Source organism: Canis aureus, chromosome 23 (genome assembly GCF_053574225.1).
Source record: "Canis aureus isolate CA01 chromosome 23, VMU_Caureus_v.1.0, whole genome shotgun sequence".
In the NCBI taxonomy this organism is placed as follows: domain Eukaryota; kingdom Metazoa; phylum Chordata; class Mammalia; order Carnivora; family Canidae; genus Canis; species Canis aureus.
Window position 1 is genome coordinate 21004331 of NC_135633.1, and position 118732 is coordinate 21123062.

At 46.5% G+C, this 118732-nt stretch overlaps 6 protein-coding genes and 2 long non-coding RNA genes across 13 annotated transcripts in view; 5 read left to right on the forward strand and 3 right to left on the reverse strand.

The window, feature by feature from the left end:
• Nucleotides 1-36383: 36383 nt before the first annotated feature.
• Nucleotides 36384-37912, forward strand: MRPL17 (mitochondrial ribosomal protein L17). Its single transcript, XM_077866671.1, has 3 exons — nt 36384-36621; nt 36942-37010; nt 37352-37912. The coding sequence occupies exons 1-3, from the start codon at nt 36448-36450 to the stop codon at nt 37625-37627; spliced, it is 519 nt and encodes a 172-aa protein (XP_077722797.1). The 5' UTR covers nt 36384-36447; the 3' UTR covers nt 37628-37912.
• A 9013-nt stretch (nt 37913-46925) lies between these two features.
• LOC144294750 (uncharacterized) lies at nt 46926-63533 on the reverse strand. Its single transcript, XR_013362119.1, has 3 exons — nt 61484-63533; nt 59453-59599; nt 46926-47976 (listed from the first exon to the last, which is right to left on the reverse strand). It is a non-coding gene; the product is annotated as an uncharacterized LOC144294750 (long non-coding RNA).
• A 718-nt stretch (nt 63534-64251) lies between these two features.
• Nucleotides 64252-99021, forward strand: DCHS1 (dachsous cadherin-related 1). 2 transcript variants are annotated; one of them, XM_077866673.1, is made up of 21 exons: nt 64252-64330; nt 77960-79867; nt 85350-85538; nt 85636-85867; nt 86002-86238; nt 86583-87608; nt 87815-88008; nt 88217-88313; nt 88416-88573; nt 88779-89643; nt 89740-89979; nt 90069-90194; nt 90836-91045; nt 92228-93106; nt 93680-93793; nt 93974-94185; nt 94277-94431; nt 94610-94740; nt 94854-95137; nt 95479-95617; nt 95952-99021. In XM_077866673.1, the coding sequence occupies exons 2-21, from the start codon at nt 78080-78082 to the stop codon at nt 98561-98563; spliced, it is 9888 nt and encodes a 3295-aa protein (XP_077722799.1). In that variant the 5' UTR covers nt 64252-64330; nt 77960-78079; the 3' UTR covers nt 98564-99021. The 2 variants fall into 2 exon arrangements, with proteins under 2 accessions (XP_077722799.1, XP_077722800.1); XM_077866674.1 differs by lacking the exon at nt 64252-64330 and adding an exon at nt 70717-71115.
• On the reverse strand, nt 70648-72821 carry LOC144294760 (uncharacterized). The gene is made up of 3 exons (XR_013362120.1): nt 72773-72821; nt 70975-71099; nt 70648-70899 (listed from the first exon to the last, which is right to left on the reverse strand). It is a non-coding gene; the product is annotated as an uncharacterized LOC144294760 (long non-coding RNA).
• A 612-nt stretch (nt 99022-99633) lies between the features above and the next one.
• Nucleotides 99634-106843, forward strand: TPP1 (tripeptidyl peptidase 1). The gene is made up of 13 exons (XM_077866677.1): nt 99634-99781; nt 99885-99956; nt 100237-100376; nt 101570-101720; nt 101927-102054; nt 102206-102384; nt 102557-102755; nt 102891-103079; nt 103306-103375; nt 103808-103928; nt 104011-104169; nt 104539-104664; nt 104835-106843. The coding sequence occupies exons 1-13, from the start codon at nt 99672-99674 to the stop codon at nt 104973-104975; spliced, it is 1785 nt and encodes a 594-aa protein (XP_077722803.1). The 5' UTR covers nt 99634-99671; the 3' UTR covers nt 104976-106843.
• Nucleotides 106844-107406: 563 nt separating this feature from the next.
• On the forward strand, nt 107407-108802 carry TAF10 (TATA-box binding protein associated factor 10). Its single transcript, XM_077866685.1, has 5 exons — nt 107407-107653; nt 107792-107946; nt 108181-108245; nt 108335-108449; nt 108632-108802. Exons 1-5 carry the CDS (start codon nt 107422-107424, stop codon nt 108719-108721), a joined length of 657 nt encoding a protein of 218 aa, XP_077722811.1. The 5' UTR covers nt 107407-107421; the 3' UTR covers nt 108722-108802.
• On the reverse strand, nt 108773-115454 carry ILK (integrin linked kinase). 4 transcript variants are annotated; one of them, XM_077866678.1, is made up of 13 exons: nt 115316-115454; nt 114762-114896; nt 111403-111568; nt 111153-111248; nt 110856-110952; nt 110681-110764; nt 110493-110578; nt 110241-110350; nt 110004-110131; nt 109802-109923; nt 109606-109705; nt 109368-109498; nt 108773-109182 (listed from the first exon to the last, which is right to left on the reverse strand). In XM_077866678.1, the coding sequence occupies exons 2-13, from the start codon at nt 114848-114850 to the stop codon at nt 109033-109035; spliced, it is 1359 nt and encodes a 452-aa protein (XP_077722804.1). In that variant the 5' UTR covers nt 114851-114896; nt 115316-115454; the 3' UTR covers nt 108773-109032. The 4 variants fall into 4 exon arrangements, with proteins under 4 accessions (XP_077722804.1, XP_077722806.1, XP_077722805.1 ...); XM_077866680.1 differs by having other exon boundaries at nt 114762-114889; nt 115316-115439; XM_077866679.1 differs by having other exon boundaries at nt 115188-115325.
• Nucleotides 108949-118732, forward strand: part of RRP8 (ribosomal RNA processing 8) — a 10501-nt gene continuing 717 nt past the window's right edge. Inside the window, exons 1-6 of one of the 2 annotated variants that reach the window (XM_077866676.1) lie at nt 108949-109737; nt 116933-117293; nt 117519-117969; nt 118059-118188; nt 118364-118470; nt 118558-118654. In XM_077866676.1, the coding sequence (XP_077722802.1) occupies nt 109726-109737; nt 116933-117293; nt 117519-117969; nt 118059-118188; nt 118364-118470; nt 118558-118654 (1158 nt within the window). In that variant the 5' untranslated portion in view covers nt 108949-109725. Of the gene's footprint in view, nt 109738-115512; nt 115770-116932; nt 117294-117518; nt 117970-118058; nt 118189-118363; nt 118471-118557; nt 118655-118732 lie in introns of those variants that run through there. The other variant, XM_077866675.1, reaches the window with a different exon arrangement.

Here is a 118732-nt window from a genome sequence, read left to right on the forward strand (position 1 = left end):
GCTATCAGCCTCCCCTTAATTGCCTACCTTGAAAATCTCCATTGTTTTCAAGAGCACCCTTAGGTTTTAACTCCCCTCACACTCTTTTAAATAAATTCAGTTCTTTAGGGGAGGGCTTCAGGGCTCTCTCTTCTTATGAACTGCCTTTCACCTGGGAAAAATCTCTAAGCCATTCTACAGGCACTGAGTGAGGACAGTAGTCTCTAGTCTTCTTTGTTTGCCTTTCCCAGCACAGAATATCTGCCCTGCAAGTGAGCTGAGGCAAAGATGATTGTGGTCCCAATATTTTCAGCCTGCCATCACTGTGGTAGAGCCTCCACATCTATGAGTGGGGCTATGTGGAAGAAAGAAGCCTCATTTTCTCAGCAGGATTCTTGCAAATTAGCCTCACAACTCAAAGTTGGAGGAGATGAGAAATGCTGGCCACCTGCCCCTCCCAGTAAAAGACCCTACCCTTGACTGGGAGCTGAGAGAAGAGGGTACCCCGTCTTCTTATCCACATCCGCTTACAGTGCAAAGAAGGAGTAGGTCATGGATCATGCCAAGACTCTTTTGCTGTTCTTACCAACTTTAATAGATTTTCTTGAATAAATGTTCCTTCATGTGCTGTATGGCCTCAATACAATTCCCAGAAACTCTCACTGGTTGATTTTTAAAATATTTTTTACCAGTCATGCTGTTTCACTGAGGAATGGATCCATGAAGCTCCTCGCATTGCCATTTCAGAAGCAGAACTCCAGGAAGCAACCTCTTTGACCTCGGACATAGCAACTTCTAACTAGACACATCACCAGAGGAAAGGGAAACAAAAGCAAAAATGAACTATTGGGACTTCATCAAGATAAAAAGTTTCTGCACAGTGAAGTTAACAATCAACAAAACTAAAAGGCAGTCTAATGGGGGAAGATATTTGCAAACAACACATCTGATAAAAGGTTAGTATCCAAAATCTATAAAGAATTTATCAAACTCAACACCCAAAAAAACAAATAATCCAAAAAAAATAATCCAGTTAAGAAATGGGCAGAAGACATGAATAGACATTTTTCCAAAGAAGACATCCAGATGATCAATAGACACATGAAAAGATGCTCAATACCACTTATTATCAGGGAAATACAAATCAAAACTATTATGAGGTATCACCTCACACCTGTCAGAATGGCTAAAATCAACAACACAAGAAACAAAAGGTGTTGGTGAGGATGTGGAGAAAGGAGAACCCTCTAGCACTGCTGGTAGGAATGCAAATCTGATGCAGCCACTCCGGAAAACAGTATGGAGGTTACTCAAATGTTAAAAAGAGAACTACCCTACAACCTAGTAATTGCACTACCAGGTGCTTACCCAAATGATACAAAAATACAGATTTAAACAGGCACATGCATTCCAATGTTTATAGAAGCATTATCAACAATAGCCAAACTATGGAAAGAGCTCAAGTGTCCATTGACTGGTGAATGGATAAAAAAGATATGGTATGGGGTGCCTGGGTGGCTTAGTTAAGTGTCTGACTCTTGATCTCAGCTCAGGTCTTGATCTCAGGGTCATGAGGTTGGTGTGCGGCTGGGCCTGATAAAGGTGAAGAGAGATTACACACCAAAAGAGCCACAAGAATTAGTATAAATATGCAATGCCAAGGCAGTACTCCTAGGATTAGATTTTGGAAATGTTTAATTAAGGGGGCTAGAACATAAGAATGGATATGCAAGAATTCATTCAACTGGGGCACCTTAGGATAGAAGATTTAACGCTTAGCCAAGGATCTCAGGATCAGGCAAAATGACTGCTTGGGAGCCTCTTAGAAGTTTAGAGAAATTAAAAACCCACACAGAGCAGGGATCCTTGAGTTCCTTAGAAGATAATAAAGGGAAAAGTTAAAGAGTGACAGGGAGATGGGCATGCTGGAAGTTATAATAGACCAGAGGACCCATTAGAGGGTTACATTTCATGGTAAAGCCCAAATACACAACATCCACCAAGACATTAAGAGAGACACCAATATCATAAAGAAGTTCAGCACTGACAGCCAACGGTGAGGTAGCAGCATGATCTAGAACTGGGTTCATTAACATCTACGGGGATGCCTAAGGTTTAAAGTAGTGACTGGGTGATGGGCACTGAGGGGGGCACTTGGCGGGGTAAGCACTGGGTGTTATGCTATATGTTGGCAAATTGAATTCCAATAAAAAAATAAAAATAAAAAATAAAAAAAAGTAATAGAAGTCATATGGAAGCACTTTACTGGAAGCCAGGAAACTGCAATTACCCAAATAAGAACAGGGGGCAGCAAAGAGCCCATCACCCAGAGGACATTGTAAAAACGATCAATAAAATAGGGGCAAAAATGACAGTCAACGAGGATAACACCTACAAGCAGAACAATGTGAGAATAAAGGAGCAGAAGGCTAGAAGTGGTCACCCAAATAAAGAGTCACACCCTGCTCAAAACCTAATGACTAAAAAAAAAAAAAGAAAGAAAACAAACAGAAAAAAAAAACTAATGACTGAAAAGATGACTGAGTCCTCAGGATTAAGGATCCTGCAGGACTACGGCAAATATGTACTGTAATGGTTCCTAAATAACCCAACTTTTTACTCAGAAAAACATACCTGGGGAAAGAGGAATACCCAGATAGGGCTATTAGACACAAGGTCTGAGTTGATGCTAACACCTAGAGAAACAAAGTATCATTACTAATAAATGGAGGCCAGGGAATAAACAGGGCCCCAGTCCCCAAGTGTATAATCAGGAATGACAAACTTGTAGTTGGACTAACCCCCACACTGGGGTCTTGTCCTATGAAGAGTTATTATAATGAGAAAGCTTCAGAAGAAGGCTTCAAAATTGCCCTCTACCCTGGCCAAGATAATAAATCTTTAAAAATATTACAACATTGCTCAGCGGTTAAGCAACTGCCTTTGGCTCTGGGTGTGATCCCGGTCTTGGGATCGAGTCCTACATCAGGCTCCCTGCAGGGAGCCTGCTTCTCCCTCTGTCTATGTCTCTGCTTCTCTCTGTGTCTCTCAGGAATAAATGAATAAAATCTTAAAAAAAAATTACAACCTGGGGATGGCAAAGATGAGCACTCTCACTAAATACCTAAGGGGGTGATGGTCCCTATCATATCTCTATTTAATTTGCCAGTCTGGCCCCTGCAGTAATAGATAGAGCCTGAAATGTTACCGTGAACTGCTGCAAGCTCAACCAAGTGGTAGTCCTATTGCAGGTTTTGTACTGGATGTGGTAACATTGCTAGGGCAGATTAATAAAGCCTCAGGTATGTGCCATTGATTTGGCAGATGGATTCCTTTCTATTTCAGTGATAAAACACTACCACAAACAGTTCACATTCATATGGAATAAACAAAAATATTCATTTAAAGTTTAGCCCAGGACTCTATTAATTTTCCCACTTTTTGTCACAGTATAATCCAGAAAGACAGAGGAGCATCCCACAGAACATCAAATTGATCTATTCTATGGATGACATTATGGTGATCAAACAGGGAAAGCAAAATATGACTAATGAATTGGTGGCCTTGTTAAGACATGTGCTCCAGGTATTATGCTGAGTGAAATAAGTCAATCAGAGAAGGAAAAACAGTATATGGTCTCATTCATTTGGGGAATATAAAAAACAGTGAAAGGGAATAAAGGGGAAAGGAGAAAAAATGAGTGGGAAATATCAGAAAGGGAGACAGCATTCATTTGGGGAATATAAATAATAGTGAAAGGGAACAGAGGGGAAGGGAGAAGAAATGGGTAGGAAATATCAGAAAGGGAGACAGAACATGGAAGACTCCTAACTCTGGGAAACGAACTAGGGGTGGTGGAAGGGGAGGAGGGCGGGGGGTGGGGGTGACTGGGTGACGGGCACTGAGGGGGGCACTTGACGGGATGAGCACTGGGTGTTATTCTGTATGTTGGCAAATTGAACACCAATAAAAAATAAATTTATTATTTAAAAAAGGGAGACAGAACTTGAGAGACTTGTAACTCTGGGAAACAAACTAGGGGGAGTGGAAGGGGAGGTGGGCGGGGGGTGGGGGTGACTGGGTGATGGACACTGAGGGGGGCACTTGATGGGAAGAACACTGGGTGTTATTCTGTATGTTGGCAAATTGAACACCAATAAAAAATAAATTTATTATTTAGAAAAAAGGGAGACAGAACATGAGACTTGTAACTCTGGGAAACGAACTAGGGGGAGTGGAAGGGGAGGTGGGTGGGGAGTGGGGGTGAGTGGGTGACAGGCACTGAGGGGGACACTTGACAGGATGAGCACTGGGTGTTATTCTGTATGTTGGTAAATTGAACACCAATAAAAATTATTTTATTAAAAAAAACATTAAAAAAAAAGCTGGATCACTGAAATGAACTAAAACCACAGGAAAAAAATCTTTTGGCAAGTCTGAACAAGACAAAAGGGAAATATATATAAATATCAGAATAAATAACAGAACATAATACTACATGTTACAATCTTTCTGAAATATGTATTTCAAGGAAAATAGAAATGATGAAATATGACTTTAAAATTAGTTTACAAAAATTAATGGGACCAATAATAGAGAAAAAAATGGAAAAAGTCAAAGGTCACCTCCCAAAAAAAAGGGAACAGGCCGAGTAGTTTTTTGTTGTTGTTGTTGTTGTCGTTTCTTTTTTATTGGAATTCAATTTGCCAACATATAGCCTAACACCCAGTGCTCATCCCGCCAAGTGTCCAGTGCAACTGCTGGGTCGTAGGGTAGCTCTATTGTTAATTCTTTGAGGAACCTCCACAAAGATTTCCAGAGTGGCTGCATCAGTTCACATTCCCACCAACAGTGCAAGAGGGTTCTCCTTTTTCACATCCTCTCGAACACTTGTTGTTTCCTCTCTTGTTAACTTTCCCCATTCTCACTGGTGTGAGGTGGGATCTCATTGTGGTTTTGATTTGTATTTCCCTGATGGCCAGTGATGTGGAGCATTTTCTCATATGCTTGTTGGCCATGACTCTGTCTTCCTCTGTGAAATTTCTGTTCATGTCCTTTGCCCATTTCATGATTGGATTGTTTGTTTCTTGGGTGTTATACTATATGCTGGCAAATCAAACTCCAATAAAAAAATACACAAAATACAAGTGTTCTGTAGTTTTTTGGGTATAGGTCCTTTACCTCTTTGGTTAGATTTATTCCTAGGTATCTTATGCTTTGGGGTGCAATTCTAAATGGGATGGACTCTTTAATTTCTCTTTCTTCAGTCTCATCGTTAGTGTATAGAAATGCTACTGATTTCTGGGCATTGATTTTGTATCCTGCCACACTGCCAAATTGCTGTATGAGTTCTAGCAATCTTGGGGTGGAGTCTTTTGCGGAATCTAACCCTGTCATCTGTGAAGAGGCAGAGTTTGACTTCTTCTTTGCCAATTTGAATGCCTTTTATTTCTTTTCGTTGTCTGATCACTAAGGCTAGGACTTCTAGTACTATGCTGAATAACAGTGGTGAGAGCCTCCAATATAGGCAGAAACTGAAAGGATATGTGACCACCAAACCAGCTCTGCAAGAAATATTAAGGGGGACTCTGTAAAAGAAAGAGGAAGCCCAAAGAAATAATCCATTAAAAAAGACTGAATAGGTATTACGATGACACTAAATTCATATCTTTCAAATATTACTCTAACCATGAGTGGGCTAAATGATCCCATCAAAATACGCAGGGTTTCAGACTGGATAAAAAAGCAAGACTCCTCTATTTCCTGTCTACAAGAGACTCATTTTACTTTTTTTTAAGAGACTCATTTTAGACCTAAGGACACCTAGAGCCTGAAAATGAAAGGGTGGAGAACCACTTACCATTCAAATGGTCCTCAAAAGAAAGCTGGGGTAGCAATCCTCATATCAGATACATTAAAGTTTATCCCAAAAGTGTAATAAGAGATGAAGAGGGACACTATATCATACTTAAAGGGTCTATCCAAAAAGAGGACCTAACAATCATGAATGTTATGCCCCTTATGTGGGAGTGCCAAGTATATCAATCAATTAATAACCAAAGTAATGATATACATAGATAATAATACACTAATAGTAGGAGACTTGAACAAGGCACTTTTGGCAAATGACAGATCTAAGCACAACATCACCAAAGAAACAAGGGCTTTAAATGATACACTGGACCAAATGAATTTCACAGATATATACAGGACTTCCCATCTGAAAGCAACTGAATACACATTCTTCTAAAGTGCACATGGAACTTTCTCCAGAATAGACCACATACTGGGTCACAAATCAGCTTTTAACCGATGCCAAAAGATTGGAATCATACCCTGCATATTTTCAGACCACAATGCTTTGGAAACTAGACCTAATGACAAGAAGTTTGGAAGAATTTCAAACATGTGGAGATTAAGGGCCATCCTGTTAAAAGATGAAACGATCAACCAGGAAATTAGAGAAAATTTAAAAGATTCATGAAAACTAATGAGAATGAAGATACAACAATTCAAAATCTTTGGGATACAGAAAAAGCTGACCTGAGAGGGAAATACATCGCAATACAAGCATCCATCTAAAAACTGGAAAGAACTCAAATATAAAAGCTAACCTTGCACCTAAAGGAGCTGGAGAAAAAAACAGCAAATAGATCCTACACCCAGCAGAAGAAGAGAACTAATAAGATTTGAGCAGAATTCAATGAAATAGAGACCAGAAGAACTGTGGAACAGATAAACAAAACCAGGAGTTGGTTCTTTGAAAGAATTAATAAGATAGATAAACCATTGGCCAGCCTTGTTAAAAAGAAGAGAGAAAAGACTCAAATTGAAAAATCATGAATAAGAAAGGAGAGATCACCACCAATACCAAAGAAATACAAATGATTTTTAAAACTTGTTATGAGCAGCTATAATCCAATAAATTAGACAATCTAGAAGAAATGGATGCATTTTACAATACCACAAACTACCAAAACTGGAACAGGAAGAAATAGAAAATCTGAACAGGCCGATAACCAGGGAGGAAATTGAAGCAGTCATCAAAAACCTCCCAACACAAAAGTCCAGGGCCAGATGGCTTCCCAGGGGAATTCTATCAAACGTTTAAAGAAGAAACCATACCTATTCTACTAAAGCTGTTCCGAAAGATGAAACAAAAAAGACAAAAAGATGAACGAGATGGAGTACGTCCAAAGTCATTCTGTGAGGCCAGCATCACCTTAATTCCAAAACCAGACAAAGACCCCACCAAAAAGGAGAATTATAGACCAATATCCCTGATGAACACAAATGCAAAAATTCTCAACAAGATACTAGCCAATAGGATCTAACAATACATTAAGAAGATTATTCATCATGACCAAGTGGGATTTATTCCTGGGATGCAAGGCTGGTTCAACACTCATAAAGCACTCAATGTGATTGATCATATCAGCAAGAGAAAAAACAAGAACCATATGATCCTCTCATTAGATGCAGAGAAAGCATTTGACAAAATACAACATCCATTCCTGATCAAACTCTTCAGAGTGTAGGAATAGAAGAAACATTCCTCAGCATCTTAAAAGCCATCTACGAAAAGCCCACAGCAAATATCATTCTCAATGGGGAAATACTGAGAGACTTCCCCCTAATATTGAGAACATGACAGGGATGTCCACTCTCACCATTGCTATTCAACATAGTACTAGAAGTCCTAGCCTCAGCAATCAGGCAACAAAAAGAAATAAAAGGCATTCAAATTGGCAAAGAAGAAGTCAAACTCTCCCTCTTTGCCGATGACATGATACTCTACATAGAAAATCTAGAAAGATTTCTAGAACTCATACAGCAATTCGGCAGTGTGGCAGGATACAAAATCAATCCCAAAACTCTCTCACTAAAAATGAGACTGAGGAAAGAGAAATTAAGGAGTCAATCCCATTTACAGTTGCACCCAAAAACATAAGATACCTAGGAATAAACCTAACCAAAGAGGTAAAGGACATACCCTAAAAACTACAGAAGACTTCTGAAAGAAATTGAGGAAGACACAAAGAGATGGAAAAATATTCCATGATCATGGATTGGCAGAATTAATATTCTGAAAATGTCAATGTTACCCAGGGCAATATACACGTTTAATGCAATCCCTATCAAAATACCATGGACTTTCTTCAGAGCCTTGGAACAAATCATCTTAATATTTGTGTGGAATCAGAAAAGACCTCAAATAGCCAGGGGAATTTTAAAAAAGAAAACCATAGCTGGGGGCATCACTATGCCAGATTTCAGGTTATACTACAAAGCTGTGGTAATCAAGACAGTGTGGTACTGGCACAAAAACAGACACATAGATCAATGGAACAGAATAGAGAATCCAGAAGTGGACCCTTAACTTTATGGTCAACTAATATTCAACAAAGCAGGAAAGACTATCCACTGGAAAAAAGACAGTCTCTTCAATAAATGGTGCTGGGAAAATTGGACATCCACACGCAGAAGAATGAAACTAGACCACTCTCTTGCACCATACACAAAGATAAACTCAAAATGGATGAAAGATCTAAATGTGAGACAAGATTCCATCAAAATCCTAGAGCAGAACACAGGCAACACCCTTTTTGAACTCGGCCACAGTAACTTCTTGCAAGATACATCCAAGAAGGCAAAAGAAACAAAAGCAAAAATGAACTATTGGGGCTTCATCAAGATAAGAAGCTTTTGCACAGCAAAGGATACAGTCAACAAAACTCAAAGACAACTACAGAATGGGAGAAGATATTTGCAAATGACGTATCAGATAAAGGGCTAGTTTCCAAGATCTATAAAGAACTTATTAAACTCAACACCAAAGAAACAAACAATCCAATCATGAAATGGGCAAAAGAAATGAACAGAAATCTCACAGAGGAAGACATAGACATGGCCAACATGCACATGAGAAAATGCTCTGCATCACTTGCCATCAGGGAAATACAAATCAAAACCACAATGAGATACCACCTCACACCAGTGAGAATGGGGAAAATTAACAAGGCAGGAAACCACAAATGTTGGAGAGGATGTGGAGAAAGGGCAACCCTATTGCACTGTTGGTGGGAATGTGAACTGATGCAGCCACTATGGAAAACTGTGTGGAGGTTCCTCAAAGAGTTAAAAATAGATCTGCCCTACAACTCAGCAGTTACACTGGTGGGGATTTCCCCCAAAGATACAGATGCAATGAAATGCTGGGACACCTGCACCCCGATATTTATAGCAGCAATGTCCACAATAGCCAAACTGTGGAAGGAGCCTCGGTGTCCATCGAAAGATGAATGGATAAAGAAGATGTGGTTTATGTATACAATGGAATATTACTCAGCTATTAGAAATGACAAATACCCACCATTTGTTTCGACGTGGATGAAAGTGGAGGGTATTATGCTGAGTGAAATAACTCAATCAGAGAAGGACAAAAATTATATGGTCTCATTCATTTGGGGAATATAAATAATAGTGAAAGGGAATAAAGAGGAAAGGAGAAAAAATAAGTGGGAAGTATCAGAAAGGGAGACAGAACATGGAAGACTCCTAACTCTGGGAAACGAACTAGGGGTGGTGGAAGGGGAGGAGGGCGGGGGTTGGGGGTGAATGGGTGATGGGCATTGAGGGGGGCACTTGACGGGATGAGCACTGGGTGTTATTCTGTATGTTGGCAAACTGAACACCAATAAAAAATAAATTTATTATTAACAAAAAAAAGTAATGACAAATACCCACCATTTGCTTTGATGTGGATGGACCTGGAGGGTATTATGCTGAGTGAAATAAGTCAATCGGAGAAGGACAAACATTATATGGTCTCATTCATGGGGAATATAAAAAATAGTGAAAAGGAATAAAGGGAAAGGAGAGAAAATGAGTGAAAATATCACTGAGGGTGACAAAACATGAGAAACACCTAACTGGGAAATGAACAAGGGGTAGTAGAAGGGGAGGTGGGCGGGGGGTTGGGGTATTGGGTGTTGGGCACTGACGGGGGCGCTTGGTGAGATGAGCACTGGGTGTTATGCTATATGTTGGCAAATTGAACTCCAATTTAAAAAATAAAATAAAATAAAATAAAAGATTCATGGAAACTAATGACAATGAAGATACAACCATTCAAAATCTTTGTGATACAGCAAAAGCAGTCCTAAGAGGGAAATACATTGCAATACAAGCATCCCCCCAAAAACTGGAAAAAACCTCAAATACACAAGCTAACCTTGCACCTAAAGGAACTGGAGAAAGAACAGCAAGTAAAACCTACACCAAGCAGAAGAGAGATAATAAAGATTCAAGCAGAACTCAATGAAAGAGAGACCAGAAGAACTGTGGAACAGATCAACAAAACCAGGAATTGGTTCTTTGAAAGAATTAATAAGATAGATAAACCCCTAGCCAGCCTTATTAAGAGAGAAAAGACTCAAATTAATAAAATCATGAATGAAAGAGGAAAGATCACAACCAATACCAAGGAAATACAAATGATTTTAAAAACATATTCTGAAGGGATTCCTGGGTGGCTCAGCGGTTTAGCGCCTGCCTCCGTCCAGGGCGTGATCCTGGAGTGAAGTCCCACATCAGGCTCCCTGAATGGAGCCTGCTTCTCCCTCTGCCTCTCTCTCTCTCTCTCTCTCTGTTTCTCATGAATAAATAATAAAATAAAATCTTTTAAAAAACATATTATGATCAGCTATACTCCAATAAATTAGGCAATCTAGATTTCTGGAAAACCACAAATTACCAAAACTGGAACAGGAAGAAATAGAAAACCTGAACAGGCCAATAACCAGGGAGGAAATTGAAGCAGTCATCAAAAACCTCCCAACACAAAAGTCCAGGGCCAGATGGCTTCCCAGGGCTTCGCAGGGGAATTCTATCAAACGTTTAAAGAAGAAATACCTATTCTACTAAAGCTGTTCCAAAAGATAGAAAGGGATGGAATACTTCCAAACTCGTTCTATGAGGCCAGCATCACCTTAATTCCAAAACCAGACAAAGACCCTCAAAAAGGAGAATTATAGACCAATATCCCTGAAGAACACAAATGCAAAAATTCTCAACAAGATACTAGCCAATAGGATCCAACAGTACATTAAAAAGATGATGCACCATGACCAAATGGGATTTATCCCTGGGATACAAGGTTGGTTCAACACTTGTAAAACAATCGTGATAGATCACATCAACAAGAAAAAAAAAATAAGAACCATATGATCCTCTCAACAGATGCAGAGAAAGCATTTGACAAAATACAGTATTCATTCTTGATCAAAACTCTTCAGAGTGTATGAATAGAGGGAACATTCCTCAGTATCTTAAAAGCCATCTACGAAAAGCCCACAGCAAATATCATTCTCAATGGGGAAAAACTGAGAGCCTTTCCTGTAAGATCAGGAACACAACAGGGATGTCCACTGTCACCTGGGATTTTTGTATCAGGATCCAGTAACTCAAAGAAGCAGAGGCAGTAGCTGCCTGGGTAGTTCAGCAGTTGGGCGGCTGCCTTCGGCTCAGGTTGTGATCCTGGGATCAAGTCCCACCTTAGGCTCCTGCGAAGAGCTTGCTTCTCCCTCTGCCTATGTCTCTGCCTCTCTCTGTGTGTCTCTCATTAATAAATAAATGTTTAAAAAAAAAAAAGATTATCAACAGTGGCAGCCACAGCCAATTTTCTGGATCAGCCTCTTGCAGTGGTAGCAAAGGCAATATCCTCAGAGCAAGTGACGAGTCTCATAATCAGCAGTAAGTACAAGCACTGTCATCACTAGAGTAGAACTGTTTTTGCAGATTTCACTGTGCTTCTGGACACATGACCACCCATTTTTCTGCCCACTTCTTTTCCCAGACTCCTTGAAGATTCTTTGAGTTTCTCAAGATCCAGTCAATAGATTTTTTATTCACTTTAATTATCTAGTCAGTTTCTACTGCTCGAAATGAAGAATACTGACGCAAAGGTTTACTATTTAACGTGAAATTCTAAGCAGGTTTGTTGGTTGGTTTGCTTTTAAGAAAATCCCTATTCTTAACTCATGTGAATCCTGTCAGGTAAACTCCTTGCCCACAGGTAACTGAAATTACCTGTATCTACCTCTTGTGCTAATAAGAGGGGGTCATAGAGTTCAGTCTACTCAGCACTGAGGGGTTGGTACTCATTGGCAAATCTTTTAAGACAAGGTATACAGGTAAGAGAGAAAATATAGATACTTTGATGTTCTTAAACAAAGCTCCCAGACATTCAGGGTACAGTGAAAATAGAAAAAGTTAGCCCTTCCCTGAAGAACTTCATCACTGAAAACAACAGGTGACAAATACTCCAATATTCCAAGGACAGTTGCTAGCACATTCATAGGACTTACTAGGAGATAGTGAAAGTGGCCCTGTGAGATCACTCTCCTCAATCTTCTATTTATTATACAATGTTACATAAAACAAGATTTTAAAATGGGATGGAGTCCGCCTAACAGCTAATCATGTCAACAAAATACAGGTGGCTTTTTTTTTTTTTTTAATAGAATGAGATGGATTCTCAATTTTGCTAGAGTATTCCTCCTCCTACTCCAAAGTGGGAAAGGGAGTATTTTCCTCCATATTCTAGTCAAGTGAAAGGGTCTTCAAAAGAACCATTCATACAGATTGGGGGGTTTTTTGAAGAGGGAAAAACATTCTTTCCTCTCTTGTGCTTCTGAACAGAAACTCACAAGTTCTGTGTTGCTACCAGCAAGGAGGGTGAACAAGTTATAGGGAGAAACACACCCTTTCATAAATTTCCTTGGCAGATATTTGGTTTACTCACAGGTCCGTGGGATATAGATGGCATCCTTTTGAAAACTCCTGCCCAATAGAGTTACCAGGTGTGAGGTGAAATGACTCCAGCAGAAAGAGGATGGAAATCTACTGCCAGAAGTGGGAGGTAAGGTAAAATCATAAGCAACAGTGAACTGTCAGGTCATTAAGCAGGTATTTTCTGAAGACTCCACAAAAGCACAGCATAAGGGGCAGATTTTAAATATGCTGAGTGAAGTAAGTCAGTCGGAGAAGGACAAACATTATATGTTCTCATTCATTTGGGGAATATAAATAATAGTGAAAGGGAAAATAAGGGAAGGGAGAAGAAATGTGTGGGAAATATCAGAAAGGGAGACAGAACATAAAGACTGCTAACTCTGGGAAACGAACTAGGGGTGGTAGAAGGGGAGGAGGGCGGGGGGTGGGAGTGAACGGGTGACGGGCACTGGGTGTTATTCTGTATGTTAGAAAATTGAACACCAATAAAAAAAATAAATAAATAAATATAAAAAAAAAAAAAAAAAAAAAAAATAAATATCCATGGCACAGAGTATTCGACAACTAAGAGAATATCATAAACAGCACCAGCTACCCTTTACCTCTCATCCCTCTAATCAAATAATTAGAATGGGAAGAAGAAAGGAAATAGGGCAGTGAGAAAAAGTAAGCAGGCGATGACATCCCCTCTCTGCCCTGAATCAGGCCTGAATTTGATGACTGAGGGGTAGCCAAGAATTTGATGAGAGATTTTTAGATTGATTTTTTGATTGGGCTGTACTCTTTAATGCCTAAGATAGCACATATTCTAATACCCAAAAATGACTACAAAAGTTCATGCCACTTCCCAAGAACAGTTTCAGGAATGGAGAAAGGAGGTCCGAAATAGCATGGTAGCAGGCAGAGGCTGAAAATAAAGGAAGAGCCTAATAGTACACCACTGAGTCCAGCTCATTCAATGAACAAGTTATACACAGATTGTGGTGTCTGTCTGATTGGGTGGGGACCCCCAAATGTCGAGTGATGATGGGATTAAGGCCTGTGGCAAAGTGGTGAAAGAATTCACCTGAGCCAGAATACAGGACATAAAACTTTATTGAATACACTTTAGGGGAGGGGCAGGCAGGACAACAGAGGAAAGGCTGCTTGCCAGGAGGCAGTGAGTGGGGGCTGTTTTTAAAGAGGGAAGGTGAGAAGGTATGGTGAATTTTCCCTTTTTGGTAACTGTGCCTACTTGTGAGTAGACCACTGGTCAGTTAGTCAACATGTATTTTGAGGTGGGTTGCCTGATAGGCCTGTCCATATTCAGCCAGGTGATCACTGTGGCTCTCTCTACATTCCACTGCGCAACCCTGTTTGCCTACAAAATAGCCTCTACACAGATGAAGAAAGAAAAGGGGGAAGACAGACAAGACTGATAACACAGATGAATCCCCTCTGGAAATAAGAGGGGACACTTGAGGTGCCTCCTAGGCTTCTCTCAGGAGAAGTCTCCAATTATTTCTAATTATTAAATAGTGAGATATTGTGACATAATAAGAAATATATATTTGGTTTTGTCCAGGTTTCTAGCCCAGTGCTCCTAAAAGTCTTGTAATTTCTTTTTTTTTTTAAATATTTTTTTAAATTTTATTTATTTATGATAGTCACACAGAGAGAGAGAGAGGCAGAGACATAAGCAGAGGGAGAAGCAGGCTCCATGCACCTGGAGCCCGACGTGGGATTCGATCCCGGGTCTCCAGGATCGCACCCTGGGCCAAAGGCAGGTGCCAAACCACTGCGCCACCCAGGGATCCCCAAAGTCTTGTAATTTCATGTGTGCTGGGGTGAGAGCAGTATCCTTTGTTATTCATAGTTAAGTCCTTTTCAAGTACAGCTGAGTTTATGCTAATGAGGTAACTCTGGATTGACCTCTAGATATCTCCAGGATAGGGACTTGTTGCCAGAGAAACCACCTATGGGATAAGATGTTTGGAACTTTCAACCCCACTGACCCCTCCCCACCTCCAGGGAAAAGAGAAAAGCTGGAGATAAGAGTTAATTGCCAGTGGCCAGTGATTTAATCAATCGTGCCTATTCATGGAACCTCCATTAAAAGCCCTAAATGAAGAGGTTCAGAGAGCTTCTGGCTTGATAAACATATTCACAGGCTAGGACAGTGGTGCACCCCAAACTCCACAGAGACTGAAGCTTCTGTATTTGGGATTCTTCCAAACTTGCCCTATATACCTCTTCATCTGGCTATTCATTTGCATCCTTTCTAATATCTTTTATAATGAAGTAAGTAAAACCCCAGAGTTCTGTGAGCCATTATAGCAAATTATCGAACCAGAGGATGGGGTTATGGGAATATCCAATTTAAAGCCAAGTTGGACAGATGAGTGAGTAACCAGGGACCTACCACTTGTGACTGGCATCTGAAATGGGAGGCAGTCTTGCGGGACTGAACCCCTAAACTGTGGAGTCAAAATAAAATTAAATTAAAGGAAAAAAATTAAAGGACACGTAGCTGGTGTCCGCAAAGAATTAAAGAATTGCTTGGTATGGAAAAATCCACACATTTGGAGTCAGAAGTGTTTTGTGGATAGAAGCAGATCTTAATAATAATGATCATTATAGTCCCGTCTAATAAAAATAAAATTACGTGTAAGTGTCCTTATGATGTCAGTGCTCATAGACTGCATGATCTATATCATACATCTAATGTGAATTAAAAGGGGTTTCAAGAAAATGAAATAAAGGTAAAACACCTATTCCAGTGCCTGGTATTTATTCAGTCAATATTTATTAAGAAAAAGCACCAGCATGGTAGTGGTCAAAAGCAGAGAATCTGGTATCAGGTTGTCTGGAATTGAATTCTGGCTTTTCCACTTACCAGTCTTGTGATATGGGCAAGTTGTATCTCTAACTATGTATTTCCTCAACTATAAAATGGGGATTATAATAGAAAGTTGCTGGGAAAATTGAATCAGATAAAATCTGTAAAATCAAGAAGAATCATTCCTGGCTCTGAACTAGAGGGTTAATATTAGATATTTTGAAAGGAGGAAGAAGAATAGAAGGAAAAGCAGCAGCTGCTGCCACCACCTTCAAGGGTTTTACACCAACTGATATATAAGTTTGATGTAGTAATATTAATAGTGTTTCTGACTGAAGAATGAGAAGGAACATTGGGGACCCAAAGGGAGAAATGATTGATAGGACCCGTAGGATGAGGGAGTTAAGAAAGATAACAGGTATGAAATGGTTTCCAGGTTAATAGGGGTGGTTAAGGAAGGTCATGAAGCAGCCAGATATTTCCAGGTCAGGAATGACAATTCAGTGTCACAGGCACATGGACAGTGAGGAACAGCAGGAAAAGAAATAAGGCTGTAGATATAGGCAAAGATACTGGGAGAAAAGGCTGAGATGCCAAGACTTAGGCCTCTGTGCGGGAGCAGATCCAGGTGCCTGAAACTTATACAATCTGGAAGGCTCTCTTCAAGAAAAAGAAAACATGGGCACCTGAGTGGCTCAGTTGACTAAGCATCTTACACTGAAGCATCTTCAGTTCAGGTCATGGTCCCAGGCTCCTGGGACTGAGCCCTGTGTCAGGTGCCCTGCTCAGCAAGCAGTCTGTTTCTCTCTTTTTGCCCCGCCCCCTACACATGTACACGCTCTCTCTCTCTCATTCTCTCTCTCAAATAAAATTTTTTAAAAAGAAAAAGAAAACATGATAATAAATCCAAAAGTAAGTGCAAAAGAAATGTTTTAAAAATGAAAACTTTTAGAAGAAAAGAAATGTAACAAATTACAAATTTTAAAAGTTGACAACTATAAACACAAAATCCAAAACCAACATAGTTGTATTAATTAACTGATTGAGGTATATTAATTTTTTTATCTTTTCCTTTGTTTTTGGCAGTATACTTTCCATATGTCAATGACTGTATTATTTTATGGAGTAAGGATAGAAAAATAACTCAGTCTTTCTTCTAACATGTTATCTAAATGTGTTATTATTGACAGTTGGAATATATAAAAGCATATAGTTTCACAGAGCTGTGCTATTTGTAGTGCTTACATGTGTGTACCCAAAAATACAAAAATTCAAAAGCATTCTCTTTCACATGAGTCCTACTAAAAAGGGGGGGGGGGAGTTTGATGCATTTAAAATGGTATATGTTACTTTATCGAGTATATTTGTGACATTAGAGAACTTCCATTTTGACTAAGTATCAATGAAAATCAAATTCTGTGCTTACAAATCTTACACATTGGAAGAATTTTCCAGAGATCAGCTTTTGGCTCTATATATTTCAAATCTTGCTTCTTTTTCACTAATACTTTTCTAGTGCCAGCACCATACAACTGTTCACATTGCATAGCACCTGTATTGCGGTCTTGCAATACAAATTTCCACTAAAAGATACGAGGGCTTTTTCAAGAAATATCTGATTCCACGTCCAGAGCAGAAAATGTACAGAAGGGCCTAGAAATTCTTTGCACACTAGACAGCAAAAAAGCTATCAAAGACTACTAGGGTCATGTCAAAAGAACTCAGGAGCCAACCAGAAAGGAGTCTCATTAATTAAAGATTGGATAGTCTGAATTTCAAAAGAATGAAAATTATAATTTCTTGAAATCCATCAAATATATTTAAAATTGATCATTTTCAGAAAATATTAGGAAACCAATTCACTGTTTTGAAAACATCACAATAAACTATTTAAGAATTAAATTATTGGGGTGCCTGGGTGGCTCAGTTAAGCATCTGCCTTTGGATGAGGCCATGATCCCAGGGTTCTGGGATCGAGCCCTACATCAGGCTCCCTGCTCAGTGGTGAGTCTGCTTCTCCCTCCCTCTCTGCCTCTGTGATCTCTCTCGCTCTCACTCTCAATCCCTCAAATAAACAAAAATCTTTTTTAAAAAGAATTAAATCACTATTAATATGTTAAAAAGAATAAAAAATCAATCAACCATTTATCCTTCCTTTCCTATTTGATCTTTACCACTGGGCTACAAAGTAGTAGACGAGGAGAAGCATTTCCTTATGAAAGGATTCTCATTTATAAATAAATAAAAATTATGAATTTTGCATACTCCACTGAATTACTGCATCCAACCTCTGAGCATCAACAGCTACTATCACAAAAAGAGAAACAATCAGACTACCTCCTAACTGGAAAAACACAAAACACCAAAAGGAGCATACATAAATCTAATCCAGTCTCTGGATCAAGCTGCCAATTTATAGAAAATACAGAATATAGGAGCATGTTGAACTGCACCAACAATATGTACCCAGCAAAATGCAAACTGTAGGAATAGGTCAAATGTTCGTAAGGAATTTCATAAGGAAAACTATAAAGAAAAGAAAGGAAGAGAGGGGAAATCATGTATAATAATAGAAAATTAGAAGACACATCACATTGGTTTTTAATAGGCAGTATTAAACCTTAGGGACTAGAAATGAATGCTTGGGAGACAAAACTATAAAGAAAAACAAGCAATCAATATAAAAGTCAAGAGAGTAATTACTATTGAGGGAAGGCAAATTAAGGATTAAACTTGGGAAGGGGCACTTAAGCACAGAGAGAGAGGTAACTAGTGAAATCTACAGTTTGACTTAGCAATGGTCACAAATGGATTTGCCTTATTGGCTCCTGTATTTGTCTTTTATTTTCTTTAAATAAGGTTATAAAAATAAAATAGAATTAAAGATACAAACCTCAAAAGGGGGATGAGTGTTGGAGATGGGGGTGAAGGCAGCTAGGCCACAGCAGAATTACAGCATTTTCGGGTTCCTTGGCAACAGCTCCCTCATAGCGCCCAATGCCATTATTATTTCTAATGCAATCTAAGGGATTTGCATTTATTCAAGATTGGAAAAGTTGTGAACTAGGGCATGTTCTCCTGGGAACAACCTCCCTACTAGTTTAATTGTCTTTAGTGCTTTTCCTTTGACCCAGGAGAACAAGTGTACATCTTGTAGTTTACATTGTGATTCCCATCAATATCGCTGTGGTAAGCAAAGAAATGTGCCACCCAGATCTTTCTTGAAGGAAGCACTTGCTGCCTAGCTGAGAGGAATAAAGAAGTGCAAGCAGCTATTCTTCAGCTGCCAGATCTTCCAAATCTGCCTCAACCACAGAGTCCCTTCATCTGGGTTCCTAACCTTCCTGGCGTAGCCTACATCCAGTGACTAAGTGAGACAGACTATATAAAGTATCTGGCCAGTGTAACCTGACACAGAATGGTCTGATGGGCTACATTAGCTCCAGAGTTGCCCACCTGGCTGATGAAGGTTTGTGAGACTTGTATCACAGCTTAACTTCTTCTTCTGCCCCCTTTCTGGGTGATCACCCCTAATAAACACACTGCTTCAGCATCTGCTTCCAGAGAAACCAATCTGCAACATTTTTTTTTTTTTTTGAGAGAGAGCATAAGTGGAGGGGCTCAGCATAGGGCCTGACGTGGGCTCAATCTCATGACCCTGACATCATGCCCTGAGCCAAAATCGAGCTGGATGCTTAACCAACTGAGCCACTCAGGTACCTCCTGCAATATCCTTAAGGCCATGGTAAAGATTGCTACATCTAAACAGATTTGAATAATGAGGTTGTGGAAAATAAAGCAACAGTGCATGAAAGAAGTAAGGGCAGCATAGCATTCCTACACTGGTCAGAAGAGAGCAGCATCCTTTCCAAGGGTGGGAGAACACAGGCTTTCCAGTAGTGACCAGCAGGCTGGACCTACAGCCTTGCTGAGAGCAGTAGAGAGGAACATGAGACATAGCTGCCAGGTGAGCAACTCATTAGTAAATGATAATTAGAAAACAAAAAAAAAAAGGAGGATAAAAAGAGAGAGGTAAAATTGATAAGCAGAGCAAGAATAGATATGTTTTCTACATGGTCTGGGAGGTGGGGTTGAGAAGGATTGGGTCAAATAAAGAAGCCTAGGCCTTAACAATGAATTCCCGAGGAGGAATCAGAGGTGATAGTTAAATTGAGCCAAAACAAGGAGGCTTACCTTGGCTTCATGTGCTCTGAGCTGGAATTATTCCTGGAAGAAACAGATTTATCATCCTGTGTACTGGGGGGGTGGGGGGGTATCTACTGGTCCAATTACAGATCCCCACCATCACCTCACCTCCCTTCTATCAGCCAAGTTAAATAAATCTAAAAAAGATTTCCTACACAATGCCTTTCTTGCCTCAGCACCTAGTTATTTGAGGTCTCAGAGATCACAATGAAACCGGGAATCAATGTGGGGTTCACATATACACAATACTCACCTCACAAGCAACTACTGGTCTTAGTAAGGACATCATAGACACTCTAAACCATGAATTTTCCTTGCTCTTCTCTTCCTTCTCATTCTAACTGTAACCATCCTTCTTATAGCCCCCCTATTTTATTCCCTTTTTTTAAGATTTTATTTATTTATTCATGAAAGGCAGAGACACAGAGTGAAAAAGAAGCAGGCTCCTTGCAGGGAGCCCGATGCAGGACTCAATCCCTGGACCGGGATCACACCCTGAGCTGAAGAAACACTCAACAGCAGAGCCACCCAGGCGTTCCTCCCATTTTATTCCTGAGGCCCTAGTTCAATCATGGAATTCCTACTGAAGCTACATAGTTGTAGGCCCTTCAGTTACCACCAGATGGCAGTAATGAGCCTTGTCAGGATAATTCTAATCAATTTCTCAGCTTCTGCACTGTTGACGTTTGGGCCTATTAATTCTTTGTTGGGGGGGCGCAGGTCTGTCTTACAGATTTTAGGATGTTTAGCAGCATCCCTGTCCTTTACCCATTAGATGCTAGTAGCAGTCCCTGCAGTCATGACAACTAAATATTTGTTCAGACATTGTCAAATGTCCCTGGAATATTTGGATTCTTTGGTTGAGAACCACTATGCAATAGGATCCTGAAGGGTTTTAAATAAAAGAAAAAGAATCAGATATTGATGAAAATTTTTTAAAGTACTGTTGGTTTTTAAAAAATAATACTTATTCATTGAAAAAATTTCAAATTTGTGGAAAAATATTTCAAAAGGAAATTTAAAACACACAAAATCCCACCACTCAGATTAACTTCTGTGAACATTTAAATAATCATCCTTCAAAGCATATGGACACATATTTAAATACATACAATTTGTCATGCATGGTAATGTATAGTACACATACTCTTCTATAATCTTTTGCACTCAAAATCTACTATGGACACCTTTCAAGATCAACAATATGCCTTAAAACGAGTAAGGGATAGTGGAGGGGGAGGTGGGTGGGGAATGGAGTGACTGGGTGACAGGCACTGAGAGGGGCACTTGACAGGATGAACACTGGGTGATATACTATATGTTGGCAACTAGAACTCCAATAAAAAATATACCAAAAAAATGCCCTATTTTAATGCCCCATATCTCTTTGTATGTAATTAACCATGTCTCTACTGGTAGGCAACCAGGTTTCTAAATATTCGCTATTATAAATACAATTGCAATTAATATCCTTGAGCATACACATTTTTGCACAGCCTGAGAATGACAGTTTCACACTTAGTATTTCTGTGTATTTAGAATTTTGCCAGGACCGAGAGCTTTACAAAGTGAGTTACACATAAATCTTATTCCAAGGATATACACAGACAGGTAGGGAAAAATAAACACAGGACAAAATAAAATGTGGTCTGAGAGATGCTTAACTCTGGGAAATGAACAAGGGGTGGTGGAAAGGGAGGTGGGCGAGGCATTGAGGTGACTGGGTGACGGGCACTGAGGGGGCAGTTGATGGGATGAGCACTGGGTGATACGCTATATGTTGACAAATTGAACTCCAATAAAAAAATAAATTTAAAAATGTGATCAATGGGATAGAAATGCAAGGTGGAAATGTTGACAAAAATGAAGAGAATACAAGTGTGCATTTGGGATGTTTTCACAGACACGGGCCCAGAAAGTCAGTATAAAAGTTAGTCTCAGGATGCCTGGGTGGCTCAGCAGTTTGGTGCCTGCCTTCGGCCCAGGGCGTGATCCTGGAGTTCCAGGATCAAGTCCTACATCGGGCTCCCTGCATGGAGCCTGCTTCTCCCTCTGCCTATGTCTCTGCCTCTTTCTCTGTGTCTCTCATGAATAAATACATAAATTAAAAATCTTAAAAAAAGGTTAGTTTCAGCCTCTCAATACTATATACAGAAAACCCTAAAGACTCCACAAAATAATTAATTAGTGCACTTGTTATTCCCCCTCATTATTAAAAATGATAATTTCAGTAAAGTCACAAGATACAAACAGAAATCTGCTGCATTCCTATACACTAATAATGAAGCAACAGAAAGTGAGAGTAAGAAAACAATCCCATTTATAATTGCACCAAAAACAATAAAATATTTAGGAATAAACTGAGCCAAAGAGATAAAAGACCTAAACTCTGAAAACTATAAAACACTAATGAAACAAATTCAAGACGACACGAACAAATGGAAAGACATTCCATGCTCATAGGTAAGAAAAACAATTATTGTTAAAATGTCTATGCTACCCAAAACAATCTATTACATATTTAATGCAATCCCTATCAAAATACCAACAGCATTTTTCACAGAACTAGAACAAACAATCCTAAAATTTGTATGCAACCACAAAAGACTGAATAGCCAAAGCAACCTTGAAAAAGAAAAGCAAAGCTGGAGGCATCACAACTCTGGAATCTAATACAAAGCTGTAGACATCAAGACGGTGTGGTACTGGCACAAAAAAAAGACACATAAGTCAATGGAACAGAACAGAAAACTCAGAAATAAACCCACAATTAAATGGCCAATTAATCTTCAGCAAAGGTGGAATGAATATACAATGGGATAAAGAGTTGCACACAACAGTCACAAATGGTATTGGGAAAACTGGACAGCAACATACATAAGAATGAAATTGGACCACTTTCTTTCACAATACACAAAAATAAAGTACATCAAAATAAAGAGATTCTGCATAGCAAAGGAAATAATGAACAAGGGACACCTGGATGGCTCAGTGGTCAAGTGTTTGCCTTTGGCTCAGGCAGGGCATGATCCCAGAGGCCCGGGATCAGGTCCCACATTGGGCTCCGTGCATGGAGCCTGCTTCTTCTCCCTCTGCCCATGTCTCTGCCTCTCTTTGTGTGTGTCTCTTGTGAATAAATAAATAAAATCTTTAAAAAAAATAATGAACAAAACTAAAAGACAACCTACTGAGTGGGAGACGATATTTGCAAGTGACATGTCCAATAAAGGGTTAGTTCCAAAATATGTAAAGAATTTATAAAACTCAATATCCCTAAAATAAATAATCTAATTAAGAATAGGCAGAAGCTATGAACAGACATTTCTCCAAAGAAGACATAGAGTTGACCAGCAGACACATGAAAAGATGCTCAATGCCACTCATCACTAGGGAAAAGCAAATCCAAACTACAATGAGATGTCATCTCACACCTGTCAGAATGGCTGAACTCAACAACACAAGGAACAAGTATTGGTGAGGATGTAGAGAGAAAGGAACTCTCATGCACTGCTGGCGGGAATGCAAACTATTGCAGCCACTGTGGAAAACAGTATGGAGGCTCCTCAAAAAGTTAAAAATAGAACTACCCTACGATCCAGCAATCACACTACTGAGCATTTACCAAAAAAAAAAAAATACAAAAACACTAATTCAAAGGGATATATGCATCCCGTTATTTATAGTAGTGTTACTTACAATAGGCAAAATATGGAAGCACTACAACTGTCCATCAACAGATGAATGGATAAATAAGATGTGTGTGTGTGTGTGTACACACACATATATATAATGGAATATTACTCAACCATAAAAAATGAAATCTTGCCATTCACAAAAACATGGATGGAGCTAGAGAGAATAATGCTAAGATAAATAAGCCAGTCAAAAAGACAAACACCAAATTATTTCACACATATGTGGAATTTAAAAAAACAAAACAAACAAAACAAAAGAGAGAAAGAGAGAAACCAAGAAAGAGACTCTTAACTATAGAGAACTGTTGGTTACCAGAGGGGAGGTGAGGGGTAGGGGTGAAATAGGTAATGGGGGATTAACAAGTACACTAACCATAATGAGCACAGAGTAATGTATAGAATTGCCGAATCACTATGTTGTACACCTGAAACTAATATAACATTGTATGTAAACCATAGTGAAATTAAAATTTAACACTTAATAAAAAATAGTCTCAGCTTGTTTTTCTTCAAGTGCTTGTTTATAACAACCATTTGTTTAAATGTTTATTTCCCTATTTCCCCTGTTCCCTGTGTGCAGGCTAGAGTCAACTTTTTCTTCATATATATCCTGTATTTATCACAGAGCCTATACTTATTCAATCTTCAGTAACATCTTGTTGAATGGGGATTTTTTTTTTAATTTTCCTGCCTGAAGAGCATTCTTCTAAAGAGAAAGAAGGAAGAATCACATAGGAGCAAGTGGGCTATGGATATAAGTTTAAATTCCCTCCCAACTTCCCAAATTCAAAGATAGGCCAGGAAAGAGGGATGGAAAAAAGAAGAGAGAAAGAGAAGTTGGTGTGCACTTCTCTAGTGTTCTTTCCCCTTCTGAAAAGCTCATCCAAGAAGAAATCTGAATGGCCTTATAGAAGAGCAATTTGTAATGAATCCTAAGTTGTAGACTACAACTCAAATGATGTGGAGAAATAACTTTACTCTCCTTATTTTATTCTATACTTTAATACCCCTCCCAAATCCCCATCCACTGGTTACCAAGAGAAAATAATTAATTAGTTTCAATCTAGTTTAAATTTAATCCAATCTGACATTTTAAATATACCCTTAGGAAGTGATTGATCTTTATTGGATAAAATGATGCTTGATCCTTAGCCTCCCCTTTTCCTGTATCACTCCCCAAAAAGTATAAATCTATGCTCCTATAATCCCCTGGCATTGAGAAGAAACTCTAGCTTCAGGCTGGTTTTTCTTGCTGTAGTGGCTGCCACCTGCTGGTATTTGGAGCACTGTCCTTTGTGCACCTAACTGCTGAACACATTGCAGGATTCTACCGCTGAATTGGCTACTTAACACAGAATCTAGATTTTTTGCAGGGACAATGTTCCTGAGCTACTGATGCTGTACTAAAGATTCTTCTGGCTGCAGAACACATCTTCCACCCCAAAAGTTGGCCCAGCAGTCCAGCTCAAGGTTGAGTCAACTCACTCTGTTATGGTAAGCATATGAAAGCCCACCGGGGTTCAACTAATCACCATAGCACATAAAAACTCAGGGCATCTTTATAAAGTTAAACCCCAGGGCCTCCTCCTACCTGATCATATGACCACATACTACATTTCTGTGACTGAGCCCTAAAGTTAATATATGGCAAAATCCATTTTGGACATCAAAGACTAATATTACTTCAGATTTATTTCTTTCTATATTTCTTTTGTAAAAAATTCTAATCGCCCTCCTGACAAATAAATGCCTCTGGATGGACTAAAGAAAAGCCGTAATCACGCCACCTTCATCCAAACCCTCATCCCTAATTTTGTTGCATTTGATTACTACAAAGCCTGTGCTCTTTTTATGTCACCTCCAGACCTTTAGCCTGGTAAGTTTAAGAAGGTCTGAAAATTAGGAGGAGGCAGACTAGAAGAAAACTATCTGATCACGTCACATCATCATACTGGTCTTGAATTCCCAAAGAAACATCCATATTTACTGTTAAAATCCCTTATTGTAATCAAGAATCAGACATTTTGGACGCTTGACCATTCATTCAATACACATTCACAGAGCACCTATTAATTGTAACATACTCCGACAATGTATAACCCACTGTAACTTTCCTATTGCTGCTGTGACAAATTACCAGACTTCGTGGCTTAAAACAACAGATCAATTCTCTTATAGTTCTGGAGGGGTAAGGTACAAAATTGTCTTATAGGGCTAATTTACTGAGTTAGTGATAGGGCCACATTCCTTTTGAACATTCTAAGGGAAAGTCCATTTTCTTGCATTTTCCAGCTTCTAGAGGCTGCCCACAATCCTAGGCTATTACCCACTTCCATCATCAAAGCCAGCAGTGACCAGCCAAGTTTTTCTCATGACACTTCATTCTACCTTTGACCCTCTTGCCTCCCTCTTATAAAGACACTGTGATTACAATGGATCCACCTGGATAATCCAAGCTATGCTCCCCACCTCAAAATCTTTAATCACAGCTGCAAAATTCTTTCTGTTATGTAAGTCAACATGTTTGCAGGTTCTGAGGATTAAGGCATGGACATAGTTGAGGGAACTTTATTCATCAATAGGACACCTATCAGGGAGAAATAACCCTTAGTGAGTCAGAAGGCTATTAAAAAAGTAGTTCTTATGCCTTTCTTTTTTTAACTAAAATGTAACAGTTAGGGATCCCTGGGTGGTGCAGCGGTTTGGCGCCTGCCTTTGGCCCAGGGCGTGATCCTGGAGACCCAGGATCGAGTCCCACATCGGGCTCCCGGTGCATGGAGCCTGCTTCTCCCTCTGCCTGTGTCTCTGCCTCTCTCTCTCTCTCTCTGTGACTATTATAAATAAATAAATAATTAAAAAAATAAAATAAAATAAAATAAAATGTAACAGTTATACTAAAAAAAAATACACAGGTTATATGTGTACAGCTCAGTCAATTATCACAAAACAAACACTCAGGTAACTGCCACCCACATCCATCCAGATCAAGTTATGGAACATTACCAACATCCCAGAATCCATACTCACCCAGTCAATGATGCTCAATCATGCCCTCTTGTAGTCACTATACCCTCTCTACTCCAGAGGGTCAACTATAGATTAATTCTGGTTTTGAATAGTCAGTTTGAATGATATAGTGTATATGTTTTGTGCCTAACTTCCTTCACTCAGTATGATGAGATTTATTTATGGTGCTAAATGGAGCTGTAGTTCGTTCATTTTCATCACTGTGTAATATCCCATATGACAATATTGCAATTTATTTATCCATTTACTACTGATGTACATTTGGGTTGTTTCCAGATGGGGCATATTTTTAATAGTACTGCTATAAGCATTCTTGCATATGTCTTTTGCTGTATATCTATACACATTTACATTAGGTATATAATAGGAGAAGAATTGTTAGATCATAGTAGAAATCTATCTATATATCCTATATACAGCTTCAATTTCAGTAAAGAACACCAACCAATTTTTTAAGTGGCTGTGCCAATTTATATCCCTACTAGCAATGTATGAAAGAGTTCCAGTTGCTTTTCATTATTTACTAACCCTTAGTATTATCAGTCGTTTTAATTTTAGCCATTTTGGATATGTAATTCTACTTCATTCTAGTTTTGATATGTGCATTTTTTCATGCTTTATTGACTATTTGGATATTCACTTTTATAAAGTACCTGCTCAAGTCTTTTGTCCATTTTTATTTTGTGAGAATTTTATGGTTTTTTGTTTTGCATATTTTGCACACAAGCCCTTTGTCACTTATGTGTTGCAGACACAGCTTCTGTAGGGCCAGGGGCAGGCTGCCCCAAGATGAACCAATTTGGCATAATGATTATTATAAACAAAAGTTACTTGAGAGCCTGTACAAGAAAAACACAGACGCTCCTCTGTTCCACTAAAAGCAGGAAACACATCTCCCATGTGAAGGGTGCCTCCCTGTACCAGGAGGTAAAGAGATATCCTTATCACTAGAAATGGGAAATTTGGAGCTGAGAAGGCTGTTGGGGCTTAAAGCCTGTTGTTGTAAAGGTCAGGGAGCTTGGCTCAGGAGAGCCCAAAGGCACTGGGATTCCTCCTAGAGAGGAGACAGGCAAATAGCCTGCAGACATACAGCCTGGAAACAGCAATCTAAAGAGTACCTAGAGGGACGCCTGGGTGGCTCAGCGGTTGAGTTTGAGCGAGTTTGAGCGTCTGCCTTCGGCTCAGGGAGTGATCCTGGGATTAGGGCTCAAGTCTGCATCGGGCTCCCTATGGGGAGCCTGCTTCTCCCTCTGCCTGTGTCTGTGTGTGTGTGTGTGTGTGTGTGTGTGTGTATCTCTGTCTCTCATGAATAAATAAATAAACCTTTAAAAAAAAAAATAAAGAGTACCTAGAGCACACAGTGGGGAGATTATTTGCTTACCTCCCATGTCCCAGAGAGGCAGTGTTAACAGAAACTCCTCCAATAACAAAGGAACTGGCAGCTGCCCTTTCTGTCTCCTAGCCCTCAGAAAAGACACAGGGCCACCAGTGGGAACCAGCATAGTACCCCTTGCTCTCTAATGGAATTGTCCCTCCCAGGATGTTTGTCTCAGTACCAGCGGGAGGGAAGAGGTTCCCCCATAAGATGGGCCCAACCCCTGCCAACACCTTGTCTCCCAACATGGGAGTTTTGTGAGGCCTTGGTTCTTTTGGCAGCACCAGTCAGGTCTCATTTCACAAGCAGACGAGAGCATACCTAGTTAAAACTCACCATATTCAGGCCCAGACACCAAACATTGACCCCAGCAGGCAAGGAGAGCCTCTGCAGATGACTGGCCTGAAGGACAGAGCAACCAGGACACAACAGCAGAGCATATGCCTGGCAGCACACATTGGTGGCATTCCTGCAGCACTAGGCCTTAGGAAACAGGATACACTACACTGCCAGGCACTACAGGACTTCTTTATAAAGCCATTACCCTCAAGAACAGAAGATGTAGCTGACTTTCCTAACACACAGAAAAAGGCACAGAGACTTAGACAAAATGAGAAGACAGAGGAATTTGTCCCAAATGAAAGAACAGGATAAGGTCATAGCCAGAGATCTAAATAAAACGATATAAGTAACATGCCTAATGGAGAATTTAAAGCAATGATCATAAGGATACTTACTGGATTTGAGACAAGAGTGGAGGACATCAGTGAGACCATTAACAGAGAGATACAGAATAACAGAGCAGAGACAAAGGGCTCAATAAATGAAATGAGAAACATGCTTGATGGAATGAACAGCAGGCTGGAAGAAGCAGAGGAACACATTAATGACCTAAAAGAGTAACTGAACGTAATCAAGCTGAACAAAAGAGAGAAAAAAGAATTATGCAAAATGAAATTGACTTAGGGAATTCAGTGCCTCCATCAAATGTAATAACATTCCTATTATAGGAGTCCCTGGAGAAGAGAGAAAAAGGAACAGAAAATTTATTTGAAGAGATAATAGCTGGGATCCCTGGGTGGCGCAGCGGTTTGGCGCCTGCCTTTGGCCCGGGGCGCGATCCTGGAGGCCCGGGATCGAATCCCACGTCAGGCTCCCTGCATGGAGCCTGCTTCTCCCTCTACCTGTGTCTCTGCCTCTCTGTCTCTCTCTGTGTGACTATCATGAATAAATAAATAAAATCTTTAAAAAAAAAATAAAAAAATAAAATAAAAAAAAAAAGAAGAGATAATAGCTGAAAACTTCCTTAATCTGGGGAAGGAAACATATCCAGATCCAGGAGGTAAAGAGAACCCCCAACAAAATCAACAGAAGCAGATCCACACCAATATATTTTGTAACTAAAATGGCAACATATAGTGATAAAGAAAAAAATTCTAAAGCAGCACAACAAAAGATAGTTACATATAAGGGAAACCCTATAAGGCTATCAGTGGATTTTTCAGCAGATGGAATTACCGAATCACTATATTGCACACCTGAAACTAATATAATACTGCATATTAATTATACTGAAATTAAAATAAAAAGAGCAAATGTTTGTAATGCGATGTTTGTTCTACCATAGAGATGGATCATTCAGATAAAATTTATCAGGCAGCCCTGGTGGCTCAGTGGTTTAGTGCCGCCTTCACCCCAGGGCCTGATCCTGGAGACCCGGAATCAAGTCCCACATCAGGCTACCTGCATGGAGCCTGCTTCTACGTCTGTCTATGTCTCTGCCTCTCTCTCTCTCTCTCTCTGTGTCTCTCGTGAATAAATAAAATCTTTTAAAAAAATTTTATCACTGTTAGTAATCCTTACTCTGGGAAAGACCCCCAATTTAGATTCTTCTGCATGGTCAAAAGAGGGACAAAACTTTCTCCTGAGTCCACAGGGTCTCAAGTGCCTTCAGCTAACAATAATTCACATGCCAAAGTGGCACATGAAGACAGGGGGCATCTGTCCTGAATACCTTCACACCTGAGACATAAGTGAATAAAGATACTCATTAAGTTTTTTTATTACTAAAATTAATGAAAATACAAAATACATTTTGTAGGTTATTTCCCAGGATGATTTTGTGTGTGAGAGAGAGCATGCATCTGCATAAACACATGAGCAGGAGGAGGGGCAGAGGGAGAGGGGAAGAGAGAATCTAAAGCAGGCTCCACCCTCAGTACAGAGCCCAATGCAGGACTCAATCTCATGACCCTGAGATCATGACCTGAACCAAAATCAAGAGAGAGACACTTAACCGACTGAGCCAAGCATCCCCTCAGCATGATTTTTATAACTCTTGAAAATTCTAAGATAGATTAATATATTTTTCCAGATTTTATTTATTTATTCATGATAGACACAGACACACAGAGAGAGAGAGAGAGAGAGAGAGAGAGAGAAGCAGAGACAGAGGCAGAGGGAGAAGCAGGCTCCATGCAGGGAGCCTGACATGGGACTTAATCCTGGGTCTCCAGGATCATGCCCTGGCCTGAAGGCGGCACTAAAACCGCTGCCACCGGGATTAGAGCCACCGGGCTGCCCCTCTAAGATAAATTAGATAGACTTTTTACTCATGGAACAATGTGCCATAATAAGATTCAAGATGGGCAAAAGGAATGGCTTTATTTTTTAAAAAATGAGAGAAGAGTTGACATGAAAATAAGGTGGGGAAAAAGAACCAAAATGCTATTTCTACTATAAACATATTCCTAGGCAGATCAATTTTAGAAGCAATATATGGAGGTTTAGGACCTGGTAGAAATTACCTTAAAATTATCCATTCATGGGGGCGCCTGAGTGGCTCAGTCAGTTAAGGGTCTGTCTTCGGCTCAGGTCATGATATCAGGGTCCTGGGATCAAGCCTTGTGTTAGGCTCCCTGCTGGGCTGGGAGTCTACTTCTCCCTCTCCCCCTCTACCTCTGCATCCCCACCCCTGCTCGTGCATGCACACACGCATGCTCTCACTCAAATAAATAAAATCCTTTTAAAAAATTATTCATACATGTGTATCTCCTGCAAAGTCACTGTGTACCCCCAGGAGTGTACGTAACTCCTTTTAAAGATAGCTTCCCTAGTATATGAATGCTATGAATGCAGGAACTTGGTGTTTTGTTTTGTTTTGTTTTGTTTTGTTTTGTTTTGTTTTTTCACTGCTTGTGTTGGATATTTTCTGTTTGTCTCCCTGGATATACTTTCCAACCTTCTCTGTCACAGTATATATCCCGATACTGGGCTTCTTGCCTGAACTAATCCATTTTTTTAAACTTCCTTGCCTCACCCTCCTTCTGCCTATAAAAACCTTCCATTTTACACAACTCTTCAGAGCTCCTTTCTATTTGCTAGATAGGATCCTGCTATATTCATGAATTATTGAATAAAGCCAATTGGATCTTCAAATTTACTTAACTGAATTTTGCTTTTTAACACAAGCAATGTACCTAGCCCACGTAGTAAATTCTCAATAAGTACCTATCAAGTGAAAGACAAAAAGAGGGATAAATAATTGTTCTAAGTGAAGATGAAATCATCCAGGGACACAGACAAAAAAAAAAAAAAAATCAAAGTTCTCTTTTTTACAAACTTATGTTGAAAAGACTTAAAAAAGAGAAAAAAAAAAGCACAGAACTATGCTGGAGGTAGAAGAGCATGATTGGGAGAGGAGATGCCTGAGTCAGAGTCCTTTCCTGACCTTGAAGGACCTTATAATCTCAATAGCAGGCAGTTCATCTCACTAATAATAGAAGGAAATGAAGCAGGGAGGGGAAAGAACACCACATAAAGCAAGTAAGCCAAGCTGGAAACAGCTAGTCATCATTTTGAAAGGGAACTATCACCACAGACAATTATGCTGATTTCCATCCAAACTCTATGTCTCTTTACAGCCCTGGACCACCTCAACTTTATTTTTTTTTTATTTTTTTTTTCACCTCAACTTTAGATCCATATGTCAGTAACTTATTTTCCTAAATTCAACTGCTTATAGTTTCTTGTTTCCATTTGGAATGTGTTTGATTTACAGTTTTCCTCAATATTCTGATGACTCTAATTATGGAAAACTCATTTTAACTGATTTTAATATGATCACAATTCTGATACCAGAAACCGGCTCTGTCATTGTCTAATCCTTCCCAGAACATTGGATCCAAAGCAGTTTTAAGATCCTGACCTGAAAGTAAAATACATATCATGACTGAGGACAATTCATGAATGAGTATACTTCTAGACATTCAGGATTCCAGGAATAGAACCACAAGTTGGCCTAGGGTCTGACAATTGCTTCCCACTATCATCACCACATTCCTTGCTAAACTCCCTATACTGGCTCCCAAGACATTGTTTCATAGAAGCTTCAACAGAATAGGATGCAGTTGGGCAGCCTGGGTGGCTCAGTAGTTTAGCGCCGCCTTCAGCCCAGTTTGTAATCCTGGGGACCTGGGATCCAGTCCCTTGTTGGGCTCCCTGCATGGAGCCTGCTTCTCCCTCTCTCTTGCTCTGTGTTTCTCATGAACAAATAAAATCTAAAAAAAAACAAAAAACAAAAAACAAAAAAAACAGGATGTAGCTATTCAGAGTACAGGAAAAAGATTATTTCTCTACTTAAAACACTTCAGATACCAAATATGTATGTTTCCACACCAAGCAATTCTCAAATTCCTTATAGATACCAACTGGCAGTTCCACAAGCCAATTCTGATACTAACTACCCAGAGTTAGCATAGACCCCCACAGGTTAAGGGCTCAGTCACCTCACTTCAAATGCCAATTGCCAAATCCCATGTTGTCACTTATGTTTCTAATTAACCAGCTATATATAAAATGAGGATTCTCATGATCACCTCCTCAAATTTGATAATTTGCTAGAATGGCAGGAAAGCACTTTTACTAACTATTACTGGTTTATATAAAAGGTACAACTCAGGAACAGCCAAATGGAAAGATGTATAGGGCAAGGTATATAAGAAGGGGTGCAGAGCTTCCATGCCCTCTTTGGGCGTGATAAATCTCCCAGCACTTCAGTGTGCTCCCCAAACCAGAAGCTCCCTAGACCCCGTTGTTTAAGGGTCTTATACAGGTACAACTGACTAGATCATTGGAGATTGGCGATTAAGTCAATCTCCAACCTCTCCAGAAGGAAGGGAAAGCACCAACCCTCTAATCACTCTAATCATATGATTAGTTTCTCGGTTAACCAGCCCCCATCCTTCAGGAGTCACCTCATTAGCATGAACTCAGGTATGGTTGAAAGGGGCTTTTATGAATAATAAAAGACACTCTTTCACTCCCATCACTTAGGAAATCCTAAGAGCTATTGCTCTTTGAGAGGAACCTGGACAAAGACTAAACACACACACACACACACACACACACACACACACTATATCACAACATTACACCCAGGTTCTCTGCAGTAGTGTGGGCAGGTCCAAGGGCCAAGGCCACAGCCAGATTCTTCTTCCAGCATAAGCTATGAAATGTCATGTATAACAATTTTCTACAGACTGGGGTCTTTCTTCTTCAGCTGCTGCAGAGCACTGCAGAACACTGCTTGGGACCACTCTCCTCACCTCTGCCAGACTAGCTGCAGTCACTACCAACGCCACTTCAGGGGCTCAACTTGGACTCTCAGGAGAGTTATTCCAAGTCCTGGATCACCCAGAATACTCAGATTTATCTGAATACCTTCCTTGGAGGTTCAGCTGGACACTCAGAGCCATTTGTTATCTTATGGGGAGGTAGGAGCAATCTGCCCTTCCATAAGGAGGTAAACTATCTATAAAGGATTGTATTAATAGTAATAAAACTAACCAATAGTTAACCTGATTTTTATCACCTTATGTGACAATACTAAACAGTGTCAGTGATGCACTAACCCTCACATAAAAATCTGTTAGACTGAATTCTAAACAGTTGTTATAGTTACTGCTGAGTTATAATAATATCTATGAAGGCTTCAAAGTATCGCTTTTTTTTTAAAGATTTTATGTATTTATTTGAAAGACAGAGAACACAAACAGGGAGGAGGGGTAAAGGGTGAAGGAGAAGCAGATGCCCCCACTGAGAAAGGAGCCTGACCTGGGGCTCAATCCTAGGACTCTGGGATCATGAACTGAACCAAAAACAGATGCCTAACCGACTGAGCCACCCAGGCACCCCAAATTATCACTTTTTAAAACTAATTCAGTAACAAATATTTTATTCTACATGAAAGTTAATTTAAGGAACTATCAATTACAGTCAAACTTGGCCACATGTGTTACTTTTCACGTAAATTCATAAGAATTTATGATCTTCCAAATTCACTTCTGGCACATTTTGGACTCCAACCCTTTTAGTAGAACATAGCCCTATTTTTAAAAGTTAATTTAAAACAATTTTAGTTGCACAAGATTTTTCCAAGTTTCTTTTTAATAAGGTAACGTTTTATATGAGGTCAACAAGACACAAAACTATCTGCAAACCACCAGAATAAGCCTTGAACAACATATAGTAAAACACTGAGGTTTAAAATTGTTCCATGAGGGCAGCCCGGGTGGCTCAGTGGCTTAGTGCTGCCTTCAGCCCAGGGTGTGATCCTGGAGACCATCAAGTCCGATGTTGGGCTCCCTGCATGGAGCCTGCTTCTCCCTCTGCTCGTGTCTCTGCCTCTCTCTCTCTCTCTGTGTCTCTCATGAACAAATAAATAAAATCTTTAAAAAAATAATTATAAATAAAGTGAAATTGTTCCATGAATACCAGCTCACAGAAATTGTGGAGAAAGCTACGAACTATGCAACAACAAAATTTAAAGAAATTGACAAAGGAATCAAAATTTGAGGACTACCAGAAGAGACAAGAGATGATGGCTTTCATGGCCAAAAATAATAAACATTTTCACAAAGTGGACACTCCTTCTAAAGCAAAGGATTAAATAACATGTCCGTTCATCTTCTCTTGACTTTTTCAGAAGAAAATCTTCATAAGACTTTACCAATAGAAATTTATGACGAACTTTCAATTGTGGAAATCCTGAAAGCTGGAAGAATCGACCCCCCCAAAAAAATAAGACAAAGATATTGTAAATATTAATAAATTTTCTAATTTCAGGAATTTATTGTGATTTAGGCTTCGTATAAATCTATGCCATGGATCCATATGAGACTTCTCCTGACTACTTCAGGTGAAAGAAACTTTCCAAAATTAAAATTAACAAGAAGCGTTCTGTGGTCACCCATGAGTGATGACAGAGTGATAAGTCTAAGTGTGCTATCTACTGAACGTGAATATGTGAAGACCAGTGTATGAGTCTCCTAGGGATAATTCTTTCAAGGATCTAGGGAAAATTTTGTTCCACGTCTTCCTCTTAGTTTCAGGTGTTTGCCAGAAATCCTTGGTAGTCCTTGGCTCCCAGATGCCTAACTGGCATCTCTGACTTCTTGGTCAGGTGGCATTGTCATTCCCCCTGGGTCTCCAGTCTTCACATGGCTGTCTTCACTCCAAATGTCGGTCTCTCCACTTGTGTTGTTTTGTTTCTTGAGGACACCAGTCATTTGGATTAGATGCGCACTCCACTGCAGTATGACCTCATCTTAATAATTAATTGCAACTCCAATAACCCTATTTCCAAATAAGGTCCTATTCTGCGGGGAGTGCGGTGGAGGTTGGGAGGCGTTGGGGCTTAAGGATCTTCCTTGGGGGGGGAGGGGGAGACCCCATTCAACCCACAACAAGGAATAATTTTGACAAAATAATTGCGAATTTGCAGACATTAGGACTGTTCAGAAACAGAAACTAGAACGTCACTGAACATTAACACCAATGCACAGGTATGTTTCTCACCTTTTCAAAAAAAAAAAAAAACAACCCACATTGGATGCAATTAAGAAGTATTAACCCATTACTTTTGCCTTTGCTGTACTTTAACTGGAAGGGTTATTGCATTGTACTTCGACAAAAGAAAATGTTCAGCATCTGCGCTTCTCTGAGCATCACTGCTGCTGGTTTCGCTTCCCCGTTATTACGAAAAATAATTTTGTGACCCAAAGACACGCTCGGGGGGTCAGACGCGCGAGCTCGACCCGGGTCCGCCCGCCGGCGGCCGGCGCGGCTCCGGGCTCCGGGCCCGGGGCTCCGGGAGGGGGGCGGGGAGCGCTCCCGCTGGGATACTCACTTTCCCGGCAGGCTCCACGGCGGAGCTTCCCCTCGCCCCGGAGGCCGCAAGACTGACGCAGCCCGCGAGAAACTCGACGGCCGCTCGGTCCCACGCTAGAGGGCGCGCGGTTCCCCGGCCCGCCCAGCAGCGCCTGCGGCCCGCCCCGCTCCCTGGAAGGAGCCAACACCTCCTCCCCGCCCTCCCCCAGGCTGCCAGCGAGGCAGGCTCTGATGCTCATGCGCAAACACGTCCACCACGCACGGAGGCACGGCGCATGCGTCCTCTCAAGGCCGTTTCCGAGGCATCTCCGCCCCGCCCCCGCCCCCGCCCCCGTGCGAATTTCCAGTTCCGGCCTCACAGGGGCGGACAGAAGGTGGGGACCATGCGGCTGTCGGTGGCAGCAGCCATCTCCCACGGTCGTGTATTTCGCCGTCTGGGCCTCGGTCCAGAGTCCCGTATCCACCTGCTGCGGAACTTGCTTACAGGACTCGTGCGACACGAACGCATAGAGGCCTCGTGGGCGCGCGTGGACGAAATGAGAGGCTACGCCGAGAAGGTGAGGGGCGGGGCCGCGCCGGGCGGGGGCGGGGGAGGGGGCGGGCCCTTCTCTGCGCCGCGAGCTGCTGGCGGGAGCTGTGGCTGCCCTGGGGGAGGAGGAGGGTACCCTGGCGATCGCTGCCCGAAGTCTGAGCCCCCTGGTACCCCGAGTTGAGCCTTCTTCCTCCAGCCCCTCAAATGGACGACTGCATAGAGCCACGGAGTTAGGGGTGGCCCGAATTCGAGGTCAAACGAATGGGTTGCCATGGGGCATTAGAGCAGTAAGATTGGCGCCTCCATTCTTGCTCGGGTTGGATCAGTAATGTTATGTCCTCTCAGCTCATCGACTATGGGAAGCTGGGAGACACCAACGAACAGGCCATGCGCATGGCTGACTTCTGGCTTACGGTGAGTACGTCCTGTCTGCCTCCCACGTCCCAGCCTTTGCTCCCTGTGTGGGAGGGGGCTGTAAGAGGAAGGGGGAACTGGACGGAATTAAGCTAAGATTCTTAGGGACAAATGCTGTGAACTAAATGAGAAACGTGTGACTTAACCTAGTTGAATGTTAGGTGAATCAACCTGCACAATTGCCTGTAACCCCTCAGTGTAACTCTGACTCGACCACATTGGGAGGTGGAAGAGTTCGGTGTGAATGTGTCTGGACCCTACTTTTTCCAAGTGCTAAAAGTTAAATGTGTCTCAGCAGTGGTGCCTGACTCTGTCTCTCCTGGATAACTCTCCCCCTCTAGGAGAAAGACTTGATCCCAAAGCTGTTTCAAGTACTGGCCCCTCGCTACCAAGGTCAGAATGGGGGCTACACGAGAATGCTGCAGATCCCAAATCGGAGTAAGCAGGATCGGGCCAAGATGGCAGTGATCGAGTATAAAGGGAACTGCCTCCCACCCCTGCCCTTGCCTCGCAGAGACAGCAACCTTACTCTTCTAAACCAGCTGCTTCAGGGGTTGCAGCAGGACCAGAAAGCAAGCATCCACGGCTCCCACACAGCTCAAACACCAGGGATTTAACAGGAGCCAAACGGGTGTGTGGCATACTCATCAATGCCTATGATCATTTTGGAGCTCTTTTAATCTCTAAGAAGAACTGGAGCTAGAGTTGTTAATGGACAGTCTTAATGGAGCCAAGAAGCTTCTGGGGAGCCAGATAATCATCTCTTTGCAGAGTAGATAAAATTCCTTGTATGAATATATGAATGTATAAGGGTGGGGTTTTTTTCCTCCTCTTGAGATTTTTGGAGAATGAGAACTAACCAAAGGCTCAGTCTCCATGGGTTAGTAAATTCATTGCTTATGTTTCTGGCTCTTGATCGGAGTTGTGTTTGGTTAGCACAGTTTTGTTTTTCTTAATGCCAGTTTTTATGGGGCTTGTATCTTATTATTCCAAACCGGCCTCCAAAGGTGATTGAACTTTGACATCTAGCATAGATACTGAACCCCTGGGATTTCTTAGAGAAAACTTAAGTCCTGACAGGATAGGAGAGTGAACATGTAGAATTGAATCTTCCATAATAATCTGGTACCTTAGGAAACTTGAAGAACACTACAACTATTCCTCTGTTTCTAAGCAGGATCACATATTACCCTCATGTGCTCCTCTCAGCTCTGAATAGGCCTTACAGGAGAGGACCTGAGAACTCAGATGCACCACCTTTCTGGCCAAGTGGGTGGAAGCACTCAGTAAAGGATAAGCTCCTTCCTCTTGGAGTGACGGGGTAGGAGGTGGGGGAATAAAGAGAGGGTTGAGGTGGGAGGAGGGTTAGGAAGTTAAATGTGCTGGGAATTTCCTGGAAGTTTTTATTGTTGTCAAATCTGGGCTTCTCTGGGAACTCAGAAAAGGGAAATCCGGCTTCAGAATGGCCAAGGCGTATGAGAAGTAGGAAGCTCCTTTATACCCACTAATTATTGTGAAGCCAGACTTAGCCTAGCCAGGCTGCCCATTCCTCAGGCTCAGAGGTTTGACTAGGATAGTAGCCGTGGGAAGACTTGGAACTATTATCCCTGCCTGTACACTTGACAGCAAGGCCTAACAGTTTTCATATCGCTAGTACAGTGAAAAAGAAGATATTTTATCTTAGACTGGAACTTCACAGTGTATTTGGCCTGCTAAACCCAACCATCATCAGCAAGTAAGGGTGAGGGTGGAAGGGGTCACTGGTCTAGAAGATACTAGCTTCATGGACAGAGCTATTCCGTGCTATTTCACTGCAGCTGCTCTAGTCTTAAGATTCATCTGTTCCCAACAGGGTTCTCCCAACTCCCTCTAATTTGTCCTTCACAGTATTGCCAGAAAGCTCCTTCTGACATATTTTGAGTGACATGGTAGACACTCAAAAGCATTTATTCAATAAACCTACAATTCTGAATGTTTCCCCAAAATTCACCTCCTTCCTGTCCTTGGCATGAACCTCAACTAGATATCTTGGAGTCATCATCCCTGACTCCTAGAGAAAGTACTTCCTTTAAAATTAAAACTACGGATGCCTGGGCGGCTCAGTGATTGAGCATCTGCCTTTAGCTCAGGGCGTGATGCCAGAGTTCCAGGATCAAGTCCCACATCAGGCTTCCTGCAGGGAGCCTGCTTCTCCCTCTGCCTATGTCTCTGCCTCTCTCTGTGTCTCTTATGAATAAATAAATAAATAAATCATTTAAAAAATTTAAAACTAAAAAAAATAAAAAATAAAAAATTTAAAACTACATCTGTTAAGTATTACCATAGGTGGGTTATGATTCAAATCTCAGCTTTTCCTCTTAGTCCCCAGAAACAGATCTCCCTTGGGGGTTTTCAACAATTCCTTAAGTGCATAATAAGCATGTGCTACTTTCCATCATTTTAGTCACTAGGGATATAGTCTTTATCAAGTGTTTGCCGTATGCCAAGCCCTAGGCTAGATACTAAGGATGTAGAGATGAGAAGAAACCACCTTTGCCATCAAGGAGCTCACAACCTAAAGCATCACGTCTGCTGCCATGATGGCTTTAAGGGACACTACATCTTTAATATTTTGGCCCATTAAAGAGTACATGCAGACACCTGGGTGGCTCAGTGGTTGAGCCTCTGCCTTTGACTCAGATCATGATCCTGGGGTCTTGGGATCGAGTCCCACATAAGGCTCCCCACCTGCTTCTCCCTCCGCCTATGTCTCTGCCTCTCTCTGTGTCTCATGGATAAATAAATAAAACCTTTAAAAAAAAATACATGAGTCTAGAATGCTTACTAGAGGCTCAGGGATAACAAGAGAAATAACGATGTCCATTTTCTAATCTGACCTATAAATGGTAACTTTTCACCTGGGTGGACCATGCCCTCATCCATCTAAGCACTTCTTTTTTAAAAAAGATTTTATTTATTCATGAGAGAGAGAGGCACAGGGAGAAACAGGCTCCATGCAGGGAGCCCAACGTGGGACTCAATCCCAGGTCTCCAGGATCACTCCCTGGGCTGAAGGCGGCGCTAAACCACTGGGCCACTGGGGCTGCCCTCTAAGCACCTTTTTAGTAAACTCCAAACCCCCAAGACGGGCCCAGATACATTGGAGTTCCCTCCCTACTTTCAGAGATTCTCTGTCTTGGGCTCTAGTTCTTTACAGCAGGGCTGACAGCTCTGTGCACTTCCTCCAAAAAATAACAAACTTAACTCTAGCCTCAACAAATCAGTGACACAATATAAGCCCAATATCCAAAGGAGACAAACTACAAATGCCAGGCACTGCTTAAACATTCTAACGTCAACTTAAAAATTGAACAAGTCTTGTTGGTTTTATTTCCATGTTTCTCAAATCTGCAGTCACCTCTCCCTAGCTAAAATCCAAAACCTCTCTATCCCAGATTACTGCAAAAGCCTCCCTCCACACTGCAAAGGAAGTAAAAAAACACCTGATTTCTTAATTCCCTGATGATCTCCAGTGCCTCCTCTCCTATGGGGAAAGAGTCCGGTTTCCTTACCTGATCCCCTTGGTAACCAAACATTCACTACTCCATTTACTTCCCTTGCCTCTAATTTTATGCTCAGGAAGGCTGGAAGTCCTTATTTTGACTTTTCTTATGCACAGCTCCCCTTATCATCTTGTATTCATGCAGTATCTTCCACCCGGAGAACTTTCCTTTTACCTACCTGATTTGTACACATACACAGGCATCTGGGCGGCTCCTCTGACCATCCCCACGTAAGTTCATTACTTTGTAAACCTGGGTGCTGCTATAGTATCTCCATAATACACTGAATTTGCCACATTGCATTATAATTCCCTACAGCTGCAGCAGTTGGTTCCCAAACATTCATTAGTTTAAGGTAGTTCTAGTATTTCCATCCCCTTGCTATTAATGGGTTCAGGGATGGGTCGGCCTAAACTAATTTGAGGCAATGAGAATCTGGTCTCTACTGGAAAAGCGTAAAGGTAGCATGTTATTCTGCGTGCCATGGGGAACTGGCTTTAGTATGAAGATGACAATGTCAGGTCAGAACAAGTAGAAGAAACTATATAGTAATCTTTAGTGATTATTCTTACTTGCACTGGGTTTTCTTTTAATTGCTACTCAAAGTAGCAATTAACTTGTGCCACTGAACCTTTAGTGTTTCTCAAAAATGTTTTACATCAGAACACTATTCACAGACATGTAATTGAAGTAAAAGCATCACAAAACATTACCTTAACAAATATATGCACATGAATGCTGTCAGTTTTTTTCTAGTTACTTTTTTTTTAAATGCTGATCTCAATTCAATAAATAATCTTACAACTGACTAGTGGATTACAACCTGCTCTTTGAAAAAATACTGATCTGAACCATTATTAGCGACTCACCGCTGCCTTTGCTAGATAAAATCTAGACTTTTCTCATGACACAAAGGCATTCTATGGCCTGGCCCAGCCACCTCTCAGCCTCTTCTACCATTATTGGCTGTCACCCTTTTTAGGAAATACTTGTTCTGTAAATATATCAGACCTTTGTGCATGGGTTGCCTGTTGTATAGTTGCCCTATGTCACATTACCTCTTATCATTCGATTCTTTCCTCAGAAGTCACTTTTTTGAGGCTACCTCGAAACTTCACACAACCCTCCAGAGCCAGGTCCCTCCCTGTGTGCAGTTTCAGTCCTCTAGGCATATGCCTATTAAAACATTCATCACGTTGTCCTATAAGGGCCTAACTGCTTCATTGACTCCAGCTCATCTCCCAAAGCCAGGAACAAAAGGACTCAATTTTCTGGATAACTCTATTCCTCCCATAGGACCTGATTCATAACAGGTGCTCAATATATGTTTATTAAGTGAGGAGGAGTAAGCCACATGCTGTCCATGACATATTCAACTTTCTAGCTGAGCTTTACAAAATCAATTAACAGTACTATGGTACTATGCAGGGATAGTGCTAAGTAAGCTACATTGCTGAGTATACCAAGACTAAAAAAATGGGTTCCTTCCTCTCCAGGGATTTACATGCTCATAATGACTGTCAGGAATGTGTGTGTCTAATTCATTTCCCACACATTTCATATTCCAACTTCCTGAAATATTTCTAACCAACCTACCAGCAGACGACACCTATACATTTTCCAAGTTTTAGCCAGAAGCTGAAATGATGCCTCTTTTGTGAAGTATTCACTGAATTCCCCCAAGCAAAGCTAGGCATGTTTCCAGTGGTCCAGTTTCACGCTGTACACCCTTCATTGTAGCAATGGCACAATTACACTGTTCAGCACCCATTAGTAGATAGTGAACTCCTTAGGGGTAAGAGGACATATCTAAGTTACTCTGGTCCCACACAATAGAGAACGTGGGACAAAATGAGCATCTATAAATGTCTATTGACTGAATCAGTGTGTGGTACTAAGTTTGTCAGCCTAGCTCTGCATTTTGGTTAGGCTCAGTAATTCCTCCCTTCCCCAGTTCCCTCTCACTTCATCTGAAAAAAAACTTCCTACAAAGCTGAATGTCCATTGTTCACTGCTGGGTAATGTCTGTACCCTTACACTTTTCCTCTCCTTGCCCTTAAATTCATGGGCATATTATAACTCTCCTCTCACTCTGGGACATGAATTTGATAGTTATATTTGAGATGGCCTAATAATAGAAATGGTCTGTGTGCTCATATTTTAAGGAAAAAAGTTTAAGCTTTTCTGACACTCTGTTCCACAATATCATATCTGTTTAATATTTTTTTAAAAGTGGTTTATGTTCTTAAAAATTAATTACAAACATACGGGATCCCTGGGTGGCGAAGCGGTTTGGCGCCTGCCTTTGGCCCAGGGCGCGATCCTGGAGACCCGGAATCGAATCCCACGTCGGGCTCCTGGTGCATGGAGCCTGCTTCTCCCTCTGCCTGTGTCTCTGCCTCTCTCTCTCTCTCTCTCTCTGTGACTATCATAAATAAATAAAAACAAAAATTTTAAAGTTAATTACAAACATACAAGCTTTCTGTCACAATCAATGCTCTAGGAAGGTAAGCCTGTTTACACTGTGGCTTCACATATATCTTGACACACTAGTGTGCAGCCCAGCATGAGAAGCATAGCATTAGAATTTTACTGCTGTTCACTTCAAGGAGAAATACAAAATACAAAAGCCGTACCTAGAGCTCTCACTGTAAACTTTCTGCCATTGTTCTGACTTAATTTCTAATTGCTTTTCCTTAATATGATCTCAGAATCTTTCTTACAGTTATCTTTTTCTTTTGTCCCAGAAGGAAAAATAGTTTAGTTTTTGTATGTGCTGAGTTAGATGCCTGAACGCATCTGGAGCTTGGGCAATAGCTCTTCACTGGGAGAACAGATTTTGGGAGTTGTTGGCAATTAAAGCTAAGGAAATGGATGGGGTGACTCAGAGTGTATACGTAGAAGGAAAGAGGCTGAGATCAGACATTATGGGACAGACAGGATACAGAAGCTATGAAGAAGACTGAAAAATTGCCTTTAAGAGAGGCAAGAAAACCTGCAAAATTCAACACAGTACCCTAGTACAGTATCTTCCTTGTGCATAGGAGGCACTCAAAAAATAATTATCAAATCCATTTAGCAAGTATAATCTTTCTCCATTCAAAGCACTATCGAATATAGAAAATACAAGGGACCTAACAGGCCAATCAGAGGGACAAGATCATAAATAAATATAACATAGTAAGATAGGTAGTATGAAAGTGATGCACACAGGCATAATACCAAGAAAGAAGGTGAGTGGAACTTTTCAGAGGAAATAATGCAAGGGCTAAATCTTAAAGAATGAATAGGTAGGTATTCATTAAGCATGGGGGAGAGAAGTCAGTTGGGAGGATATTACAGGCAAAGACCTGAAGGTATAAATGCGCTGAATTCTGAAACAGCATGGATTGCTTGAGAAATTCCAAGTAAGTTATTTGGTACAGCTGGGATTTAGTATTTGAGGAAGAAGTGGAGGAAATGAAGCAGGAAGGCCAAGCAAGATCAGGTTACAAAGGGCCCTGTAAGACATGATAAAGTGCTTAGTTTTTATACTGAAGACCAGAGAAAGCCACTGAAGGATTTTTAAATGGGGAGAAAAGGGATCAGATTTACATTTCAGAAAGATCATTTGTGCATCAGAGTGGAAGATGGGTTAGAGGGGCAAGACTAGAAGCAAGGAAAACAAATAGGAGGCTAGTTAAGGAATCCAGAGGGAGTTGATGGAAGACTAGATGAGGCCAGAGGCAGGGGAGATGGAGAGGCTAATAGACCAGACAGCTATAGAGGAGACAGAACAGACTAGACATTGTATGTGATTACATGAGGTAGAGGAAGAGGGTAAGAGTCCAGGATGACACCAGGTTTCTACCTGGGCAATTAGGTGGAGTAATTACATTCACAGAGAACAAGGAGAGTAGAGGAAAAGCAGATTTGAGATCACTGTGCTGAACTTTGTTGTAGACATATTTGTGTTAAGGAGCTATGTTGTAAACAGTTATTCTGGAGAGCAGAGGATATGTGTAAGCTAACAGTACATATGTGAGAGTCACTCACAAACATGGGAGTTGAATCATACTAGATGAGATTTCTCAGTCAGAAAAATACATAGTAAGAGAAAAAGAAGGCCTAGAAGAGGGATGGCTGGATGGCTCAGTCAGTTAAGCATCAAACTCTTGGCTTCAGCTCAGGTCATGAGGTAGAGCCTCACATCTGGCTCCACACTCAGTGGGCAGTCTGCTGGAGATTCTCTCCCTCTTCCTCTCCCTCTACCCCTTCACCTGCTCTCTCTCTCTCTCACACACACACACACATAAATAAATGTGAGAAGGAGAAAGAAAGAAAAAGAAAGGAAGGAAGGAAGGAAGGAAGGAAGGAAGGAAGGAAGGAAGGAAGGAAGGAAGGAAAGAAGGAAAGAAGGAAGGAGAAGGAAGAGAGAAAAAAAAAAGAAAAGAAAAGAAAGAAAGAGAAAGGAAGGAAGGAAGAAGGAAGGAAGAAAGAAAGAAGAAAGCCTAAGAGAGCTGACATTCAAAGGCCCGACAGAGAAAGAGAAACCATCTGAGGAGGGTGATAAGAAGGACTACAACTAGAACATTGGTGTGTCAAAAATACCCTTTGTGTTTATCTCTCTCAGTAGATTAGTGTTTTTATAAAGAAGACCTCACAGAGATCCCTTGCCCCTTCTACCATGTGAGAACATACTGAGAAGGGACGCCTGGGTGGCTCAGTGGTTGAGCATCTGCCTTTGGCCTGGGTTGTGATCCCAGGGTCCTGGGATTGAGTCCCACATCATGCTCCCTGCAGGGAGCCTGCTTCTCCCTCTCCCTGTGTCTCTGCCTCTTTGTGTCTCTCATGAATAAATAAATAAAATCTTTAAAAACAAACAAACACTGAGAAGGCACCAGCTATGAACCAGGAAGAGGGTCCTCACCAGAACTCAACTCTACTAGCACCCTAATCTTGGACTTCCCAGCCTCGAGAACTGTAAGAAATAAATTTTTGTTGTTTATAAACTACCTACTCTGTGTATTTTATCATAGGAGCCTGAACAAACTAAGACAATTTTATGATAAGCACTTCTTCCAAGTCTAAGGTATGGTGACACTTAAGGGTATATGTATTAATTGAGAGAAAAGTAAAAAATCTTGGGTTGAGGGCAAAGGGGGAGGGAGAGAGCTTTCTCTCTCAGAGCTTCCTTGGCTCCTCTACCTTTATTGAAAGCTCCTTCTTTTTTGGGACTCAAAGCATTGGTTGTACCACCTTTTCTGATGGTCTTCCGGTGGTCTTGGCTGCTAAGGCATGCCTAGAGCACCTGCTGACCCAACAACTACAGGAAGTCAGTTGGCAAGCCTGCAGTTTGGCCATGTAGGCCTTTGAGGAAGAATATGCTAGGACAAATGAATTGTTAAATTCAGTCAGTCAGAGACCTAACATGATGGGTTAGAACAGAAAGAGTATCATAAATTCAAAACATGACTGTGAAGCAAATACTACCAAAGACAGGCAAATACAGGAAGGTAAAAAGCATCTCTGGAGGAGTTCTGCAGACACTGGGAACCAGCCCTCCCCACCTTTTTTTATGACAGGCTGGATCATTCATGCTGGGCTGATTGGGGGGGTGGAATTGGGGGAAGACAACTTCTGATCACTCACAGATTCAGTGAAGCCTTGGGTTCAGAGTCTTGCTCACCATCCCAAGACCTACTACCATTCTATCCATTGGATGCCCCATCTGAGACTGACCCCACAGTTCTTCATTGTTCTTTCCTGAAACACATCCTTCCAGGCCTTTGACCCTTTCATGACCAGATCTACTTTACCTCTGATATTTTACCCTCCAGAAGCTCACAATCTAGATCTGCTTCTTGCCTCTGGCTCTCTCATCCCCTTGTACATATATCAAATTTCAACTTCTTATAACTCTAGTCCTTTGAGCACTCTCTCTCTTTGTATAACAAGACCTTCCTTTTCAATCCAGCCTGGATGTCATGCTGTAATACTTCATCTGTTCTCATGGCAGTTCCTATACAATCCCATGTCTTTCTCTCCTACCTACCTATTAATCCAGATTTCTCTTCAGGAGAAATCTCATCACTGAGAGCTCTTAGAAAAAAATACCATACAGCTCTTGGAACTGTAATCAACAGAGGTGGACCCGAAACACAACTCAACAAACCTGGATTGCTCAATCCTGTCATGTCTTTGACTCCTGCAAACTTTCTCTGCTTTTCTTAAACTCTTTGAAAACCTTCATCTCTCACTAAGAGCAATTAACTTCACCTCACACTTATTGGAAAAGAAAAAAGGAGGCTGCAGGCATGGTCTTCTCAATTTCATACCTTCCTGACCCTTATCTGCACCCAGGAACTAGGCAATTAGTTGAAAATCTATTTACTGAAGACAATCCAATGACCAAGCTGCCCAAAAGTCAATTCATCAAATTTTTCAAATTTATCAAACTTGCAGTTTGACACCAAAATCCAATTCGATAAATGACCAATTCACCAAAAATATGTTTCAATAATTTATAAAATTTATAGAAATTATGTTACACGGAAAAATGTAATAGCTTTGTGAATTCTCTCCGTTTTTAAGTTTCAATTCATTTCAGTTTGACTTTGTTTACTTTTAGTTTTACCAAAGTCTTTTCATTAGATCTGTTGTGTACCAAATTTCAACTGAAGTCTATTGAATGTCACTTTTGTGTGGTTCTCATATCAGACACTTAGGATTCAGATACCTAAAACAAATAGAAAATACTCATTTGAGCAAGTTGATAAACCAATCTATGAATTAAGACAGTTAAAAATAGCACTTTCTAACTCATTTTGTGAGGCCAGTATTATTCCTGATTCTAAAACCAAGAAAAGACCTCACAAGAAAAGAAAGAAGAAAAAAAAAAACACAAACCAATATCCTTTAAGAATTTAGATGCAAAATTCCTCGACAAAATACTAGCAAACTATATCTAACAACATAAGAAAAGAACTATACATTATTACCAAGTGGTGTTTATCCCAGGAACATAAGGTTGGTTGGTCTTTCTAAAAGCAAGTAATGTAGTACAACATATCATCTCAATAGAATGAAAAAAAAAACACAAAGTTACCTCAGTAGACACACAAAATGCATTAGACAAAATCTGACATTTTCATCATAAAAACATTCAATAAACTAGGAATAAAGGGAATTTTCTCAACATAATAAAGAACATGTATGAAAAACTCAAAGCTTACATTATACTTAGTATTAAAAGACTGGATGTGGGGTGCCTGGGTGGCCCAGTCAGCTGGGCATCTGACTCTTGGTTTTGGCTCAGGTCATGATCTCAGGGTTGCGAAATGGAGCCCCAAGTCAGGTTCTGCACTCAGCACGGAGTCTGCTTGGGTTTCTTCCTCTCCCTCTTCATTTGCCCCTCCCATTCATCCTCTCTCAAATAAATACGTCTTTAAAAAAAATAAAATAAGATATTGGATGCTTTGTCTCTAAAAACAGGAACAGGACAAGAATGTCTATTCTTACTACTTCTATTCAACATTGCGTTGTAATTAGGCAAGGAAAAGAAAAAAAGGCATTGTGTCGGAAAGGAAGAAGTAACACTATTTCTATTTGCAGTAACATGATCTAATACAGAAAAATTCTCAAGGAATCCACCCCCCCCAAAAAAATTGAAACTAATAAATACAAATTCAGCAAGGTTATCAAGATACAAGATTGGTATACAAAGATTAATTGTATGCAAAAATCAATTATATTTCTACACACTATCAAGGAAAATCTAAATGAGAAATTAAGAAAACAGGGGCATCTGAGTGGTTGAGCATCTGCCTTTGGCTCAGGTTGTGATCCTAGGATCCTGGGATCAAGTCCCACATCAGGCTCCCTATAGGGACCCTGCTTCTCCTTCTACCTGTCTCTGCCTCTGTCTCAGTGTCTCCCATGAATAAATGGATATGGTCTCATTCATTTGGGGAATATAAAAAATAGTGAAAGGGAATAAAGGGGAAAGGAGAAAAATAAGTGGGAAATATCAGAAAGGGAGACAGAACATGAGAGACTCCTAACTCTGGGAAATGAACTAGGGGTGGTAGAAAGGGAGGTGGGTGGGGGTGACTGGGTGATGGGCACTGAGGAGGGTACTTGATGGGATGAGCACTGGGTGTTATTCTATGTGTTGGCAAATTGAACACCAATAAAAAATAAATTTATATAAAAAAAGAGAAACTATTCCAGCTAACTATAATCTGCTTATAAATAGCAACTATTTCCCAAAGTGTAAAATGTAGTAACTATAGTTAACTGCCTAATAAATGCTTATGGAATCGTTTTTGTAAAAAATAAATAAATAAATAAATAAATAAAAATAAAAAAAAAGAAATTTAGAAAACAATTGTTTATAACATTGAAAAGAAAAAAAAAATGCTTAGAAATAGATTTAACCAAAGAAGTGTAAGACTTATATATTGAAAACTACAAAACATGGAGAGAAATCTCAAATGCCTAAATAAACGTAAAGATATCACATATTCATGGATATAAATATGAAGACTTAATATTGTTAAGATGGAAATACTCCTCAAACTGATTTAAGGAACTCAGAATAGCCAAAATCATCTTGAAAAAGAAGAATAAAGCTGGAGGACTTTACTTCCTGATTTTAAAAATTCTACAATGTAACCAAGTCTGTGTGGTACTGGTATAAGAATATAGTTCAATGGAGGGATCCCTGGGTGGCGCAGTGGTTTAGCGCCTGCCTTTGGCCCAGGGCGCGATCCTGGAGACCCGGGATCGAATCCCACGTCAGGCTCCCGGTGCATGGAGCCTGCTTCTCCCTCTGCCTGTGTCCCGGTGCATGGAGCCTGCTTCTCCCTCTGCCTGTGTCTCTGCCTCTCTCTCTCTCTCTCTCTGTGACTATCATAAATAAATAAATAAATAAATAAATTAAAAAAAAAAAAAAAGAATATAGTTCAATGGAATAGAACTGAGAGGCCAGAAATAAACCTACATTTAGGGTCAATTTATTTTTTGACAAGGATGGCAAGAAAATTAAATGAGGAAAGATAAGTCTTTTCAACAAACGACGCTAGGACTAGATATTTATGTGTAAAAGAATAAAGTTGGACCCCTATCTCATGCTATATATGAAAACTAACTCAAACAGATTGTAGACCTAAATATAAGAGCTAAAACTAAAAAACTATCAGAAGAAAACATAGCAGGAAATTTGTCCTTGGATTAGACAATGGTTTCTTAGATATGATGCCAAAGGCGTACACATCAAAAGGAAAATTAAACATCATCAAAATGTAAAATTGTCATGATCCAAAGCACACCATTAAGTAAATGAAAAGACAATCTACAGAATGGGAGAAAATCATATATCTGATAAGGAACTTTTACCCAGAATATATCAAGAATTCTCACCAACTCAAAAATAAAAAGACAACCCAATTTTAAAATGGAGAAAATATGTGAACAGATATACCAAAGAAGGTACATAGCCGCTTTCTCGTTTGGAGAAAACCTGGAATCCCACCAGGTTCTCACTGCAAAGATCAGAGAAAATTTCCTCCTGCTTCCAGCAGGAGAGCAGAAAACAACCAATCTGCGTGATGCTCAGAGCTATCTGTCTGTTCTCCTTAGCAAGTCTTGCTCTCCAGGGAAACTATTTTCCTAGAGCCTAACTAACTTGGGTTTACCAAAACCTAACTGATGTGGAGGAAGGGAAATAACCAACTTCAGCTATTTCTAGCCTTCCTGCCCTAAGCCTAAAGTGGGAAGTGGGGAAGAAAAGTTCAGAAGCACTTGTGAAAGTCACAGCCCAAGGACACAACTCACTAAAAAGAATAGTTCTTCTTTCCTCATACCTTATCATCACATCAATAGGGCTCTTCTACAATAACAGGAATCAGAGCTAAAAGAACTGCAAGCCTCAGGCCCTATTTAAGGAGTTTGTAGAGAAACCCAAAGACAACAGGGAAGACAAAAACAAGAATACTAGAGGAAGTTCTAACCTCCAATACCACAGCTGCAGTACACAGTAAATACTGCCTAACTCCTAAGCCAAATAAACATAGGGACGCCTGGGTGGCTCAGCGGTTAAGGGCCTGCCTTCGGCCCAAGGCATGATCCTGGAGACCCTGCATGGAGCCTGCTTCTCTCTCTGCCTCTCTGTGTGTCTCTCATGAATAAATAAATAAAATCTTTTAAAAATAAAATAAAATTTCACACGGAAGACCTATCTACCTCAGTTCCTTCTACATCATGTCCAGTTTCAGCAAAAAATTGCAAGACATGATAAAAGGCAACAAAGTTTGAAAAGACAAAGCAAGCATCAGAACCACACTCAATATGGGACAAATTTTGGAATTATGGAACTGGAAATTTTAAATAAATGGCTTATGTGCTAAGGGTGCTAATGGAAAAAGAGTGCAGCATGCAAGAGATGGATGATGTAAGCAAAAAGAAGGAAACTCTGAGAAAGAATTGAAAGGAAATGCTAGAAATTTAAAACATCATAATGAGGGGCACCTGGGTGGCTCAGCCAGTTAAGCATCTGCCTTTGGCTCAGGTCATGATCTCAGGGTACTGGGATGGAGCCCCAAGCCCCCAGGCTCCCTGCTCAGTGGGGAGCCTGCTGCTCCCTCTCCCTCTGCCTCTCTCTGCTTCCTCTCTCTCTGTCCCTCCCCTGATTATTTGCTCTCTCACGCACATTCTCTCTCTCTCTCTCAAGTAAATAAAATCTTTTTTAAAAAATAAAACATCTTGGAGTGCCTGGGTGGCTCAGTGGTTGAACGTCTGCCTTTGTCTCAGGGCGTGATCCCAGGGTCCTGGGATCGAGTCCCACATCAAGCTCCCCATGAGGAGCCTGCTTCTCCCTCTGCCTTTGTCTCTACCTCTCTCTGTGTGTCTCTCATGAATAAAATCTTTAAAAATAAATAAATAAATAAATAAATAAATAAATAAATAAATAAATAAATAAAACATCATAATGGAAATGAAGAATGCCTTTGATGGGCTTATATAGACTAGATAGAGCCAAGGGAAGAATCATTGAGCTTGAATATATGTTTAATACAAACTTCCCAAACTAAAAAGCAATGATAAAAAAGTGTGGGGGTAAAAAGAATAGAATATTCAAAAACCATGGGACCGGGATGCTGGGTGGCTCAGTGGTTGAGCATCTGCCTTCGGTTCGGGTCGTGATCCTGGGGTCCTAGGATCAAGTCCCGCATCAGGCTCCCTGCAGGGAGCCTGCCTCTCCCTCTGCCTCTTTCTCTGTGTCTCTCATGAATAAATAAATAAAATCTTTAAAAAAAGATGCTGAATCATTAGTCATTAGAGAAGTGCAAATCAAAACCACAATGAGATACCACTTCATGCCCACTAGGATGATTATAATAAAAAAGATGAAGAATAATAAGTGTTGGAGAGGTTGTAGGCAAATTGGAACCCTCATACATTCCTAGTGGAAATGTAAAGTGGTGCAGCTGCTGTAGAAAAGTTTGACAACATTTCCTCAAATACTTCCTCAAAATGTTAACCATTAGTTTACAATATGAGCCATGACAGCAATTCATTCCTAGGTATATACCCAAGGGAACTGAAAAGCTACATACACACCAAAACTTGTATATACATGTTCATACCATTATTCCTAATAGCCAAAAGGTGGAAAAAAATCCAAATGTCTATCAACTGATGAGTGGATAAACAAAAAAATATGATATACCCACACAATGGAATATTATTCAGTCATTAAAAGGAATGAAGTACCGATACATGCTAAAATATAGATGAATGTTGAAAACATGCTTAATGAAAGAAGTCAGACACAAAAGACTACATATTGCATAGTTCCATTTATATGAAATATCCAGAATAGGCAAATCCACAGATACAGGAAAAAAATTATTGGTTGCTTGGGGTTGAGGGGAGGAAAGAATGGGGAGTAACTCCTAGTGAATATGGGGTTTCATTTGGGGCAATGAAAATACTCTAGAATCTATGGTGATAAATATACTCTGTGAATTACTAAATTCACTGTGAATATACTAAACAATTCTGTGAATATGCTAAAAACTACTGTGAATTGTACACTTTCAAAGATGAATTTAATGGCATATAAGTTGTACTGCAATAAAACTACTTAAACATAGGGGCGCCTGAGTGGCTTAGCGGTTGACCATCTGCCCTCAGCTCAGGGCATGATCCTGTGGTCCCATGATCGAGTCCCACACTGGGCTCCCTGCATGGAGCCTGCTTCTCCCTCTGCCTCTGCCTCTGCCTCTGTCTCTGCCTCTGTGTGTGTGTGTGTGTGTGTGTGTGTGTGTGTGATGTATAAATAAACAAAAATCTTTAAAAAAATACTTAACATATGTAATTACTTAACGTAAAAATTACTTAAAAAATCAAAGTAAAAACTATTTAGAGGTAATAACAACTCTATATTCAAGGATAAAGATAAGCAGAGATCTTTCTAAAGCATAGTCTTCCTACTGTGATATGAATGAAACTGGGAGAAATTCTACAAACATTTCTTAGATATCACTATTGCAGCATGAGATTCATTTATCAACGGTCATCATGATATCTTAATATAATTATCTTGAACTAATGAATTTCTAATAGAATTTATGTAATTAATTTTGTCACTTATTATAGTAACTATTAATACCATCTACCAACTAGTATGAAAATACAGTATAGTCCTACTTCAGCCCATATTTGTATATCTACTAAAATTGCAATGAACAAAAAAAAAGTTTTTAAAAAGGCAAATCATGGAGTTGAAAATATTTTAGAAGATAGAACCCATCCACTATGAGTGTTTATAAAATTTTTTACGTTTGAGTCATTGCATAACACTTGCAGAGCAAAATACACAAGAAGTTCTCATTCCCAAAAGTCACAGATTTGAAGTAAGGAAAAAGTTAGAATACACTGAACTTTGGCCAGCCATGCCAAAATGACTTCAGTGAAACAGCTGCAAATAAATTAAAACTAAAACTAAGCTAAACTAAACTTCAAATGAGTCAACTGACACATTGTAGAAATCTTCAAAAGCAATTAAAATCTGCCCAACTATGCAAATTGTTGTAAGCTCTACATATAATTAAAAGAAATAAAATTTTGTTAAATTGACAAAATTGGTAAATTTCAGCAAATTGATCACCGGGAATTGAAATTCAGAGAATTGGCTTTCTTTACTTCCCATTCCAGAGGACAGGAGACCACACGGAATCCCTACACCTGTGTTCTAGATCCCATTCCCTTTCTGTTTCCCCTGGCTCTTGCTCTGTGGAGGGAATCGGGAGTTCCTTTTTCTCTTTCCTAGAGTCTCTATGGGGAACTTAAGTCCTTCAGAGCCTGGAAAATATACTTGGTCTTGGAAGATCCCAACTCAGACCATCCTGGACTCTGGCCAGTTTTTAATACTGCTGCTCAGTTTCTCCAGGGCTGGGCTGTACTGAAAAGCTCAGATGATTGCAGCTTCTCATGAGCATTTGAACAGGGAGCTAAGGCTTGGAGCAGTCTGAAACCAACACTGATGCTACCCCACGCTTCTTCTGGCACTAAAAAGAAACAAATGAATAACAGAGCTAGCAAGAATTGTCAGCCTCCCATTCTGTCATTAAGAATCATCATTCACAAGGCAGGCCTTCTGGGTCATCTTCCCTTTCTCACTGGGTCATCCCCACACTGATCTGTCCTTCCTTGCTACTAGTTAGCTTTTCCTTCCACTGTTTCCCTGCCATTTAACCCTTCCCATGGTGGACCAACATCCCAAGGTTTTCTGTTCTGAGACCTCCATTTCATGATGACAACCTCCTAAATTCTCAGCCCCTGTATATATCTCTGAGCCTCCACTTCCTGTGCAAGAGGCTGGCTTTGTTTAAGCACTTCTTCACTTCTGCACAACCTTCCACATGTCTGGAGAAAAGAGGGAAGGAGTCTCCAGCCTCAGGGCTCTCCTAAGTCCAAATGCAGACAACCACGTCTCCATTCATGCACCAGCCTTTGAGAATCATACCATCTTGTCATACAAGACTACATTCCTCAGTGTTGTCACAAAATGACCTCCCCTCTTCTTCAGCAAGGATTGTATGTAGTGGCTGTGCCTGCATCCTCTACCCTCTCACTAGCATCCTCAACTCCTTTGTCCCTTAGGCCTGTAAGGTCACCAGCCATCAGTCCCCTTCACAGTGCCTTCCACTCTTTTAATACTCTCCTGAAGGTCTCTAACATATTGCCTCTCTCATGCCCCAGCTCCCCTCCAGAAAGAATGAGATCTTTTGGTGGTCTCAAATTCCTGCCCTGTCAACCCTCTTCCCCACTGCCATAATTCTGTCACACATGCACATTCTGCATCCTCCCTATCTTCCCTTCCTGTCTCTTCTGTTAAAGACCAATTGCTGCTTGTATTCATGGTTATTTCTTCAGTCCCTCCTCTCTCTTGGGGGCACGCTCCACCAGCCAATGCCTCACCATTAGCTCCTCACCTACAGTATCAAACATGGTCCTGGTACTTTCTTCTAAGTAGCTGTCCCTTAGTCCTTCCCTTCCCTCACTCTTCCTCCCAGTCTCCTGTTATCTGCCCCTCTCTCCTGTACTGTACTCACGGAGTGGTGGGTCCCTGATTCTGCTACCACAGTAACATCCTTTCTTAATTGTGGAATAGCAGTTCCCATCATGTCAGGCGTACACTTAACAAATACAGATTGAACATCACCTATGTGCAGGCATAGCATGCATTGCTACAATGGTGAACACACCAGATTGACTATTTGGTGGAGTCTTTAGACATTTAATCAAGTATTCAAACACCAGAAACTTGCAACTGTGATAACCACTGCCAAGGAGGAGTACCAAGCACCATGGGAATCCATCATATGGACTGATCTAGTCAGGGAAGAGGTCTGTGACTAAGTGATGCTTCAGCTGAGATCTGTAAGTTAAATGAGAGGTCACTTAACCAAGGAAAGAACCAAAGCATGCCCTGGGCAAATGGACAAGTTTGTGCCAAAGCATTTTAAACAATCAGTCTAAATGGGAACTGCAATACTCTTAAGTGTTCTTGCCTCTGCTCCCAATATTGATCTAGATGGGCATGTGAGTCAGCCCAGGCCATCTCAAGTCTTTTTTCAGGATTTCTGAAAATTTTTGTGTGTTTAAGAAGGCCTACCTATTTTTTGGACTAATCATACATATAACACTAATTTTAAAATGGGTTTAAGGGGATTCTTGGGTAGCTCAATGGTTTAGCACCTGCCTTCAGCTAGGGCATGATCCTGGGGTCCCGGGATCAAGTTCCACATCAGGCTTGCTGCATGGAGCCTGCTTCTCCCTCTGCCTGTGTCCCTGCCTCTCTCTCTCTCTCTCTCTTTCTGTCTCTCATGAATAAAAAAATAAAATCTTTTTTTTTAAATTGGTTTAAAACATCAGGAAGTAAAAGGAATCTTCCAAACATAGTAATTACTACATATTGTAACATATATCAGACATTCCCCTCCTCCAGGAGGTGGAGCTTAATTTCCTCCTCCCTGACTACGGGACTTAAAAATTCACTTTCAGGGGCGCCTGGGTGGCACAGTTGGTTAAGTGTCCAACTTTTGTTTTCGGCTCAAGTCATGATCTCAGGGTCATGGCTGAGCCCCACATCCAGCTCCTGCATCAAGCCCCACGTGGGGTTGCAAACTCAGCATGGAATCTGCTAAAAATTCTCTTTCCCTCTCCTTCTGCCCCTCCCCACCCCCGGCTTGCACTCATGCTCCCTCTCTCTTTCTCTCTGAAATAAATTAATTAATCGTTTTTAAAAAAGAAAAAGAGGGGCACCTGGGTGACTCAGTGGTTGAGCATCTGCTTTTGGCTCTGGTCATACTCCTGGGGGTCCTGGGATTGAGTCCCGCATCAGGCTCACTGCAGGGAGACTGCTTCTCCCTCTGCCTATGTCTCTCTCTCTCTCTCTGTGTGTCTCTCATGAATAAATAAAACTTAAAAAAAATGTAAAAAAGAAAAACTCACTTTCAAGGAACAGAATATGGAAAGAGAAAAAAAAAAGTAGAAAGACCTGGGCAGACACAATCTTAGCCCAGTGATCAAAGTTAACATCACCTGTAATAATTCATGTTGTTATGTACTCCCTAATATAATGGAATGAGCAGGGGGCACTTCACCTCCATGGTACCCTTTTCCAGTTTAATCACAAGGAAAGCATAAGAGAAACCCAAACTGAGGGATGTTCTTCAAAATGCCTGGTCAGTACTCTTCAAAACTGTCAAAGTCATGAAAACAAAACAAAACAAAAACAAAGACAGAGAAACTGTCTTTGACCAGAGTAAACTAAACATGAAGATTAAATGTAATGTGGTATCCTGAATTGAATCTTGGGATAGAAGAACATTTGTGAAAAAAACTGGCAAAATCAGAATAAAATCTGGAGTTCAGTGAAAAGTGATGTACCAATGCTAACCTCTTATTTTTGACAAATGTATCATAATTATATAGGATGTTATCACTAGAGGAAACTGGATGAAGGGTATATGGGAACTCTCAATATTATCTTTGCAACTTTTCTATAAATCTAAAATCAGGGACGTCTGGGTGGCTTAGTGGTTGACCGTGTTCCTTTGGCTCAGGGCGTGATTCTGGAGTCCTGGGATCAGGTCCCACATCAGGCTTCCGGCATGGAGCCTGCTTCTCCCTCTGCCTCTGTCTCTGCCTCTCTTTCTGTGTCTCTCATGAATGAATAAATAGAATCTTAAAAAAAATAAATCTTACTCCAAAATTTAAAAAAAATTAAATCAGTAGGCAAAAATGAAGCAAAATAAAATAAAATGGAAAACAGAAACTAGAGACACAGAGAAACTCTTGATGGTATTTGAGTTCCCAATTCCATTTGTCAGTCGTCTCCCAGGTTTGGTATCCTGGGCCAAAAAAAATCTACCCTTCTTTCCTCAGTGAATTCAACTGGGTTTCTTTCACACGCCATTACGTTTTTGCTCTCCCACTATCTTTACAGTTTTACCTCCACTCTCTCCTCCTCTCTCTGTGGCCTGGTTTCTTCCTCCTCTTCTCTCTGTCTTTCTTTCCTCTTAGCAAATTTCATTTATACAATACAGTATCATCAACTATAGTCACCAAGTTGTACATTAGATCCTCAGACCTTATTCATCTTCTAACTGAAAGTTTGCACCCTTTGACCAATCTCTCCTCATTTCTCCCTACCCACCCCCCCACCCCCCCCACCCCCCCCACCCCCCCCCCCCCCCCCCCGGTAACCATCATCCTACAAGTTTCTATGAGCTTTTTTTTTTTTTTTTTTTTTAAAGATTCCACAGTGTGGTATTTGTCTTTCTCTGTCAGGCCTATTTCTCTTAGAATTATGCCCTCCAGTTTCAACTATATTGTCATTAATGGCAGGATTCCCTTCATTTTTAAAGCTAAATAACATTTTTATTATCTACCTATACCACATTTTCTATTTCCATTCATCTGTTGACGGACACTTAGATTGTTTCTGTGTCTTTGCTTTTGTCAATATTGCTGCAGTGAACATGGGGTGCAGACATTTCTTTGAAATAATAATTTCATTTCCTTCAGAAGTGGAATTGCTGGATAATGTAACTTAAAAAAGAAAGATTTCTTGAGGAACCTCCATATGTTTTCCATAGTGGCCATACTAGTTTACATTCCCACCAACAGCACACAGGATTCGTTGTTTCTCCACATCCTCACCAGCATTTGTTATCTCTTTTTTCTTTTGTTTTTTGATAATACACATCCTAACAGGTGTGAGGTGATATTTCACTGTGATTTTGATTTGTGTTTCTCTGATGATTAGTGACGTTGAGCATCTTTTGATTCTGGAGTCCTGGGATCCAGACGTCCTGGGACGTTGAGCATGACCTCGTGGTCATTTGTATGTCTTCTTTGGAAAAATATCTATTAAGATCCTTTGCCTATTTTTAAATTAGGTTATAGGTTTTTTGCTTTTAAGTTGTATGAGCTTCTTGTATGTTTTGGATATCAACCCATTACCAGATAAGTGTTTTGCAAATATTTTTTCCCATTCCATAGGCTGCCTTTTCATTTTGTTGATGGTCCCCCCTTGCTGTTTGTTTTTGCTTTTGTTGCCTGGGCTTTTGGTGTCAAATCCAGAAGATCATTGCTGAGACCAAGGTCAAGGAGCTTACTCTCTATGTTGAAGTTCTAGGAATTTATGGTTTTCAGGTCTTTCATTCAAGTCTGTAGCTCATTTTGAGTTGATTCCTGTGTAGAGTGTAAGATAGTGGTCCAGTTTCATTCTCTTGCATGTGGACATCCAGTTTCCCCACTACCATTTATTAAAGATACTATCATTCCTTTGTATATATATTCTTGGCACCTTTGTTGAAAATTAATTGACAATATATGCATGGGCTCTTTATTCTGTCCACTGATCTATCTGTCTGTTTTCATGTCAATACCTTACTGTTTTTATTACTAAGCTCTGTAGTATAGTTTGATATCAGGAAGTGTTGTGCCTCCATATTTGTTCTACACCTCTTCTCTTTTGATCACTGAGATCATCAGCTATGTCCTAATTCCAAAAATCTAGTGGAAACCTGTCATACCACATCTTATTGTGGTATTTTTACTCTGCTGACAATTCTTGTTCTTATAATTACTTCCTTCCGGGGATCCCTGGGTGGCTCAGCGGTTTAGCGCCTGCCTTTGGCCCAGGGCGCGATCCTGGAGTCCCGGGATTGAGTCCCACGTCAGGCTCCGGGCATGGAGCCTGCTTCTCCCTCCTCTTGTGTCTCTGCCTCTCTCTCTCTATGTCTATCATAAATAAACAAATCTTTAAAAAAATAATAATTCCTTCCTTCCTTGACTTATATGATAATACATTAGACAATGTTCTCTTGGTTCAATCCTTACCTTGTCAGTTGCTTCTTCCCAATCTCTCTTGTGAATCTTCTTCTGTCACTCACCCCTTGACAGACCCGCTTCTCACTACATGTTCTCCATAGGTAACCACATCCATTCTCATGGCTCCACACAACATCCTTCCTTAGTCTGGTGGCTCTGAAATATTTATCCTCAGCTCAACAGTCTTTTCTCAGTTCCAAATTTTATATTCAGCCACCTACTAGACATCTTCATTTGGCTATTTCACATCTATCTTAAACACATCATTTCTAAAACCAAATTCATTATCTTATCTCTCTCCTCACAAACCTGCTCTTCCTTTGTTTCCCCAACTGTATGAATAACATCACTACTATATGACCCAAGAACATGGAAAGCATCTTAGAATCCTCCTATGTCACTACTCCTTCTAGTCAGTCCGTAATCTCTCTCACATCTTACTCCTCTTTTCTAATCCTATTACCACTTAGGTAAGATTCTCTCATTACAGTGTAAGCTGGGCAATTGAAACTAACTTCTATTTGGTCTCCTTTGATCCTCAATATTACCCTTAATGATGTTGATGTCACATAACCTGACCATTTCATTTTCTGTATGAAATAAAGCTTTCCATGGCTTCTCAGAGCCTGGACTCTTTGTACAATGTATCATACCCTCCATGATTTGGCCCCATTTACTTTTCCTGGTTTCTCCTTTCACACTAGCCCATATGCCCTATACTCCAGCTAACTCAATCTACTCAGGACCACCACCACTACCACCTATATACCAACCTCCATGACCAAAACTATTTTCTTTCATGTTGTTGTGATTTTTGAATGTGGTGCTGCTGTTTATTCTTCCTGTAAGTCTTTTCTCCAGCCTCTTCGTGTGCTATGCTTCTTCTCATCCTACAAGATCCAGTTCCAATGTCATCTCTGTGACACCATTGGCTGACATCCCAACCCTGGGCTGGATGAAGAATCCCCTCTATGTCCATAATCCCATACTTTTCTCTGTCATTATACTCCCCAGTGCCAATTTGCAGATCTGTCTTCACAGCTTACTTTTTAGTCATATCTAAACTATGTATCTGAAGTATAAAACTGGCATATAGTGGGCATTTGCATATGTCTTCAGTAGATAAAGGAAGCAAGAAAATACATTTAGGTTCTCCCATTTGAAAAACTCTAGCCTCCTAAAATACCTGTCTACCCTCCCCCTGCTATGGCTCTTTCTCCTTATCTATAGTTAAGTCTCTTTAAAGAGCAGCCTGAAAAAAAAAAGAAAAAAAAAAAAAAAGAGCAGCCTGCACTCTAAGTCTTCAGTCCTTCAGCCCTTGCTCATTCTTTTACTGAGTGCTGACTAGTTTCCATCCCTACTACTCCACCTACTCCATTGTCCCCAAAGTCACCAGCAGCCTACCTCTGGCCAAGTCCAGTAGATACTTTCCAGTCCTTACTCCTCTGGCCTCCTCTGTGTCAATCAACCTTTATGACCACTCCTTGCTTTGTGATTTCTTTCTTGGTTTTTCCCTTGGCTTCAGTGGTTCCACTTGCCTACCTTTCTTCCTCTCCCTTTTTGGCCACTCCTCACTTTTCTTTAAAGGCTGTTCCTCCTCTTTCCAACCATAAAGTGTTGGAGCTTCTCAGGATCTGTCCTAAACACCTCTCCCTTCCCAATGTACATGCTGCCCCTGAGCAATCATATGCACTCCCTTACATTCTCTTACCATTTGTCACATTTACCATATAAGGCAACCCAAACCTAAAGTGATACCTCATTTTCCCAATGAGAAAATCCAAAAAGTTTTTGACTAACCTGAAAACTTATACCTTCAGGGATAGGTTTGAAATAGTCAAAAGTCTGTTTCTATTAATTTACTACACATATATTCATATATTTAAATTCATTATCATATAAAATAAATATTGATTTATAAATTTGCTTTATTCCATTCTCATAATTCAGTAAACAATTTTATGCATACTCTTAACATGCATCAGTGTCTTTTAATCTTAACATGCGTCTCCAAAACAGTGTCACTTTTAGCTATCTTACCTATTTTCCCAGAATGGATAACCTTCTCTCCAGTCCAAGTGAAGAGTTTGGGATAGGACACAGCACAATTTGAATCCACATATGATTCAGTCACTGGAAACTTTATCCCAAGTCACAAGGGCCATTTGGTTTTTGGCCTGCATCCTGCAAGAGTATGCTCATGACCTCAAAAAATCACTTAATGTATTATTGCCTTTTAAAAATAATTTTATTTTATTCTTTTAATGATTTTATTTAGGAACTTGAGATAGAGAAAGCCAGAGAAGAGACAGGACAAGTGAGCGGGCAGAGGGTGAGGGAGCAGCAGGCTCCCCATCACTAAGCAGGGAGCCTAATGCGGGGCTCAGTCCCAAGACCCTGGGATCATGACCTGAGCAGAAGGTAAATGCTTAACCAACTGAGCCACCCTTAAAATGGTGTTATACTAAAGGATAACATTCATACAGCATAACATTCATACAGACATAAGTGTTTGGCTCAATAAATTGTCATAAAGCGAAACACTCATATAACATCACTAGGGTCAGGAAATAGAACACTTCCAGCACCCTAGAAGCCCCTCCCAAGTACACTGTATTACTTTTTAAAGCAATCTTTAAAAAGCATATTTAGAGACATCCAGCACATGCAGTCATGAGGTCATACTACCAGGAATAGTTACCAAAGCTGTATTAAATTTCTTTGACAATGGATTCTGTGGCAAGTAACCTACACAAGCATCCAAGATAGCATTGTTGAGGACACTTCAGATTAATCCATCTTGCCCAAAAAGTAAAGATAGCACTTACTGAGCACTACCTATGTGCCGGGTACATAGTACTTTATATATATATTAAATAATTTAATCCTTTAACCCCACTTTATAGATGAGAAAACTGAGGCAGAGACAAGAAATTTTTCAAAAGCCACAAAGCTTGTAAATGGCAGAGTCTGGACCCCAAACCAGGCAGTCTGGCTCCAGAGTCCACAAGCTTAGTCACCATACCATACTGCCCTATCCAGTGGTTTGTTGTTCAAAATAAATGAGAGCAAACCCTGTAATATGAGAAACTTTGTAAGGACTCAAATATAAGGTTACTCCCTCTTTCCTGAGGGAAGATTTTGGAAAAACAAAAAAGCAAAACCTCACCCTATATTCAAGCTTATACGGTATTTGCAGATGACTCCCAAATATTTATGCCCATCCCAGACCACTTTTCTAAGCTACAAACCTACCTACCCAACAGGCACTTCAAAGTCAGCAGCCCAAGTCAAAAGTCATCATCTTTCTACATAACCTCCCTGCAAGCTACTCCTGCTCCTTTTGTCTAGTGCAGTGAAAGTTACTACCATCCACCCACCTACCCAAGTCGGAAACCTGGATGTTTCCAAGGACTCCAGCCTCTTTCACTCCTTGCTTTCAAAAATCACACCCCCTTCTGCTTTAATTGAACCTTTGTCTTCTTTTCCCAGTAGTTCCTGATTTCCTGATTTCTTCGTACCATTTATACACCTCTCAAATTCAGAATACCTTTGGACTCAGGACCTACTTACAGTCGTAAGGGAGGACAGAAGGGGGGGGAGGGCCAAAACCTTTTCAGTTCCTGGAAACTCCCCAGCTCTGATTGCAGGTCTTCCCATTTTCTCTCCCGAGTTGACCCGCAAGCCCCTTCCCCATTCCCTGCCCAGCTTCCATCTCATTTCTCCTTGTCTGGGGACTATACCCGGAGTTAGACCACCAGCCGCAAACTCTTCAATACCTGCCTTCCACTCTCTAGCCTCAAACTCAGGATCAAAGAAGGATGAGAGGGAAAGAGAGCTAAGGCACGAAGACGGGGACAGGGATAGAGCATGAGATCAACAGAAGTAACTAGGAGGGGATGGAAAGATTAAGATGGAAGGAGAGGATGGGGAAAGAAGAGGCTAGGGAAAAGACGGATGACAGAGGGAATGGGGAGAAGGTGGGAGGAAAGGGAGAAAGGAAAGGAGATGAGAAGGGCAGAAGGGGACAGGGAGGCGGGGAAGGAAGCCGGTGGAAGAGAAGGGATGAGGAAGGAGATGGAGAATTTGATAGACAGGAGGCTGGGGGGGGGGGGGGGGACCGACGGCAGGGGATGGGAATGGGGGGTGGAGAAAGGGGTGAGAAGAAGAGGATGGGGGGAAAGGGAGAAGAGACGGAGAGAAGAGGGGGGGAGGGAGGAGGGCTGAGCAAGACAGAGCAGGACGGTGAGGGAGAAGAGCGGACGACGGGGGAGTAGGGGCTGGGAAGGAAAATGGAAGAAGGGGACTACGGAGAGGATGTCGAGATCGGGATGGGAGGAGGGGGCCGGGCGAAGTGACCCGGACAAGGCTCGAGAACCGCGACGCGAGGACCGCGCGGCGCTGGGGCCGGATCCGGAGCGGCGGACCCGGGCCGGGAAGTCGAGGGGCGGAGGGAGGCCAGGCGGGCGCTGGGGCGGGCGCGGCGCGGGGCGCGGAGCGCGGAGCGCGGGTGGGGGCGGGGGCGGGGGCTCCGCGGGCGGGGGGCGGGGGGCGGGGGCTCGGGTTACCGCGCGGAGGGCGGGGGAGGGGAGGGGAGGGGAGGGGGCGCGGGGCCGCGGCGGCGAATCTCGCATCCTCCGCGGGGCGGCTGTGGAGGAGGCGGCGCCCCGGCGGCGGCGGCGGCGGCGGCGGCGGCGGGGAAGGACGGACCGACGGCCCGGGGCGCACGGACCGACGGCCGGCTGCCCGGAGCGGATCGCGGGCCCGGAGGCGGCGGCGGCGGACGATGCGCGGCCCCAGGCCCCGCGCGGGCGGGCGCTGCCCGGGGGGCTGACCGCGGCCGGACGGCGCCCCAGGACCGGGCGAGGGAGCCTGCGCCGCGCGGAGGTCAGTGCCCGCGCCCGCCCGGCCCGTCCGGCCGCGCCCGCCCGGCCCGTGGCCTCTCCGGGGCGGCGGCGGCGGCGCTGGAGCCGGGGGCTTTGTTCTGAGCCGGAGACAATGGGGGAGGGGGGGCCTGGGCCTGCGGGACGAGGCGAGCGTGAACGTGAGCGTGGGGGCAGGGCTGGGGGTCTTTGTGTGCGTGTGTCATCGGGTCGGGTGCCTGGCGGCGCGCAAGTGTGAAGGGGGTGTGGGTGCGGGGTGCGGCAGGGTGCGCGTGTGTGCCACCCGGGTGGGAGTCGCTGCGTGTCGCCGCGAGGTCGTGTGTCCGTGGTGTCTGCCTGGTTGTGTGTGTATGTGCGTGTCATTCCGAGGGTGTGTGGGTCAGGATGAGTGTGTGTCATGGTGAGCACGTCCCAGTCGGGGTGTGTGTGTGTGTGTGTGTTGCCTGCCTCTGTGGGAGCCATGTGTCAGAATGTGGAGGATGGGTGTGTGACAGAGATGAAGTGAGACAGAGACAAAGAAACTAAGGAGGAGAAGTAAAGAGAAACAGAGGAGATACAGGCAAAGCCTGAAGTGGAGGTGGGTCACCCAGGCTGGTGCTCTGAGTTTGTGTCCACCACGCGTAGATCACAATCTTGTTCAGGGGACAGAGGGAGGTCACCACAGGCCTGGTCCCACGTGGAGGGGGTGGGGACAGAGAGCTCTAGAAGCACAATGAACTCAGTGTGGCGTGGGTTGGGACAGCAGCCATGGGGTCATAGGCCAGAAAAATATTGTTACTTATGTCAACTCCTCAAATACTCACAGGGGACACAGTCATAGCCCCACTCAACACACAAGGGACACAGTCCTAGGCAACACACATCCACAAGAGATGCCTTCACACACCCCCAGGAAGCACTGTCAGAGCTAACAACATACACCTACAGATGATGCTTTCAGGAAAACACACGCTCACGGCAGAATTGGTGCAGCCAACATATTCCCACAGGATCACTGTCGGGAGACACTATTACTGCCAGCACCTCCCTGGAGACACTGGCACAGCAATGCACATCCAGTGGATACACCCTCCCAGCCAACCCATCACCTAGATTATACTTCACCAAAGCTGCCTGTATAGAGCAGGTGCCCCAGAGACCTGACGCTAACAGGAGGCTATGCTGCAATCACCCTTACCACACACACACTCGCTTGTACAACCCTTAGGAGACACACTCTCAGGTGACATGAATGCACCAGAAGCGAGCTGCAATTCCTGGACAAGTTCCCATTAACTTATGATGCTCACACCATTAGTCCTTCGCATCCACAGACTTCCCAGGTTTAACCTCTTAGTCCCCGAAAACTGGAGACCTGATCAGTCTTCCCCTCACCCTATAAGCTGCCATGATTCTAAATGTCCTAATATCTCAGCCTCACCATTTCTTGAGCTCCTTAACTCTTGTTATCTTCTTCCCTCCCAGACCACTCTGTAGAACTGGTCCATCTTTAAAATTGTAAACTCCTCCATTCCACTCTCTGCCCATAGCTTCCTATGTCCTTCCAGCTCTCAGATAGATGCCCTCACTCATACTTATACTTACCCTTCAGCCTCATAACGGCCTCTTGCACTTGACGTCTTTGCTTTCTCCTGATCTGCCCCTTTCTGGCTTTGCGCTTTCCTTCCAGTTTACATACCCAGGAATATCCCTTCAGACGCTCCTTGGCCATTCTGTCCCATTGTCCTTGAGCCCATCCATCCCATAAAGTCTCATCCCAAATTCTCAACCACACCAGGTGATACTAATATAAATTCCACCCTCAACTGGCTCTCCATAAATAAATAGGTGACAAATTTTCTGTTTTCTTCGTACCCCTTAACCTCACATCCCTCACTCTATTGTTTACAGCAGACTAATTAGTCCACTGGTTCATTCATTCAGCAAACCCATATTAAGTACTTCCCCTGTGCCAGGCAGTGTGGGTGCTGGCATTACAAGGGTGAATGCTCTTTGCCCTTATGGAGCTTACAGGCTATCAAGTGAGTGCTGTAACATGGCAGCACACAGCAAGGAAAACTAAGCCAATGTAGGAGGGACAGAAGAGGCTTTCTGGAAGTGACATTTAAGTTTAAGCTTAAACTTGATGGATAAGTAGGGAGTCAGCCAAGCAGAGGAGAGGTAGAGATGAGGTGGATTGGGTAGGGAATATTCCAAGCCATGGGAGCAAGCATGGAAAAGTCACTTGTAACAAGTATTGTATGTCTGAGAGGTAAAGCAACCCAGTGAGCCTGGCACTAGTAGCATGATGTGAGGAGAGGTGAGAAAGTCCAAGAGAAGTAGATAGAGAGTTAGATCATGCAGTTCTTGTCGGTCATAGAAAAAGACTGTCTGACCCCAAAATAATGGAAAGTCGCCCAATCATTTGATACGATCCGATTTGGTTCAGAACTACCAGTCTGACCCTGCGGAGACTGAAGGGCAGGATCTGAAAAGGAGGATGGTTGGCTGTTGCAGGAAGCCAGGAAGGGAGAATGCTAACCTGAACTGGATTGGTGGCAGCAGAGAAGAAGTAGGTGGTTTCAAGAGTTGTGTAGGCAGCGGAGTCAGCAGGGCTCGGTGGCAGAAGGGGTATGGAGGTTAAAGGAGAGGGAGGCAATAAGAATAGACAATCTGGTCTCACTCACTGAGAAAAGTGAGGCCATCCAGTTTGAATTCCCTCAGCTTCCTGCCTTCTCCCTCAAATTTTATCTGCATTCTCCTCAATCTTTTCTCCTTCTCTCCTATAATTACAAAGAGGTGTCTCTTCTATATAAAACTACTTCATCCATCCCCTCCTGCCTCCATGTTGACCTCACTCAACTAATTATGCTATGTCTTATCCATGTCTCCAGTTTCTCCCTTTATATCTGTTCTTCCTGTGAGCACACACAGAGCCTCCAGTCTCCCTTGCCTTCCTTGACTTGGTAATCCCCTATGTGCTAAGTGCTCATTGGGGATTACCAACCACTTGGTGTGGTTGAGAATTTGTGTTGAGACTTTGTGGGATGGGTGGGCTCAAGGAAAATGGGACAAAGACTGGCTAAGGAGTGTCTGAAAAGTGATCTCTCACTCTGCTTCATTGTGAAAGGGTCTTATGCATGGAGCTGTACTCACTTCCCCTTTACTCCTGTCCTCCCAGGGTAATGGCTCTCCTAAGAGCAAGTGACGTCTCACCTGCCAAATCTAGAGGTTCTTTTCACAAGTCCTCAACTGCTTGACCCCTTGGCATGGTCTGACATAGTTGACCATTCTTTTCTGTTTGAGCCATTCTTGTTTTATAGCTCCTTAGCCACCGTTTTATTCTATCCACATTTAGTGAGCTCTCAAGTGCCAATGACACTGCTAGGTGATGGGGATACTATGAGAGAAGACACTACTCCTACCTTCAGGAAGTTTGAACCTTGGTGGAAAAGACAGGCAGATAAACAGATAATTACAGTAGGATGAATTATCCTCCATGTATCTCCATGGAGGATATGTATCTCTCTCCCAGAGCTCCTCCTCACTGTTCCTTCTCATTCTGCTTTGAAGGCTCCTTTGGGGAGCCCCTATATGTACCGTTCCTTACAGTTCTGGCTTGGATCTTCTCATTATCTCACTGTCTACACTCCTCTAGATGATCCATCTCATTAATTCCCAAAGCTATAATTATCACCTATATAGGTTGATGACTCCCAAATATCTACCTCTTCCAGACCTCTCTTCTGACTTCCAGACCTCTATATCTGCTTCCTACCTGATCTTTGCTATATAGCTCACAAGCCCCTAAATGTCCAAATCTGAACTCACTCCTTCCTCCCCCAAATTACCATCTCTACTCATTATCAAGCTACAAATCCAGAAATTAACTGCAGCCAATCCCTTCTCCACATGTCTTTTTTCCCAACCCAGAAAGTCACTGGAACCTGCCGGTCTTACCGCCTTTCCAGCTCTCTCTGGCATCCCATTCCCTTTGCTCCATGGCCTAGCTACTGAACTCACCTCACCATCTTTCCACATAATCTACTGCAAGAGCTTCCTAAATCGTCTCCCTAGGCTTCTATTCTTCCCTCTTCCAATCTGTTCTTTTCATTGTAGCAAGAGGGCTCTCTCTCAAGTGCGAGTCCAGCCATGTATTCCCTGCTCAGTATTCTGCAGTGTCTTTCCATTGTCTTGGGTGAACTCTCTACTTTAGTGAGGCTTATGAGATCCCTCATGATCTGGCTCCCCCCAGACTCCCCAGCCTCATCTTCATTTCCCTCCCTTCCTCACATTGCAAGTTCTAGCCATACTGAATTCTTTGTAGTTCCTCAGAGATACTGGATTCTTCCATGCTTCTGGCCCTTAGCACATTCTGCTCTCTGACCCAAAAGCCCTTCTCTTCCCTCTTCCTCTGGCTAGCCCCTTCCCATCCTCAGATCTAGTCCCAAACCCTGCCTTTCCTGACTCCAGCATGCAGACTTGGGATCCTCTTGTCTCCCTGTTATCATTGCCTCTTCCCTGTTCTGTCTCTCTGACTGGGCTGGGGCCTCTTGATGGCAGAGTTGTGTATTATATTCCTGATGTCCCCAGGGGCCCTCCACATTCACATTCGTGGCAATAAACAAATAAATGAATAACTGAGGCCTCTCACTGCACATGCCTCACCCTCATTCACTCTTTAGAACACTGACATCTGGTCTCAGCAGCCTACATAGTCGAGACATTTCCACACATACCCACTTATCCCACTGGAGACATTGCCACTCCCCTCTCCCACAAACTATCCTTCCTCACCCTATGCCCTCCTCTCTGCCTTTCACCTGGGCTTCTCTTTTCCTGGCTCTTCTTCCTCTCCCTCTCTGTACTTTATTTCTTTTATTCAGTTGGCAAATTATTCAAGGAGCACCAGAAATTCGCAGATCCAAATATTTTGGGCTAGGTGCCTACTGAGGTTCCCAGAGGGAGAGGAAAATGAGGAAGCTGTGACCTGCTGTTAGATCACAAGGCACTATAGTGCCCACCTTCCGCTCTGCTCCACCAGGCCCCCTTCCTTGCGTGGTGCCATAGGCTGCTTCTCCCTCCAACACTCCTCACACACACCCACGCTGGGCCCTCCCAAATCATAACACCCTTGGCCCTGCCCCTCCCCATATCAGGTTCCCAGACACTTGTGCCCACTTCCTCTTCCCTATCCAGCCTATCAGTGGTAACAGAAGCAAGACTGGACTCTCTGATGCCCTGGGACCTGCAAACAAAAGCCCTTCCCAGAGGTTTATGCTGTTGGATCCCATCTTCTTCCTGGTTTCCCGCTGCCTGCCTTTCCTTGGGCTCTAGGGTCCATGTCTCCTGGGTAACCCTCTGACTCTAGGCATTTCAACTACTGACATTTGGGAGGGGTTACTACTCAGTTCCTGTGTCCTCTTGTGAGAGGGCACCTCCTCCCATCAGTCAATCTGGAACCCCCAAGCTTGAGTCAGGATGCCCCTCTGTGTTCGCTTGGCACACTAGAATGTCCTTGTTTATGTTTCTCTCTCTAAGCTGCTCATAGAAGGAGCTGTTTTCTCTTAGAGCCTAGATAGCACCACTCATTTGGTTGGTGAGGAAGGAGGAGGGGAAGGAGGAAAGGAGAAGGATAGAGGCTACCCCTCTGATCTACCCCTCTACATCATTTGCCACCTAGGTGACCTTAGCTTCTCTGAGCTCCCCTTTTCTTGGGTGAAAATGGAGGCAACATTAAGAGAGCTGTTTGAGAATTTAGAAAGAAAACTACTGTTAAGTGTTCAACTGTTAACTTAGTTAATTTTACTCCCGACATCTCCATCCCTCTACTGTGTTCTCCTGCCCCTCAGCCTCCCACTTCTCTAAACTTGTGCTTCCCTCTTGATTTCTCTGGGTTGCTGCTATTTCCTCACTTCCTCTGCTTACTCCAGCCTCACCAGCCTCCTCTGCAGCCCAGACTCTGATTGTCAGGGTCAGACCTTCGGAATAGGCCCTTGCTGCCCATCACTAACATCCCTTGCTCCCTCATCCTTCTGTGCCCTTCCCTGCCTTACTTGTGAACACCACAAAGGCAAGGAGTCCAATCTGTCCAAGTCACTGCTTTATCTCTACTGCTTAGTTTGATGCTTAGCCCCTCTTCAATAGATACTTGTTGAATCAATCAATTAATGAATCATTTCACATGCATGCCCTGAGCTTGCCTCTCCCCATTTTCTCTTTGTCTCCTAGAGACCTTCAAGCAACCTCTGATCCTCCTCCTGTCTCACCACCTGGCTCCATGCCCACCTGACCTTCCATGCCCACTGCCAGAGTTCCTCTCCTATGGCAGAATCCTTCCTGTTGTGCTTCATCAGAGCATTCGGAGCCTTCCAGCAGGGAAGCAATCCAGGGTAACCAAGCACTAGCTTTGGAGCCGTGTCCCACATCTCTCTGCTACCCGCTGAGCCTCAGTTTCCTCATCTGTGAAATAACACTTACCTGATGGTTTTTCTGTGTGACTGGCATACAGCAGTAGCAGCTGATATTTACTGAGCCCTCACTCTGTGCCAGATGAGTGCTGAGGTTTTGGTAGCATTCTTTCATTTAACTCTCCTGTCAAGCATATAAAGTGGGCATTTTAATCCCCACATTACAGAGGAGGAAACTAAGAAAGGCTGAACAACTCACCCAGGGCGACACTGTCAGTGGCAGAGACAGAATTTGTGCTGAAGTTCGCCTCACAGCAGAGCCCATCTTCTTAATCATGCCTGTGCACTTACAAAGCAGGAACTGTGTGCCAGACACTGTTCTAACTGCAAACACAGTGTGGTGAGTATTCTTATTGCCCTTATTTTATAAATGAAGAACTAGAAGCACTGAGAAATTTGAGTGGTTTGCCAAAGGTGACACAGCTAGAAAGTGTGAAGCTGGGCAAAAAAAATTTGGTTGGCCCCTGAGTCCACATCTTCACCACTATCCTGTCCTGCCCTACTGTGATATATTGGCTCCCTATTGTAGAAGTGTGGTGTGTATTGATGAATCAATCTATGCTGACGTCTGGTCTATGGTGAGTTGTTTAGTTGATTTATTCTCTATCATTCCCCACTGCAGGAGGCTTGCACCCTTCGGACTCTCCTGAAACTATTCTCCCCAAATCTCCAGTGAACTCCTTACTGTTAAAATCAATGGCCACTTTTCAGCCCTCATCCTATATGAAGTCTCAGCAGCCCTGGACACTATCGATCCCTCCCTTTTAATATTGTTGAAATATTCCCTCCATTAGCTTCTGTGATACTGCCTCCCTTTTTCTCCTCCAAGAAGAAGAAAAGTCTTCTCAGTCTGCCCCCTAATGTGACTCCTCCTTAGGGTACTGCCCCAGACTCTTCTTTCTCTGTACATCCTAGCTGATGGGTCTCTATACCCATGCTTTTCATCACCCCTGGATTTGTCCAAATCCCTATCTCCAACCCAGACCTTTCTCCTAAGCTGCAGACCTGCAAATCCACCTGTGCCTGGGACATCACCATGTAGGGTTCCCGATAGGCACCTGAGAAGTGGCTTCTCTCCTCTGTGGTATCCTAATGGCACCACTGTAGTAACCAGGCCATAACCCTGGAAGTCAGTCTGGGCCCTTCGATTCCCTCACCTTTCCCCGAAGCATTAGTGACCAAGTCTTGTCAGTCTCACCTCTTTTATCTGTGTCTTCTTGGTCCCACTGGTACTGACCTAGGCTGTCACAGACACCTCATACCTGGTTTCCCTCCTCCCATGGGTTCTCTTCCTCAGGTCTCCATTGTCTTACTAGGATTCCCTCCCTCCAGCTCCCCTGTCATTTCTCCCTTTCTCCATCTCTCCCTTCTCCCTGCATCCCAGGCAGCATGGAGTGCATAGCTTTCAGATCAAACTGGAATTGTGTTAACCCGGGAAAGTTGTTTCATGCAAAGCCTGTTTCCTCAGTGGAAGGCTTCTGTAAGGAAGTGTAAGGAACACCTTCCTTACAGGGTTGATATGATTAAATGAGATACTGTCTGTGAACTCCCTGGCATAGAGCCCAGCACACCATAAAAATTCAAGAAAGAGACTTTCCCTCCACTCAGATCTGTCCCCAGCCTCTCCCTGAAGTGGCTCCTAGGAAGTGAAGGACACAGCCCTCCCATGCTATGTTATCTCGGGGATACCCTGAAAGCCAGTTTGTGTGCTTTCTCCTCCCTCCTCCTCCCTTCCTGCTTCACCCTCCTCTCCTCTCTGCCCCCCAGCACAGCTCTGCCTCCCACCTCTGTCTACCTCCCCACACCTCTCCAGGTTAGCTCTGCCTGACTCTGACTTAGCTCCCATCTCCGTAGTAACTGGATCATTCTCTCCTTTGCCCTTTGCCACACGTGCTCTCTCCTTTGTCACACTAGCGCACTCTCCTGCAGTCTTGCCCCCCCCACCAGCATTCTCAGTCTCGTCCTCTCCCCTTTATGCCTGGCCCTCCCTTGCTTACCAAGGCTACCCTCCTCTTCTGCCATTTCTGCACCAATCTGCCTTTCTAGTACCACCCCCCCCCCACCCTGTTGTCTTTCTGGTCCCTGCCCCTCCCTGGCCCTAGGACAGGAAGTTGAGGGTGGAGGCTTGGGCGGTGCCAGCTCCCCTAGCCTGCTTCCCTTCTGTACCTCCGCCACTCCTCTGCTTCCTCCTGGAGCACCCCCTTCCCTTATGGCCCCCCTACCACTCCCCCCAACCCACCTCTCTTTCCTCTCCCATGTTCCCCCTGCTCCCGGGTCCTGTAGACACAGGGGCTGTGGTGGGGGGAGGACTGACATCACACTGCAGGCCCCAATGAACAGCCTCGCCCCTCCCCCTCCTAATGAGAACCAGCTGTGGTTCCAGAGGCCCAGATGTGGGGCTAGAGGGGGAGAGCAGGATGGAGCCAGAGGACAGAGCAACAGGACCGGGACAGTGAGGGCATGCAGCAAGGCAGAACTGGGTGGAAGAGAAGTGACTGATCTGGGGGCAGAAAGAAGATAGGTCTGGGCAGGAGACAGGTGGACACCTAAAGCCAGATCTGGGGAAAGGGACAGGATAGGCCTGGACAGGGAAAGAGACAGGAACAGGGAGGGGGAGCAAGTGCTGGGGAAGAGGCAGTAAGAAGCACTGGACAGATGGGGAGATGGTGCTGAGAGGAGAGTTGGAGAGAGGATGAGACGGTCTCTGGAGAGAGTCTGGAGTGCGAGTTTGGAACTGGAAGCTCTGGAGCAGGAAGTGGTGAGGCACAGTCCAGACAGAGGCCCCAGGGACCTAAAGGTCACAGCTGCAGCCACAGAGCTGACCACGAGTGCCCCAGCAGCATGTGTGAGAGCATGCCTGTGTGTGGGTGGGTCTGTGAGTGTGTGTGCACGTGCCTGCCGGTGTATCTGTGCACACATGAAAATGCATCTGTCTGTGTATGTGGGAGGGAGAGGGTATGTGAGTATGCCTGTGTATTTGTGTGGGGTAGGGGGAGTAAGTGTCATGTGAATGTGCCTGTCCATGTGAGGCCTGTGAGAAATTTGTCTTTCTGTATGCAAAAAGCATGCCTATGTGTGTCTGTATGCCTGCATGTGTGTGTGGGGATAGGGGGGATAGGTTCCATGGGAATGAATATCCCTATCTGTGTGTATGAAAATATGCTTCTCTGTAAGGAGAGGTATCTGTATTGGCAGCATATATGTTAAAGTAGCCCCTGTCTACATAGGTATAAGTGTGTTGAGTGTCTATATGTGAGTCTGTGCACCTGTGGATCCGGCTGTGTGTGGATCTGTGAAGGTTGGAGAAGGGGCATCTGTCTGGGCCTGAATCCCTCCTATTCAAGGCTGTTCATTCACCTGAGCTTTTATCTCATACCATTCATACATCCTTTAATTCAGAAAATCTATTGATCACATGCCATGCTCTGTGCTACACACAAAGGTGAATGAGATACAATCCTGGCCCTCAACATAGCTGACATTCCGTCTCTAGATGGGCAGACAGAAAACTATAATAACAGTAATAAATATGTTGATCCCACTATTAGTTCTTTCCCCACCAACCATAACAGATTGCTCTTCACTGATTGACTAAATGAATAGGACTGACTCTTAACCCTTGACCCCTAACCAGTCTCTAGGCCTAGATCCCTGACCTGGGCCCCTGGGCCATCCCTGTACACTCAGCCTCTACCCCCATCCCCCCAGTCAGAGCTATGTTCACTCAGACCTCCTTGTTCTGAATTCCTCTGACCTGCTATCCCACGTGGCAGTTCCATGAGCTCCTCAGACTGCAGTCTCCAAGGACAGGGGCCTTAGTGCACACAGAGAACCCCAGAATTCTGAAGCCAGGACAAAGGGATTCATCAGAGATGGTGTTGGGAGCTGCTGAAGAAGCATCTACCAGATGCTCAGCTCTGGGCTCTCTGCTTCCATTGCCTCTAATTCTCACAGAATCATATGGATTAGGAAAATAACTGAAACTCTAGAATCCCTGCTCTTTTTATTGCCTCACACAGGTGGGAGAGATGGGGGTTGGAAGTGTTAGTGAGAGGTCAGAAACTCCCTTGGGAGGACAGGAAGTCCTAAGTAGCAGAGCTCATATATCAAACTGGAGGACACACTTCTGTAGCCACGGGCCTGACTACAGTGCATCAGGAGCACAGGCTCACACTGTCTGTGTCCATCGTCTTGAGTTGGCAAGTTCACAGACATTTCTATCTGTGTCAGCATGTGAGTGTGATGGTGTAGAATTATGAGGCTCTGACCATGCATTCAGCACCAAGTGCCTGCTCACACTGTGCTGGACAAAGACCAGCTAAGACTCTGAACTCGCTGCCCTCGAGGAGCCTGCGATTCAGGGCTGCTGTGCAGTTTACTGTCAGTGTGACCAATGGCAGTGGGAGCCCAGCAGAGGGTACAAGGGGCTCCTGCAGGTGGGTGGAGAGAGAAGTCACGGAACATTCCACAGAAGATAGGACATTTGAACCAGATCTTGAAACTTGAGTAGGAGATGGCCACTTGGGAAGACTGTTTAAAGGAGATATCAGGACAAGAGAGTGAGTGCATATAGGACAAGGAGTGGGAAGGAACATGGGGATGGCTTTAGTGTTGGGATGCAGGGTGTGGTGGAAGAAAGTAAAGGTGCACTAGACAGGCAGCAGGGCTCAGATCAGTAAGTAAGTAAGTAGCTTCATATAGTAAGGAAGCTGTACTTTATCTTTCAGGCCAAAAGTTTTATCCCTACTGTCCATGAACCCCCCAGAAACTGCAGACACGGTTTGTGTGTATGTGTATCTGCACTTTTTTCTGGAGGGGAGCAGCAGTTTTCTGCTGTTAGTAGTGGGGAATGCATAGAATCCTATCTTCAGTAGTGATTTGGGGAGAGCTATATGGATTGCTCTAGTCAGGTGAAGATAGGTCAGAGGGTCCAAGCCTCCCTCAGGGGGAGCAGTTAGGGGCTACTGTAGGAATCAAAAGGAGAGATGACAGTGCTCAGACTGGGACAGTAGCAGTACAAATAGAGAAGAAAGGACCGATTTGAGACCTGTTTCATTGTGTTGGTCATGTTTTGATGACTAACTGGAAATCAGACTGAAGAAAAGCAAGGAAACAAGGAAAGCTTCTGAGTGGTGGTGCTGCTCATGGGATAGAGAATGGAGGAAGAAAATCAACTTCAGGAGGTTAGGGATGTGTTGTGAAGGAAGTCCAGTATATAGCTGGCCACATGTCTCCAGAGCTCTCCAGACCTGGATTGGAAAGGCATCAGCAAATAGCACACAAAAAAATTATTGATGCAACTGAACTGAAGGCACAGGAATGGATAAGATCACCCAGGCAGAATGTGGAGGAGAGTGGAAAAGGATATGGCTCAGGATTTAGTCCTGCAGAGCACCAATTTCTAAGGGATGGGCAGAGGAAGAAGAACTTGTATAGGAAATTGGGGGGCAGATAGAGAAGTAAGGTAGAAGCAAGAGGTGGGGTGTCCCCATGTGAAGCCAGGAGGAGTGGGCTTCAAAAAGCCAATGATCAGCGATCCAGTGTTCCAGAATGACCCAGTAAGAGGAAGATTTAAAAAAAGTTGATTGGATGTAGAGCATGGAGATAATTGGAAGCCTAGTGAGAGCGCTGTCACAGGAGAGGAAGCCTCACGGATGTGAGAAGTGAGAAACTGGGGGAAATGAACCAACCTCTCAGAGTGGGCAACTTCGCACAGATTCTGCTTTCACTCAGTCACCAACACCTTCATATGGGGCCCGAGGCCTCTTTTGAAACTCTCGCTCCCCTTCATCTCAGAGGCACTGCCCCTCTCGGGGTTTCTTTCTGTGTCCCTCTCTAGCTAGTTAAGGATGCCTTTCTCCAGTTGATGGTTAAGGCCAGAAATCTGCCCATCTTCCTTGACTTCTCACAATCCTTCATCTCCTGCTTTCAAGCAGTCATCAAGCCCTGCCTGTTCTATCTCCTAAGCCTTCTATAGACCTATCCACTTCTCACCAGTTTCACTGCTAACACTCATCTAAGTCACCATCAAAGCACTGCCATCACCTGGACTCTCAGAAGTGTGTAGTAGGATCTTTTCTAAGATAACTGTCCCATGTGCGTGTCTTTTGTTTTCCAAAGAGCAGTTATCTATAGTGATCAGCATAAAATGTAAGTCATATCATGGCACAGTGGCTTCCATTTGCCCTTAAAAGTAAATCCAAATCATCCATATGGTTTATGAGTTCCCATCCCATCTCATTCCCCCATCCCCTAGCATTTTACACCTCTACACCTCACACACATTGTCCCCTACTTGCTTCCAAACACTCTCAGCCCTTTCTTGACTGTAGACTCTAAGCCTTCCCACTGTCTCTTCCCTCTTCTGACTGTTCTCTGCTTTCTATAACTCCCTTTTCTGCCCACCATTGCCTAGCTAATTACTCATTAGGTAGATACTGACTTGAAGGTCACCTCCTCTGAGAAGCTCTCCCTGACTCCCTAACTATGGCAAGCCGCTCCTATACATGTGCCCTCAGAGCTGCCTATACCTCTTACAGCCCTTATCACACTTGTAATTACTTCTCTAATCCCTGAACTGTGAGCCCCCTGAAGCCAAGGACTGTTTCCTTTAGTCACTGATGTGACCAATCTCTTCCTAAATGGAGAGGGAAGTGGGGCTGAGGGAATATATATGAATTTCTTATATTATACATATATATTTATATATATAAATTAGGAAAGTTTTCAGCATATTTAAATGCTGACAGAAAGCTCAAGAAGATGATGGTTAAAGATGAAGGTTGATGATTCAGGTGAGGTTAGCAAAAGCACATGGTTATTGAGATACTAGTCCTGAATGAGAAGAGAAATGAGAAAGGATTGGCCATATTTTTAACTCCAGACATGAAAGAAGGGATTCCAATGGCATTGAGACTTGAACAATAGGAACAAAACAATCTGCTGGAGTGGGGGGTGGCTGGGGTGGGATGAGGACCTGCTAGGGAAAGACTGGAGTGGGTCCTGAGGAATTCTGAAGCAGGGGCTTCTTGGGTCCAAGATGGGTGAGCGGCAGCACAAATGCCCTAGGGATGGGCTGAAGATGCCGGAGTCTTGCTGTGGCTTAGATCCTAGTCTCCCTGGACCATTGATTCCGCTCCTCCACCACCACTATTATGACCTTTTTCTTTCTGCTTTTCTCCCAGGTCAGGAAGGCTGAGCTGGAGCCAGGGCCCAAGCTGGACCTGATCCGAAGCCTGAGTTCAAGCTGGGCCTGGAGCCTGGCCCGGAGCTGGAGCCCAAGTCATAACTGGACTGCCCTTGTCATGCAGAAGGAGGCGGGCATTGCGCCTTCCTGCACTGGCATGCAGAGCTCCAGGCCCCTCCCCTTACTGCCACTGCTGCTGCTGCTGCTGGGGACGGGGGTATCAGGTGCCTGGGGCCAGGCTGGGAGCCTGGACCTACAGATTGATGAGGAACAGCCGGCAGGCACACTAATTGGTGACATCAGCGCAGGGCTTCCACCAGGCACGGCAGCACCTCCCATGTATTTCATCTCCGCCCAAGAGGGCAGCGGGGTGGGCACAGACCTGGCCATCGATGAACACAGTGGAGTGGTCCGTACGGCCCGCGTCTTGGACCGTGAGCGGCGAGATCGCTACCGATTTACTGCAGTCACTCCTGACGGTGCCACCGTAGAAGTGACTGTACGAGTGGCTGACATCAATGACCATGCTCCAGCCTTCCCACAGGCTCGGGCTGCTCTGCAGATACCTGAGCATACAGCTCTTGGCACCCGCTACCCACTGGAGCCTGCTCGTGATGCAGATGCTGGCCGTCTAGGAACCCAGGGCTATGCACTGTCTGGTGATGGGGCTGGAGAGACCTTCCGGCTCGAGACACGTCCTGGTCCAGATGGGGCCCCAGTGCCAGAACTGGTAGTTACCGGAGAGCTGGATCGAGAGAACCGTTCACACTACATGCTGCAACTGGAGGCCTATGATGGTGGTTCACCCCCCCGGAGGGCCCAGGCCCTGCTGGATGTGACACTACTGGACATCAATGACCATGCCCCAGCTTTCAATCAGAGTCGCTATCACGCTGTGGTGTCTGAGAGCCTGGCCCCCGGCAGTCCAGTCCTGCAGGTGTATGCATCTGATGCTGATGCTGGTGCCAATGGGGCTGTGACTTATGAGATCAACCGGAGGCAGAGTGAGGGTGATGGGCCCTTCTCCATTGATGCACACACAGGACTGCTGCGGCTGGAGCGGCCACTGGACTTTGAACAACGGCGGGTCCATGAACTGGTGGTGCAGGCGCGGGATGGTGGGGCTCACCCAGAGCTGGGGTCAGCCTTTGTGACTGTGAACGTGCGGGATGCCAATGATAATCAGCCTTCCATGACTGTCATCTTCCTGAGTGCAGATGGCTCCCCGCGAGTGTCCGAGGCTGCCCCACCTGGCCAGCTTGTTGCTCGCATCTCTGTGTCAGACCCAGATGATGGTGACTTTGCTCATGTCAACGTTTCTCTGGAGGGTGGAGAGGGCCATTTTGCCTTAAGCACTCAAGACAGTGTCATCTACCTGGTGTGCGTGGCTCGGCAGCTGGATCGAGAGGAGCGGGATGCCTATAACTTGCGGGTTACCGCCACAGACTCAGGCTCGCCCCCACTGCGGGCTGAGGCTACCTTTGTGTTGCATGTCACTGATGTCAATGACAATGCTCCTACCTTTGACCGTCAGCTCTACCGCCCTGAGCCCCTTCCTGAGGTTGCACTACCTGGCAGCTTTGTGGTGCGTGTGATGGCCCGGGATCCTGACCAGGGCAGTAATGGTCAGGTCACGTATAGCCTGGCCCCTGGTGCCCACACCCGTTGGTTCTCCATCGACCCCACTTCAGGCATCATTACCACAGCTGCCTCGCTGGACTATGAATTGGAACCTCAGCCACAGCTGATTGTGGTGGCCACAGATGGGGGCTTGCCTCCTCTTGCCTCGTCCGCCACAGTCAGTGTGGCCCTGCAAGATGTGAATGATAATGAACCCCAGTTCCAGAGGACTTTCTACAATGCCTCACTGCCTGAGGGCACCCAGCCTGGAACATGCTTCTTGCAGGTGGGTAAGTCCTGCACACAGTGGGATGCTGCTGTGGGCAGGAGTGAATTAAAGGGTCACAGGGGACCTCAGAATAGAAACCAAGCCTTGCAGGTGTATTTGTTTATGGTGACTTATGTCAGAGGGTTTGATCTTATCCTGTGAGCTCCAAAGTCTGTGCAGAGGGTGAGGGCTAATGACAATATAAGAAAGCAAGGTATAAGAGCTGGATCAGGTAAGGCAGTTGAGGGAAGACTGGATCTAGAGGGAAAAGTGTCCTGTGATGTCAAGTGAGAGAGACTCTATAAAATCTCAAAGCTGTTCTGAAAGGCAGAAATGGAGATTCTGTACACCCATGTGGCTCCTGCTCCCTAAGAGAGATGCCAGCATTTATGGGGCCCTCATCCAGTGCTGGGCTCTGCTGGAAGAAACCCCCATCCCTCTCCATGGAGCTGAGCCTCGATGAGACATTTGGACTATGGCACAAGGATAACAGATAACAAGAACTATTAGTGAGATCCCAATGTCCAGAGCAAGAAGGCCTTTCCGAGGAGGAGGTGGGACCCCTGGATAGACTCTGGGAACCACAGAGGGCCTGCAAGTCAGGCCTGAAGGAGACAGAGGGGGCATGAAACTGAAGAGACAGGCCAAGGCCAGATTACAGAAGTCCTTGGACACCAAGCTTCCAAGGACTTTCCTTGGAAGACAGAGGAGGTCACTGAACTTCTTTGAGCCAGAAAAGGGCATGATCAGATTGTTTCATTTTTGTTTTTTTGTTTTTAAAGGCTATGTTTTTGAAAGTTTTAGGTTCACAGCAAAATTGAGTTGAGGATAAAGATTTCCCAACATACCCCTTGTCCCAATTCATGTATCTACTTCCCACCCTACCTGTTACCAACATCCCTCCCAGAGTGGTTCATTTGTTACAACCAATGAACCTACAATGACACATAATTACCACAAATCCCAAAAAATAGTTTACATTAGGGCTCACTCCTGATATTGTACATTGTATAGGTCTGGACAAAGGTATAATGTATGTGGCCATGTATAATGGATATGTGTAATGACATGCATTACATTATTATACACAGTCATTTCACCATCCTAAAAATCTTCTTTGCTCTGCCTATTCATCCCTCCCTCCTTCCTACAGATTGTTTTTTTAGGAAGCAACTTGCCTTAGGGGTGAAGGATGGATTAGATCAGTGGGTAAGTGATATATTCAAGAATTAACTTACCCACTATAAGCTTGGCACTGTGCTGGTCTCAGAGAATGAAGAAAGGACATGGTCTTGTTCCCAGGCAGGTCCCAGTCTAGACAGGGAGACACATCAGTAAGTAGTGCTGGCATCAGATGGCATATGAAGCACTGTGGAAGCTCAGAGGAGGGGACCTTTGAAGAACCAAGGAGACTTTGCCAAATGGATTATATAGAGTATATGGATGGGGATTCCAGGCCTCCAGAAAGAGCTGCAGAAAACTGTGACTTTCAGGTGAATTCAGGTGACTGCATTATTCAGGTTGGCCTCAACTGTGCTGCTAAGAATTGCAGAGAGATGAGACAAAATAGCAAAATAGTAGACAGAGACCAGATTACAGGATTTGACTTTGTCTTAAAAATCATAGGGGTCCAATGAGGGGCTCTAAGCAAATTTGATATGTCATTTGGGAAGATTGCTTTGGCTGCATCATGGAGTAGGGATGCAGGATAGAAAACAGGAGGAAGGGAGGCCTCTGAGGAGACTAGTGCTTGATGTATCTACATCTCAGAAGTCCACCAGACCCCTGAGCATCTAGACCTCTGGTCTAGACTTCAGGCAGTGCCTGGGCCCAGCTGACGCCTTGCTTTCTGGCTACACTCTGGGCATTTGCCTGCCTGCTGCTGTCCAGCTCTCGCCACCACTCTCCCCTGTGTTTACTCTCCCTCTTGGCCCAGGACCAATGGGTGATGACTTCCAAACCTTTTCTTCCTCACTAGCGCATGAAGCAAGAGAATAACTCTCCAGGAGGTTTCCTGGAGTTTTTACTCTTAGTAACTACAGGGAAGCAGAAGTAAAATTGACCACTGGGTGTTCATACCTGTTAGAAGAAGTCTTAATATTGGATTCATTCAGTATACATTTATCAAGTATCTACCATGTGCTAGTCATCGTATTAGGAACAAAGAATACAGTAATGAATGAGTCATCCTCCCCCCACCCCTCACCCTGCTTCATGGAGTTTATAGTCTACAGAGGAGATTCTTGTGCAAAGAAATAATTGTACTGCAGTAAAAACAACTTACATGGTGGGGACTATGTGAGGTACTTACAGGCAGTATGAATGCATCCCCAAAGAGGTGACCTTTAGGCTGAGACTTACAGGCTGAGCAGGAGTTTGTGAGGGGCCAGACTGAGGTAGGGAAGGGAGTCCAGGCACAAGTGACACTCAGAGAGCAGTGAGAGAGCCTGACTTGTTTAGGGGCCTACAAGTGGCTCAGTGTCTCTGAAATTTAAGGTGTGTGATGGGAGAGTGGGTGGTGAGACTGTGCAGGTAGGCCACACAGTGAGGAATCAAGCCAAGCCAAAGCATTTGAGCACTTTTCTTTAGAGAACATGGAAGATTTTCGAGTAGAAGGGTAATATGATCATATTTGCTTTCTCAAAAGATGCTTTTGGTAGCGTAGAGCAGTGATTCATAACTGGGAGTGTTTTGCCCTCTGGATGAGACATTAGGCAATGTCTAGAGACTTCTGATTGTCACAACTGGTGGGATGCTACTGGCATCTAGTGCATGGAGGGCAGGGATACTGTCAAACATCCTATAACGCAACAGCACCACAACAAAGAATTATCTGGTCCAAATTGTCTGTCGTGCCAAGGATCAGAAATCCTGGTGTAGAGGACAGATTGGAGGGTCAGACACCTGTGAGAAGGGAATCACAATAGTCCAGGGGAGACATGACTCAGGCCTAAATCAAGACAGTGATAATGGTGATGGAGAGGAATAGACAAATAGGAAAGATAATGAGGATTTACTTAGTCCCTAGTTGATTGATATACCGGGAGAGGAAAAGGGAAGAACAGATTTCTGGCTTGAGCAACTACGTGGATGGAAGAGTCATTAGAGAGGGATTGGAATGATCATGAGTTTAGTTTTGGACAGGTTGGATTTAAGGTGCCTGTGGGATATCCAAGTGGAGATGTTGAGCAGGCATCTGGATGTACAGGTTTGGAGCTCAGAGGAGTGGTGTAGGTCAAAGTGCAGACAATGGTCAAAGTCATGGAAGTGGAAGGGAAGGTCCTGAGGGACTGTATAGAGTGAAAGGGGCCAAGGAGAGATTCCAAGGAGCAACAGTGTGTGAGAACAGGCAGGGAAAGAGGAGGCAGAGGAATCTGTAGAGGGGGAGGCAACAGGAGAAGCAGGAGACATCTGGGAAGGTCAGGATGGGGTGGATGCATTAAGTTTGTGGTCTGGTAGGAACTTAAGAAAATTCACAGATAAGGGTCCTTATTTTCTCCTTGAAATAGCACATTCGATGAGAACTAGGGGTGGATGGGGACAAAAGGAGACAGATGAGCAGGAGAGGAAGCTGACCAATGTTGGGCAGTGAGAGCCTGCTGGAAAGGGAGACTGAGCATATGCAGTGCAACCTCTGAGCAGGAGCCGCACAGGCTGGGAATTTCACTTCTGCCTTGGTCATTTCCAGGCAGTGGCCCCTACGCCTTTTGGGGTCACTTCCTGACAACTTCCCCTGACCACTATTTATTGCTTTTCTTCCTGCCGCGAGTCAGAGGGCAAAGGTCTTTAACAGCTTCTGGAGATGGTGCTGCAGCTGTGTCGCAGCCTGCCTGGATTGATGCAGGGGGATGTTTGTCTCCCGGGACATCTGGGCCCACAGCCATAGTACAGAGTTGGAGCCGGAGTTGTTTCCAGGGTTCAGCCATGACAGGGTCTTAGTGTCTCTCTGGAGGGTAAACAGTGCCACAAATCATTTCTGTCAAGGACCTGGGCAACAAGCAGAAGTCCTTGGCTCGCCTTCTCTCTGAGGAACATTTTCTGGCTAAGAAGAGGGAACCATCCAGGCTGCTCATACAGCATGTCATGACCCTAGGACCCTTGTATCCACAAAGAGTACTTTGTCACAGTCTACAGCAGCCAATACCAGCTAACACACTGTTGGAGGTCCAATGTGCACCCAAGGTATAAAACTTAGTTTGAAGGAAGTTTTTGTTGTAAGGACAATCAGAATGTCCATTTACTCATTTAACAAATATACATAGAGTACTTACTGTGTACCTGGCCCTGTCCTAGGCTCAGAAGCTCTTAGAATGGTGTATCCTGCTGTTCTGGCTCTGTAATGTTCAGAGGCTCCTGACATTGGTGTCCAATAGTTCAACTTTTCTTGAACCAATCTGGGGGATACCCACAAATTAACCAGGAAAGCCTTCCTCTACCTCTTAGTTTCGAGGAACCCCCTGGACTTCATGACCTTGACATCTTGTAAACCTGCCATTCTCTCTCTGTCACTTCCAATGAGGTTGGCTTGAGAGGCAAGGGATGCTACAGGTGCATGAGCCACATCTATAAATCCACAGAACAGACCCGGATCACTCCAGTGATTAGATCCTGATAGCAATCAGATCCCTCTCTGGAATGGCCAAACTCAGGAAAAAGTGGGGCTAGAACATCAGTCCCAGTAATTTCATTGGTTATCTTATGAGATCTGGTGGTGGTTACCAACTCCTTGCAGCCCACCTGAATTTGCAGTCGCTCTCCTCTGTAAGTGCAGGTAGCTACCATATGCAGATTCTGTATTTGTAAGTTTGCCGACTCTCGAAAATATAGTGTAACCGCCCCCCCCTCCCCAAATCAATACTCCTGGAGCTTTTGCAGTCATTCCTGAACATGTGCAGAATGATGAAAAGTTTAAGTGGACTGACGTGCACATTCCAGGCAACGCTCTGCTTTCATACTTCGGCTCATGCTGTAAACAAGGGTCCTTTTCGCGGTCTATTTAGTGCCACATTTTTTGCATTTTTGTCCCTTTTGTTTGGTGATTTTGCTCTTTAAAATGGTCTCCAAGTGTGGTGCTGAAGCACTGCCTAGTGTTCCTAAACCCAAGATGGCTGTGATGTGCCTTCTAAAGACAATGTATGTGTTAGATAAGCTTCATTCAGATATGATTTATAGTGCCATCAGCTGTGCATTCAACGTTAATGAATCAATAATACATGTTACATAAGGTATCTTTAAACAGAAACGTACATAAAACAAGGTTATGTATTGACCAGCTGACAAAAATGTTGTGACCAGATGCTCACAGGAACCTAAAGCAGGTGGTGAGGTCTGAGCTATGATTGGGTTTTGGCCCAAGTCCTACTGGTCCCCTCTGTGTGTCCTCCACCATCCAGAGACTCTGGCACCCAGGTGGCCCAGGGCCTGCTCCTTCTAATTTCCACTTAGCTCTGGCTCTTCTGGTCAAAACGATGGGGCATCACTCACCCCAGCCTCTCCCCAGGTGACAGCCACAGATGCAGACAGTGGTCCATTTGGCCTTCTCTCCTATTCCTTGGGTGCCGGACTTGGGGCCCCAGGGTCTCCCCCGTTCCGCATTGATGCCCACACTGGTGATGTGTGTACGACCCGGACCCTGGACCGAGATCAGGGACCCTCAAGCTTCGACTTCACAGTGACAGCTGTGGATGGGGTGAGTGGGGAGACCGTGGGCCGGTTGGGGTGTTGGGATCAGGTGCTCACCAGAGCCAGACATGGCCCACCTGACTTATGGCTGCCTGTCTTCCTAGGGAGGCCTCAAGTCCATGGTATACGTGAAGGTGTTTGTGTCAGACGAGAATGACAACCCACCTCAGTTTTATCCATGGGAGTATGCTGCCAGTCTGAGTGCCCAGAGTACACCAGGCACAGCTGTGCTGAGGGTGCGAGCCCATGACCCTGATCAAGGGCCCCATGGGCGACTCACCTACCACATCCTGGCTGGCAATAACCCCCCACTCTTTGCCTTGGATGAGCACTCAGGTGAGGATCCTCCCATTCCCAGGGCTTGCCTCTTCCCACCTACTGAAATGAAGGACACCCCCGCCCCCCTTTCCATAACCTTTCTACCTCTGTGCTGTCTCCTTATATATCTGTGCTTCTATCCTTTCTCCCAGGGCTGTTGACAGTGGCCTGGCCCTTGGCCAGACGGGCCAACTCTGTGGTGCAGCTGGAGATTGGGGCTCAGGATGGAGGTGGCCTGCAGGCAGAGCCCAGTGCCCGAGTCAACGTCAGCATTGTGCCTGGAACCCCTGTGCCACCTGTATTTGAGCAACTCCAGTATGTTTTCTCTGTACCAGAGGATGTGGCACCAGGCACCAGTGTGGGCATAGTCCAGGCACGCAATCCACCAGGTATCGTTTATCCGCATTTGGTGCTCTACCCAGATACCCCAACATAACCCTCTCAAAGTACCCTAGAGTATCACACCATAGGTAGCCCCAGTACAAAACATGCAGGTTCCAATCCCCAACACCTCTGTAGGCACAGTACAGGCACTCTGCTCATCCCCAGGCACATAAATTATCACCCTAGTGCCACCCAGCATCCTCTGCCAACACCTGCCCCTTCCCCTAATAGTTTGACAGATATGGGTGTGGACAGTGCTTAGTTAGCCCTCCGTGGACTGTCAGAAAACAGACCCCCAACCCAGTAGGCGCCCCCCATCTCTTTCTTGACTCCTCTCTCATCCCCCTAGGTCGCTTGGGGTCTGTGACCCTTGCCCTATCAGGTGGGGATCCCCGAGGACTCTTCTCCTTAGATGGGGCCTCAGGGCTGTTACAAACACTTCGCCCTCTGGACCGGGAGCTTCTGGGACCAGTGCTGGAGCTGGAGGTGCGGGCAGGCAGCGGAGTGCCCCCGGCTTTTGCTGTAGCTCGGGTGCGTGTGCTGCTGGATGATGTGAATGACAACTCCCCTGCCTTCCCTGCACCTGAAGACACAGTGTTGCTGCCACCAAACACTGCCCCAGGGACCCCCATTTATACACTTCGGGCTCTGGACCCTGATGCAGGCATTAACAGTCGAGTCACCTTTACCCTGCTTGCTGGAGGTGGCGGGGCCTTCACCGTGGACCCCACTACAGGCCATGTACGGCTTATGGGACCTCTGGGGCCCCCAGGGGGACCAGCCCATGAGCTGGAGCTGGAGGCCCGGGATGGAGGCTCCCCACCCCGTACCAGCCACTTTCGACTGCGGGTGGTGGTACAGGACTTGGGGGCCCGTGGGCTGGCTCCTCACTTTGACAGCCCTACCTACCGTGTGGACCTGCCCTCGGGCACCACCCCTGGAACTCAAGTCCTGCAAGTGCGAGCTCAGGCACCAGACGGGGGCCCCATCACCTACCATCTTGCAGCAGATGGGCCAAGCAGCCCCTTTGGCCTGGAACCACAGACTGGTTGGCTATGGGTGCGGGCCGCACTGGACCGCGAGGCCCAGGAGCTGTACACCCTGAAGGTAATGGCAGTGTCTGGATCCAAAGCTGAGTTGGGGCAGCAGACAGGCACAGCCACTGTGAGGGTCAGCATCCTCAACCAGAATGACCACAGTCCCCGCTTGTCTGAGGAGCCCACCTTCCTGGCTGTGGCTGAGAACCAGCCCCCAGGGACCAGCGTGGGCCGGGTCTTTGCCACTGACCGAGACTCAGGACCCAATGGACGTCTGACCTACAGCCTGCGACCACTGTCAGAAGACAGCAAGGCCTTCCGCATCCACCCCCAGACTGGTGAGCACTGGGGCCCGAAATCTGAGACCTCATAGCCTCATCCTCAGACTGATGAATACCCAGATAGAATCCCCAGACCACAGCCTTGAGGACCAGGACTGAGCCTGGACTTTCACCCTGGCATTCCCTCCCACACTCCCTAAACCCCAGCTCCTCATACCTAAACCCTAGCTGCCCCACACATGATCCCTATCCTGCACTCCCAGGAGAAATGACCACACTCCAAACCCTGGACCGAGAGCGGCAGAGCAGCTACCAACTCCTGGTGCAGGTGCAGGATGGGGGGAGCCCACCCCGTAGTACCACAGGCACTGTGCACATCGCAGTACTCGACCTCAACGACAACAGCCCCAGCTTCCTGCAAGCTTCCGGGGCTGCTGGCGGGGGCCTCCCTGTACAGGTATGTGAAGTGGCAGGACCGTGTCCTGAAAAAGTGTGAGAGGCAGTAGGGATCTCCCCATAGAGCTATAGATGTAAGTAAGAGAGATTGACCCTTGGAACAGGTGTGAGAGCAAAAAAAGGGGTGGTGGTGGTGAGGGGAACTTGACCCTGAGATGTCTCAAGAACAGGGGGGACACAGCTTTAGGTGACTTGCATGTCCCTATCAGGTACCAGATCGAGTGCCTCCAGGAACACTGGTGACGACTCTGCAGGCCAAGGATCCAGATGAGGGGGAGAACGGCACTATCCTGTACACGCTAACTGGTATGGGGGGTGGTGTGGAGAGAAGGGGGTTGGTGAGTGACAGCATGACCTGCCCTCTCTGGGACACCTGCCCTCAACCCCTCTTCCTCTGCCTGTCCCCAGGTCCTGGCTCAGAGCTCTTCTCTCTCCACCCTCACTCGGGGGAGCTGCTCACCGCAGCACCCTTGATCCGAGCGGAGCGGCCACACTATGTGCTCACTTTGAGTGCTCATGACCAAGGCAGCCCCCCTCGGAGCTCCAGTCTGCAGCTGCTGGTGCAGGTACGGCTGCCCTTGCTTACTAATCTACCCACTTCTCCTAGGCCACCGCTGTGGGCCCCTCCAAGAGCTACACTTTCACGGAGGCCTTGTGCCCTCTAGTCTAGTCGGGCAGCTCTCACTACCCTTACAGCTACCCAGCGCGCCAGCCCAGACCCCTTCTACCCGGGTCCTCCTGATTCTGTCCTTCCTCCTCGGTCCACGACAGGTGCTTCCCTCCGTCCGCTCGGCCGAGCCCGCCCCGGACCCCTCGGAGCCAGACCCAGCGGCCCCGGTGCCCGTCGTGCTGACGGTGACAGCGGCGGAGGGGCTGCAGCCCGGCTCCCTGCTGGGCTCGGTGGCGGCGCCGGAGCCGGCGGGGGTGGGCGCACTCACCTACACGCTGGTGGGCGGCGCCGACCCGGAGGGCACCTTCGCGCTGGACGCGTCCTCGGGGCGCTTGTACTTGGCGCGGCCCCTCGACTTCGAGGCGGGCCCGGCCTGGCGCGCGCTCACCGTGCGCGCCGAGGGCCCGGGGGGCGCGGGCGCGCGGCTGCTGCGCGTGCAAGTGCGCGTGCAGGACGAGAACGAGCACGCGCCGGCCTTCGCGCGCGACCCGCTGGCGCTGGCGCTGCCGGAGAACCCGGATCCGGGCGCGGCGCTGTACACCTTCCGCGCGTCGGACGCCGACGGCCCGGGCCCCAACAGCGACGTGCGCTACCGCCTGCTGCGCCAGGAGCCGCCCGTGCCCGCGCTCCGCTTGGACGCGCGCACCGGGGCGCTCAGCGCGCCGCGAGGCCTGGACCGGGAGGCCACGCCCGCCCTGCTGCTGCTCGTGGAAGCCACCGACCGGCCCGCCAACGCCAGCCGCCGCCGCGCAGCGCGCGTCTCCGCGCGCGTCTTCGTCACGGACGAGAACGACAACGCCCCGGTCTTCGCCTCGCCGTCCCGTGTGCGCATCCCCGAGGATCAGCCGCCCGGGCCCGTGGCGCTGCACGTGGTAGCGCGGGACCCGGACCTCGGCGAGGCCGCGCGCGTGTCCTATCGCCTGGCAGCCGGCGGGGACGGCTACTTCCGGCTCCACTCGGGCACCGGTGAGTGGGACGCGGAGGAGGTTGGGGCGGGGGGGGGTGCGGGGGTGTGCGGGGAGTGCCGAGGCTTCCTTCCAACCCGCCCTGCCGCCCGCGTAGGCGCGCTCTCCGTGGTGCGGTCCCTGGACCGGGAACAGCGAGCTGAGCACTTGCTGACCGTGGTGGCCTCGGACCACGGCTCCCCACCGCGCTCGGCCACGCAGCTCCTCACTGTCAGTGTCGCCGACGTCAACGACGAGGCACCCGCCTTCCAGCAGCAGGAGTACAGCGTCCTCTTGCGTGAGAACAGCCCTCCTGGCACTTCTCTGCTCACGCTGCGGGCCACCGACCCAGACCTGGGTAAGACCCGAGGGGATGAGTGGAGAGGGTCACTGGGCAAGAAGGGCTATAGCTACCCTCTGATCTCCCTCCATGCTGCCCCTCCTCAGGGGCCAATGGGCAAGTGACTTATGGAGGTATCTCTGGAGAAAGCTTCTCCCTGGACCCAGACACTGGAGTTCTGACGACTCTTCGGGCCCTGGATCGGGAGGAGCAGGAGGAGATCAACCTGACAGGTACGCACTGACCGGACCCCAAAGGCCTGAGGTGTTGTAAGCACCAGCGTTACATGGGCAGAACCCCCAAAATACCTTCTAGAAGCTTCCACCTATTAGAGAACAGCTTGTTATATTTTTGGATCCTTTGGGGGAAGCAAGAGTTGGGTGGATTGCAAGGTGATCGGACTCCCTGGCTGTTGCCATTGTGATCACACAAACTCTGAAATGCATAATGCCACAGTTGTGTCCTGTAGGATTCCCTCAGATTAGACTGTGGCCATCTAATAGAGAAGAAGCATATTGATAGTACCATAGAGGTTAAGTGACTTGTGCAAGCCAACACAGCTTGGAAGTGTTCGAGCCGGGACTTGAACCCACATCTTTTGATACCTCACTTACTGCCTTTTCTGTCACACTACCACTAATCTAAGATACATCTTGCATGTACTAAGTATGAGAAGTGGGAAGAAAAAAGTCTACTGACAAGTATATTTATGTGTACACGTACACACATAAGCGCACACATGCTTGCGGAGCAGGGAGAGATGGACATTCTCTGGTTCATACACGCACCTGGGGAACATGTTGAGTGCCGTGTGTGTTGGTTTCTCCATGGATGGGAGCAGGCTATATATCTTACTGTTTTTGCTTCCCCATAGTGTATGCCCGGGATAGGGGCTCGCCCCCCTTGTTGACCCATGTCACAGTGCGAGTGGCTGTGGAGGATGAGAATGACCATGCCCCAACCTTTGGGAGTGCCCACCTCTCCCTGGAGGTGCCCGAGGGCCAGGATCCCCAAACCCTTACGGTGCTGCGGGCCTCTGACCCAGATGTGGGAGCCAACGGGCAGCTGCAGTACCGCATCTTGGGTGAGAACTGTCCCCACACTCACTAACCCAGCATCCACTTGCCCAGTTCTACTCCTTGTGGGCTTATGTCAGCCTCAGCGTGTCTGGGTTTCCTTTCTCTTGTCTTTGTCTTCTACGTTTTCATTCATGTATGTGTTTCTGAGTGTTTTTTTTCCTCTGCCTCTTTAGCCGATTATGTCCCTCTGTGTCTCTGTTTTTATTTTCCTGTTTCTTTTCTTTTTCTTTCTTCTTTCTCCCTATAGAGCACTTGTTCTCAAACTTTTTGGTCTTAATAACCCATAGTATTCTAAATTTCTGAGAACCTTAAAGGGTTTTTGTTTAAACGATATCAATATTTATTGACATAATAACATGATATAACAAATATGTAATATGAATTCATATTTATAATAAACACGTTAAATCCATATTTATTATATTAGATACTAAAGCTGGGAAAAATTTAAAACGCCATTATAAAACAGCCAGTGAAGTACACTGCTTATGGTATTTCCACATACGTACAAAGAAATATTAGGGCTTCAAATAACTTGTTGGAGAGTACTAAGATTGCAAAGATTATAGGTGTAACTAAAAGGAAGCCAGCAAAAACTGAATGAGTCTCTGAAAATACATGTTCACACTCTAAATTTTCTACCTACGTTCTATTTTTTTAAGATTTTATTTATTTATTCATGAGAGACACAGAGAGAGAGAGGCAGAGAGAAAAGCAGGCCCCTGCAGGGAGCCCAATGTGGGACTCAATCCCAGGACTCCAGGATCACACCCTGGGCGGGAGGCAGGCACTCAACTGCTGAGCCACCCAGGCGTCCCTCTACCTACATTCTAGAAGACCTAAGCATCAATAAACACACTTGCCGTTAACCATCCAAGTTGATATCACATGTCATGCAGTATTTGGACTCTACATTTGTGAGATTCTGAGAATTAAAATGGCATATAATGTTTTAATATTGCTATGAAACCAGTTTTGATCTTATTTACTCCCTGAGAGGAGTCCCCAGGCCACACTCTGAGAACAGCTGCTTTACAGTATCCTCCTTTACTGTCTGTGGTTCTCTTCTCTGCTTTTATCCCAGTTTCTCTTCCCTCTACCCCTTCCCATTTGCTGTTGCCTGTAAATCACCCTCCCTCCCATGGGCTGACACATCTTTGTCTATGTGCACATGTACTTCTCTGCAGATGGGGACTCATCAGGAGCCTTTGTCCTAGACCTAACGTCTGGGGAGTTTGGCACCATGAGGCCACTAGACCGAGAGGTGGAGCCAGCATTCCAGCTGCGGATAGAGGCCCGGGATGGAGGCCAGCCAGCTCTCAGTGCCACCCTGCTTGTGACAGTGACAGTGCTGGATGCCAATGACCATGCCCCAGCCTTCCCTGTGCCTGCCTACTCTGTGGAGGTGCCTGAGGATGCACCAGCAGGGACCCTGTTGCTGCAACTACAGGCTCACGACCCTGATGCTGGGGCCAATGGCCGTGTGACCTACTACCTGGGTACAGGTGCAGCAGGAGCCTTCTTGCTGGAGCCCAGCTCCGGGGAATTACGCACAGCCATAGCCCTAGACAGGGAGCAGTGTTCCAGCTATGCCTTTTCTGTGAGTGCAGTGGATGGTGCAGCTGCTGGGCCCCTGAGCACCACAGTACCTGTCACCATCACAGTGCGTGATGTCAATGACCATGCACCCACCTTCCCCACCAGTCCTCTGAGGCTGCGCCTGCCCCGCCCAGGCCCCAGCCTCAGCACCCCGACTCTGGCTCTGGCCACTCTGCGAGCTGAAGACCGTGATGCTGGTGCTAATGCCTCCATCCTATACCGGCTGGCAGGCACGCCACCTCCTGGCACCACCGTGGACTCTTACACCGGTGAAATACGTGTGGCCCGCTCCCCTGTAGCCCTGGGCCCCCGGGATCGTGTCCTTTTCGTCGTAGCCACTGATCTCGGCCGTCCAGCTCGTTCTGCCACCGGTGTGGTCATTGTTGGGCTGCAGGGGGAGTCCGAGCGTGGACCCCGTTTTCCTCGGGCTACTAGTGAAGCCATGCTCCGTGAGAATGCACCCCCAGGTGGGTCCCTTCCCATGTCTCCCGCCTTTGTATCTTTTTTTTTTCGACATAAAAAGCATTTCTAAATTTATTTTTTTTCTTTTTTTTTTGTATATTTTTTATTGGAGTTCAGTTTGCCAGCATATAGTATAACACCCATTGCTCATCCTGTCAAGTGCCCCCCTCAGTACCCATCACCCAGTCACCCCATTCCCCCGCCCACCTCCCCTTCCACTACCCCTTGTTCGTTTTCCAGAGGTAGGAGTCTCTCATGGTTTGTCACCCTCTCTGACTTTTCCCACTCATTTTCTCTCTTTTCCCCTATAATCCCTTTCACTATTTTTTTATATTCGCCATATGAGTGAAACCATATAATGATTGTCCTCCGATTGACTTACTGTACTCAACATAATACCACCCTGAAAGCACCCGATCTCCTCTGATCTCAGAAGCTAAGCAGGGTTGGGCCTGATTAGTACTTGGATGGGAGACCAGCTTTGTATCCTTGAATGGGCTGGGGTTACTCGCTAAAAATGTGTCATAAACTCCCTCAGTCTAGTGCTAGCAGTCCAACCAATACCATCCTCTCTGCAGGGACTCCCATTATCTCCCCTAAGGCTGTCCATGCAGGGGGCTCAAATGGACCCATCATCTACAGCATTCTCAGTGGGAATGAGAAAGGGACATTCTCCATCCAGCCTAGTACAGGTAAGGGGCAGGAGCAGGGGCCCTGTGAGGGGACAGCTCCTGGGGGAGCTCCTCACTGGGCCCCAGAAGGCCCTGGTTGGGGAGAGGCTGCCCTTGAGGAAGGGGCATCAGAGAGGGAGGCTCCAGGGCAAGCAAGGGTTGTCGGTGATGCTTTTTGCTTCCCCTCACCCCCTACCGCAGGAGCCATCACAGTTCGCTCGGCAGAGGGGCTGGACTTTGAGGCGAGCCCACGACTGCGACTGGTGCTACAGGCAGAGAGCGGGGGAGCCTTTGCCTTCTCCGTGCTGACCCTAACCCTGCAAGATGCCAATGACAATGCTCCCCGCTTCCTGCGGCCCCACTACGTGGCCTTCCTGCCTGAGTCTAGGCCCTTGGAGGGACCCCTGCTGCAGGTGTGGGACGTGATGGGAAGATGAGGGGCAGGGCTGGCTGCCGGACTTGTCTGTGGCCAGCCCAGTGCCAGCAGCCTCCTTTTCCCACCAGGTGGAGGCAGATGACTTGGACCAAGGCCCCAGCGGACAGATCTCCTACAGCCTGGCTGCATCCCAACCAGCACGCGGATTGTTCCACGTAGACCCAGCCACAGGCACTATTACTACCACAGCCATCCTGGACCGTGAGATCTGGGCTGAAACACGGTAAGGCCTGGCTTGGTAGATTGCAAGATCCCAACATGGGTCCATGCAGTTTCAAGGCCTGCCCTGAATCCCTCTCAATCCCTAGGCTACATTCTCAGGTCTGTCGTGAGTCCTTCCAGCCCTGCCTGTGGTTCTCCCTTATCCCCAGGCCCCACCCCTGATTGTTTTCTGTGTCCAGGCTGGTACTGATGGCCACAGACAGAGGAAGTCCAGCCCTGGTGGGCTCAGCTACCCTGACAGTGATGGTCATCGATACTAATGATAATCGTCCCACCATCCCCCAGCCCTGGGAGCTCCGAGTGTCAGAAGGTGAGGACTCAGTAAAGCGAGAGGTACAAAGGGTGGTGGAGCAGCACATCCCCCCTCCTTGGGGCTCCAGGGGTGTCTAGGACCACACCAAATACTTGTCCCCTGTATTACAGATGCACTCTTGGGCTCAGAGATTGCACAGGTAACAGGGAATGATGTGGACTCAGGACCGGTGCTGTGGTATGTGCTGAGCCCATCTGGACCCCAGGATCCCTTCAGCATAGGTCGCTATGGAGGCCGCCTCTCACTCACGGGCCCCCTGGACTTTGAGCAGCGTGACCGCTACCACCTGCAACTGCTGGCACATGACGGGCCTCACGAGGGCCATGCTAACCTCACGGTGTTTGTGGAGGATGTCAATGACAATGCACCTGCCTTCTCGCAGAGCCTCTACCAGGTACTGATGCCCCTAGATGACCCCACACCTGAGCCCAGGGTTGTTCACGTTGGAAGGAAGTGCCAAGGCCAGAAGGGTCTGAGGTGGGATGGATGTTGGAAATGACCTGGGGATGGGAGGGTCCCATCTCTAAGTCAGCTGTCTGAGTCCTAGGAACTGTGTCTAGGTTCTTCATCCTGTGCCCAGAAATGGAGGAAGGTGGGCAGTTTGAACACCGAGTATGGGCTTCAAGCTGGCATGGATGCCAAGCAGGGTTCATGGGATCAAGCTCCAGAAATAAGCTAAGTGGACAGTAGGGCAGCTGGGAAATTTGGCCATAAACATTTGTCCTCACCCCTCAGGTGACACTGCTTGAACACACACCTCCAGGCAGTGCCATTCTCTCCGTCTCTGCCACTGACCAGGATTCGGGTGCCAATGGTCACATTTCCTACCACCTGGCTTCCCCTGCTGAGGGCTTCAGTGTTGACCCCAACAATGGTACGTTCTTCCCAGGATCTGATCCCTTATCTTTGACAGCAGTGGGCCATATTTTGACCTCATTCCTAGAATCTCTTGCCTGAACCCTTAACTCCTGGATCTCTGACCCAGTGAGAACATTTCCCCTGCTTTGTCTCTATTTTAAGCCCCATCCTGACTGCATATCTAGAAGCCATTTCATGAATCTTGGAGACCATTTCATAAACTCCCAGCACACAGACCATCCCCTAGAATCAGACTTCCAAGGCCATTTCCTAGGCCCCGAAGGATCACCCTATGCTCACCTATAGCTTCTGCTGAATGCATATTTCTCTCCATTCCCTTCTCATCGCAGGGACCTTGTTCACAACAGTGGGAACAGTGGCCTTGGGCCATGAGGGGCCAGGAGTGGTGGACGTAGTACTGGAAGCACGAGATCATGGGATGCCAGGCCGGGCAGCACGAGCCACAGTGCATGTGCAGCTGCAAGACCAGAATGACCACACCCCTAGCTTCACATTGCCACACTACCGTGTGGCTGTAACTGAAGATCTGCCCCCTGGTTCCACCCTGCTCACCTTGGAGGCCACAGATGCCGATGGAAGCCGCACTCATGCCACCGTGGACTATAGCATTGTCAGTGGTAACCGGGGCCGAGTCTTCCAGCTGGAACCCCGGCTGGCTGAGACTGGGGAAGGTGGTGGACTAGGCCCCCGGGCACTGGGCTGCCTGGTGCTACTTGAGTCTCTAGACTTTGAAAGCCTAACCCAGTATAATTTAACTGTGGCTGCAGCTGACCGGGGGCAGCCACCTCGCAGTTCAGCTGTGCCTGTGACCGTCACTGTGCTGGATGTCAATGACAACCCACCTGTCTTTACTCGAGCGTCATACCGCATGGCAGTTCCCGAGGACACACCTGTTGGAGCTGAGCTGCTGCATGTGGAGGCCTCTGATGCTGACCCGGGTCCTCATGGCCTTGTGCGTTTCACCCTTAGCTCAGGCGATCCTTCTGGGCTCTTTGAACTGGATGAGAACTCAGGTGCCTTGCGACTCGCCCGCCCCCTGGACTGTGAGACCCAGGCTCGACATCAGCTTGTAGTGCAGGCTGCTGACCCTGCTGGGGCACACTTTGCTCTGGCACCAGTGACCATCGAGGTCCAGGATGTGAATGACCATGGCCCAGTCTTCCCGCTGAGCTTGCTCAGCACCAGCCTGGCAGAGAACCAGCCTCCAGGCACTCTTGTGACCACTCTGCATGCGATTGATGGGGATGCAGGAGCTTTCGGGAGGCTCCGCTATACCCTGTTGGAGGCTGGGCCAGGGCCTGAGGGCCGAGAGGCATTTGCACTGAACAGCTCAACAGGGGAGTTGCGGGCACGAGTGGCCTTTGACTATGAGCACACAGGAAGCTTCCAGCTGCTGGTGGGTGCGGCTGATGCTGGGAATCTCTCAGCCTCAGTCACTGTGTCAGTGCTGGTGACAGGGGAGGATGAGTATGACCCAGTGTTCCTGGCTCCAGCTTTCCACTTCCAAGTGCCAGAAGGTGCCCGGCGTGGCTACAGCCTGGGTCATGTGCAGGCCACAGATGAGGATGGAGGTGCCGATGGCCTGGTGCTCTATTCCCTTGCCACCTCTTCCCCCTATTTTGGTATCAACCAAACTACAGGTGCCCTGTACCTTCGAGTGGACAGCCGGGCACCAGGCAGCGGAACAGGCACTTCTGGGAGTGGAGGCCGGACACGGCGTGAGGCACCACGGGAGCTGAGGCTGGAGGTGGTGGCACGGGGGCCTCTGCCTGGATCCCGGAGTGCCACAGTGCCTGTGACCGTGGATATCACCCACACTGCACTGGGCCTGGCACCTGACCTCAACCTGCTATTGGTGGGGGCTGTGGCAGCCTCCCTGGGAGTTGTGGTTGTGCTTGCACTAGCAGCCCTGGTCCTAGGCCTGGTACGGGCCCGTAGCCGCAAGGCTGAGGCAGCACCTGGTCCAATGTCACAGGCAGCACCCCTGTCCAGTGGCTCTCTGCAGAAGCTAGGCCGAGAGCCACCCAGCCCACCACCCTCAGAACACCTCTATCACCAGACTCTCCCTAGCTATGGTGGGCCAGGAGCTGGAGGACCCTACCCCCGTGGTGGCTCTTTGGACCCTTCACACTCAAGTGGCCGAGGCTCAGCAGAGGCTGCGGAGGATGACGAGATCCGCATGATCAACGAATTCCCAAGAGTGGCCAGTGTGGCTTCTTCCTTGGCTGCCCGTGGCCCCGACTCAGGCATCCAACAGGATGCAGATGGACTGAGTGACACATCCTGCGAGCCACCTGCCCCTGACACCTGGTATAAGGGCCGCAAGGCAGGGCTGCTGCTGCCAGGTGCAGGAGCCACTCTGTACCGAGAAGAGGGCCCACCAGCCACTGCCACAGCCTTCCTAGGGGGCTGTGGCCTGAGCCCTGCACCCACCGGGGACTATGGCTTCCCAGCAGATGGCAAGCCATGTGTGGCAGGTGCACTGACAGCCATCGTGGCTGGTGAGGAAGAGCTCCGTGGCAGCTATAACTGGGACTACCTGCTGAGCTGGTGCCCTCAGTTCCAGCCACTGGCCAGCGTCTTCACAGAGATTGCCCGGCTCAAGGATGAAGCTCGGCCATGTCCCCCAGCTCCCCGTATTGATCCACCACCCCTCATCACTGCTGTGGCCCACCCAGGAGCCAAGTCTGTGCCCCCTAAGCCAGCCAGCACAGCAGCAACCCGGGCCATCTTCCCACCAGCCTCTCACCGCTCCCCCATCAGCCACGAAGGCTCCCTATCCTCAGCTGCCATGTCCCCCAGCTTCTCCCCTTCACTGTCTCCTCTGGCTGCTCGCTCACCCGTTGTCTCACCATTTGGGGTGGCCCAGGGCCCCTCAGCCTCCGCACTCAGCGCAGAGTCCGGCCTGGAGCCACCTGATGACACGGAGCTGCACATCTAGCTGTGGCCCAGGCTGGGCCCCGACCTGGGATGCGCACAGTGTCCCCAATGCAGGCCCCATCTGAGCCTGCCCTGGGCAGCCTCGGACCATGATTGACCACAGGGGAGGCCAGCTCCCCATCCTAAACTCCAGTGGGGGCAGGTCCCACATCTCACCCTGGTCCTGTCAGAGCACCAGTCAAATAGAGGTCCTATTGGCCACGGACCTGGGGCCAGGTCCAATGTGGGGAGAAATATGAAGGAGGCAGCAGCTCTGGGTTCTCCTCAGTGAGGGCTTCCTGCCTTGTGCCAGCACCCTGAGGTGGAGCTGAGACTTTATTTATTGGGGGGTAGGGGGAATGGGGGAGGCCCCTCCAACCTGTTTGGGCCCAGCTCCTTTGGGTTCCACTAACACCCCTGCCCCTGCACAGAACCAAGTGCCAATTCTCACTCTGGAGCCTTAATAAACTGCAGTTTGTATCTAGTGTCCGGCTGTATTCTGTGGGGGCCATTGGGATGGGGGACGATTGCAAGGCACCTGATGTATTGTGGACACCCTAGAGAGGCACAGAGGGGTGGTGGGCATGGGGCCTCTAGGGTGGGGATGGCCCTGGGAGCCTAGCCTGAGGCTGACCTCACATCTCTGCAGCGGGCCTTTCCCTCTCACAAGGTCCAGGAGGCAGACAGGGCTTCCTTGTGGCTGGGATCTAGAGAGGGATTGGCTGGGTGGGGAAAGATGACCAGCTTTAGGCCTGAGGGTCTACGTGTAGTAAGAGCTCACGGAAGGCCGCACGGGGCTCCCTTCTGAGCATTGTGCCTGCTTTATTTCTGTCCGTGTTCACCGCAACCCTAGGAGGCAGAGCACTTTAAATACAACAGCTTCCGCGTTCTGAAGGAAGCCTAGGCTCTGAGAGGTTGGGTGGCTCTCCTGATACCTACAGCGAACCATGAATCCCGTCCGTGGGTCTGTGTGCCTGGGAGCCCGTCCTCAAGCACTGCCCTTTACCCCGCGGTGAGAGCTGGCCGGACTCCGGCAGCAGGGGGGAGCCCTGGACTAATCCAGAGCTCACCGCCAGAGGAAGGATCTGGGTGGCAGCACTTAGGACCACCCACTTGAAGGAGGAGCCAGCATGGGCAGTAGTTTCCAGGCGGCGCGTGGTGTGGCGGTGGAACATAGGGTTCATGTGATCTGTCACATGACAGTGGATCTCCAGAAAGGCAAAATGAGACTCCGAACCTGGTGAGAAATGAGGGGGCTCCGGGAGGAGGGGATTATGTTTGTTGGAGGGTGGGGATACACTGGCCGTCCGGCTCCCGCTGAAACCCGCCTGCTGCCTCTGCAGCCTCCTAGGGCTCCTTGCTCTCTGTGTCGCCAGCAAATGCAGTTACAGCCCGGAGCCAGACCAGCAGCGGACGTGAGTTGACTCAGCACAGACTGCCCCCTCCCCTGTGCCCTGTCCTGTGCCCACTGCCTTGGCTCCAGCCTCCTTCACCCCATTACCAGCTCCTGGTACCCCCTCCGTAGTCTTATTCCCAGGTTCCCAGGCTCAGTCTCCAAGCATTCACCTCCTGTGAGTCATATCTGCCTCTGGGATCCTACCCCAGGTCTCAGCCCCTGATCCTGAACCTTCCATGACTGATACTTCCCATCCCCCCCACTAACAAAGGCCATGTTCCTGACCTCTGACCCTGCAGGCTGCCCCCAGGCTGGGTGTCCCTGGGCCGTGTAGATTCTGAGGAAGAGCTGAGTCTCACCTTTGCCCTGAGACAGCAGAACGTGGAAAGATTGTCCAAGCTGGTACAGGCTGTGTCGGATCCTGGCTCTCCTCATTATGGTGCCTATCGGGAGAGGGACTGGGGCTGGGATGTGGGATGCAGTGGAGGGACTCAGGGCTGGGCTGAGTGTGGGATGGTGCACATAATGTCAGGGTCATGCTCTTCGTGCCTGGGGAGGCGGTGATATAGGGAAGTTGAATAGCAGTGGTTAGTGGCTCTCGTTGAAGTTTCTGAATTTAAAAAAAAGTGAACTAGAAATAAACTGTCCAAAATTCACTCAAATTCTTTTCCCCAAAACTTTTCACCTGTGTTTATCAGGCTAGTAACCTGAAAGTTAGGAGCCCAGGCTGTGTGATCAAATCTGAATTCAAATTCTGACTCTACTCCTTATCAGCTACCAGACAGATGGAGAAGTGGTAGTGTCGAGTACAGACGGGTGCTCATCAGCTCAATTCCTTCGCCACCCTCAGTCCAACCCACGCCCATGTCCTCCTCCAGTCAGACTCTAGGGCTGTCATTTCCAGTTCTGAAGCTCTGAAAGAGCCTTTGGAGTCATCCACTCTTTACCATTGCTTGTTACCGCCAACTCATTTGTTTATTCTTGCATCCAGACTGCTGCCCAGGCCCCTCAGGGGTCCGTAGTCTCATCTGCTCCACCTCACTCCCCACCCTGCTCCCTACTCTACTCCAAAACAGTGTTCTGCTCCAGTGGTCATGCTGGATAGTGTCCCTCCCTGGCACGAAGCCCTTCATGGTTGGGGGGGGGGGGGAGTCTCAGATTCACCCCGGAGCTGTGTGCATGGCACTGTGCAGGAAAGTAGTGACTCACTGTCATGTTTAGCTTAAAATCAACAAGTATGAAAACTGGAACTGAATTAGATGTCATCTTATAATTGGTTCTGAAAGTTTTGAAAACTTTTACTGGAAATAAACTTAATATGGAAAATTTTAATTTCTTAACTTCATGTGTTGTTTATGATCATGAAAATACACGCTTTGATGCAGTATTTGCAATGTTCTGGCCTTTAAGGTAAATCGGTATTTCTGGCCATGGCATTCCAAGTCTCCTCAGCCTTTTCTTTCCCTGGCCCCCAAATGTAGCTTGCACCTGCATAGCCTGCCTTTTTGCTAGAAAGTTCCCACCTATCCCTTGAGACCCTGTTCCAGGTTCTCTGGGAAGTCCCAATGTCTCCTGGTTGAGGTCCAAAATGGGCAACCTGGAAAAGCAAGATCCTCTACTGAATCCCTGCAGGAAAATACCTGACCCTAGAGGATGTGGCTGAACTGGTCCGGCCATCACCACTGACCTTCCGCACAGTCCAAAAATGGCTCTCAGCAGCTGGAGCCCGGAACTGCCACTCGGTGACCACACAAGACTTTCTGACTTGCTGGCTGAGTGTCCGGTGAGAGGGAGTGATTGCCCCATGGAGGGTACCAATCATCCCATCAGGGAGACGAGTCACTCCAATGGGAGATGGCTGAGAGCTGGCGGGAGCTTGTGGGTGAGAGCTAACACACGGGGAGACGAGGATGAGCAGTGATGCTCAGGTGGCCTCAGCTCTGGTCTGTACTGCTCTCTGACCTCTGTTCTCTGATCTCTGACCTCCAGACAGGCAGAACTGCTCCTCTCTGGGGCTGAGTTTCATCGCTATGTGGGGGGACCTACAGAGATCCATGTTATAAGGTCCCTACGTCCATACCAGCTCCCGAAGGCCTTGGCCCCTCATGTGGACTTTGGTAACAACCAATGGGGTTGGTGAGGGTTGAAGCAGACAGAGTCAGGGGCTGGAAAAATTTAGGTGCCGTGGGGGGCTTGGGGTGGGATCAATGGTAAAGTGGGAATTGGAGTCTAAAAGATCTCCTCCTCAAGCCTGACCTCTCCCCACAGTGGGCGGGCTGCACCGCTTCCCCCCCACATCATCCCTGAGGCAACGCCCTGAGCCACAAGTGTCAGGGACTGTTGGCCTGCACCTGGGGGTGACCCCATCTGTGATCCGTCAGCGATACAACTTGACAGCACAAGATGTGGGCTCTGGCACAACCAACAACAGCCAAGCCTGTGCCCAGGTGAGCCAGGCAGAGAATTCCAGGGTCCTAACACCCTACATGTCTCCCCAGGTTGGGCTTGCTCTCTGACTCCTCCCCTGGGTTCTCACCCTCTAACTGGAACAACATCCCCTGCCCTGACTTTGGGGCTGCATCCTCTGACCCATGATATCTGCTCTGATTCCTTTTGTAGTTCCTGGAGCAGTATTTCCATGCGTCAGACCTGGCTGAATTCATGCGCCTCTTTGGTGGGAACTTTGCACACCAGGCATCGGTAGCCCGTGTAGTTGGACAGCAGGGCCGGGGCCGGGCTGGGATCGAGGCCAGTCTAGATGTGGAGTACCTGATGAGTGCCGGTGCCAACATCTCCACCTGGGTCTACAGTAGCCCTGGTACTGCCAAGGGGGACTGGTGGGTGGGGAAAGGGGTGGTGGTGAGTGGTGATTACTGCTCCCGCAAGGGAATCCCATGAGCTAGACAGAGATCCTGACAACGTCCTTGTGTTCCTTCCCTTCCCCTAAATCCAGGCCGGCATGAGTCACAGGAGCCCTTCCTGCAGTGGCTCCTGCTGCTCAGTAATGAGTCAGCCCTGCCACATGTGCACACTGTGAGCTATGGAGATGACGAGGACTCCCTCAGCAGCGCCTACATCCAGCGGGTCAACACTGAGTTCATGAAGGCAGCCGCTCGGGGTCTGACCCTGCTCTTTGCCTCAGGTGACCTCCCACTCTAAACTTAGACCCTTCTGGAATCCAGGCATTTTGACCCCACAGAGACCCTTGTGATCTCTGACTTATAATCTGAACTCACCAGGGACCCGGATCTGACCTCTAAACTCTGAGCTCTTGCAGCAATGACTGTTTAATTTCTTCTCTGACATCCGAACCCACATATCAAGCTCTGACCCATTGATCTGAATGCTAAACTTGCTCTTTCTCTCAGGTGACAGTGGGGCTGGGTGTTGGTCTGTCTCTAGAAGACACCAGTTCCGTCCCAGCTTCCCTGCCTCCAGGTAAGCACTCCAGCCCACCTCTTACCTGTGACCGCCAATCTTTCATCTATGACCTCATGATCTGGAACCTTTGCCTTGACCCCACCAGGTGCTCCTGTAGCTTAAGACCTCAGTTTAACTGGCTCTGGTTGCTGCATTCCCCTCTTCTTCCTATAGATCTAGGTCCCATGGCCTCTAAGTAGAACAAAGTTCCCAGTATTCCTCTTCCTTAGTTCCCAGGCATCAGAGTAGAAGATTTGGTGAATGTTCTATAGAGAAAAGTATGCACTGTCACCTCAGGCCCACGCCTTGAGGGCTTCGTCTTCCCCATGTACCTGCTTCCCCACAGAGTCCAGCCCCTCTAGCAAGACCTAGCCCATACTCCCCCATCTCCACATATTTTGGAGGTCCCCTTGAGACCACCACAATCTGAATGCTGTTTTCTGCTCTCAGCCCCTATGTCACCACGGTGGGAGGCACATCCTTCCAGAATCCATTTCGAGTCACAACTGAGATTGTTGACTATATCAGTGGTGGCGGCTTCAGCAATGTGTTCCCACAGCCTTCATACCAGGTATGTATGTGTATTTATGGGGATAGATGGTAGGAGGGATCCTCAGTTAAGCAGACCATACTCACTCAACAACACCTTTCAGGAGGAAGCTGTGGCCCAGTTCCTGAGCTCCAGTCCCCACCTACCACCATCTAGTTATTTCAATGCCAGTGGCCGTGCCTATCCAGACGTGGCTGCACTCTCCGATGGCTACTGGGTGGTCAGTAACAGCGTGCCCATTCCATGGGTGTCTGGCACCTCGGTAAGAATCAGCCTGGCTCCAAACCCCCTCTCAGGAACTATCCTCATCCTCTACTAAGACCTTGCACCCAGAACCCCTGCCTCCTCTAAGACCTCTGATCCTTTTAAACATCCGTCCCTGTCCCTGAGGGGCAGCCCGAGTGGCTCAGCGGTTTAGCGCCACCTTCGGCCCAGGTTGTGATCCTAGAGGCCTGGGATCCCACGTCGGGCTCCCTGCATGAAGCCTGCTTCTCCCTCTGCCTGTGTCTCTGCCTCTCTCTCTCTCTCACTCTGCGTCTCTCATGAATAAATAAAATCTTAAAAAAAAATCCATCCCCCAAATCCAATCACTTTGAACCCCTAACCTCTACTTATACTCTTACTCTTGCAGGCTTCTACTCCAGTGTTTGGTGGGATCCTATCCCTGATAAATGAACATAGACTCCTCAGTGGCCTCCCTCCTCTTGGCTTTCTCAACCCAAGGCTCTACCAGCAGCGTGGGGCAGGACTCTTTGATGTGAGTATGGAAGGGAAAGGAAGGTGTGGACATTTTCATGAATATGGGGAGTGCAAACATGAACTTGAGGGGAGTTCTGATGGGGTCCTGAAATATGAATACAGGGGGCTTAGTCTGTAAGTACTGGTACAGACAGGCAGCCCCAGATCTGATGCCCACCTTCTCCCTAGGTAACCCGTGGCTGCCATGAATCCTGTCTGAATGAAGAGGTGCAGGGTCAGGGGTTCTGCTCTGGCCCTGGCTGGGATCCTGTGACAGGCTGGGGAACACCCAACTTCCCAGCTCTGCTGAAGGCACTAATCAAACCTTGACCCTTTCCTGCCTGGAGAGTGAACTGGTCCCCTGCCCCATAGCTGGTGGCTTGGTCTCTAATTCTGCACTGTCGGAAGGCCTGTTGAACCCTCAACCATAGACTGCAACAGACAGCTTATTTCCCTAACCCTGAAATGCTGTGAGCTTGACTTGACTCCTAACCCTACCCTGCTCCATCATGCTCAGGTCTTCCTACTCCGGCCTCATGTTCCTCTACAGATGCTATAACCAGTACTGATTGGGAGCCTCCCCTCCCCTAACTCCCCTCCCCCATTTCTCCTTTCTCTCTTCAACCAGGCTTTTTCAAATAGCTGTCTACGCTGTCTGTGTACACTATTTCACTTGACGTTCTCTTCTCAGTTTATTGCAGTGAGACCTCTGCTCTCACATTTTCACTCTTTCCTCCCCTGACAATGACAAACATTGGCCGTCCTGCTGCATCATCCAGTGCACACTTGCTAATCTTTGCTTTATGGTCTCTCTGTCCCAGCTATCCATTTCCTCTCCTTCTTTAGCCTTCAGGGCTTAACCTCTTTTCTGACCATTCCCACTTCCTCCTTCATTCCCCCTTCCTCTTTTCTTCCTCATTGAATGTTTGTACCATTACTTCATCTTTAGTCTTTTGCTCTTCTCAGTCTACCCAATATTCCCTGGAACAAATCAGTCACCCGTATCTACAGCCATCACCATCTCACTAAATCAGACTTTCTATCTGACAATGATTGATACCTCAAGTGCAAGATGTGTGATACTCAATACTTCATCTCCCTCCTTCCCAATTCCAGACCATTTTCTTGTGTTCCGTCTTGGTAAATGATACTGTGCTTTTTCCGAACAAGCCAGAAGCCTAAGTGTTAGCCTAGACTCACTTTCCTTCACCTCCCCCTCCCCCTTACCACTGTCAATTAATAAGTCCTACCGACTTCCCCTTTTAAATACATCTTTATCAATCCATAAGTCCTGCCAATTGTATTTCCTAAATGTATCTAGCCCTCATTTACTTCTTTCCATCTCTACTGCTACTACATTAGCTTAGGACTGTATCTTCTCTCCTCTGAATTGTAGGAGGCCCTTGCCAAAGGTGTCCTTACTTCCTGCCCATCCGCAAAATCGTTTTTTCAGAGTAAAATGCAAATCCCATCAGGTCATTTACTTAAGACCCTTCAAAGGTTACTGATGCAATTCTGGCTTTTTGCTATGACTCACAAACCTGATTCTTCCCTTGCCATTTGTTCCTGAGTACCAAATTGTTTATCTTCTCTTGTTCCCCCTCCCGGCTCTGCACACACTTTCACTTTTCCTCAAGGTAGTCTATGCCCTTAACATGTCCCTCGACTCCCTTTACCTGGTTCATTTCCAGTTCTCTTTAAAAACTCAGAAGTCATATCCTCCTGTGAACCTTTTGACTCCCTGAAGGTAGCTCATTTTTGTGTAGCAGAAAAATCCTGGGTTTTTAAAAACAGACCTATTTGATACTTGGTTCTGACGTAGACTAGGACAGAGCCTTGGACAGGTACATCTCCCCGAGTCTTTTCCCTCCTCTGTTAAGGGGGCATATCAATACCTGCGTCGCACAGTAATCAGGGAATAATTAAGTGGAATAAAGTTGATAGAGTGCCTGACACAAAGAAGTAGGCGGCAGATGTTAGTCCCCTTCCTCCTTTGCACTGCATACTGTGTCTACCTCTAGTATTGTAACTCCAATGTAGGACTGAAAATGCCAGCTAACCTGTTTGCCTCCCCGACTGTCAGCGCCGAGAGGACGAGAGTCTCGTCCTGCTTAACTTTGTACTCCCAGGCCCTCGCTCAGGATGGGCAAATAGGAATTAAATAAATGTGTGTTGCGTTGAACACCCCCCCACACACACTCGCTGTGATGCTGCGTATGTTGTTTATTCAGGCTGAAATACCTCCTTCCCCAACTATGGCAACACTGCACATTCCTACTGTCCTCCATTCCCAGGGCAGTCGCGGGGGGCGGGGGGGGGGGGGAGACTTACAACCCTTAAAAGGCTGAGTAAGGGAACTGGAAAGGATACAGACTGGCAGGCAACCCGTGGCCGAGGGGGGGGTCCCTAAGCAAGGTCTTTAAGTGCCAGGTTGCAGGAGGGGCAGGAGGGGCCCCGGACCCGCAGAAGAGCGTCCTAGACGTCGACGGTTCCCAGCCCCGCGGCAGGGCCTAGGACTTCGCCCGGGGGGTGGGGGGGGTGGGGGGGGTGGGGGCGGGGGGAGGGCGGGGGGCGTGGGGGGAGGGCGGGGGGAGGCAGCCCGGCGGCGGCGGCGGCATCTCACTGGCTAGCCGACATCCAGGAGGCGGGAGACCCGACACAGACGACAAACATGGCGTGGGCGGGGCGAAGCGCGGGGCGTGTGACGTCACCCGGCGTGTGCGTAACGTGAGCGGAAGCGGAAGCGGCTCTGTTCGCCGCCTCTCCCACCGGCCCGATGAGCTGCAGCGGCTCCGGCGCGGACCCCGAGGCGGCGCCGGGTTCCGCCGCCTCGGCCCCGGGCCCGGCGCCCACGGTCTCGGCCCCCGCAGCGCTGCCCGCCGGCACCGCTGCGGAGAACAAGGCCAGCCCCGCGGGGACAGCGGGGGGACCCGGGGCTGGAGCTGCGGCAGGGGGCACGGGACCCGTGGCGGCGCGGGCCGGGGAGCCGGCCGAGCGGCGCGGGGCGGGTGAGGGCCGGGCCGGGTGAGGGCGAGGGCAGCGCCGGGGGCTGGGCCCGGCGGCGGGTGAGGGCGGGGGGTTTGAGGCCGACCTAAGCGGGGCTGCGCATCTTCCACCTCCATGTCTATTTGCTGCTTCTCCTCCAGCTCCCGTGTCGGCGGGCGGCGCGGCGCCCCCGGAGGGGGCCATGTCTAACGGGGTTTACGTGCTGCCGAGCGCCGCCAACGGAGACGTGAAGCCGGTGGTGTCCAGCACGCCTCTGGTGGACTTCCTGATGCAGCTGGAGGACTATACGCCTACGGTGGGCTTCCTGCCTGAACAGGCTATTGGGGCGCTGTCAGGCCAAGCTTCCGCTACACCACCTGGATTTCCAGCTTTCTTTCGTACTTGCTCCCCTACTAGCTCTTTGATTTATCCCCTCTGCCCACCCAAACCGTGGGCTTCCTGAAAGCCGGGCCTGTCCTCCATTTCCCTCATCCTCTCAGCCCAGCAGTGCACAGGGCACACACTGACAGTCCTCTCGTTGATCTCTCAGATCCCAGATGCAGTGACTGGTTACTACCTGAACCGTGCTGGCTTTGAGGCCTCGGACCCACGCATGTGAGTACAGCTTGGGTAGGTTACAGCCTTGGGTGCTTGTGTGGAGTTTCTGGTCTCCTCTCCTTCTCACCCCAGTTTTTTCTCTCTAGAATTCGGCTCATCTCCCTAGCTGCCCAGAAATTCATCTCAGATATTGCCAACGATGCCCTACAGCACTGCAAAATGAAGGGCACAGCTTCTGGCAGCTCCCGAAGCAAGAGCAAGGTGTGAGGGGAGGCTCATTGAATCAGTAATTATCTCCCACAGCATCGGAGGCTTAATTTGTCCTGAAACCCCTTTGGGGAAACTAAGCCCTAGGGGAGGTGAAAGACCTACTCAGGGTCACCCACCTGGGATTGAAATCCGGAATTCCCCTGCTCAGCTGGTGCTCTTCCCTCTTCCCTCAGGACCGCAAGTACACTCTAACCATGGAGGACTTGACCCCTGCCCTCAGCGAATATGGCATCAATGTGAAGAAGCCGCACTACTTCACCTGAGCCACCCAACCTAAATGTACTTGTCTGTCCCCCTGTCCCCACACCAGCCTGTTTTCATAATAAACTTTATTGTGACAGGCAGGGCTGGTCCCTCCCATGCTGGGAGATACCGTGTGGCAAGTGACAAAGCTCTGAGCCTAGCCCCTTTGGGGGCTGCAGTGGTAGGGATGGGGGCAGGGGATGGGCCCCATGGCTGGGGTAGTACCATGACTGGAGGCAGGGGAGGCAACCAGAGGCCTGCTGCTTTGGGGAGACACACTCCCCTAACCGTGTCCTGACACCTCTGGAGTTTAGGCAAGGGCTTTCCAGCTCTACTTGTCCTGCATCTTCTCCAGGATAGGCACAATCATGTCAAACTTGGGCCGCTTAGCAGGGTCTTCATTCATGCAGATCTTCATGAGCTTACACACATGGGGGGAAATGCCTGGTGGGATAGTAGGCCGAAGGCCTTCCAGTGCCACCTGCAGATACAGGAAAAAACAAAATGGGTCTCAGAACTTCTAATATCCTATGAGGAGAGGCCTCTAGTCCTCAGGAAAGGATTACCGTATATTTGAACAAATATGGGAAGAGCCCAGCCCTGCTATAGTTGTTGTCACCACCACTACCATTCCTTCAACATAAGTGCATACAGTTGTTCTCTCACCTTCATTCCAATCTCCATGTTGGAGAGGTCAGCAAAGGGTACCTCCCTCGTCACCAGTTCCCACAGAAGCACTGCAAAACTCCACATATCTGCTGAGCGTCTGTTTGTATCTTCAGGCTTCTTCTGCAGAGCTGGAGGAACAGAACTTAACTGTTCCAGCTGCCTGTCCTGTCTCTGCCCCCTTCCATTGCTACTGAGCTGGCCCTTCTCTACCTCCCAACATGAGGCCCTCACTCACCTTCAGGGGCCACCCAGGCAGGTGCATACATGCGCCCAGGGCATTGGAAGGAGAACTTGACGTCGGCCATGCTGATTCGGGCAGTCATGTCCTCATCAATCTGAGGAAGAGAAGATAGATATGTGCAAGGAGGTAAGTCCTATTCTAGACGGAAAGGGCTCTGGGGGCCTGGGCCAGGAGTGAAGTGTGACCTCACCATTACACTACGGCTATTGAGTGCATGTCGTGGGATGAGGGGCTCTAATGTGTGCAGGAAGGCCATGCCCCTTGCCATGTCCAGTGCAAACTTCACAGCTTGGCTCTGGTCCACAACAAAATCTAAGGAGGCAAGAGTTAAATAGTTTGGAGAGGCTCACACACCCTGCCCCATCCCATGAGATTTGGTATCCTCTACTCACTGGTGCCTTCATGTAATACGTTGTACAGGGATCCATATGGCATCCAGTGTGTGATGAGGGTGGGGTGAGGAGCAGGTGGAGACTGACAGGCACCTAGCACTGGGAGCACATTCGGATGCGAGAAAATTCTGGAAGAGGGAGAGTATCCCTAGCTGAGATCAGCATAAAAGATCTCCCTCTGGGAGCTAGTCAGGGTTCCTTGGAACTAGCACCTTCCCATTTAGGCCCTTTCCCCACCTGAGACGGGGACACTCCTCATTGAAGTCCCTGCTTTTCCTTGTACTCCAGTCTCGAACCTTTAGCACCTTCACGACGATGTCATTGCCCTGCCAACGGCCCTTCCATAGCTGAGAGACAGGTAAGGGTTAGGAAGCTTTAATTAAAGCCACTGCTTTCGTGTCCAATAACTGGAGGAGAAACTTAAAACAGGTGCAAGAGCCAGTAATTTGTAGGGGACTGGGGAGGGAGGGGCAAGAAAGGCAGGGTCACCTCTCCAGAGTGATTCTCATTGAGCTTCGCCAGAAAGTTGAGCTGTTTGAAGTCAATGCCGGAGTGTTTGTTCAGAGTCCCATTTCCTGAGAGTGTGGGCAGGTCAGGTACCCAAGCTTCACCCTACCTAACCCAGCCCCAGCAGCCCAGGGTTATTCCCTTGACCCTCCCCCTTACAGCTGACTCACGGGGCCGAGTACGGGTGGTTCCCTTCCAGAATGTGTCCTTGTATGGAATACGGTTCAGGTTCTGGCCCATCTTCTCTGCCCGCTCTGGGGAAGAAAAACAGCTTTGGACCTAGCTGTAGTATGGAGTGAGAAGATAGGCAGGGACGAGAGAATACAAACAGGTTGGGGGACAGACCTCGGAGGAGCTCTCTCAGGGGAGCCTTGGCTTTGTCCACAGGCATCTCTCCATACTTGTTACAAATGCTGACAAGGGCCCCATTAGCCACCAGGTCCTGGAATGAAACAGTGGCTGTGTTGAAGGGCTTTGCTGCCTCCCTGACCATCCCAACCAACCGTGAATACAGATGCAGCACCAGCTTGAGGGTCATCCATTCGGCAGCACTTCCAGGATAGGTTAACGGTTCTAGAATCTCCCCTTCAGGCTCAGACTTGGCTCTCCATCCATCCCAGGGCTCAGGGCCTGAGCACTCACCTCTGCAACCTGATCTTGGCCCCAAAAACACGCATAGTGCAGGGGCACATTTCCATGCTCGTTCACTGCGTTGATATCAGCTTTATACTGCAGCAGCTGGTCCCCATGGCCAAGTAGAAGAGGCAGAAGACAGTCAAATGAGAGACGGGAATTGAGGCATGCGAGGAGGGAGAAGAGTAAACGTGTTACAGTGCTTATGACTGACTTCCAGATGCGTGTAACGTAGGTGAGAGGGAGCATTCATGCATACCTTCTGCACAATATCACGGTGTCCGTGACTGGCTGCCAGGTGCAGGGGGGTGTCATCCCCACGGTTCATCACATTGATTCGTGCCCCCCGCATTATCAGCATCTCAACCACAGCAGAACGGCCCTCCCGGCAGGCCCAGTGCAAGGGGGAGAAGCCATGATCATCCCTTAGGAAGGAACAATGATCATTGATTGGGAGGGGGAATGGGGGCGAAGGCTTTGCTATGGAAAAAAACTGATAGTCATTCTGAACAAGCTCCCAGGGAACCTTTACCTCTTCAGGATTCTGATTTCTCATTCATGCCAGCAACTCCCAAAGCCATCCAATTAAGATTTTCCCCTGAGCCTCAAACCTAACCAACCACCACCTGCAATCTCAACAAATCCATATGATTGACTGTCTTCATCACCATCTCCCACCAGCCTTTCTTTCCTAGCATGCCCTATCTCATTAAATGGTAACATTTTTCATCTGGTTTCCTCTGCATTCCTTTGCAACATCTGCTGGTCCTTTCTGTATTCACTGCATTTCACAGCCTCCTAGTATGCTAACTTGTGGCACTAGATTGTAAAAATCTTAATGGGCTGTCGTGTCTGCTAGACTGTGAGCTTTTTGAGAGAATGGATTGACAGCAGGTGTTTAGTGCACGTTGATACAAGGGTGGAGTGTCTTGGAGAAGGTAGGTCACAACTCACGGGAGAGGGAGCAAGCTTACTGATCGGATCTGGTACCGAAACATAAGATCTAAAAATGCACTGGAATTAAAATAACATTTCGGAAGGGTTTATAATGAAAAAAAAAAAAAACAAATGCTTTTAATAAGTCATTAGTAATGAGGCAGATACAAACCAGGATTTGTTTTGGTAAAACAGGATTCCTCTACTCAAGCAATCCTGGTTCCAGAAAATAGAGGAAAATGAGAATGGCTTCTTTGGAAAGAAAAGTATCTGACTTTTCCCCCCCCCAAGGACATGTATTTTTTAAAGTAAAAGAACTGTACAAAAAAAAGAAAAAAGAGAAAAACACTTGGTGGGATCAGGGCCTGACAGCCTGGGGCCATAAAAGGAAATTCCCTCTGGCCTGGTGTGTGTGAAGATGTAAGGGGCGGGGCAGGGGGTGGTCCGTGGTCTGAGATGGCTGCCTCCGGATGCCTTAGTGCTGCGGTCACTTCCCTTGTGGGGGCTCAAGGCATGGCCTAAAGCAGATTAGGGGTCTGGCCACTTGCAGGCCACCCAGATGTCCCCCTCTCCCGGGGGATGAGAGTGGGGGGCGTGGCCTTTAATGACTTTCCTCCACAGCTGCCCTCATCTGTTCACTTTAGAGATAGTCAAAAGCTTTCCCAGAGGTGGATTATCCCCACCTCCCCCTCTCTGAAGCAACTATCCTCCCCTACTTAATCAGTGAGTTTTGCCTCCCAGCTCTAATTTGTGCCCTGGTTTATCAGCCTGAAGTTTGTGTGGCAGGACTGGCCAGAGCCTGAGGGCAAAAGTATGAGCACAAGGTTTCTGCTGTTCGGCTGCCTGTCACCTCAGGACCACAGACTATAATCCTGAAAGCCCTGCAGGGAGTTCACCACACTTAATATCCTGCAATATAGGGTGCTTGGGCCCCCAAAGCCTATCCCCGCAAACCAGCACCAAAGCCTTCCAGTTTCAGTGATGCCACCCATTCACCCTTTGGCACCAGGGTTTTATACAATGCATCAAGTGCCCCTGGGCAACTTCACATAAACCTTTATGACCCTACCAACAAAATAGTAAGAGTGCTCAGTCTTCATCTAAGCACCCTTTGAAGAATTATGAAAGAATTATGGAAATTATGTAAAAATATGAAAAATGGAAAAGTGACCAAGAATTATGAGGAATAGCATAGAGCCTACTGAGAACCTGGGAAAGCTGGATGAAGATGACAGGTGATCCTTACTCCTCAAACCTAAAAACTGAATAAAATTTTAAAATAAAAAACCCTGAAAACCCACCATCCTGAATCATCAACATCACTACTGCTTTTCCTAAAGCCTCCTTGTCTCAGCCAACCTTGAAGAACTTGTCTACGTTCACTCTCTATTTCCTCACCTCCCATTCAACTTGCCACCAGGCTGCTTGCTGCCTTGAGGGCTGGCAGTATGTCTGGGCCTCTAGCATGGGAGGTGTTTAACCAGCACTTTAAAGAAGGAACCCAGTGTTGTTTGATTTCTTCATCCATTTTCCTCTAAGGCAGCCTTCGCAAAGATCATCAAATACTCATTATTGTAAATTCAACAGTTACTTTAAAGTGCTCAAGTTTTTTGACTTCTCAACAGCCTAAACTACTGTTGACCACTCCCCCTTCATTGAAACACTCACTTCTCTGAGCTTTACTAACATTTTCCTGTTTCTTCTGCAACCTCCAATGGCACCTTTTTAGTTAGCCTTGCAGAGTTCTCATTCCCTCTCCTTCACACCCATGTCTTCAGGTATCATCTATATGCTAACATCTCCCAAATCTGTGTCTCCAAGTCAGATTTCTCCTGAACTGCAAATCTGCATAACCAACAACCTACTCAACATTTCCACTCTGCTGTACAGTTACTTTACCATGTCACAGCAGCACTCATCATCCTTCAGCCTTGTCCAACTCAGTAAAAGCAACTATCTACCCAAGTGTCTGAGCCAGAACCCTGGTCATCATCTTTGACCTTCCTCACTCCCCACACCAAGTCTTATCAATTATTTACACTAAAGATTTCAGGAATCCAAGCACTTGTTTTTCATCTGCCCCCATTCTAGTCTAAGGCATCACCGCTCCTGGGACAGACTTAGCAATTGCCTCTCCACATGGCCACCTGCTCTTTAAAAGGTATCCAAGAGGACACTTAAGTGGACAATCTCATCATATCACAGAGGGGCTTTAAACCCTTGCTCTTAACGTTAATGACCTTATCATAGTGTAAATAACCTTGCATGATCTGGCTGACCCTTGCAGCCGACCCCTCCAGTCTTATCTTCGGTGGTTTACCACTTGTACCCAAAGCTTCAATCCATAGAAGCTCACAGAAGTCTTCTATCCTCCGGGCATATGGACCGGTGGACAATTTCCAGATTCTCTGCTCACTGTCTTGCCTCCTATATTTTGCCGATGCAGTTCACTGAGGTTGGAAAGCTCTCTGCACCCTGCGCCTGAAAAACTCTTGTTGAGCGGTCAAAATTCAGCAGAAACACAGCTTCCTCTGTGGAAACCCTCTGCCCCCCACAGGCTGTGCTTTGCACTGGTCGCACAGGGTAGGAAAGCCAGCCGCCCCCAGCCGACGTGAGCACCCCACACTGCGGAGAGGAGCTTGTCTCTGCCCTTCTTCTCACCCACCAGCCACGTCAGCTCACCCCTGGTTGAGGTCGTTCTCCGTGTTGTCCAGCCACAGGCGAACGGCCACCGCGTTGCCCTCCCGGCACTGGGTGAAAATGTCGTCCATAGCAGCGTCCCGGCGCTGAGCGCCCTAGACTGGGGAAGCCTGGGGACTGTGGAGAGTCAGGCAGGGGGGTGAACCCCGAGCTCTGTCCCCTACCGGAGAGAAGTGTTCGTGTAGGGGGTGGGGGTCTCCCGCTCCTCCCCGGCTCCTGGAGATCTGGGAAGCAGTTCAGGGAGGCGGGATGGTCCCTGGCTGTGTCCCTGGGCGCCAGAGGAAGGCGGGTCCGCGCGAGGTAGGGGGTGGTTCGGAGGTAGAGTCCCCGACGGAGGGGTGTCGGCGAACGCGCTCTGGGACCCGCCCGCGAACTGAGCTGGGGGGAGGGGAGTCGGGCGCCCGGTACCCTGCGAGAGGCGACGGGGGTCCTTCCCGGGGGGCCCTCGTTCCCTGCTCGGTATTCGGGCCGCGCGGAGGCCGGCGAGCCGGCCGGGGTCGGGCCTCGGGGAGGGGAACGGGTGCTCCCGCACTCACCGGGACTCGGGCTGGAGGAGCCTTCTTCGGGGAACTCCCGTCTGGCCGCGCCCGCCGCGCAGCCCCGCCCCTGGCCCTCTCCGGCCAGCGCGGGCCCATTCCTCCCCCCTCCCCCCCTCCCTCCGTCCCTCCCCCCGTCCCTCCCTCCCGCCTCCCGCCTCCCGCCTCCCTTGCCCTTCTAGCCAGCAGCGCTAAACTCGATGGTTTCCGGCGCCGCTCCGGCCGCTCTAGCCCCGCAGAGTCTCACTCTTTGGTCTCCGGCGCGGTTCCGGCGGTTCGCGCGCTCCGAGGGCTGGAGACGCGTCCTGCACGTGCAGAGGCGTGTGGACCCCGCGGCCTCCCCCACCCCACCCGCATGTTTGAGGAGCCAGAGTGGGCCGACGAGGCCCCAGCAGGGACGGGCTTCCGGCCTGTAGCTCCACGGCCTCCGCCCGCCGCAGCCTCGCAGATCAAGGTGAGCGGCCGAGAAGCCCACGCAGGTGGATCCGAGCTTTGGGTCACGCCGCGTGTGGGTGAGTGTGTCGGGGCGGCGGGGCGCCTGCGGCCGGCGCGAGATCCCACTCAGTGAGAGCTGTTGAGCCGAAGTTAGTGAACACGGTTGTCTGGACGGGGAAAGCACGTGCAAAGGCTCTGGGGCAGGGAAGCGTGTCCGGGTTGTTCGGGTCACACGCACACTAGTCCGCGCGGTTGGAGCACAGAGAGCTGAGAGGGTATGCCCTTGAAGTTGGAGAGGCAGAGTAGAAGTTTTGCAGATTTTAACGGTAAAGGCCAATGAAATGGTTTTAGCAGGGAGTGATTTCTTAAGATTTGCATTTTGGAAAAGCCATTGGTTGCGGTGTGGAGACTGGATTGGAGAGAGCAAGAGTGAATGACCATGAAGGATTACCAGCACTACCATTCTCAAGGAGTGGTGCGGCGTGGGGACTGAAAACCTCCAGGTTAAATGCCTGCGCTGGGGCCACCCCGCAGGACTTCAATCCAGAAGGCCTCCTGGACAGGAGACCTTCTCCTATAAGCCTTTGCATATGTGAAAGCTGCTGTACTTCCGCAGGCTTTTCCTACCTTTCAGTCGGCGTCCAGCGTGGAATCAGCCTGCTTTATTCCTTTTCATCATCCCCTCAACCCATTGCTGTAATCAACACCCCTGGTCTCTCGGTCCACAGCCTGTCCCTTTCAGTTTATTCTCTACACTACAGCTAGACTCACGTGAAATACACACCTGTGATTGTGTCACTCTTGTTTTCAGAAACCTCCCTACCTTTTATAGAAGGATACCACCTAGAGGCAAAAGCCTGAGATGGAGGGTTGGAACTTCTGTTCTTTGGCCTTGGTCCTGTTACTTGTGGCCTTACCACATTCCTCTGGGGAACTTCCATGTTCTCATTTGCAAATTGAAGAAGTGAGGTGGGTGGTTTCTCTTCTTTCCAGCCTCCCAAAGGCTGAGATGGTGACTTAAAGGTTGGTCAGGGGCTGGCCGACATTATGAAAAGTAGTGGAGTTAACAAGGAATAATCCAGATGCTTCTGCCAGCATCTGAAAGGTTTCCACCTTTGCTTTCTTATTCTGCAGGCCCCGTCTATTCACCTCACCCCTCCTCTCTTTCCTTGTTTTCCCCAGGGCTCCAAGCACCGGCAGCTCTTGGCCACATTACGGGCCCTGGAAGCAGCATCTCTTCCCCAGCAACCCCCTAGCCTGCCCAGCAGTGACTCTGAGGAGGATGTGGTGGAAAGGAAGAAGAAACGCCCCAAAAAGGCATCATCTGCCAGCACTTCTATTGAAGTAAAGAAGAGGAAGAGATGTCAAAAACAGGGCCCGCCTGGCAGTGAGTATGAAGAAAAGGAAGTAGAAAGGAAGAAAAAGTGCCTCAAAGGGGTTTTCAATGCCAATGACTCTGCCAAAGAACAGAAAAGAAAGAAGAAATGCCAGAAGCAGGTCCCCTCAAGCCCTACCCAGCACCTGGATGATGATAACCAAACAGGTACTAATGGATGTGTATGTGTGTGGGACAGGAAGGGGAGGTCAGCTGATCCTGTATATGACAGAGGTTACCTGCCACCACTAGGCTTGGGGTTCAGCAGTAAGAAGTATTTTCATCTGGGCACAGTCTCTTTCCTAAGGACGGGGAAACGGCCAGGATGATCACCAATCCTCTGAATTCAGGGGATCTTGCCCCAAATATGCTTTTTTATCTCCCTCTTTGCAGGTCCCAAAGCTTGGAAGAGTAGCACTACAAGTGACCTATCCAAGCCAAGTCCTGGAACCACTTCTAACCCTCCCCAGACCTTGAGCCGTAAGCAGTGGCGGAACCGGCAAAAGAACAAACGGAGACATAAGAACAAGTTTCGGCCACCTCAGCCATTGGACCAGGCTCCAGCCACAGCCCCAACAGAGGAGGCAGAGATGCCTCCTGCCCCCAGTCCAGATAACCATGAGGATCGGGCCGGGGCTCTGCGAGCCCGCATGGCCCAGAGGCTGGATGGTGCCCGATTTCGCTACCTCAATGAACAGCTATACTCAAAGCCTAGCAGTGCCGCACAGCGCCTCTTTCAGGAAGACCCTGAGGCTTTTCTCCTGTACCACCGTGGCTTCCAGAGCCAAGTCAAGAAGTGGCCACTGCAGCCAGTGGACCGCATCGCCAGGGATCTTCGCCAGCGGTGAATGGGGGTTGGGCACTGCGAGAAGCGATGTGGGTCAGTCATGGCTCAGACTAGACCAGTGAATGATCCCTCCCCTCCACTCCCAGGCCTGCGTCCCTGGTGGTAGCTGACTTCGGCTGCGGGGACTGCCGCCTGGCTTCAAGTATCCGGAACACTGTGCACTGCTTTGACTTGGCGTCTCTGGACCCCAGGGTCACTGTGTGTGACATGGCTCAGGTAAGCCCTCCTATCTCTCTGTGGATCTGGCCTGTGCTCTAGACCCAGCCTCCACGTGCTAATCTCTAATGCTCCCTTTCTCCACACCCTGCATCCTGGTGTCTAGCGCTAGCAGCCCGTGCTGGATTTCTGCTCCCATGTTGTGTGCTCTATACAGTACTCCCACTCTCCACAGGTGCCTCTGGAGGATGAGTCCGTGGATGTCGCAGTGTTCTGCCTTTCACTGATGGGAACCAACATCAGGGACTTCCTAGAGGAGGCAAATCGAGTGCTGAAGCAAGGGTAGGAGTTCCCAGGACACAGACGCATGTATATATGTGCACAGGCATATGTCTGTGCATTTACATAGAACTTCTCCCCTCTACGCAGGGGTCTCTTGAAAGTGGCTGAAGTCAGTAGCCGCTTTGAAGACGTTCGGACCTTTCTGGGGGCTGTGACCAAACTGGGCTTCAAGGTCATCTCCAAGGTAAGGGTCCCAAGAAGTCTCCCCGTTTTTGTCTCATATGGTCTTTTTTAGGGTAATGGTGTTTAGGAAGGAAGCCAT

Bases quoted from the DNA above. Each gene is read 5' to 3' on its own strand.
- TAF10 (XM_077866685.1), top strand. From the start codon at position 107,422: ATGAGCTGCAGCGGCTCCGGCGCGGACCCCGAGGCGGCGCCGGGTTCC. The intron at 107,947-108,180 runs GTGGGCTTCCTG...TTGATCTCTCAG, and splicing joins TGGAGGACTATACGCCTACG to ATCCCAGATGCAGTGACTGG. The intron at 108,450-108,631 runs GTGTGAGGGGAG...CTCTTCCCTCAG, and splicing joins GCTCCCGAAGCAAGAGCAAG to GACCGCAAGTACACTCTAAC.
- ILK (XM_077866678.1), bottom strand. From the start codon at position 114,850: ATGGACGACATTTTCACCCAGTGCCGGGAGGGCAACGCGGTGGCCGTT. The intron at 111,569-114,761 runs GTGAGCTGACGT...TTCCTTCCTAAG, and splicing joins GAGAACGACCTCAACCAGGG to GGATGATCATGGCTTCTCCC. The intron at 110,351-110,492 runs GTGACCCTGCCT...CCTGTCTCTCAG, and splicing joins ATGAGAATCACTCTGGAGAG to CTATGGAAGGGCCGTTGGCA.
- DCHS1 (XM_077866673.1), top strand. From the start codon at position 78,080: ATGCAGAAGGAGGCGGGCATTGCGCCTTCCTGCACTGGCATGCAGAGC. The intron at 93,107-93,679 runs GTGGGTCCCTTC...TCCTCTCTGCAG, and splicing joins CCGTGAGAATGCACCCCCAG to GGACTCCCATTATCTCCCCT. The intron at 93,794-93,973 runs GTAAGGGGCAGG...CCCCTACCGCAG, and splicing joins CTCCATCCAGCCTAGTACAG to GAGCCATCACAGTTCGCTCG.
- MRPL17 (XM_077866671.1), top strand. From the start codon at position 36,448: ATGCGGCTGTCGGTGGCAGCAGCCATCTCCCACGGTCGTGTATTTCGC. The intron at 36,622-36,941 runs GTGAGGGGCGGG...ATGTCCTCTCAG, and splicing joins TGAGAGGCTACGCCGAGAAG to CTCATCGACTATGGGAAGCT. The intron at 37,011-37,351 runs GTGAGTACGTCC...CTCCCCCTCTAG, and splicing joins TGGCTGACTTCTGGCTTACG to GAGAAAGACTTGATCCCAAA.
- TPP1 (XM_077866677.1), top strand. From the start codon at position 99,672: ATGGGCAGTAGTTTCCAGGCGGCGCGTGGTGTGGCGGTGGAACATAGG. The intron at 101,721-101,926 runs GTGAGAGGGAGT...TCTGACCTCCAG, and splicing joins ACTTGCTGGCTGAGTGTCCG to ACAGGCAGAACTGCTCCTCT. The intron at 102,756-102,890 runs GTACTGCCAAGG...CCCTAAATCCAG, and splicing joins CTGGGTCTACAGTAGCCCTG to GCCGGCATGAGTCACAGGAG.